The sequence below is a fragment of the Hibiscus syriacus genome, unplaced genomic scaffold, assembly GCF_006381635.1.
Source record: "Hibiscus syriacus cultivar Baekdansim isolate YM2019G1 unplaced genomic scaffold, ASM638163v2 tig00112517_pilon, whole genome shotgun sequence".
Taxonomy (NCBI): Eukaryota; Viridiplantae; Streptophyta; class Magnoliopsida; order Malvales; family Malvaceae; genus Hibiscus; species Hibiscus syriacus.
Genome location: NW_024063353.1, coordinates 3,674 through 135,519, shown reverse-complemented (window position 1 = coordinate 135,519; position 131,846 = coordinate 3,674). Strand labels below are relative to the sequence as shown.

General features: G+C 34.5%; 10 protein-coding genes and 3 pseudogenes across 14 annotated transcripts; 6 read left to right on the top strand and 7 right to left on the bottom strand.

Moving 5' to 3' along the window:
• Positions 1-8,289: 8,289 nt before the first annotated feature.
• On the top strand, positions 8,290-9,369 carry LOC120181194 (cyclic dof factor 1-like). The gene is made up of 2 exons (XM_039186375.1): positions 8,290-8,446; positions 8,604-9,369. The coding sequence occupies exons 1-2, from the start codon at positions 8,429-8,431 to the stop codon at positions 9,336-9,338; spliced, it is 753 nt and encodes a 250-aa protein (XP_039042306.1). The 5' UTR covers positions 8,290-8,428; the 3' UTR covers positions 9,339-9,369.
• A 2,320-nt stretch (positions 9,370-11,689) lies between these two features.
• On the top strand, positions 11,690-12,463 carry LOC120181149 (annotated as a pseudogene).
• A 3,735-nt stretch (positions 12,464-16,198) lies between these two features.
• On the bottom strand, positions 16,199-17,356 carry LOC120181166 (NAC domain-containing protein 2-like). Its single transcript, XM_039186355.1, has 3 exons — positions 17,119-17,356; positions 16,755-17,035; positions 16,199-16,664 (listed from the first exon to the last, which is right to left on the bottom strand). The coding sequence occupies exons 1-3, from the start codon at positions 17,300-17,302 to the stop codon at positions 16,290-16,292; spliced, it is 840 nt and encodes a 279-aa protein (XP_039042286.1). The 5' UTR covers positions 17,303-17,356; the 3' UTR covers positions 16,199-16,289.
• Positions 17,357-25,914: 8,558 nt separating this feature from the next.
• Positions 25,915-27,168, top strand: LOC120181138. The gene is made up of 3 exons (XM_039186336.1): positions 25,915-26,212; positions 26,326-26,399; positions 26,910-27,168. Exons 1-3 carry the CDS (start codon positions 25,949-25,951, stop codon positions 26,995-26,997), a joined length of 426 nt encoding a protein of 141 aa, XP_039042267.1. The 5' UTR covers positions 25,915-25,948; the 3' UTR covers positions 26,998-27,168.
• Positions 27,169-28,536: 1,368 nt separating this feature from the next.
• On the bottom strand, positions 28,537-31,636 carry LOC120181148 (phosphate transporter PHO1 homolog 3-like). The gene is made up of 9 exons (XM_039186346.1): positions 31,020-31,636; positions 30,550-30,947; positions 30,253-30,454; positions 30,036-30,156; positions 29,691-29,949; positions 29,505-29,609; positions 28,945-29,421; positions 28,719-28,855; positions 28,537-28,648 (listed from the first exon to the last, which is right to left on the bottom strand). The coding sequence occupies exons 1-9, from the start codon at positions 31,621-31,623 to the stop codon at positions 28,537-28,539; spliced, it is 2,415 nt and encodes an 804-aa protein (XP_039042277.1). The 5' UTR covers positions 31,624-31,636.
• Positions 31,637-35,878: 4,242 nt separating this feature from the next.
• Positions 35,879-38,881, bottom strand: LOC120181142 (phosphate transporter PHO1 homolog 3-like). 4 transcript variants are annotated; one of them, XM_039186340.1, is made up of 8 exons: positions 38,292-38,881; positions 37,798-38,191; positions 37,525-37,726; positions 37,310-37,430; positions 36,963-37,221; positions 36,769-36,873; positions 36,191-36,664; positions 35,879-36,115 (listed from the first exon to the last, which is right to left on the bottom strand). In XM_039186340.1, exons 1-8 carry the CDS (start codon positions 38,879-38,881, stop codon positions 35,879-35,881), a joined length of 2,382 nt encoding a protein of 793 aa, XP_039042271.1. The 4 variants fall into 4 exon arrangements, with proteins under 4 accessions (XP_039042271.1, XP_039042270.1, XP_039042272.1 ...); XM_039186339.1 differs by having other exon boundaries at positions 37,798-38,195; positions 38,296-38,881; XM_039186341.1 differs by having other exon boundaries at positions 37,798-38,195; positions 38,302-38,881.
• Positions 38,882-62,435: 23,554 nt separating this feature from the next.
• Positions 62,436-73,957, bottom strand: LOC120181211 (integrin-linked protein kinase 1-like). The gene is made up of 11 exons (XM_039186385.1): positions 73,542-73,957; positions 73,342-73,416; positions 65,776-65,892; positions 64,786-64,880; positions 64,236-64,356; positions 64,046-64,125; positions 63,704-63,763; positions 63,307-63,428; positions 63,144-63,229; positions 62,944-63,059; positions 62,436-62,673 (listed from the first exon to the last, which is right to left on the bottom strand). Exons 1-11 carry the CDS (start codon positions 73,854-73,856, stop codon positions 62,589-62,591), a joined length of 1,272 nt encoding a protein of 423 aa, XP_039042316.1. The 5' UTR covers positions 73,857-73,957; the 3' UTR covers positions 62,436-62,588.
• A 799-nt stretch (positions 73,958-74,756) lies between these two features.
• LOC120181169 (vesicle transport v-SNARE 12-like) lies at positions 74,757-85,812 on the bottom strand. Its single transcript, XM_039186356.1, has 5 exons — positions 85,670-85,812; positions 85,518-85,576; positions 85,260-85,436; positions 75,428-75,598; positions 74,757-75,044 (listed from the first exon to the last, which is right to left on the bottom strand). Exons 3-5 carry the CDS (start codon positions 85,425-85,427, stop codon positions 74,889-74,891), a joined length of 495 nt encoding a protein of 164 aa, XP_039042287.1. The 5' UTR covers positions 85,428-85,436; positions 85,518-85,576; positions 85,670-85,812; the 3' UTR covers positions 74,757-74,888.
• Positions 85,813-94,244: 8,432 nt separating this feature from the next.
• Positions 94,245-99,092, top strand: LOC120181208. The gene is made up of 5 exons (XM_039186384.1): positions 94,245-94,790; positions 95,710-95,945; positions 96,095-96,875; positions 96,994-97,067; positions 97,113-99,092. The coding sequence occupies exons 2-5, from the start codon at positions 95,712-95,714 to the stop codon at positions 99,081-99,083; spliced, it is 3,060 nt and encodes a 1,019-aa protein (XP_039042315.1). The 5' UTR covers positions 94,245-94,790; positions 95,710-95,711; the 3' UTR covers positions 99,084-99,092.
• A 3,542-nt stretch (positions 99,093-102,634) lies between these two features.
• On the top strand, positions 102,635-104,782 carry LOC120181146 (annotated as a pseudogene).
• A 2,865-nt stretch (positions 104,783-107,647) lies between these two features.
• LOC120181190 (probable WRKY transcription factor 57) lies at positions 107,648-111,099 on the top strand. 2 transcript variants are annotated; one of them, XM_039186372.1, is made up of 4 exons: positions 107,648-108,233; positions 109,090-109,233; positions 110,116-110,510; positions 110,620-111,099. In XM_039186372.1, exons 1-3 carry the CDS (start codon positions 107,833-107,835, stop codon positions 110,492-110,494), a joined length of 924 nt encoding a protein of 307 aa, XP_039042303.1. In that variant the 5' UTR covers positions 107,648-107,832; the 3' UTR covers positions 110,495-110,510; positions 110,620-111,099. The 2 variants fall into 2 exon arrangements, with proteins under 2 accessions (XP_039042303.1, XP_039042302.1); XM_039186371.1 differs by having other exon boundaries at positions 110,116-111,099.
• Positions 111,100-114,483: 3,384 nt separating this feature from the next.
• On the bottom strand, positions 114,484-115,578 carry LOC120181145 (zinc finger protein ZAT9-like). The gene has a single exon (XM_039186345.1). It carries the CDS (start codon positions 115,576-115,578, stop codon positions 114,484-114,486), a length of 1,095 nt encoding a protein of 364 aa, XP_039042276.1.
• A 3,170-nt stretch (positions 115,579-118,748) lies between these two features.
• LOC120181209 lies at positions 118,749-120,963 on the bottom strand (annotated as a pseudogene).
• Between the last annotated feature and the right edge of the window lie 10,883 nt (positions 120,964-131,846).

Here is a 131,846-nt window from a genome sequence, read left to right as displayed (position 1 = left end):
AGCTGCGTAGTCGTCGATGGTAAAATGTTGCTTCCGACAGCTGTAGTGGGATGGGCTCATTTTTTCATCATCTAGATTTTGACAGAATCACAGCCGATAATTTTAAAGGGAATAATGAATCGAAACCGATGAATGATATGCGATTTAGTACTTAGTCGTTAAAATTTTAACTGTTTATTATTTAAATTATCAGTTTTTATTCATTTAATACTTAAAATTTTAAAATTTAACGTTAAATTTTAAAAATATGTATTAAAATGAGATAAAAATTAAATTTTAAATATGATTTTGAAAAAAAAATAAAAGTTTAAATATTAAAATAAATTAAAATTGATAGTTTAAGTATTAAATTTGTAATTTACCCTAAATATTATGAATCTTTGGAGGTTTCAATTAGGGGATGAGTTTCTTTAGACATCAATAGGCGAACGAGGTGAGATTATTATTTACGAAGAAATTTATTTGGAGATATAACAATATTCATATACTCCCCATAAAATTGATGAATAATTTTATTTTAAAATTGATAATGATCCAACATGTTTTATAATTATATAATATATCATATAAAATTATCTAATTTTTACCCTTTTTTCACATGTAAGAATACAATATTATCGTGAAAGCTATCTCCCAATAAATGGAATGAGCATACAAATATACCAACATTTCATTCTTAGTTTGACACCAAATTGATGTACAATCTAGCTATGGATTCATTAAGACAAGATGTGCTTTTTTTAAAGTGCACCTTTCACTTCTAATTTAAGTTAGGGAGATAAGTATGGCAGTGGGGCATATAGCCTATGAGATACCCTAAAAGAAAAGGTTGATGGAATGGGATATTATGATAAATGGGAGGCAAAAAGTTATTGCAAGGTGACCAACACCTCATCCTCTTCCACTAACAATGTGTTTTCCCCTGTGAGTTTGATTTCTGATTCCTAAGTTTTAACCTAACATTCCTATCTTAAGCTTTCATTTGCTTTTAGTAACCATCAAATTCTCTTTTAAAAAACTCAACTTTATACTATTGACAAAAGAGAGTAAAATAATGTTGAGATCAAACTAATTTAGGTATGCACACACCACTATTATTATAATGGACAAATTAAGGGTATGTATGTTTGGTTGTAATTGGTTTTCCGGAAAATGAATTACTGGAATTTGAATTATTGGAACTGAAAAATGAATTCTGAAATTTGAATTTTGGAAAATGAATTACATTTCTAGAAAACGTTTTTCGGAAAATATTTTCCGTAAAATGAATTACAGTTTTCTGAAAAACGTTTTATGATGTTTGGAAGATGTTATTTAAACATTTTTTCCACTAGTTGAAGAGTTTTTTAAAAATTATTTATTACAAATATTAAAAATAATAAATAATATTATTTATCATAAAACTTAATATTATTATTTTAAAATATTAAAATAATTTATTTATTATTAAATATTATTTTTATAATTTTATTAATAAAAATATTAATTTTTGTATATTTTAGTGAAATAAAATATTATAAATTATATTATTTATTTATTAAAGTAATAGTGTTATATTATATTTTAAAAATATTAATTAGTATATTTTAAATATATTTATTAAAATATTATTTAAATATATAAATAATATTATTCATTATTAAATATATAAAAAAATTATTATATATTATTAAAATAAAATTATAATATCTTATATTATTATAAAATAATTGATTATTTTATATAATATTAAAAATATAATATTATATTATAAATATTAATAAATAAATAAATAATATTTTGATGAAAATGATATTAAAATATTTTATTAATATTAAATTCATAAAATAAAATTATTTTGAGTATTTATTCTTTGAAGTGAAAAGTTCAGAAAATGACTTACGGAAAATGAATCCGTAAGTCATTTTACAAAAAACACAAAGGAAATTCTGTTACTAGGAAAATGAATTACATTTCGAAAAATTAATTATGTGAAACAAACACGGGAAAATATTTTTCGAAAAACGAATTAAGTGAAACAAATACGAAAAAATATTTTCTGAAAAACGAATTACGTGAAACAAACACGTAAATTCGAGAAAAACCAATTCCGTAATTCCAATTACGGCAAACAAAGACACCCAAATATTAAGTATTGAAGTTTGAGTCTTAGTTGTTTGAGTTGTGTGGCTCGACTTCTTTTTTATTATGTACGAGATAATTAAGAAGAAATTCACTTAAATTAAATATTAAATTAGAGATTTGATGTGACGGGCAGAAAATACAATTAGCGTAAAGTTTTACTTTTCCCTACACATATTGACAAGTAAAAATTCTCTTACCCAATGACAAAACTGTTAAGAGCATTAAGAGGTTGCAACGTCTATAAAAAAACGTTTATATCTTCTTCTTCTTTTTCTTTTTTTTCTTCCGATTTCTAAGGTTATGTCCTAATTAATTCGTACTTAATTTTAGTAGGTGAGTTTTTCGGTGAAAATTTTATGCATACATTAAATTTCGAACTTGAGACTTACTTAAATGATATCAAGCTACTTACCACTTTAACCAACCCTGTTAGTTGTCTTCCAAATTTTTTTAGATAATACTATTTTACCTAGGTTTTTTAATTCACTTACATTATGTAAAATTAATAAGTTTTACACTAATTTATAGTCATTTGATTTAAATAAATAAATGACTTCGATTTAATTAAAGTTTATAACTCATAAATAAATATTTCTTTAAGTCACGGTAAAATAATAGTTTTTAGAGTTTAAGATTTATAGTATTAGATTTAGGGTTTAGAGGTTATGGTATATGATTTGGAGTTTTAAGTTTGAGGTTTGTGATTTTAGGATTTTGAGATTTAAAGTTTAGGATTTGAGATGTGGGATGAAAAGTATTTTACCATGAGCTAAAGATATATTTACTCATAGATTAAAAATTTTAATCAAATCTAAACCTTTTATTGATTTAAATCTAATGAAGGTAAAACTTATTAATTTTACATTAGAACATATCCCTTTTACGTATTATTAATTTAATTTTACTTTAATTGTCCATATATGACATATTTTAAACTGGCTTTATTTGTCCCCCATGAATTCAGTGTCCATTTTAGACACGTGGCAGTCACCAAGTATTTCGTATCAAGTATGAGTATCATTCCCGATTTCTAACAAAGCGTAGCGACTAAGGTAGCGTTTGGTTCGTTGGAATATCTTGAAATTAGAAGAAATTAGGAGAAATTAGAATCCAATTCCACCACTTTCTCATGTTTGATTCAAGTTTTCAAAGGGAGAATTGGAATCCAATTATATCAAAGGAGGGAAAATAAATTCTATCTATAACGTGATCGAATTGAAATCTTTGGAGGAGAGAATCTGAAATTTGACCATACTACCCTCATCAATCTTTTAGTATTCGGATCAGATTTTTTTAAAAAATTTTGGGATCAGTTGGATTTTTTTTTAATTTGGGTTTGGGTCGGGTTTTTTAAAGTTTGATATTCGGGTCGGGTCGAGTTTTTGCAAGTGTGATATTCGGGTTGGGTTTTTTTCAAAAAATGTTGGGATGGGTCGGGTTTTTTTATAAAAAAATTGGGTTCGGGTCGGGGTCGGGTTTAGGGTGAAAAATGTCCGACCCGACCCAAAAAAAATATATAATTTTACCTTATATATTTAAGAATGATTACAATAATACCCATCTATATATAATTTTTTTCAATTAAGTCACTGTTTGTATTGAATAATTTTTTTTATTATTTCGGGCCGGGTTTCTAATTCATATATTCGGGTCGGGTCAGGTGAAACTTTATTTTGGTCGGGTCAGGACGTGTCTCGGGTGGAGGTTCCCTTGTTCTCGAGTCGGGTCTGTTGGACCAAAAACCCGACCCATGGCCATCCCTAATTGGGATGATTTTAACTTATGATGTTTATTAATATGATTTTTATAATTTATTAAAATGAATAATCAATCAATAAAATAAAAATTTAATATTTTTTAAAAATTTTATAATATATTGTTTTGTAAGTTATAAAATAAACTAAAATTAAGAAAAAAACAAGAAGGGCAATTCAGTCATTTTATATTATTGAAATCAAATTCATCTACATGTTTACGAACAAAACAGAATATAAAATTAGATTTCAATTTAATTTCCTGCTAACCAAACAGGTTTAATATTCATATTCCAATTCTTCATAAAATCCAATTCCATAAGAAACATTACAGCGGACCAACGGCTAGTTGAAACAATAATCATTTTACAATCGCACCCATTACCGGAGCCGTGGAAATACCGGTGCTTTATGTGGCCGGTCACAGCAGAAGACCCACGTGTCAAAAATTCAGTCATGAATAAAGATGAAAGGCGAGGATGAGACGTTGTTTAAAATGAATAGTTTGCAGATTAGATTTAGACGGTGGGACCGACGCAAGAATATGTCTGGAGCTGTGCTCGGCAAGGCAGGTGGGTCCCTTATTCCATGTCAAATTTTTGGCATTGACAGGTCATACTAGTTAAGTATTTCAGTGTTGAGTAAACTACACTTTTAGTCACCCAAATTTTAATATATATATATTCAGTCACAAAATTATATATATTTTTTAAAAAAACATTATCATAAAAGTAAAATGACTTTCGAAACTTTGTTATCAAACTCAGATTTTCAAATTCCTTTCGATTTACGAATTTAGAATATTTTCTTTTAAATTAAAAAGATAAAAAGATCAAAGAATATGAGAAGAATAGTATATCAATTGAAAGGTGAGTTTTTAAGATAATATTAAGTTTAATTTCAACTCTTATTAAAGCACTAAAAGGGAAAAATATTTTAGTCACAATAGGATGGTGAAGACTTTGAATTATTCTTAAAATAATGTGAAACGTTTTAGGTTTCTTTGGTTAGTGAAGGCTATCATTTGATCAAGGAAAGCAACAACAAAGAAGGCAAGTATTTGAGAAAAATAAGAACCAAGTATTCAGGATAAAAAAGGCTTAATCCTCATTTTAGCCCTTGAATTATAACTGCTTTTTATTTTGGTATATATGTAATTAAATGAGGGGTACATATATAATTTTGAATTATTTGAATTGTTTGATTCGAGTCAACTGAAATTAGTAGTTCGGATTTTGAGTCTAAATCAAGTTAAAATTACGTCATATTTGTCTTTAGTTTTAACTAAACAATTTAATTATTTTATGATTTGATAACTAAAGTTTTTTTTTTCAATCACTCGTTTGTTTTAAGTTTATTTTTATCGAATTTAAATCTTACGATCTTTAACCATTATAGAATACATGTGCAATATCATTACCTCTTTTTGACATTTTTTTTTCTCTTTTTAATCTTTTAACTTTGTATTTTATTTAAGGGTAATCTATGTCAAATACCACTCACCTTTAGGCTCGGGCTCGTTTATGCCAGCAACGTTTTAATTTTGTCAATTTTAACACTAACGTTTAAGTTTAACTGCAATTATGTCACTCCGCCATTAATGGCATAACGACACGATGACATAACACCTCCGCGCCGTGACGTTGCTCCCTCACCAAAACGAAAAACGACGTCGTTTTGGCATGACTGTGTTGGTGCTAATAAAGCCTCAAAACGACGTAGTTTTGTTTGAGAAAAATTAGTAAATAATCCTTTTGGTGGGATTTGAACTCATAACCTTTTGAAATAAAGGTTAATACTTAACCACTATGCCAATTTAGATTTTTTGCCATAATTCTATAAACATAATATACATAAGTCAGCATTCGAAAAGTTATTTTCATAAAATAACCTATGAAATTATTAAAATTCCAAAAAAACCCTTAAATTCCATAAAATTTCAAAAAACTCCTAAATTCCTAAAAATTCCAAAAAAAATTAGGGATCAAAGTTGATTTCAGTATTCTCTTACTCACTAAACGCCTGCTCTGTATCATCATCATTTCCAAACGGATTAACTTCCCTATCTCTCCCACGACCCTAACCACCACTTCTGCCACCCCATCCACCAGGTCGAACACCACCACCACCATACCCAGATCGATTGTTATAATCATTCCTAGGAGCAGTCCAATGTGATCCCCCTTGTCCAGGTCGATCATTACTTAAAGCAGGGCCACTGGAAGTAGGAGCAGGTGGGTCTGCTGACGGCGGGCGATTACGGAGATATGGAGGAACATAAGCAGGTCGCCCACCACCCGAAGTGGAACTAGGAACTTTGATGCTATCAGAGGAAGAACCAACACCTACATTCTCAGCCGCAGAATTTGCAGCCAAATCTGCCCATGATGTTCATGTAGTCATTACAATTCACAAGCACCCAAGATCCCAATTTTTCAACAAAACCCTTTTTAGTCAAAATCCACCAAGCTAACTTTCCCAATATGAAATTTAATTGAACCTGGACAAATCATTAAAAAAACCATAAACCCTTCAAAACAAACGATGCAATCATCTCTTACTTCATTAATCACCCAAATGCAGCATGTTAATGTAATCCATCAGCTCGAAGAAACATCGAAGAGACCCTGAAACTTAATATCTAAAACAGAAACAACGATTCATTCGATCAATTGGGAGGAAAAAGCTACCAGTGCCACATAATCAACAAACAAAAACCCCAAGTGCATTATAGAATTATGTTTATAGAATTATATCAAAAAAATTAAATTGGCATAGTGGTTAAGTATTAACCTTTATTTCAGAAGGTTATGGGTTCAAATCCCTTCAAATGCATTATTTACTAATTTTTCTCAAATAAAACTACGTCGTTTTGAGGCTTTTTTAGTACAACCACAGTCATGCCAAAACGACGTCATTTTGGTGAGGGAGCCACGTCAGTAACGTCACGGTGCGGAGATGCCATGTCATCGTGGCGTTACACCATTAACGGCGGAGTGGCATAATTGTTGTTAAACTTAAACGTTAATGTTAAAATTGGTAAAATTGAAACGTTGCTGGCATAAACGAGCCCGAGCCTAAAGGTGAGTGGTATTTGACATAGATTACCCTTTATTTAATTTAATTCTCCGACCTCAACTCTTTATAAATTATTTATTCACATCAGTTTCTTAACTCTTTTATATGTCTATCAGTATTTTATGGTCAAACTAATTCTTCTAAAAAATAACGTTATAAATATATTATATAAATTTAGATAAAATTTGATTTATTGAATAGCATTACAAATTTTACTTATATATAGATTAGAAATAATATATAGGATCCGATTAATATGTGTGAAAATCTTTTAGATTTATATATTTTCAGGACTATTGGATCAGAGAAATTAAAGAATGAGATTAACAGTAGAAAATTAGAAGATATTCACCCAAAAAAACAATGAGTTAATCTCAGCCTTTGATTTTACTCAATCCAATGATCTTAAAAAAAGTGTAAAACTAAAAATATTTTACACATTGTATGTATTTTAACTATATATATATCATTTAAATTGGAATCAATGAGTATCATAACATTATAAATTATTATAATTAAATTTAAATATAAACTCAACTAAATATACTCTATTTGACTAGACTCAAATTTTATACTCGACTAAATTTTTTAATAAAATAATACTAAACAACTCAAAATTTTTATAACTGGATTAGATACAATCAAATACTACTTAGCGTGCGTGTAATGAGAGACAGAAAGGAGGCAAAGAAAGGCACCATCTTTTTAAGCAATGTGGAGGAATATAAGAGCATGAAAAAGATCTTAAAAGTCCACAAAACGTGTGGTTCTCAATCGTCTTTGCCTCTTTCTCTCTTGCTTACTTGGCATTCCCCACCCTTGTTTTCTTAAGCCGAACGCCCTTGGGCCTCTTTAGCCTTCTTCCCAGTCTCCCTCCATTTCTATTCACCAACAGAACTGGTATCAATATTTTCTGACAAAACAAACAGAAAAAAGGGTTTGGTTCAGTTAGAAATATCACTGCAACAAGATATTAGTCAGTCATGTCTGAACTTAAGCTGTTCGGCAAGTTGATTCCATTGCTGACATTGAACCAGGATGAAGCTTTGGTCGATCATTGTTGTGACAGAGATCTTCTTTCTTCTTCTAATTCTTCAGGTGCTGTGAATTCTGATCATGGGATTCAAGCTCCGTCTCCCATGGAAGAAGACAAGGTAATTTGTCCAAATTTTCCTAGGTTGATTTCGAGGTTCTTAATGAAACCCTGTAGTTGACCCGGTTCTGTAATTTGTTCTTCTTCATGCAAATCTTGATGGCTTAAGGGCGATCTGTTTTGGGTTTGATTTCTTCAAATTAAGTTCTGAATTTTGTAAAGTTTTACCCAGAAAAAAGAAAGAATATTTTTTCCCTACTTGCTTGGGTTGATTGCTTTGAGTTTTCTGTGAGAAATATTATTTTCTTGCAGTTTCAAACAATCATTTCAGGTTGGCGTCGATTGCTTCCACGCAATTGAGCAAAAAAAACATTAGTTTATGTTTCTTGATCTTCAAGTAAGTTGTCCTTGCTTTGTTTTGATCTAATTTCACAAGGGTTAAGTTTCAATGAATCCACCATTGATGACGTTTGAAATAGTTTAAGCATGAGAGCCCAGTGAATATAACCGAGAATTATGCTTGAAATTCAAGTGTTTGAAGTTCTGGTTTTTAGGAGAAGCCTGAAGAAGGCGACAATGGCGGGATCCCTTTGTCCGAAAGGAAACATTCGTCGCCAGAAAGCTCGAAGAACGAAGAGAAGACGTTAAAGAAGCCCGACAAGATACTTCCTTGCCCACGATGTAATAGTAAGGAAACCAAGTTTTGTTACTACAACAATTACAACGTGAACCAGCCCCGTCATTTCTGCAAAAACTGTCAGAGATACTGGACCGCCGGCGGAGCCATGCGGAACGTTCCGGTCGGCGCCGGCCGTCGTAAAACTAAAAGCTCGTCTTCCTCCGCCGCCGCCGCCGCTTTGCATTACCATCATCATGTTACGATATCTGAAGCTATCCTTGGAGCTCAAGCCAGTGCTGTTCTCACGTTTGGTAATTCTTCTCATTTGCCTCCGCCAGCGGCTCTTTACCGTCCCGGCTTTCCGGCAACCTTCTACTCGCCTGCCCTGGGGAAACATTCCAGGGACGAAGAAGACAGCATTGAACCGGAGAACGGAGCTTCGAATCCGAAAGCTTTGAGGATCGACGACACCAACGTGACCGCGAAAAGCTCGATGGTGGCGGCCCTCATGATCAAAACCAAGAACACCATGAATTCAGGAGGTATCATCGACGGCTTCCGATCGAAAACCGGCGACGACGACAGAAATTATCGACTGAGAACATTCTCGGTGCTGCAAGCGAACCCCGCAGCCTTGTTTCGATCACTCGACTTCCATGAAAACACATGAAAGGAGGAGATGGACAATATAGCTAATAGCAAGAGTGGCACAACTTGTAAATTAAATCAGATTCTGATTTCAATTACCGTACTTGCCATATAAGTATTCTAAGCACATCAGGAAATGGGTTACCATACCTACATTAGTATTAATAGTATATATTATAAATGTTAAGATTTAAATCCTAGATCGAATAAAAATTCAGATTTTTATCGAAACATATCCACGTGATAGGGAAAAAGAGGGGTTTGAAGGGCCTGGATTGAGTAGATAAACATGAAATTTGATGTTATGGAAAGGGCAAGCAGCTTTGTCTTTCAAATAACAAAGTACTATATTTTGTGGTAAGATGTATATATAACAACTCCACTAGTAAATTATTTATTACGAAAGGTTTATGCTTATATTTAAATATGAATGGAATACAGATGTTATAATATTTTTCAATGAAATTTATCTCTTGTTTTTTATTTTTTAATTGAGATAGTATCACGGGTTGATAGAATATCAATTCAATTTAAAAATGAAAATATATTTTTAAGATTAAAGAAATAACATAGAATTTAATGATCACAATTTAGTATACGTTCATGTCCGTCACTTAAACATTTTTTTAAGTGTAATGTATAAAGCAGAAACGATCAAAATTATATATATATACCATTAGATGAGGATAAATCAAAAACTAAAATTAACTCATTATTTTTTCCCCCAGTTAATATCTTCTCATTTACTATTGTTAATCTTAGCCTTTGATTTATCTTATCAAACAATCCTAAAAATATGTCACATAAAGTTTAGGTCAGGGGTGACTCCCCCAGTCCAAGGCTAAGGCATATCTAAGACTCAATTGGGATTTACATAAGAATTTTACAGATTGGACACCAAGAGTGAAGATGATAGGATTCGAACTTTGGCCTTACAAAATCAAATTCCTGAATTCTAACCACTTGTTCCAACGTGTTGGAAGAATCAAATATAATTGTTATGAAGTACAATTGAATTAGTAATCAAAATATATCACTCTTATTGTAAAGCAGAAACGATCTAAATTATATATATATATATCTATTTACATCGTAAAACTCTTTTGTATGATCATTAGATGAGGGGAAATCAAATATTAAAATTAACTCATTGTTTTTTTCCAGTGAATATATTATCATTTCCTATTGTTAATCTTAACTTTTGATTTCTCTCATCTAAAAATCCTATATATATATATATATATATATGAGTTATGATCTATTTACATCATGTGTAAAACTTTTTTATGACCATTAGATGAGGAGAAATCAAAGACTAAAATTAACTCATTGTTTTTTTCTCTCCAGTGAATATATTCTCATTTTCTATTGTTAATCTTAACCTTTGATTTCTCTCATCTAACAATCCTAAAAATATGTCACGTAAAATTTAGGTCAGGGATGACTCCCCAGTCCAGGGCTAGGGCATATCTAAGACCCAATTAGGATTTATATAAAAATTTTACAGATTGCGCACTAAGGGTGACGATGGTAGGATTCAAACTTTGGCCTTACAAACTCAAATTCCTAAATCCTAACCACTTGTTACAACATGTTGGAAGAATCAAATATAATTGTTATGAAGTACAATTGAATTAGTAATCAGAATATATCACTCTTATTGTTTTATTCTATTTTATTAGATTAATTTTTATGATAGAAACAAGTTGACACCAAAAATAAAAGCAAACAGCCTTCAATCTCCTGCATAGATGGCTAATAAAGACTGTTGGGCACTTGGGCTTCCACTTCTGACCCATGGGTTTAAAGGGTGCAATTATAGTCTTAGCCCACCTTAAAAATGAAAAATCCAATTTAGTCCTTTTAACTTCTAAATAAATGAAAATTTTCTCAATTTCGACCCAATCCGAAAATAATTCATTAAAATATTTTAGTTTTATCATGACCCCGATTATTGGCTTCAATTCTATATGGATAGATTTTTGCCAGTCATATCTAGGATTACATGTAAACATTTGTCTCTAATTTTCTTAAAGAAGTCAAAATTAAATTATATTGTTTTTTAAAAATGATGATTTTATTAACTTTTGTATGTCGTTTTCATGTTATGTTTATAATATATTAATATCTAAGATTGAGACAAGGAGGATCAGGTAGGGTTAGGATTTAAGAAAATGACATGATATGCTACGGAAGCAAATTAACCTAATTCCCCACTTTGTTATTGTTTTTTTTTATTACTGACACAGTCTTAATAGAAAAAGAAAACCCATATTTGCTTAGTCAACAATAGTATAAATGTTGACGTCTTTCACCCATTAATTAATCTATATTTTTACCTAGGAGGTCCAAAGAAGGAAAAACAAGAGCTTAATGAAGACATTATCGGTTGAATCTGGCGAAACATCTCACGAGACGAACCAGGAAAACTCGATGATCGATGTGGTTTCCATGCTAGAATTCGTACTGAGATTCCTTGCCACCGGCGGAACACTGGCGAGTGCTATGGTGATGGGTACCGCTGAAGAAACTGTTCCATTGGTGTCTCAGTCCATCCTATTGAATCCCAAATTTAGTGATCTTCCCATGTTCACGTGAGTTACCTACAGATAATGTTACGTTGCGACTCTTATTTAACATGTTCTTAACGTGTCACATAATCTTTACAGGTTCTTTGTGATTGTCAATTCGGTTGCTTGTGCCTATCTTGTGCTTTCTCTTCCCCTATCTTTCTTCCATATCATCAGGAGAGTGACGAAAAACAGTCGACTCGTCTTGGTCACGTTCGACACGGTGAAAATGATGATGAACTTTAGTTTCGGGGCATCTTAGACTTATTTTTACGATAGTTTCCGATATTGCGTATTTTATTTTTTTTGTTTGTTCCCGGCAATAATGGCCTTGGTCACTGCCTGAGCTTCGGCTGCCGCCTCCATCGTTTATTTAGCACACGAAGGGAATACTAATGCAAATTGGTCCGCAGTTTGCCAACAATTGGATTCCTTCTGCGAGCACACGTCGGGATCGTTGATCGCCTCTTTTGTTTCGGCATTCGTACTCATGCTTGTTATTGTTTCGTCAGCCATTGCCATCTCTCACCGCCGATTCAACGCAACGATGAAACAATGCATCTCCCTATGTATCTGATACATTACGGTTCATTTATGTGTAGGTTTGGCGTTTGGATTCTGTTTTTTGTACTATCGTATACAGGTCTGGAACCACTTTATACCCAAAAATTAGTATATTTTCCAGCAAGTAACCCTACTTACTGCTTTTACTTTGATTCCATCAAGCAATATATCATTCTCTAGGATGCCCTTTGATTCCATCCAGTGAGTATAAGTCGTAAACAAAGATGAGCAGTTTGACCCAAGAATGGACTGAAGGGTGGGTGGAGGCAGTCTCCGTAAATTTTAAAATTACTATTTATTTTATATTGTTTCTCTGTATTTTTTATTGAAAATCTATTTTATCCCATAGGATTTTATAAGTAAAAGCTCACCCCATGTACTTTTAAAAGTTCAAATTCATCACCTTAACATAAAATTATGCGACGGTCCCTAGTTTGATTAACCGGTCAAATGTACTTACTCTAATCATATCAGAAGTTGAATACAACAATTGAGTTTCTCTGTATTACCTTAAGCTTGTTTAGTTTTTGTTTCATTTTATTATCACGTCGTTAAAAACTTAAAGCGTTTAGTACCTAAACTATCAATTTTAGTCCGTTTTAGTACATAATCTTTCATTTTTTTTAAAAAAAAATTAACTTTGAAATTTGAATGGATACTAAAATGAAACAAAATACTAAATTTTAAGAATAATTTTAAAAAATTAAAACTTTTGATACTAAAACAGATTAAAACTGATAATTTTATTAAAATCGTATTTTACCCTGAAAACAATACATATCATCTCATTTCTACATATCATTTTTTTTACCATAAACATTAAGAGTTGTCTATAATTCAACTTCTATATGTAAGAAAGATTGGAGCCAAACTTATTATAAAATGGGACAAAGAATAAAGGGGACAGCGAGGCGAAAAGAATAAATGCGAGTCCTGGTAAGTTTGACTCATTCAAAAGAAAGGAGCATCAGACAAGAAGCTTGTTCAAACACGATCACTTGGGTTTTTGCCCGATGCTAATGTGTTTTGGGGACGGCACATCACTCGTTCAAACATGAGCACCTAAATGCTAAAACCATTAATTATAGTAAATAGGGATGGACGTAAAAATTTATATTAGGTGATAAAAATATAAAAAATTATATTAAAACCTTAGGAGATATTAGATTATAAAATCTCAATAAATACGAAATTAAATAATTCATATAAAATACAAAAAATATTTAAAATACAAATAAATTTTAAATTTCTAGAAAGCACAACCATACTCCCTGCACCCATCCATCCCTGATGAAATGTGCAAACGACAAAAGAACAAAGCATTGTGGCAATCCTAGACGCAACATTACTGCAGTCCCCACAAGGTGTTTTTGACCATCTTGATTACCAGTTTTCTCATTTGGATAAGTGACGGCGTAGTTATCCACATTCCACTACGGTTGGTGCCAATCTCCCTTTCTTCTTTTTTATATTTCTGGTGCTTACGGTTGCAGCCTAACATCGAAGTTTATATGTTATTTCTTTTGGGGTAAATTACGTTTCTAGTATCTAAACTATCAGTTATGATCCGTTTTAATACCTAAACTTTTAATTTTTTCAAAATCATACCTAAAGTTTAATTTTTGTTTTGTTTTATTATACAAGTGTTACAAACTTTAGTTTTTGTTTCATTTTAGTGCCCTGTTCAAAATTTAACATTAAGTTTTTAAAAAATTGAAATTTTAGGTACTAAATGTGTTAAGTTTTTAACGACGGGCACTAAAATGAAATGAAAACTAGACGCTGAGTATGATTTTTAAAAAAATTGAAAATTTATGTACTAAAAAGAGATCAAAACTGATAGTTTATGTACTAAATGTATATAGTTTACCCTTTTTTGTCTTATCGAGTAGTTCAAAAAATATGGATAAAATAGGCTAAATTATAATTTTTTTTGGGTAAGTAAGTTTCAATCCAAATCCAAAGATAAAAAAATTGTTGCAACAAGCAATAAATCAAAGAATACAATCCCCAACTATACATCAATAACCAATAAACAAATGCAAAACCAACAAAAAAAATAACAAGCAAAACAAACATACAACAATCAATTAAACAACAATCCCCCAAACACTGCAAAGATGTACATTCACCCTTTCTTGTAAATCAATATTGCGCCCTTGCAATCTAGTGCAAACAATCATTTTAACATTCTCACAAATAACATCAGGCCTACGAGCACTTCCCCTGAAATGCCTACAATTTTGCTCCTCCCAAATACAATACAAATACCTTGTCTAAACTATTTTCAAGATGCATACAACCAAGGATCTACCTTTTAAATAACCAATCACCCAATCCATGAGACTCTACCAGCCCTGCAATATACAAGGCAAATCACAGAGCCTCATAATCTCATTCCACACTCTGCAAGCATATAAACATTCTCCAAAAATATGATCCCTAGACTCAATTTTATCTCCACACAACCCACAAAGACCATCTGAAGGAATACCCATTTGAACAAGCCTATCTTAGTAGGAAGTCTATCCAAAATAACCATCCAAGACACAATTGACAGTTTAGGTACATGCATTGGAAACCAAATGGCCTTATGCCATCGAATCTTTTCCTTTTTATCCCTAATCTCCTCTCATATCCACCTACTACTCACCTTCCTCAAATCAACAACCCCAACAAAAAGAGCATCAGCTTCCTCTCGTAAGTTCAAAACCTTCTTCAAGATCTAACTATGGTGAGCCTTATCCTCAACAACCCATAAATTCACACCCTTCAAGCTATACTCCCTAATCTTGGCTACCCATAACGAGACTTCTCCAACAAGGACATTTTTAATAAGCATCAAACAACAAGACCTGCTCCACCCAGAAAGATTTGTAACCCCTAAACTACCTGCAGATTTCATACAACAAATTTGATTCTAATTAACTCGTTGAACTTTCAATTAACTATCTTATTTGAATCACTCGAGCATTAAATAAGAAATGAAATAATGACATGACAATCATGTGTGCTTTATGTGGACTTTTTTTATTCCATTTTCACATTTCTTTTTTACTTTTATTTTTTTATTCAAAGATGAAGATTTTACAATTTTATCTATATCTCATGTCGGTGATGCAATTATCCTTCTTTGATGTCTTCTTATACCACTCAAGATAGCAACAAACTCGCATCATCTCTTAGTCTCTTACCACTCTATTAGTTTATATTTTATGTAAATTACTTTAAAACTCACAAAATTCAACCCCAAATCCAGAAGTCCTAAAAAACCTAAATTACTAAGATCTATAATATCTTCACCATACGATCAACATGAAATCAAGATGGAAAACTTGCTCCCTCCTCCTCCACCTCTCCATCGTTGGGATTTAAAAAAATATATGTTTCATCATCGAGAAATCAAAGAGAATTTGAAATCGAGGTTTTCAACAAAAAATGAAAAAAAAAGTTTTGGGGCCATTTCATAACTTTTAAAAGAAAAATATTCAGTCATAACATCGTTAAGTACTTCACGACATAGTGACCAAAATATGAGTAAATCAAAATTTCAGTGGGTAAATTAAACAAAAATAACTTTAGTGACTAAAATAAGAGTGAAAAGAAAGTTGAGGGATGGAATTTATAATATATCCAAATTAAATTTATCTAATGGTAATAATTAAAATGATGGACCCTCCAAATTAAATTTGGGTTTCACAAATCTTGTTTAATCATAATTTCATATATACTTGGATCCAGTATCATCTGAAATTAATTGTACGGAATCTAAAATATATTATCAGCGAGCAAATAGTTTTTTACAATTTTTTTCAGAATGGACTAAGGTGACCCATTTTCTACTGAAATTGAAACATGGTGGGATAATTCGTTAAGCTCCCATTCCGGTTCACTTGAAATTTCCCAGAATCAGCAGTGTAATAATTGTACGGTATTTCTCCAATCTGAAGCTTATCATCTTCTTCAATCCCGGTGTTAGCGATAGGGTTAGTGAAATCAAAGATTGAACCGTAAGTATTTTCGGTCAGAAGGTGCGAAATCGGACCCATGTAATCCATTTCCGGTAACTGAGAAAGCGAGCATGTTCTTGGGAATTTCAACAATTGCTGGCTTCCACCGTCGATCTGTGCGTTCGATTCTTCAATTTTTTGATCCAAAGCTTTCCCGGCCGGACTCTTCTTCTTATAGATTCTACAAAGCACCCAATCATCCAGCTGCAAAAAAACAAAAAAGCAAAACGGTTCACACAGCAATTTCATCGAACAGTTAACGAGCATGACCGAACAGGGACAAGCGAATCTTACTCTCATGGATCCATTTTGCCCCCTGATTTGTTTTCGCGAATCGTTTAATCTGTATTCGTGCATGATCCAATTTGTTTTGACACCCTTTGGTGGTCTGCCATTGTAGAAGACAAGAGCTTTCTTCACCCCGACGTATTTATGATCGCTGTATATAGCTTTATCAGTTCCGGTTGCCTTCCAATAGCCGGAAACAGTCGCTCTGTTCGGACGAACTCCATTGGGATACTTTCGATCTCGTGGGGTGAAGAAATACCATTCATTTTCGCCGAACTCTGTTTTGTCTATCGAAAATAAGAAAAATCCGATTTAGTTTAAGCATAAGAGATGAACAAAAAAATGATAATTTGGATGAAATTAAACTAACCAGGCAATTGCCATGGATCAAATTTGTAAATATCAACTTCTGGGATTATTGAAGCGGGGCATGGCTTTGATTTGGCCTGGTTTTTGAGGTAAAATATGATTAACTCTTCATCTGTGGGGTGGAATCTGAAACCGGGCGGTAGGCCGGAGCTTGAACTGGTGTTTGATTTTCTTTCCATTTCCATTCGATTTTCCTCTTATCCAAACAGGAAATTCAAATTGAGGGGTAGGTGATTTTAGAGGAAGAGGGAAAAGGAGGGTTTTTGAAATGTTTGCAAAGAGTGGGCTGGGGATTTTATCGTTGAAGGATTTTTGTCTTTATTGTCGGAATGAAAGCTGATTGGCTGATGCTTTGACTTTTTCGTCTCTCTAAAACATTAGCCTCGTATCATTATCGTATGACGAATACACGCGCCCGCATATCTTTCTGTTTTGACTTTTGACCGTTGTTAGGAAATTAACGAGACTTTTACTGCTTTGGGATGCCCAATGAGATAATTATGTTTAATTAATTATCAAATAAAATTGTATGAATTAAGATATCTTAGCGGTTAAAATTATTCTTCTTAAAAATTATGAGTTCAAACATATCTTATACGAGGGATATTTAAACGTTTATTATTAAATTCATACTTTTAGATTTAATAAAAAAATTATCAAATAAAACTTTTTATATTATATGGAGTATGAAACAATGACTAATGATTTTTATATTATTATTATATTAATTTTATCTAAAAAGTGAAAAGTCTTCGACCAAAATAATCAAATACATGAGCATACCATGTGCTAAACAAGTTGACAATATATATATATATATATATATATATATATATATATATATATATATATATATATATATATATGTATGTATGGCAAATTAAACAAATTTGTTTTTATCACATGTTGCTTTTAAGTTTTGTAGTGAATTGGTCTTCCTAAGTAAGTTTGAAATGTGTCAGATATTTATATGAAAATAAAAAAATTTATTGGTATTATAAAAACATATTATAGTCAAATTTAAATTGATAATAATAAAATATATTTTATGAAGGATTTTTTTTGTAGAACCGTCGGTATCTAATTTATTTATTGACTAATTCGGATTATGTACTGCAGAGGTAAAAATAACTCTCCCAACAGGGGCGGACCCAGGGGGTTGCTAGGGGTAGCCCGGGCAACCCCTCAAATTGTGAGGAACATTGATCAAATGATATTATTTTAATATTTATATATATATATTTTGTGATTTTTGTGTAGAATCCCTATATTTCAGATAAATTCTTATAGAAAAGAAATTTATACAACAAAATTGTCTACTTAGTGTTAATTTTTCTAATTTTTTTTAATTAATACAAGTGTCACCTTTAATATTGTGCAACCCCTAAAAAAATTTATAAGAATTTTTTTGTGCAACCCTTGAATTTTTGTCCTGGGTCCGCCCCTGTCTCCCAACCCAATTTACTTTATTCGCAATGGTCATGATTCAAACCCCTGACATTACTTAAAAAATATAGTGTCTCGTCCTATTAGACCAGCTAGTTGTTAGTATATTTATTTTATTTATGAATGATTTATTTATTTATTTTACTATATTTTGTATCATTTTATTTACAGCGTTAAAATTTCATTTTTTATTATAGTGAAATCTAATTTGAGATTACTTCTTTAAAATAAAAGCTCAAATTTGAAAGCGATGATTCCTTTAAAGAAAAAGTAAAAGAAAAATGAAGTAAAATGACGTGTTCTTTTTCATCCACTCGAGCGAATGGAGTTATTGTCTAGGAACAAGAAAACATTCGGCGCATGACAACTTATCATCACCCTTTAGCAAAGTGACGCGTGTCCACTCTAAAAAGTAATGGATTAGGATGAGTTATTTGGATTTTTCTTCCCTTGTCTGTCTCTTATTTTTTTTTCAAACGTTGACATTTTCTAATAAAAATATATTAATTTCTTCAAAAATATATATATAAATATATTAATGATGCATAGAAGTATTTATTTATGAGTTTGATTCTAATATTATCAAACTAAATCTCATAATTCTGAATCGAAACTGATTAATCTAAGAGTACAAATATTTTATTTTCATATTTATTATGGTATAAGCATCGTTAAATTCTTTTAGATCGAACGTATCTTAAAAATAAAAGAATGAAAAAAAAATAAACATGTGGTTATTACTTAGCCACGTCATCGGTGGGACTAATTTAATTTTTCTAATGATAATTTTGTAATGTTACGTGGTGAAATCTGATCCTTACTCATCCTATGTGAATGATGAGATCACCACGTGGCAAGTTGACCGTGTTTGGGAGGTATATTCTATGAATCTCCGCCGTTAACAGGTTAAGTTGCCCTTCTTTTTTTGGCATTACTGGACATGCGTAGTAGTTGGCTTTTTTTTTTTGAAAAAATAACTTCAGTGATCAAAAATCTCATATAATATACGATTTTAATTAATTTTTTTCGGATTTATTAAAATGACCAACAAAATTGCAATTCAATCGCTAATTCGTAACGCGATCTCCATTTTTCCGGATTTGCCAAAATGACCAACAAAATCGCAATGCGATCGCTAATTCGCAACGCGATCTCCATTATCGCAAATCAGTTTCCAGATTCGCAACGCGATTATGACTATCGCAATGCGATTTTCCAATTTTGCGTTGCGATTTTCCCAATTCGCAATGCGAATAAGTAAATCGCAATGCGAATTTGGAAAATCGCAATGCGAATTTGGAAAATCGCAACGCGATACTAACTATCGCAACGCGATAATACAAAAGCGATACTGACTTTCGCAACGAGATACTGACTTTCGCAACGAGATAATACATAATCGCAATGCGATTTTCAAAGCGCCATTAGTATCGCAAAGAGTATTTTATTTTCAAATTCCAAACACGAATATTAATATATTGGAACACTGAACCGTCCACAGTATATCCCGTAATCGCAACTCATAACCTAAAACCTAAAATCACAACTCAGTCTCATCTTCATCTCTCACTCTCTCACCCATCTCCGACGAAATCCGTCCCCATCTCCGGCGAAATCCGTCCCCATCTCCGGCGAAATCCGTCTATCTCCATCTCTCAGAGCCACCCTCACAATCAGAAATGGAAAATCAACCAAATCAACCACCGAGGGTCAGTTTTTTTAATTATTTTCTTTTTGAAATTTTTGCATTATTATTAGGTTTTTCATATTGAAATTGATGATAAGTTTACTGGTAATTTCAATAATAGATTAACCATTTCACTTAGATTGCTTATTAAATCAACCGAGAATCGCAACGCGAAATGAAAATCGCAACGACAAAATTGTAACACGATTTTATTCTCTCGTTGCGATAGTCAAATTCGCGTTGCGATTGTCATTTTCGTGTTGCGATTTTCATTTTCAGAAACTATTCTTCTTCTGCAAATTGAAACTTGAATGAATTGCATTACTTCAACCAAAAAACAAAGACAAATAAGAAATTCACAGTGTTGCAAATTTAAGTTTGAAGAATAAACTACTACTCTTTATGTTTATTATTGTTTTTGGTATATCTTCACAGTGTAGTTTTTGGTATATCTAACTTAGTATGTTTATTGTTTTTGTAGAACTTTTATTCGGCTCAATTGACCTTAAGAAATAAAGTCAGCCAGGCCAAAACAATTGCGTCGAAGCTTTCACCTGCACAAAGAAAAATGTTTAAGGATACTTGCTTTGGGCCATGGCTGAAAGTACAACATCCCGGTGGAGATGCGATGTTGACACACCTGTTTCTTCAAACCATGAATAGCGATCTACCAAATACTATACAACGTCGTGATGAAGAGATATGGTTTGATTTTCCACCGGCGTATACGTGTTTTGGGCGGGAGGAGTTTTGCTTAATCACCGGCCTACGCTTCGGACACGATGATGTAGGTCGGTACACTAGACACATTACCCGCCCATCATGGTTATCCCGGGTTTTTCCTGAGCTGGAGAGGCCGAATCTACACGTGGAAGACCTGACGAGATTATTGAATAAGAAAGATGGTTTTACTCGGATGGATGACGTCGATGTTGTCCGAGTATGCCTTCTAATACTTTTGCATGTCGGCTTTTTAGGGAGAGAGGCCAGACAACCTATTCCGAATGATCTAATCAAAATGGTAGAAGACCTAAATGCGTGGAACCTGTTTCCGTGGGGCTCGTATTTATGGAAAGCTACATGGAATAAGTTATCGTCTGCCTTGGATGATCGAAAAAGTTTGCATGGCGATGGTTCCAAATACACTTTGACAGGCTTTATTTGGGCCTTTAAGGTAAGAATTTTTATATAATGTTTCCAAAATTATAATTAATTATTTAACAATTACTAATGTTTGTTATTATATTGTTTGTAGATTTGGATATTTGAGGCCTTTCCCGCCATTAAGACATATGCAATAAAAACTTCAAATGATATTCCTAGTGCTATTTCCTGGAAGAGGAAATAGACCTTGCATTGGGAAGATTTACTACGGTATACGACAATAAATAATGTAAGTTAACATAAATACTACCATATGTTTATAAACAAGTTATTACTAGTACACGTTTAACTTTGTTTGAGCTTTTATATTGTTAGGAGGCCAACACTCCATTACAGAGGCTGACACCCACGGAAGCTGAGCTTGCCACTGATTGGTGGCAAGCTAGTAAGCGTTTTTTTGATGGCATGGATGATGAGCAGCCTCCACTTCGGGAGCCATCACCTCACCCAGAGCTATCACCTCACCCAGAGCCATCACCTGATCGACCCGACTATACACCTCCACAACGACAGCCATCACCTATTCTGTCACATCATCGAGCCTCTTCTCCACCATCACCGCAAGATAGGCTACCAACAAAGTTGCCACGACGTTTATCTCCCTGTTCTCCACCTCCACCTCCACGGGATGAGTTAGGGGAGTTACGTGTTGAGGCCAATGCCTTGCGTGAGGAGGTCGATACTTTACGAAAAGACGATGGTGCGTGGCGTGTTGAGGTGTCTACTTTACGCGGTGAGGTAGCCGCTCTACGTGAGATGGTAGCATTGTTGCAGAATGAGGTTCATACTCTACGCAACGAGGTAAGTTTAAGATTTTTCATATTTAACTTGATGATAAATTTACTCGTAATTTCACTTAGATTAACCATTTCACTTAGATTGCTTAATAAATTCATTCGGCTGCTGCCAATACTGCTAAACTGTTTTTGTTAGTATTTGTTTTTGGTTTTGTTTTTGTCTTTTGGTTGAAGTAATGCAATCCATTCAAGTTTCAATTTACAGAAGAAGAATAGTTTACTTTCGCAACACGAAAATGACTATCGCAATGCGGAAATGGCTATCGCAATGCGAAATGAAAATCGCAACGACAAAATCGTAATGCGAAATGAAAATCGCAACGACAAAATCGTAATGCGAAATGAAAATCGCAACGACAAAATCGCAACGCGAAATGAAAATCGCAATGCGATTTGTATTTCGCTTTGCTATTTTGTCGTTGCGATTTTCATTTCGCATTGCGATTTTGTCGTTGCGATTTTCATTTCGCATTGCGATAGCCATTTTTCGCGTTGCGAAAGTAAGTTTCGTGTTGCGAAAGTAAACTATTATTCTTCTGGAATGTTTATATATGTTGTCCTTTTAAATGTTTATATAAGTACTTACTTCTGGAATGTTATCTAATGCATTTTGTGAACTATGATAGAATAATGACTTGGGTGAATACAATGCAAGTTTGAAACATATTTGTCTTTATTTAATATCATGTCTGTTTATTTACTGATTTATATATTAATTTTTTTTAGCGGCCCGATAAGGTGGATGCTTTACGTCAGGTTTTCCTTGCACGACGGAGTTCATGCATCAGACGGCGTGCACGTGCTATTACGTCTTCGTTCACCCCAATAGTGCGAAGACTCCGCAAGAAGAAGCCCGACTCACCTGTCATCCCTCAAGAGTCCCCTCCAATCGTTCAAGAGGCCCCTATCATTCCTCAAGAGTCCCCTCCACCGTTCAAGAGGCCACTGTCATCGTTGAAGAGGTCCCTCCCACCATTCCAGAGCCCGATTCACATGGGGTAATATATCGAATTATTGAGAAACCCCTACCGTTGCCGGACATGATGGATGAGAGTTGGCTCGTATGAGTTACCGGCTAGTATCCTTTCGGTATCTGAAGTGGAGAGGAGACAACTACCGGAAACAATTTGGGATAATACCCTTTAGGCTAAGACCGCAGTTGATTTTTATCTACATGAGCGGAGCCAAGGGTGTTACACTGACATAAGCAAACTCAACGATGAGATGTATTTGTTGCTTAATCGGTCTTGGTGGGGTGTGTTATTAGGGGTTGAAGACAGTGGCTATTTCGATGGGGAGGTAAGTCTTATATTTGTCTTATATATGATTTTGATTAATTTTTTTAAAAATTAATGTAATTCACTAATATATGCCTTTTTTTGTAAAACAGCATATCAATGCGTGGGTGTCACGTCTTCTAATAATAAGGAAGCTTAGGAAAAATAAAAAAAAATTCGCGATATACAATAATGCCGGCGGCTTTTCATGCAGTTCACTTGAAGAATCAACGAGATGAATCATTTTCGTTGGGCAATGGACAAGCTAAACTTTATCCTGCATGGTGGGAGGTCGATAAGGTTAGTGTTTATTTTTAAAATTTTTTAAAGGTGTTCATAAATAAGTGCGCAAATAAATGAATTATTACTTATGATTGCAGGTGTTTATCCCTGTTTTGGAACGTCGTTATTGGCTTCTCCTCCAACTTCAACTCCCATCCCTGAAGATAATAGTATATGACAGTATGATAAATTACATATCACTGTCTGATTTGAGAGATATTATCAAGGGATGGAGCTCTCATTTGGCTAAATTCTTGGATGGGATTAATTATTGGACTCATTCTGGACACAAGAAGCCAAAGAAGTTCAATGCCACAGTTGTCAGAGACGAGACCGCGCCACAACAATCACCGGGAGCCAGAGGGGATTGTGGTCCTCTCGTATGCATGTGCTTGGCGCGTTTGACGACGGGAAGCACATAATTTCTACCTCACACCGATAGAGATAGAGCTGCAGTAGGCTTGTGGTTTCGGCATTATATGGCTAGAGTGATATATTCGAGACGCTGCTTACCTGCATCCGCGTTATGAAAGTATTCATTGTTAATTGGTAAGTCAAATGCAAGTTTTGTTAATATATATACTCCTTTTGGTTTGAAAATGTTTGGTTAAGTACCTAGAATTCAATAATTTGCTGTTTGTAGGTTTTAGATGTGTAGGAAGTCTTGTTTGAGCAAATGTTTGGTTTCTGCAGGTTAATCCTTAAGTGAGCTGCGTGAAATGGATGTACGGGTGCAAAAGTTGATTAATTGATTCAATAATTGATGAGGAAATAAGAATTATTATTATTTTTTGATTGTTTAATTGATTTGTAAAAAATGATTTGTAAATGTTGATTTGCTTAATTGTTGTGTACATAATTCTTATTTGTGCATGTTTAATTGATTGAAATGTAATAGTTGATTTGTTGATTTTCAATCTGCATTATGTTGAAGGCAAAACAGACTATCGCAACACGAAACTAACTATCGCAACGAGAGAATCGCAATGCGAAATAAAAATCGTAACGAGCGCGTTGCGATTTCCCCGTTGCGATAGTCAAATGAATGTCTAATAAGTGATAACAACTGAACAGATCATAGCAATGTTCAAACTCAAGTTACTAATACATGCCTAACTGAAAATGTTAAAAGTGCACACATAAAATACACATAATACAACGTTTGCATTTAAAAATCACCTAAGTTAACAGTCCCAAAAGGTGAAGCCGGTTGTGATTGGGATTTTGAAGATGATTGCGATTTTCAGAATTTCGTTGCGAAAGTCAGAATCGCGTTGCGAAAGTCAGTATCGCGTTGCGATTTTGTATTATCGCGTTGCGATAGTCAGTATCGCATTGCGATTTTCCAAATTCGCATTGCGATTTACTTATTCGCATTGCGAATTGGGAAAATCGCAACGCGAAATTGTAAAATCGCATTGCGATAGTCATAATCACGTTGCGAATCTGGAAACTGATTTGCGATAATGGAGATCGCGTTGCGAATTAGCGATCGCATTGCGATTTTGTTGGTCATTTTGGCAAATCCGGAAAAAGTTGGTTAAAATCGTATATTATATGAGATTTTTGGTCACTGAGGTTATTTTCTCTTTTTTTTTTTGGCATTACGAACCTCTGGCATTACTGGACATGCGTTGATATTCTTTATTATAATTTTCTTTTCTATATATATTTATTTTCTTTTTTTATTTTAATAAATGCATGTGTTACACGTTTGCATCTGTTTTATGACACGTTTTCTTATTTTTTTTTTAGTTATTTGATCTTTTTTAATTTATATTTTTTTAAGGATTGATTTGACATCACAACGACTGATCAAGATAACGCTTATATAATATCTTATTGATCTTCACTACGTTGAACTAGAGGTGAGCAAAACTTGACTTTGACTCATTTTAATTGAATACTTGAAATAGAAAAGTGTATTAATAAATTAATATTTGCTTCAAAAATAATATCCTTATTTCATGTATTTCTTTTAAGAAAAACGAAAAAATTATATAAAAAAACCCCTCAAATGAAGCCCAAACGCAAGACATTCTTCGGCTCAACCCAAAAACTGATTGCCTAACCCAGAAACGGCGCCGTTTAGATGAAAAAAATCCCTTGCGGTCTCTTTTAAAAACTATATACCTAGACGGAGCTGGCGCACCAGTCACCGCCGCCGTCCTTCCAAAAATGGCGTCGATACTAGCGATGCTAAAGCGCTCCGCAGCCGCTGAATGCGATTCAGTTTTGGTATTGAGGAGATGGGTTCATGCTTCAGCACTCGCTCCATCTCTGGATGATTCCTTCACTCATCCCGCACCATCACAGCAGTTGGTTTTACCCGAGTCCGATCGATTATCTGACAGAAATAGTAACACCTTCGGGTTCGGGTTCGGGTTCTCAAGTTTCCCCTTCGGAGGATCCATGGAGCTCATGGCTGTCCCAAAGAGAAAAGTAAAGATTGCTTTTCAATACTAGTTTTATTTATTAATTCTGCTAGATATGTTCTTAGAATACAAAGATGTTCAAATAGAAAAAAGTTTTATTTTTTTTCTATATTTTTGCAGGTGAGTCGCCATAAGAGAGGCATAAGAAATGGACCCAAGGCTTTGAAACCCGTTCCGGTTATTGTTAGATGCAAGTAAGTATGTTTAATTTGTCGATTATTTTTTATGTTTGTTATTGGAAATTTCTTGATAGTTCATATGGTTGAATAGCAATGAATGTTCATCATATTTTAAAAGTGTCAAGTCTTAGCTTGAATTTGCTGTCCCTAGTAAGAATAGCACAGCACTGATTAGAGCCTTGAATCCGGTTTACGGTATATACACATATCAACATTCGAACCGGAATATTCATCATATTTATAAAAATGTTACAGGCGTAGCTTGAATTTGCTGTCCTTAGTAAGAATTGCAAAGCATTGATTAGAGCCTTGGATCACGTTTACAGTATATATGCATATCAAGGTTCGATACTGTACGATAAGTAAATGATAATGTAAGGTTTAGCCCTGTAAATCTTTTGAAGGGCTGAACAAAGAGATGGAATATAATATTCATGTGCCTTTGATGACCTTCCTTCAAAACAAATAAATTGTCAATAGGTAAAATCAGCATACATGTAATTACCATCCGTTGCTTTATTGCAGGAGCTGCGGTCGTGTTAAGTTGCCGCACTTCTTTTGTTGCAGTGGAGATCGGGGACAGAACAGCGAACAAGGTCATTCATCTGGTTAAGTATGTCGTGACTTCTGTTGGTGAACTACAGAGATAAAATAAGATGCTTTTTGTGTTTTATGAGTAGAACTTTGTATGGATGTCTCTTGTCCATTTTTTTTTCTTGTAGAAATCTTTTGTCCTAAGCTTTATGATCATCTATCAATATATTTTGCTTGATGACTTTGTTAATGGGTGCATTTGATGCTGTCGGCTGATTCGATCATGAAATCGGTTAGAAAGTTTCATTTGGTTGGATTATAACAAGATTGTGTTGCACTCTATTTCTCTTAACCTTACAAGTTCGTGTACTTGAATTGCAAATTTCTTGTTTATCGTTTGAAGTTACCGGATATTTCTTTCAAGGAAGAGATGATCGAGTTTCATGTATTTATTCGCTGCAACTGAGTTAAAGTTTCATGATCATAGGATTGACCATTGCATTTGCACTTACACGAAAAACAGTAGTTATATATGAATATCAGTTCAATATGTTGATTTCTGGCATGTTTGCTGCTCCATGGCTAAAATTTACTTAATTGAGCTCCAAGGTCTCTTTTTCCGAGTATTTCTTCTGGATTCTCATAATAATTCGTTTAGGGTTAGGATTCAAGTATGGAGAAGGCCACCGGGTAGTCGCCGCCTCATACGTTACTCTTTGTAAATGACCAGTCTTGCTTTAGGAGCTCTAGTTTTTGCTATTCCGGCGGCACGAAATGCATGTCTCCCGACGATCGTAGAGGTTGTATGGGTTCTGTGATCGACAGCATCTCTCCGACAACATAAATTCAATTGTTTGATTGATTCCGGCAACAGCGCCACTCCGTCGTCTTCATCTCCATCTCCACTGCTCCTTGTTTACCCAATAAGAATATAGAGTAGTTTGCCCGTTAGAAATTCAAAATATAAATCAAACACTATAACTTTATGTTTTTATTAAATAAATCAAATAAGATATATAACATTTGCACTATTAAAATATAAATAAAACACTATAATTTTATTTTTTTATTAAACAAATCAAATAAGGTATATAACATTTGCACTATTGTATCTCGTAATGCTATATTTTTAAAATTTTATTTTTTTTCTAAGGATAATTTTACGTTTCGCGAATCAAACGTTATAAAGGAAGTAATGCGATAAAATTATAATATAAATTATTTTAGATTATAATAAAATTATAAAAGTATAGCAACTCAATAGTAATATTTTAAAATATAAAATACACTAACATGATCATAATAAATTTATAAAAAAATTGAAATAAATTATAAATAAAATAATTGTATATTCAATAACTAAATAATGGAAAGTAAAAATATAATTTCAATCAAAAATTGATTTTTTTACCATACAAATTATAAAAGATTGACTTTTTAGATTAGGTTGATAAACAAATTTTCACCCTAATTTTAAAGTCATAAGTAATGTGTTTGACATTGCTTTTTCCGGCGATAAAAATATTTTTAACAGGCAAAAGCATCGGCAAACGCACTCTTAATCAAAGATCTAGGACTAGTTTTTCTTGTATATGTATCTTATTGAATTCTAAACTACCTATTCATCTTTATCTTCATCTTCTTCTTCATCTTCATCGTAGTTGAAAGGCAACGGAACCGATTTGAATGCCCGATAATTGCCCACGTTATTCAAATGCTCGTTCTCCAACCTGGAGACATTGATTCGATCATAAAGATTCGAGTTTCTCAGTTAACAGGGAAAGAACACACTCAGTTTACCTGAAGAAATTCCACACCCCTCGCCGGATAATCTCGAGGCTTGCGACAATGGTGATCATATTTTGCGTATGTAAACCATGTAGCTTGAAATTGAACACTGTTTGCAGCCATGCAAATCTCAGCACGACATTCAGGACCTGCGTTCCGATGGATGAACCTTGTTAAAACAGATGAACGAAGGTGATGAACGAGTTTCGGAGTTCGAAACCTTGATTTTTTGACTTACCATGGCACAAAAGTAGACACTTTTTCGTGGTATAAGGAGTTTATCTCTCAACCATCGGTTCTTTGAATGGCGTTGGAGGAGTCCCCAGTCGTAGATAAGGTCCCAATAAGTACCGACAATGGCGGCCGTCACCGAGAAAACGAGGGCCAAAATTTTCCAATTTAACTCGTCGTTGTTAAGACTGTAAGCAGTTCTCATGCAAAGGGCTACAATGGTGAGGAAATATTTCACGGCGTTGTAAACCTGAGGAGTTTCTTTCTCTTCGAAAAAACGACGCAAGCACTGAAGAAGACGAGACCAGAAAGGAATGACGGAGACGATGAAGCTGAAAGTGGTGAACACATCGTTGCTTTTGCAACTGCTTTCTCTGTGCCTGAAATCTCCCCAACCATAGTAGCAAATGTAGAACTCAAGGCTTCTAAATGCTTGAACCTGGCTGGTTAACTGGTCTGCCAGGAAGAAATCTGGAAGCCTGACCTGCAATTTCAAGGTAATTTAAAGATCAAAATTATCTGACATGAATGTCTGACGCCAGTTCTTCAAGAAAAATGATACCTTACCTTGTAGAGAGGGGCTAAGATACAGTGAAACAAACAAGTGAGGAAGAAGAATCGACTCGATCGATACAGTATGTTAAATGGGAGGAACAATATGACAAATATCACCTGCAGATCGAAGAAGAAACCAAGAATTCAGATATATATATATATATAGTTATCATTTATGAATGAATTCAATGATCTTACCAGCACTACGATCAAAGGGACGATTTCGGTGAAGGCTTTATAATCGTTAGTTTCGGGATCCATCTCCAAATGAAGATTAGAGAGCACACTAGCAAGTGCCATTGCTGCAAGACCAAAGCTTACAAGCAACACTTCCCTGTACCGAAGCTCTGTTCCTTGCTTGAAACCAAATATGAAGGCATAATTTACTCGATACCGTCTCCAAAAGTACACATTCCCAGCGTACATAACCGTATGTAGAACAATGAATCCAAATAAACTGCAAAATTGTTTGCCAAAAACATGTCAAAACAAATGGTTCATACAGACCGAATCAACTCGAACTGCAGGGACAGGATTCGGTACCTGTAAAGAGGAAACATGGTTTCCATGTACTTGTTCGTTCCGTACTGGTCATTGAAATGCCGAGCACGAATGATCAAAATAAGTGCTAATATCAGAGCAAATGCGCATCCAGCGAAGAAACCTGAGAAATATTCAAGAATTGCAGAGAGTTACATCTATTGACACGAAATTTCTTTGGTAATTTTTCTATCTATATGTATGGATTTCAAAGTTGTACCTGTATAAAATGTTGTTGTATGTCTTTGTTTCCTAGCTTTGGGCCTTAAAATATTCATTCCTTTTCTGCGGTTCGAGTTTGCAAAGTGTTTTATGACCGTAGCCTCGACTCTTTCCATAAGTTTTGTGACCTCTTCGGAGCTACCTAGATAAGAACTATCCACCATGTTCATGTATGATTTTGAAGCATTCCTTGAACTAATCTGCAATCATCAAACAACAAAACACTGTCAAAAACCAGAAATCTAAACAATTTGCAACATAAATGATGCATATATACATGCATATGTATGTATACCTTGTCATATTTTTTCATGATTTTTGAGAAAGCCAATGTATTTAAGAAGCTGTAACTTTTGAGGAGGAGAAGCTTCCGGTAGAATTCAACAAAAGCTCGCTTGAGTTTGTTCTCAATACTCTTGAGATTCTCCCTGTTAAACTTCAAATCGGACGATTGAGGGGCGTTTAGAAACACTTTAATGGTTGATCGAGGCGTCTCCAGTGTGTTATTCATTTTAACACGGTCCAGTATCTGTAATGGAGCCGGTTTATGTTGCTTGAACCTTTTAAGAATCACTGGCTTTTCAATGGCTTGCGCTTCAATATCCGGCTTTACACTATCTTTCTTATCTTCATCCGAATCGTCGTTCACGATCGGACCTTCTTCGATGATCTCCATATGCTCAACCGATCTTCCTGCAAATCAACAATCAAAGTGTATTCATGAAAAATTTAAAGCATAAAATTCAATGCTTGTCATGTACTTACTGCCACTCGCTCTAGAACCAGCGGGAGTCGAAGCGGCCAGCGCGGTGGCCGACGCGGTGATAGCTGAGGCGAGACGAGACATGTCGTCGGACCGGTCTTGCCACGACCACCCGAGAGGATTCTCCACTTTGATTCTAAAGGCAATAAAAGCATCCATTTGCTTGTTTAAGGTCTCAGCCTCCTGCTTCACCTCAGCCACCTTGGACTTGTAAAACTTGATCACCTTATTGAACTCATCGTCCAGCCTTCTGAAGTACACCAGTTCGTACTCTCCGCCTTTCTCTCCTTGCATATGGAACGTCGTTTCGTACTTCTCGGAGCCGTTCCGGTTAACGAAATTCACCAAAATCGGATGATCCTCAACGTCCGACGACGAGGACGACGAACCGTCGGATTGCTGCCTGTGTAACAGCCCACTGAAAGCTCTGTACATCGACATGCTTCGGATCATTCCATGTGGGACTTGTTGTTGTTGCTGCTGCTGTTTGATTCTCTGTTTGAAAGCTTGAATTTCTTTTAAAAGGGACTTAAGATAATCGTAATCCATGTATGCCGCTTGCCATTCCGGCACCATTTGAGCTGCAAATTCCTTCCCGAACTTCATTTTTTCCTGGGAATTTTCAGTGCTCAACAGTGTCATTCAAAAGCCAAAACGAAGGTCCAAGAAATGTATGAGAATGGGGTTATCTGGTGGAAGAAATGTGTATCTATAGGCGTAAAAAAAATTGACCTTTTCTCTCCGTTTCCCCTTTCACTGTTCACGTAAAGAACTTTCCAGTCCGAGTGGAAAATATGGTTCACTGTTCACGTAAAAATTTTCAAGAGCGGGTGGACGTTGTTTAAGGACTATTGTTACCAAAACATGCACGTGCAAAAATAATTGAAAAAAATATATATAATAGTATGTTTTGGTTATTCGTCGTAAAAAAATTAATAGTAATATCATTGTGTTAATATAAGATAACCTCACATCAGTATTAAAAAAATATTAATTTGAGATTTTTTTTAACAACGGATAATTAAAATGGAATCAAAATATAACATTAACCTACATCTTTACAAAAATAATAATTAAATGACTAAAATGGAATCACAAAAATGGTTGCATGACTAAGTATGTAGTTTACCCAAAATAATATATGCTATTAGGTTAAGTGATACGTAGATTTGTATGGATCACACATTTAGTATCACATTCAAATAAATTAATTTAATTAATGAAAAACTAGACCTCATGAGATATTAAATATGTTAAAAATGCATAATACATTAACATTATGCAAAATTCGACCAAACGGAGGAAAAAAGGTTATGAACATGAGAATTTGAATTTTAACATATTGAATATCGGTTTGAAAAATAACTACATAAATTCATTCAATTAGGTTTTGATTTCTATGTCATTATTTCTTAGTTTGTTATTACACTTTGAAAAATATAGGTTTAAACACTTTTAAAATTAATCTCAAAAATAGTTTTCTTTTTGTTTCGAGTTAACTGCATCGTGTATCCCCAAACTGTGATCCTCGTTTTAAATCGATACCTAAACTTTTGAATTTTCTAATTTCATGCTCAAACTATGATACTCATTCTGAATTAGTCCTCAAACTATTGAACATTCCAGTTCCATCCTCAAACCATGACCCTTAGTCTAAATCGGACCCTAACCTTTTAAATCTTCCAATTCCATCCCTAAATTCGTCCAAACATGTAATTAATTTTAACATTAAACTTTATTTTTTTTTCAAACATATAATAATATGACTTGACATAACTATATTATTAACATGGAATGTGATTAGTATATACATATAATTTGGGAAGAAATTGAGAATGTTTGGGGACCAATTTAGAATGAAGGATATAGTTTGGGGATGAAACTAAAATGTTCAAAAGTCTGAGGACTAATATAGAATGATAGTCGTGGTTTAAGGATGAAATTATGATATTTAATAGTTTAAGGATCAATTTAAAATGAGAAGCATAGTTTGAGGACGTACGATGCAGTTAACTCTTTTACTTCTTTTTCAGGTTACCTTCGGTAAGCATGGTTATTCCTTTTGCCAAGTTAGGAGAGATCCCATTAATAATGAGTTATTTTATAATTGAAGAGGTCAAAATTGTCAAAATAATAATAATAATAACACCAACAATCGGTTAGTCTAGTGGGATGAGGCACTAGGTCTCTTAAATAAGGTCAGGAGTTCGAATCCTGACGTTTGTGAATGGAGCAAACTGAGTTAGGAGGGTTACCCTCGCCTCTACAGTAGCCGATCTGGATTAGTCGGTCAATAGATCAGATACCAGTGATTAAATCAAAATAATAATAATAATAATAATAATAATAATAATAATAATAATGAATTTAGCAACAAGCAATGGAAGATGAAGATTGCTGAATTTCATCTCATATTAATTAGGTTCTTAAAGTTTTGGTGTTGAATTATTAGGTGATCTGACGTTATCAAAGTTTCTTTTATTAGCCCGTTAGGTGGCACGAATACATACCTTTGGTCAAAATCAATGCATTTATTAAACAAATTTATGAAATCTTAATTTACAAGTAATTATTATTATTATAAGAGAGCTGCCAATTCAAATTCATATAAACCCTAGACAATCATACATTATATATGTACAAGAATACAATAAAAAAATTAATTATTAATATTTAATTTTGTTAATATGATAACACGTATTACTTCTCTTGATTAGTTAAAATAACATGTTTTTAAATTATTATTTTTTATCTTTGAATGAGTTTTACTTATTAGTTTTTATATGTATATATGGACATGATCCAATTACTCTGTATAAAAATAAGAGATTTATACATTCTCAAAACCATCGGATGATCGAAAATAAAAGTTGAGATTAACAGTAGAAAATGACAAGATATTTACTGGAAAAAGAAACAATGAGTTAATCTCAACCTTTGATTTCCTTCAATCTAACAATCCTGAAAAGGTATGAAACAAAAAGAGTTTTACACAATATAAGTAGATCCAAACTATATATATATATATATATATAAATTAAAAAAATGAATTCTTTTTCCAAATAAAATAAATAAAACGAAGATTTTTTTTGGAAATTGTATAAACATTCAAATCATTTTTGAATTTGATTTAATTTTAAAATTACTATTTTTTAGATTTTTTTAAACATTAATTATAATCATTATTTAAAATTAGTATTTAAGTAATTTAATTTTTTAATTTAAAAAAACCATTTTATTATTTTTTTATTCATATTTTACCTATTATTTTCGTGTATCATGATTTAGTAATAATGTAATTAATTTGTATAAGCTTTTGCTGATAATTGTTGAATATTATAATATGGCTCCATTGGAAATTAGGGAAGCTAATAAGCAGCCCATTGCTTGGTTATAGGTATTTGAGGTGGGCTTTTGCAACAGTAAACACCCATTTAATTTTATGAGTTCATTGCAATTTTAAATATTTCAATTTTACCCTTAAACTATGACTATCATTCTAAATTAGTCATCAAACTTTTGAACATTTTATTTTCATCCCCAAACTATGATCTTCATTCTAAATTAATCCCCAAACTTTTTGAATATTTTAATTTTATCCAAATTTATGCGTATATACTAATCACATCTCTTGTTAATAAAATCATTAGACCAACTTATATTTATTATATGTTTGAAAAAAAATTCAAGTTAAACTATTGTTGAAATGGATTATATATTTGGATGAATTTGTGGATGAAATTGGAAGATCTAAAAGTTTAAGGACTAATTTAAAATGAGACTCATAGTTTGGGGATGAAATTAGAATGTTCAAAAGTTTAAGGACTAATTATAATGAAAATCACAATTTGAGGATGAAATTGTAATTTTTAAAAATTTAAGGAGTAATTTAAAATGAGGGTCATAGTTTGGGGACACAATGCAATTAACTCTGATTTAATGTTTTTCTTCGATAAAATTAATCTTTGACTTTTTTTCTTTTAATTTTAGTTCTAACATAAGTCAAATATTTGTAGAAATTTCGTCATCGGATATTTAATAATTTCATTCTTGGGTAAACTACAGAGTTTGTAACTTTTATTTCAGTTTTATAAACGTATGGTCACTCGATTTAAAAAATATTATTTATAGCCACTTTCGTTTTATTTTAATTAAGGTATGGTCACAGAAACGTTAACTTCCGTTAGTTTGATGGCGTGACATATTAGTAAAAGGGTTTAATTTTGACTTTAACCTTTGAACTTTAGATAAAATACTAATTAGGGATCATTTTATAAATTCAAAGTAATTTAGAGACAAAGTTATAATTTACCCTTTTTTATATGTTTTCTTCCTCAACCTCATCTTCTCGCGTGGCACACCTCCCTCTTCTCTACCGCTGTGACCCTTGTAGAACTAAACCCACATCGCCGCCCACCGTTTATCAGTGGTTAATACTCCGAACGCCACTGTCAACGAACGAAGAAGTTTAAATCACTGTCAATCAGAGACGAAGAAGTTTGAACCCTTCTTCATTTTTTTCTCCAATGGATGATCAAACTAACGGAAGTCAACGTTTCAATGATCACATCTTAATCTTAATTAAAATAAAACGAAAATGACTAAGAATTATATTTTTTAAATTGAATGATCATTCGTTTATAAAACTGAAACGGAAGTGAGAAACCCTTCATTCTTTTACTTGATATTTGTTGAAATTACGATAAAACAAAACTTCTCTTATATATCTGTTATGTCATTAACAAAACTCACAACAATACATTTTTTTTTTGTAGAATTCCACCATAATTCTTATACTACTTATCAACATATTTCCTGAATTATCATTTTTGTATACATCCTTTATTGAATTATAAATTATCTACTCATCTTTAACTTCATCTTCATCATAGTTGAAAGGCAATGGCACCGACTTGAATGCCCTATACTTGCCGACGTTATTTAAATGCTCGTTCTCTAACCTGAAGAAATTCCACACCCCTCGCCGGATTATCTCGAGGCTGGCCACGATGGTGATCATGGTTTGCTTATGTAAATCGAATAACTTGAAATTGAACACCGTTTGCAGCCATGCAAATCTCAGCACAACATTCAGCACCTGCGATTGGAATCGATGAACCCCGTTAACGATAAATCAAGTTCCGGAGTTCAAATCCTTGGTTTTTAGACTTACCATGGAGCCGAAATAGACACTTTTTCGCGGTACGAGGAGTTTGTCTCTCAACCATCGGTTCCTAGAACGGCGTTGAAGAAGCCCCCAATCGTGGACAAGGTCCCAATACGTACCGACGGCGGCGGCCGTCACGGAGAAAACTAGAGCCGAAATTTCCCAACTTAATCCTTTGTTAAGACTGTAGGCAGTTCTTAAACAGAGGGCCACGGTGGTGATGAAATATTTGCCTGCATTGTAGCCTTGCATGGTATCTTTCTCCTCGTAAAATCGACGCAAGCACTGAAGAAGACGAGACCAGAAAGGAATCACGGCGACGATGAAACTGAAAGCGTTGAAAACGTCGTTGCTTTTGCAACTGTTTACTCTGTGCCTGAAATCTCCCCAGCCATAGTAGCAAATGTAGAACTCAAGGCTCCTAAATGCTTGAACCTGGCTAGTTAACTGGTCTGCCAGGAAGAAATCCGGAAGGCTGACCTGCAATTTCAAGGTAATTTACAGATTAAATTACTCGAACCGATCCGTATATGCATCGAATACGTACATCCAACATGAATTCTTCAAGAAAAATGAACGCTTACCTTGTACAGAGGGGCTAAGATAATGTGAAACAAACATGTGAGGAAGAAGAAACGACTCGATCGATACAGAATGTTGAATGGCAAGAACAGTATGACTAATACTACCTGCAGATCAAAGAAAACACCAAGAAATCAGTTGTATGATACATACACACACACACACACATATATGGTTATGAATGAATAGGATTTACCAGCACCAAGATCAAAGGGACGATTTCGGTGAAAGCTTTATAATCGTTAGTTTTGGGATCCATCTCCATATCAAGATTAGAGAGCACACCAGCAAGTGCCATAACTGCAAGACCAAAGCTTGCTAGGAGTACTTCCCTGTACCCAAGTTCTTTTCCTTGCTTGAAACCAAATATGAAGGCATAATTCACTCGATACCGTCTCCAAAAGTACACATTCCCAGCATACATAACCGTATGCAGAACAATTAATCCAAATGAACTGCAAAATCATTTGCCAAAAACGTCTCAAGAACCAACTGGTTTATATATAAAGACTGGAATTTAAGCCGCAACGATTAATTTGTTACCTGTAAAGAGGAAACATGGTTTCCATATACTGGTCGGTCCCGTCGTGATTCAAGATATTCCGAGCTCTAATGATCAAAATAAGTGCTAATACCAGAGCAAATGCGCATCCAGCGAAGAAACCTGACAAAAATCCAAGAATTGCAGAGTTATATCTATTGAAACGACATTGCTTTGGTAATTTTCCTATATACAAGCAAGAATTTCAAAGCTGTACCTGTATAAAAAGTTGTTGTATGTCTCTGTTTCCTAGTTTTGGGTCTTAAAATATTCATTCCTTTGCTGCGGTTTGAATTTGCAAAATGTTTGATGAATGTGGCCTCAACTCTTTCCATAAGTTTTGTAACCTCATCGGATGTACCTAGATAAGAACTATCCACCATGTTCATGTATGACTTTGAAGCGTTCCTTGAACTGATCTGTAATCATAAAGAACTGAAATGTAAATGATTATGCATATGTATGCGTGTATGTATGTATGTATGTATACCTTGTCATATTTCTTCATGATTTTTGAGAAAGCCAATGTATTTAAGAAGCTGTAGCTTTTGAGGAGGAGAAGTTTCTGGTAGAATTCAACAAAAGCTCGCTTAAGTTTATTCTCAACTATCTTGAAATTTTCTTCATTAAACTTCAAACCAGACTGTTTAGGGGCGTTTAGGAACACTTTAATGGTTGATCGAGGCGTCTCGAGTGTGTTATTCATTTTAACACGGTCCAATATCTGTAACGGAGCCGGTTTATGTTGCTTGAACTTGTTAACGATCACTGGCTTTTCGATGGGTTGCGCTTCGATATCCGGCTTTACACTACCTTTCTTATCATCATCCGAATCATCGTGCTCGCTCGGCCCTTTTTCGATGATTGCCATGTGCTCAGCTGATCTTCCTGCAAATCAACAATCGAAGGGTATTCATAAAAACTCTGCCTTCCCTGTTTCCCAGCTATAATTTTTAGTATAAATATTCAATGCTACACTTGTACTTACTGCCGCTTGCTCTAGCACCGGCCGGTGTCGAAGCCGCAAGAGCAGCGGTCGACGGGGTGACGTCGGACCGGTCTTGCCACGACCATCCTTGAGGATTCTCCACTTTGATTCTAAAGGCAATAAAAGCATCCATTTGCTTGTTTAAGGCCTCAGCCTCCTGCTTCACCTCTGCCACTTTGGACTTGTAAAACTTAACCACCTTATTGAACTCATCGTCCAGCCTTCTGAAGTACACGAGCTCGTACTCTCCACCTTTGTCCCCTTGCATATGGAATGTCGTCTCGTACTTGTATGAGCCGTCCCGGTTGACGGAACTAACCAAAATGGGATGATCTTCGACGACGTTCGACAACGACGAAGACGACGGTGAATCAATGGATTGTTGAGCATGTCTATGAACCAACAGGCCACTGAAAGCTTGGTACATCGAAAGGCTTCGTTTCAATCCATGTGGGATGGATTGTTGTTCGGTTCTTTGGTTGAAAGTTTGAATATCTTTTAAAAGGGTTTTAAGGTACTCATAACCCATGTATGCTCCTTGCCATTCGGGCACCATTTGAGCTGCAAATTCCTTCCCAAACTTCATCTTTTCTTCTCCTTTTCACTGCTCAGCAGAGTGTTGTTCTACAAACGAGGGACGAAGAAATGCCCGAAAATGGGTTTAGAACAGATTGAAAAAGGAACTTAGTTTAATGGAGTGGAAAGCTTGGTCTCGACCAGACATTGATGCATGTCTATTTATATGCATAAAACATTGACTTTCTCTCTGTGTTTCCATGCTCAGTACTTCTGGTTTCACTGTTCACGTGAAGAACTTTGAAAATAGAGCGAAAAATATTAAAATCAAACTACTCCCTCGGTTTCGTTTGTTCACTCGTTGTTAAAAATCATTCTAACGTTATATTTTAATTCTATTTTAATCGTTCGTTGTTAGAAAAATAAATAAAATTAATGATTTGACAAATATTTTATTTTTTCAATGATAATGTGACATTATCTTAAGGCGACATACCATCATCACTGTTATTTTTTAAAATGGTAAGTTATTAAATCATAATATTAAGTATAATTTAAAAAGAATTGGATGAACAAAATATGTGAATCACTGAATACATATTTTACTCTTATTTTTATTTAGATTTTCAAGTCAAAAAGTTCCAAGTTTTTTCCTTTTTCTCTATGCTTGTTCATTTTTCTTATTTATTCGGTATATGAATATGCTTTTTTGACCAAATAAATATAAACAACTATTCTACATTGAATTTATTTTCTTACCAATTAATAATATATTATAATTTTATATATTTTACGAAAAAGGAAGATTCTTAAAAATGAATACATTGAATTTAATGTAAAATACTTTTCTTTAAAGATTTAATTAACGGAGGTATTGATTACGGATGGGCATAGGTCGGGTTTTTGGTCCACCCGACCCGACCCGAAAATAAGAGAACCTCCACTCGAGATTCGACCCGACCAAAACAAGGTTTCACCCGACTCGACCCGAATATATGATATAGAAACTCGACCCAACCCTAAATAATAAAAAAATATTTTTATTCAATAAAAACAGTGACTTAATTGAAAAAAAATTATATATAGAGGAGTATTATTGTAATTATCTCTAAAAATATAGGGTAAAATTATATATATTTTTCGGGTCGGGTCGAGTCGAAATTTTTTCACCCTAAACCCGACCCGACCCTGAATTTTTTTTAAAAAATCCGACCCGATCGGGTCGGGTTTAAATGCCCATCCCTAGTATTGATTCAAAGATTATTCTATATTATATAGATTATATTAAAAAACATGTAAGTTACATTTTTAAGGGTAAACTACACAATTGGTCACTAATGTTTGGGTCATTTTTTGTTTTCTCCAGTGAAATTTCAAAAGTTACAAATTGGTCACTGACGCTGTCGATTGGTTACAAACCGATCACTCGACGTTAACAGCCGTTAACACGTGTGACGGAAAACACAGCTGGCGTGTTAACTGCTTACATGGATTGAGTTGACTGGGTTGACTGCCACGTTGGAGACCCAAAAGCCTAACAAATGGTCACTAATGTTATCGATTTGTAACAAAATAGTCGATAATGGTATCGATTTGTAACAAATTAGTTGCTCGCCGTTAATAGCTTTTAGTTAACTCACGATAATCTAACATGACTGTTAGAAAAAGCTAATTTGGTGCTTTTCTATAGTATTGGCTATATTTTGACTGGATTTTTAACTCACTTTTAACAACAAAAAAAATTCTAAAATAACCGTTTAATCACAGTTTCGTTATTACCGTTGATATGATCTTTCTCATGCTCCCTTCAAGCCTTTCCATTTTTTTCTTGAGGGTCAGAATCACTTTGTGTGGTTTAACACATTGATGATCTGCTTTCATGTGTTTCCTAAGTTCCTTAAAAGCCCTATCAAAAGGCGACTCCCGCTTCCTTATCCTCGTCGCTTGTTGCCGGTGTAGCCACCTATCCCTGCTTGGATAATAAAGATCAGGATAGCGCTACATGTTTTGTTTGCATGGAGTGCCCTCACAATGTTGTTTTTTTTCTTTGTTCATCCCATTATAGGGTTGTCATCCTTAAATGTGTGGAACTAGCTCTCGAGGGTCATCCCCACATGTTTTGTTTGCATGGAGTGCGAAACGTTATAGTGAACTTCGAATGATGGGTGTCGCCTTTTGTTAGGTCTTTTAAGGAACTTAGGAAACAAATGAAAGCAGATCATCCATGTGCTCAACCACACAAAGTGGATCTGACCCTCGAGAAAAAATGGAAAGACTTGAACGGGAGCAGGAGAAAGAGATGATCAACGGTAATAGTGAAACTGTGATTAAACGGTTATTTTAAAAATAATTATTAAAAGTGACTCAAAGATCCGGTCAAAATATGGCCAATACTACTAGAAAAGCACCAAATTAGCTTTTCTAACCGCCATGTCAGAAGATTATCGTGAGTTAACTAACGGCTATGAACGACGAGTGACTAATTTGTTATAAATCGATAACATTAATGACTAATTTGTTACAAATCGATAATATTAGTGACCATTTGTTAGGCTTTTGAGTCTCTAACGTGGCATTCAACTCAATCCATGTAAGCAGTTAACATGCCAGTTGTGTTTTTCGTCACGCGTTTTAACGGCTGTTAACGTCTAGTGACCGTTTTGTAACCAATCGATAACATTAGAGACCTATTTGTAACTTTTGAAACTCTAGTGGGGAAATGAAAATTTACCCAAGCATTAGTGACTAACTGTGTAGTGTACCCTTTTTTTTAAAGTATAATATTAACCAATATCTATCGAAAGTTGGACCATACGATTTTTCATTTTTTTCTTCTAAATCACGAATTGTTTTTATTATTTTATTTTAAATGAAATTAAACTTAAATAATCGGTTCTAAATTTTTAAAATTAAGTATATTTTATGAGTATTTATATGTTTAATAATTATCTAAATTAAAAGCAAATATATTTTGACAAAATCTGAGAAAGATTTTTACTGTTGAATTTTATTTTCCATCACCTTTAACTAATCCAGTTTACCATTGTGGACCGCTGACATTTCATCCTTTCTTTCAGTCAATTGATTCTGATACTTTTGCCAACTGATTTTGAAATTGAATTTGGCAGAAATTGAAGAATATCATTCTATCTGTATATGAATAATTATTATTATAAATATATTTTTAAATAAAATAACAAAAAGATCAATGTTTAAGAAATTATAAGAGTCTAATGATCTATCAGCGTTGCATAAATTGTTATAATTATGTATTTTAATATAAAATATTTTATAATTTCCGAGAATTTAGATAGAATAACTCACAATTTTTAATAATTAATTATATATGTATTGCATATGAAAACTATAACATATATTATAGACACTAATTTTCGTCCACATTTTTTATATATACATATATATATATATATATATATATATATTATATAGTTTGCAAATTATTTTTGAAACTACGTATATAATTTATAGTTTTAAAACATTTTAAATATATATAATATATAATTTTTTTAAAAAAGAACTTTTTGAAAACTATATAGTATATAATTTTTAAAACGTTTGAAAAATATATGTTGAAAACATTTTGATATTTCGATATAACAAATTAAGTTAAATGAATTTTAAGATTTTCCAAAAAAAAATTCTAAGTATATTCGATATAATTATTCGAATATCAAAATATTACTCCAAATCTTTCAAATGCTATTTTTAATCATTACTCAAGTGTAAAATTAAGTTTTAATCTTAAAATAATTTCAAAACGATTTTACAAAATATTTCGAACCATCTCAAAGCCAAAAATTCCAGATTGCTCAGAGGGAACCGATTCCCCCCCAAGGGGTACCGATTCCCCCCTAAATGGTTTGGCTCCGAGAATTCCAGTATGCTCGGAGGGAACCGATTCCCCCCCTAGGGGGTACCGATTCCCCCTGTGTAACGGTCGAAATATTTGAATTTTACACTTAGGGAACCGATTCCCCCTAAGGGGTACCGATTCCCCCCACGCTCCAAACTATTTTATTAATTGATTTCACACTAAAACGGCTATATTATCTTCATTAATGATCCCCAACGTTCAGAAGTGATTCAAGGTGTATTTAAGCAAGCTTAGAAGCCATTGATCAATAACAAGAAACATCAAGCAATTAGAATCAAGAGAGAATCAAAGAGAAAGCATCAAACCTCAAGTTTGAGCATTTCAAGCTTATTTTTCATTCAATATTCATTTTGCTTTCAAGAACACTTATTGTGCTCAATTGTATTCATTCTTGAGTGTTCTTTTCTTTGTTCTATAATTGTGCAAACAATCTACCTTGTGAGGATTTCCTTGTAAGTTTGCAAATTTGTATTGTTCTCTTTGGGATAGAGCGTTCTCAAGAATTTGGGGTATAATTCTTGAGGGTTTGTAAGGTTACTCTTTGTCCTCAAAAGAAAGACAAATTAGTGAATTTGTGGAAAATCCTTAGTGTGGATAGCTAAGGTAGTGGACGTAGACTTTGGTTGAGAAAGTCGAACCACTCTAAATCGTTGTGCAATTTCTTTCAATTTTCTGCAAAAGCTTCCACCAAAATTTTTACTGCCAATTCACCCCCCCTCTTGGCCAATTCCGTCAATCGATTAACTCAACAATTGGCATCAAAGCCTAACTCATTTGAAGGTTTAATCACCTCTTGAGTCGATTCGGGAAGAGTTACATCGATAATCAAAGTCATCAATGGCCTCTACTTCAAACTTCGACTCCGGTCTTGATTCAATGCCCGTCAACAAGCCTCCTTTCTTCAATGGGGCTAATTATGCCTATTGGAAAAATAGGATGAGGTACTTCATTCAAGCAAGTGACATGGGAGCATGGAATGTAGTAGAAGAATGATACTTTAAGCCTCTCACTCATCCAAGATTATGGAGTGAAAGAGAGACAAAAATGTTCCAGCTCAACTCCAAAGCCATTCATATCATATTTTGTGCTCTTGAACCAGATGAATACGGAAGAGTTTCATCTTGTACAACCGCCAAAGAAATATGGGACAAACTTCAAGTCACTCATGAAGGTACCGATGAGGTAAAGAAATCTAAAATTAGTATTCTAACGCATAGCTATGAAAAATTTCAGGATGAAACCAAATGAAGATATCAAAGCTATGACGGATAGATTCTCAACAATTGTCAATGGTCTCAAATCATATGGAGAGATCATTTCAAATGAAAAGCTTGTGAGGAAGTTAGTCTACTCGCTCCCAAATTCGTGGCAATCAAAGAAGACGGTAATCATCGAGTCTAAGGATCTAACATCCTTAACTCTTGAAAAGCTAATCGGTTCACTCCTCACTCATGAAATGATGCTTGAAGATGAGGTGGACCTTGATAAGATTGAAGAGACACCAAAGGAGAAGGAGAAGAAGAAAAACATTGGAGTTGCTCTCAAATCCACAAAAAATGAGAGTGACTCGGATGAAGATGACGATGACGAGGAAATGGTATTGTTTGCCAAACGGTTCAGAAAAATGATGAGACCTTACCGAGGAAGAAAATTCAAACGAAATGAAGGCCTCAAAAATGAACCAAAAGAGAAGGACCCGATCATTTGCTATGAATGCAAAAAGCCGGGGCATGTCAAAATATGATTGCCCACAATTGAAGAGAAAGGATCAATCAAAGAATAAACACAAGGCTCATGTGGCTACATGGAGCGATGAAGAAGGTTCTGATGAAGAGGAACAAGAAGTAGCAAACTTGTGCTTAATGGCATTCGAGGAAGATTCTAAGGTAACCTCTAACTCATCTGATTTTGATGATTTATCCTATGATGAGTTATTAGAGGAATATAATGGGTTGGCTATGGATTATGAGAAATTGTTTTTAAAATATAAAAATGATGTTTCAAAATTGAAAAATGAAATAAACTCATATCCAAAACCAACAACGATCTTGAAAGTAAAATCAAAGATTTGCAAATCAAACTAGAAGAGTTTGAAAAAAAAAAATTTGGATTTGAAAAATTTACTTTCAAAGGTCAATAATGATTATCAAAAGAAAATTGATGATCTTAAAACTTCTTTTGATAAAGTTGGAACAAAACGTTTTGAAAATGGAGAAAATTCAAAATCCAACTTTGTTAGAAAAGGTTTTAAAAACTACAATCATAGAAGTCCCCAAAGAACCTCTAATGGAAAAATCGTTAGAAGTATATGGGTTCCTAAAGAGCTCATTACCACTAAAGATAAGGATATCCTACACAAATGGATACCTAAGGGGACTAGGATTTTGGAAACTAATGAATATGGACCTAAAAGAATTTGGGTACCAAAAATTAGAAATTAATCTATGTTTGTAGGAAAAGGAGCATTGCTACAAGGCACGGGAAAAAAAATCCAAATTCATGGTACCTTGATAGTGGATGCTCAAGACACATGACCGGAGATAAAAACCGGTTCATTGAACTTAACGCCAAAAATGGAGGAGAAGTGACTTTTGGTGATGATTCAAAAGGTCACATTGAAGGTATTGGAACTATTAGTAATATCTCTTCCATACAAATTAAGAATGTTTTATACGTGAATGGATTAAAGCATAATCTATTGAGTATTAGTCAATTTTGTGATAAGGGATTCAATGTCATGTTTGATATTAATGGTTGTAAAGTCATTGACATTGCATCTAATCGGATTATGCTTGTTGGTCATAGAATAGGAAACATATACATGGTGCATTTAGATTCTATTGATATGACTAATTTGTTCCTAGTTGCTAAGGATGAACATGATAGTTGGTTATGGCATAGGAGACTAGGACATGCTAGTATGAGTGTTTTGCAACGGCTAACTCAACGTGATTTAGTTCGAGGGTTGCCTAAGCTTAAATTTGATAATGATAAAATCTGTGATGCTTGTACTAAAGGAAAACAAAAGCGAGTTTCTTTTAAATCCATTAATGACGTATCAAATAGTAGAGTATTACAATTGATCCATATAAATCTTTTTGGGCCAACTAGGACTACTACCTTGGGTGGAAAACAATATGCATTTGTCTTGGTAGATGACTACTCTAGATATACTTGGGTTCTATTCTTAAGTACTAAAGATGAAGCATTATAAAAATTCATCACATTTTCAAAAGTAATCCAAAACGATAAAGGTTACTCTATAACTAGTGTTAGGAGTGATCATGGCACTGAATTTGAAAATCTTGGATTTACTGAGTTTTGTAATTCTAATGGTATTAGTCACAATTTTTCAGCACCTAGAACCCCTCAACAAAATGGAGTTGTTGAGAGAAAAAATCGAACTTTAGAAGAAATGGCTAGAACCATGCTTTGTGAAAATAATTTGCCAAAATGTTTTTGGACGGAAGCCACAAATACCGCTTGTTATGTTGTAAATCGAGTAATGATTAGGCTAATTTTAAAGAAAACTCCATATGAAATTTTCAAAAATAAAAAGCCTAACATTAGCTATTTCATCCTTTTGGATGTAAATGTTTTGTTTTGAATAACGGTAAAGAAAACCTTGGCAAATTTGATGCTAAAGTGATGAAGGAATTTTTCTGGGTTATTCTTAAATTCTAAAGCTTATCGAGTATTTAATAAAAGAACTTTAGTTGTAGAAGAGTATACATGTGTTTTTGATGATAATCCCCTTCCGAGGAAGGATTCTTGTGTTAATGATGATGTAGGTATATAAATACAAATGACGTTAGACATGACGTTGGAGAATCATCATTAAAAGAAGAAACGAAAGATGAGGAAACTCATGATCCCCTCGAGAATCCAACCATTGAAGAAAGGGAAGTATCTTATCCAAGAGAGTACAACTATGTCAAGGATGGTGAGATTATAGGTGATCCATCCAAAGGGGTAACAACTCGATCTTCTCTTAGAAATATTTGTAATTATGTTGCATTTATTTCATGCATAGAGCCTAAAAATATTAAAGAATCATTAAATAATGAACATTGGATTATGGCTATGCAAGAAGAATTAAATCAATTTGAGAGAAGTAAAGTATGGACATTAGTTGAAAGGCCTAGTAATAAATCTACTGTAGGTACTAGATGGGTATTTAGGAATAAGCTTGATGAGAGTGGTAATATAGTGAGAAACAAGGCTAGACTTGTTGCTCAAGGGTATACTCAAGAAGAAGGCATAGACTATGATGAAACATACGCTCCCGTAGCTAGGATGGAAGCAATTAGAATGTTATTAGCATTTCATGTTTTCATGAATTTAAATTATATCAAATGGATGTTAAAAGTGCATTTTTAAATGGTTTTATAAAGGAAGAAGTGTATGTGGAACAACCTCCAGGTTTTGAAGATTCAAAATTTCCAGATCATGTTCTTAAATTGACAAAAGCGCTTTATGGTTTAAAAGAAGCTCCTAGAGCTTGGTATGAAAGATTGTCAAATTTTTTAATTGAAAAAGGTTTTTCAAAAGGGAAGGTTGACACTACATTGTTTTTAAAGCACAAAGGTAAAGATTTATTAGTAGTTCAAATTTATGTTGATGATATAATATTTGGTTCTACTAATGATGTTCTTTGCCAAGAATTTTCTAAGCTAATGCAAAGTGAATTCGAAATGAGCATGATGGGGGAACTCTCATTTTTCTTGGGACTCCAAATCAAGCAAAGAAAAGATGGCATCTTCATCAATCAAGCTAAATACGTCAAAGATATACTTAAGAAGTTTGGACTGAAAAATGGCAAACCTCATGACACTCCAATGAGCTCTTCAACAAAGCTTGACTTAGATGAAGGAGGTAAATGTGTAGATGTTAAATTATATAGGTCAATGATTGGATCACTACTTTATCTAACTGCAAGTAGACCGGACATTATGTTTAGTGTTTGCTTATGTGCTAGATTTCAATCATGCCCTAAGGAATCACATTTACTAGTTGTTAAGAGAATCTTTAGATACCTTAAGGACACTTCTAGTTTAGGACTTTGGTATCCTAGAGACTCTGGATTTAGCTTGCATGCTTTTTCTGATGCGGATTATGGAGGATGCAAATTACATAGGAAAATCACTCTGGTACTTGATAATTCATTGGAAATATGATGATTTCTTGGTTTTCAAAGAAACAAAATTGTGTTGCATTATCTACCACTGAAGCCGAATACATTTCAGCTGGTAGTTGTTGTGCACAAGTTTTATGGATGAAACAACAACTTTTTGATTATGGAATTGAAGTTGGTACCATTCCTATCAAGTGCGACAATACTAGTGCTATTTGTCTCACTAAAAATTCCATCCAACACTCTAGAACTAAGCACATTGAAATAAGACATCACTTCATTAGAGACCATGTCACTAAGGAAGATGTAGTTCTAGAATTTGTTTATACTTTGCACCAATTAGCGGATATCTTTACAAAACCTTTAGACAATGAAAGATTTTGGACACTTAGGAGAGAATTAGGTTTGACCAACCTATCTTCACTTAGTGTTTAAAATAATTTTAGCACTTTTAAGACTAAATGAAAAATGCTAATTTTTGATTGCATTCATTGCTATTAGTTAGGGGGAGTTTATGATTCTTGATGAAAAATTAATTTTATGTTTAAATATCGTTTAAAGAATAATTTGATTGTTTGAACATGATTAATTTTCAATATATGAGTTGCTAATACCACTAGAGAAAATTAATTTAGCATTTTGTGTGTTTAAAATCGGATTTTAGCATTTTGGTACAGAGGGAATCGATACCTCCATGAGGGAACCGATTCCCCCTTTGAAGGGGAACCGATTCCCCCCACAGGGGAATCGATACCCCCCTGGGGTTCTGGATTTTAACACGGGTAGAACCCTTAAAACCTAAAACCCTCTTCTTCTCTCATTCACGCCGTTTCTCCCTCTCTACTCTCTCAAATTTCTATTTTACCTCAAATCAACGATTTTAATCGGAATTCACTTCAAACATCATCTTCTAAACCTGCTAGCATCATTAAAATCGTGCAAACAACATCAAAATCCACTCAATCTCATCTTTCAAGGTAAATTTTTCTAAACTCTCTATTTCATTGATTTTGAACATAGGACTAGTTTTAATTAGTTCTAGGTAGAAATAGTGATCGGGCATTGATTGTTTAGTGATTAGAAACTAGATATTACAACTAATTTCATCAAAAACACAAGAATTTTCCAAAATATTTGAAATTTTCGAAATAATAAAAAAATTTTGTTTTTCAAATTATTGTGTTTTGATTGAATTATGTTGTTGTTATGAAAACTATACATATATTATTTTTCAAAATCTTATTTTTCAATAGTTTTCAAAAACTTTTCCCATTAGAATTGAATTAGAGAACCTTGAAATATTGAGGACTCAATTGAGTTTTGGGATTGATTGAATTGCATACATGTGTTTTCTAAATTGCAGGTTATCTATCCTATTTCGATTTCCTAAACCATGTCCAATCCTAAACGAGCTAGGTCATCATCTAGTCGCTCACACCGTCAACCAAATCCACCTCCAAATCCTCCTCTTATTCCTGAAATTCCTAATCCTAATCCCATTGATCCTAATTTGACTATCCAAAACTCATGCTTCAATCATCCTAGTCCTAGAAATCATCATTTTTGGTATTATCAATATTTCGATTCTTACAAAATTAGAGAAGAACGTATCCCTTCTCGTCAAGCTATGTTAGATATTAATTTTAAATATCTTCCTCTTTTACAAGAGTGGAAATTTGATAAACTTTTTGATCTTGAACCTGTTGTCTACCATCAACTTGTTCGTATCTTCTATTCTAATGTTGTTTGTGTTAAAAACTGAGCTGAAACCGAAACCATAGGAGTTCGTTCCTACCTCCTAGGACAATTCTTATATAATGACTTCGCTTACATAACCAATGCATTCGGATTAGATAATGATGGTATTTCAAATGAAAAACAAATCTTAGGATCTCGATATAAAAGAAGGGATAGTGCAAGTGTCTTAGACCTTCATAAACGTTTTCTTCATCTAATGATTTCTTGGTGGTTTCGACCATCCGGATGTCGTTATTCTACTCTTAGAGCCTTGGATCTTTGGTGGTTACATTGTTTCGAAAACAATATTAAAATAAACCTACCTCAGATCATCTTTGTTGAAATTGTTGAAACTGTAAATCTTGTTCCTAACAAGAAACTCTGTTCATCTCTAGTTTACGGTTGCATTTTGAGTAATATTTTTTCGAAAGTCGGGCTTAGAGTAGGTCTAGATGCCTCCTTTCCTCTAAAGAAACAAATTAATCTTCTTTCTTTAACGAGAGCGGGATGGATAAAGGATAAGGAAACCAGTGAATGGGTTCGATCGTCTGAACATACTCCGGGAGCTAGTTCTTCACGAGCTCAACCAGAAGCTGACGACGATCTCGAGCTTCAACAATTAATGCGAGACAACGATGAAGCCGAAGATGAGCCTAAACAGCCCGAGGAGCAAGCACAACAAATGCATCAAATGCCTTCATATTTTCAATCTTTTATGGAGACATTCGATTTTCGATATGCTACCATGGATTCACGCTTTACTTCTATAGAGTCCCATTTATCCACAATGGGAGCTCAACAATTAGAAATCCTCCGAGAGATACGCACAAATAATGCTTTGATGAATGAACGTATTGATGCACTCTCACACGAGATGGCCGCTATGCGAGCTTGTTTTCCTCCTCCCGATCCGGATGTTTAATTCTGTGTTTAACTTTAAAACTTTGAACTAAAAGATTATTGTTTCAACATTTTGAATATTTTGGATTGTTTGATTTTGTGGATTGTTAGACTTTGGATTTGTTTGGATGTTTGAATTTATATATTTGGTTTAATTAAATTTATTGCATCATTTACAACATGTTAGATATATGACCAATTTTGACATATCACATTGTTTATGAATATTGATTATGAAACTAATGGCTAATGTTTCTCTTGATTGTGATCTTAGCAGCTTAAACTATAATCAAATTGGCTAAATGATTTCAAAAACCTTGTTTAAAATCTTTTACGAATCTTTTTGATTTAACAAAAAGGGAGAGAAGTGTTAAATATTTTAAATGGGAGAAGTGTTAAAGTAAGGGGAAGTAATTTTTCAAAAATGTCATTTATTTGATTTCAAAATCTTAAAATTACTAAAATGTTTTGTTATATCAAAAAGGGGGAGATTGTTGAAAACATCTTGATATTTCGATATAACAAATTAAGTTAAATGAATTTTAAGATTTTCCAAAAAAAAATTCTAAGTATATTCGATATAATTATTCGAATATCAAAATATTACTCCAAATCTTTCAAATGTTATTTTTAATCCTTACTCAAGTGTAAAATTAAGTTTTAATCTTAAAATAATTTCAAAACGATTTTACAAAATATTTCGAACCATCTCAAAGCCAAAAATTCCATATTGCTCAGAGGGAACCGATTCCCCCCCAAGGGGTACCGATTCCCCCTGAATGGTTTGGCTCCGAGAATTCCAGTATGCTCGGAGGGAACCGATTCCCCCCTAGGGGGTACCGATTCCCCCCTGTGTAACGGTTGAAATATTTGAATTTTACACTTAGGGAACCGATTCCCCCTAAGGGGTACCGATTCCTCCCACGCTCCAAATTGTTTTATTAATTGATTTCACACTAAAACGGCTATATTATCTTCATTAATGATCCCCAATGTTTAAAAGTGATTCAAGGTCTATTTAAGCAAGCTTAGAAGCCATTTATCAATAACAAGAAACATCAAGCAATTAGAATCAAGAGAGAATCAAAGAGAAAGCATCAAACCTCAAGTTTGAGCATTTCAAGCCTATATTTCATTCAATATTCATTTTGCTTTCAAGAACACGTATTGTGCTCAATTGTATTCATTCTTGAGTGTTCTTTTCTTTGTTCTAGAATTGTGCAAATAATCTACCTTGTGAGGATTTCCTTATAAGTTTGCAAATTTGTATTGTTCTCTTTGGGAGAGAGTGTTCTCAAGAATTTGGGGTATAATTCTTGAGGGTTTGTAAGGTTACTCTTTGTCCTCAAAAGAAAGACAACTTAGTGAATTTGTGGAAAATCCTTAGTGTGGATAGCTAAGGTAGTAGACGTAGACTTTGGTTGAGAAAGTCGAACCACTCTAAATCACTGTGCAATTTCTTTCAATTTTCTGCAAAAGCTTCCACCAAAATTTTTATTGTCATTTCACCCCCCCTCTTGGCCAATTCCATCAATCGATTAACTCAACAATATATATAATATATAGTTTTTAAAAACATTTTTGAAAACTATATAATATATAGTTTTTAAAACATTTAAAAAACATATATATAATATATAGTTTTTAAAATCATTTTCAAAACTTATATAGTTTTTTAAAATATTTTTAGAAAACATTTTTGAAAACATTTTTTAATATGTATAATATATAGTCTGAAAATGTTTTTGAAACTTTTGAAATTTTTTTAGAATATATATTATATATATTTGTTTTTGTTTTTGTTTTTATTTTTATTTTTATTATTCATTTTTTATTTTTATTTTATTTATTTATTTATTTTTTCTCTCTCCAGGTCCAAAGTGCGTTCGGGTCTAGCATAGGCTAATAGACCTGAACCAACCTAAGTGCCTTAGGGTTTCACACACATTTCAATCAAACATCAACGCCGCACAAGTCAAGGAAACAGGCAGTCAAAGGGCAAGTTGGCCGGTCGGGAAACTCGGGACTGCACCATCCCGAGAATCCCGACCACGTGAACGTTGAGGGGAACGACCCCATTATCATCAGAAACAGCCTTCACCGAGGGGTTATAAATACCCCGGTGAGGCCATGCAAGGAGGACACGGGTGCACAAAACAGTAAACCCACATAGGACCAACGAGCATCAACAGTATCATCGGAACAGAACCACACAGAAACGATGACCACCATCGAGCCAAAATAGACCAAAAAAATCCATCACAAATAGAGAAAGAAACCGTAGAACCATCACAAAACAACACCACAAACAAGAAAGCCAAAAAACATCAACAACCGAAACCAAGAACAACCACATCAAAGACATATAAAAACGGTGAAAGGTAAGGCTTTTTTCCTCATTAAGGTTCGACGAGAACACTGGTAGTGTGGAGAAACCCCGGCGAAGAAAGAAGGCAACGAGAAGCTGAAGAGACCGCCGACGAAGGTAAAAAACCGAAAGCTACTTTTTAGATCTACGCCGATTCAGCGCTTTGCAGGGGGAATCGGGCTTCGGGTTAGTGCTGAGGGGGTTGAGGAGGTCGTTTTGGTAGGCTTGGGTACTTTTTCGGCGACCGGAGCGAGGGTGTTACGGCAGAGGAGCCATCGGAGGGAGGTCGGATCTTGGCTGGTCTAGAGAGAAGCGAGAGAACTCTGATCTCTCTTATTTTTAGAGAGAGAATGAGAAAGAAAAATGAGGAAGAATGAGAGGACTTGGGCCTAATGGGGGTATTTATACCCTCCCCAAAACGACGTAGTTTTGGGGAGGGATCTGGCTGTAATTTCGCGCACGGATGAACTCCGTATATGGTCCCTATAACTTTTGTTCTTTACATTTTGGTCACTAAATTCAATTTTCGGTATTTCAATTTGGACTTTGAATTTATTATTATTTTCATTATAGTCCATAATTCATGTTTTATCCGAATTGGCCCAGGTATTTTTGTAGGTTTCAATTTAGCCACTAATCTTTTTTCCTGTTTTCTGATTCGACCACTATTTGTTAAAATTTTGTATTTGATTCTTTTTGCTTATTTTTTTGATTCTTTTGTTAATATTTATTTACGCTTTTTTTATTTTCATTTTTCCAATATTTAACTTATTTCTATTTTTTATCATTATTTTTTTATTAAATTGTATTTCTGTTTCTGTTTCTTTTTATTTTTTTTCTTTCTTTATTATTATTTTTTTAACTTTTTATTTATTTAATTTTCCCCTTTTTGATTTATTATTATTTTTCTTTGATTTATTTGATATTTATTATTATTTTTTTTATCTAATATTTTTTTATATTTTTAGAAGAATTTCAACCACAAAAAGGTAAGTAATTAGAATCTGGTTTTTAAATTTAAATTTAAATTTAAATTTTTAATTTTCGCAATTAAGACAACCGGCAAATTAATTGGTATCGAAAGGGCGGTTCAAGGGTGCTAATCCTTCCTTGACCGTAACCGACTCCCGAGCCCGAGACGTTTCTGGTACAACGTAGATCATGTAAGACGGTGTCTGACCCACCTAAATTCGTTTTAAACTGGTCGGTGGCGACTCTAACCCAAATTATTCAAGTCGAAGCCCAATTCCGGGCCCAACCAAAAGACAGTCGCAACAGCTTGGCGACTCTGCTGGGGACAGGTAAGTGAGTCAGGCCGAAATTAATTTTCGGTTGTCTTTTTTTAGCGAAAATTAAATTTAAATTTATTTATTCGATTCCAATTATTTATCTTTGATTATTTTTTTCAAATAAATAGTTGTACTAATGTTTTTTCAATGATTTCAGATTTTTGGAAAAAAAATCATCTCAAGCTCTATACCTGAGCTCTGAACCCTATTTAAGTGGGGGTAAAAACAACACATTCGTGTATAATTTATTCACCGTGCGGGCCTAGCAAGTAGCCTTCGGGATTCATATACCTTATGTCTTCCTGTGAATTTATTCACCGCATAGGCATAAGAGAATGTTTCCTCTTAAGTTTAACTTAGTCCACATAAGCTTGTAATGGGCTTAGGACTAAGGGTCTGGCAAGCCCAAGGGGACACCGGCAAGGAGAACTCGAGTACCTTTTTAGAACCTAAATCGGGAAAGTACAGGGAATTAGAACCTACCCCAAAACCTCATTCTAAACCCTAGGTTGCTTTGATTTTATTTCATGCTTTACTTTCTGTTCAAAGCATGTGAACTAGACAAATATAAGGTTTAGGATTTGTTTGAAATTAGCATGCGAGATAGAGATCATGTCCGGGTAGGAACAATAAGTATGTGGGGTATAAATCATGTGGGGTAGAATTTTTCATTTTTATTATTGTTTTGATTTACCTCACTAACTTTTTTTGTTCTCTTTTATTTTGTTTTCATCGTTTGCATCATTTAAAACGAGGTGTTGATCCACCAAAACGTGTTTGTTAAACATGAATAGTATGTATTAATGGACAAAGGGGTTATAATAAAAAGAGATAAAAAGCTCAGAAGCCCAGTCGTGGTCAAAAAATACTCAGAGGCAAAGGTTGCAGGGGCAAGACGAGGAAAAAGTTACTAACCCGGATAGTCCTTTCGAAAACTACGAGAACAATATGGCGAAACCGTAGCTAAGATGGAGACCATTATTGACGAATTTCAGAAACATGTCGATAAACTTTAGATGGAGGGTTCCGATGGCACTTTCGTTTGGAACAAGCTCGACATAGAGTGAAAGCCGGAGATGCAGTCTTTCGAGACCTTTTTTGGGGCAAGCAGCTCGTCACCCGCACAAGTTTAGCTAAATGAACCAGAATGGTTCGATAGGATATTCAACCGGTGAAAAATGCAGAAGACGAATCAACTTGTCAGAAGCTGTGCGGGATCTATACCATCAAAAAGTTTTTTGTCTCTTTAGACGTAACACTTTTGTCCCCAATAAGGATTATTCAGAATAACAGGCACATTTTTGGATCAATGCCTCAGACATTTCATGCATCGTGCATTCTTGCATATTTCGCATAATTTTTTCATTACATTCACACGAACTAACAAGAGATTTTCATAACGGAATGGTACAAACACTGGACATACCTCCACAAGCTTCGGACATGTGTCATCTTCATTCAAACCGAAAGGAAGATGGAAGCCAGAATTACTCAGATCGAAGAGAACATATTGAAGCTCCAGAGAGAATTAGAAGAAAAGATAAATCAGAATAGCCAGAGTACCCTAGATGCAATCACGAAAGGCCAAGAGTCATTGGTTGATAAGATTGTTGCCAAGTTAGTTGGCCTACGTCAGACAAGTGCTCCTGGGGCAGGCTCATCGGAAGGGGTAACTATACTACCTACCCCGCAAGTGGTTGTCACTCAGAATCTTACCAAGACTTCAAGATAATTCGGATATTTACCGTATTCTGAAATTTGATGAAGAGGTTAAAATAATGAGGGTAGAAATTACCATTAAACCAGGAGGTAGGACGAGTGCAAAGCCTCCTCTGAAGAAAAAATAAAGAGAGATCATCAACATTTCAAAATCGTTTGCAGTTGTACCCTCTTCTAGGAAAGAACCAATGAGAGAAAATGAGCATTTCGATCTCATTCCCATGACATACAAGGAGCTCTACCAACAACTGTTTGACACACATGTGGTGTCACCCTATCCCGAGATACCTCTAAAGCCCTCATACCCCAGGTGGTATGACAAAAATATGCACTGTGAATATCATGGTGGTGTTCCAGGGCATGCTATTGAAAATTGCCTCCCCTTTAAGAGGGTTATCCAAAGGATGTGTAACAGGGGTTGGATTCATTTTAACAATTCAGAATCACCCCACGTTGTACAGAACCCTCTACCTAATCATCAAGAGAATAAGGAAAGTGCAATCACCAAGAAAAAGGGTAAAAAGGCCAAAACCAGAGTTTTCGAAGTGAATACACCTCTTGCTTGGGTATGGAGGCAAATGATAAATGTGGGGTTTCTTGCACCACATCCTAGCACATCAGATTCCAAAGGTGGCAGTCATTGTTGTTATCACAATGAAGATGGACATGATGTACAAGAATGTGTCGAATTTAGAGCCTTGATCCAGCTAATGATGGACAGAAAATAGCTGGAATTTTATAATGAAAGCAATGAGACTCCCAAAGCAGAAAAAGTCATGGAAAATGGGGCATCCTGATAAGGCCTTATTCAATTTTGTGGCATTCTATTTGAGTTTGTTTTTTTCCATATTTTCTCAAGTTTTTTGTAAGAACATTTGAATAAATTTATGTTACTTTAATGATGACGAGCAATGAATCACATTTGCAAACTTGCAATTCTTTGAATATCAACTGAATTAAGAAACTCTGTAAATGGTTCAAAGTTACAAATCTTTGACAAAGTAACATGATTTAAAATAAGGACTTTGGCCTTACCCAGAATATACACTCAAACACCGTACTCTGCTCTTGAAATTTAACCTTTTTCCTTTCATAAAGTGCGGACAACATAGGGCATCATTTGCATATGACAATTGTTATACTTTTTGTTTAAGACGTTCAATGATGATCATTATCTTTACAGATGGAATAGTCGAGTAAGTGAATATAGTTTAGGTCAGTTGCTTAAAAATTGAACTCTAAAGATGAAATTTTTAGTTTCAATAACACCTAGACTATAACAGGTTCTTCTTGAAAATCTTAAGAAATTAAATCCGTAAAGCTGAGCTATTCCACTAAGGCAATTGGTTATAGAGGAAACTTGAAAGCCCTGGCCTTATAAGTAGATTACGTTCAAACCATGACATTGCTCGAACACTTGGGAATTTGGTGTTTGCTCCACTGCTATTGTCCGGTCGAAGAATTTGTGATAAGATGAACCCTTCAGTGAACTTGATAAAATTGATTATAATGTTAAGTTGTCCCTCTGAAGCAATTAGTTAAACTCCTCGGCTTTATGGATTCAGCTAGCCATATAACGACAAATTAAATCAAATTTTTCTAAGCAAGAAAGTTTCGGTAAAATGGACTAATGGAGTTAAGGAACACCTGTTATAGTCAAATACATACGAGCACTCAAGAATTTCATTTTTAGACCGATATTTCTGCACTACCTTTGTTAGAAGAGCTTACAAAACTTGAACAAATGGAAGATTTCAGATGACCAAAATAGAAGGTCTTGTAATTGATCAGGCTAGTTGCGTCATTTTGTCCGCATCCAATTAAAATACCAAGCCAAAGAAAAGCCTGTTGCAATAACCGAAAAAATGACCTTTTTGTGGCTGAAACCTTAGGTTAACCTAAAGATAACTCATCCATTCGAACATTTGTCAAAGAGTTATAACTCTGAAAGCATTAAAAGAGCTATTGATTCCTTTGATATACTTTGAACTCATGTTTTGATTCAATTGCGAGTCTGAATTAAGGAGCAATATTTTACAACATTTTTATCCTTTTCCCTCATATAAAACAAGAAAAATGAGAAAAACATTTTCAAACAGAACAGTCTCAGATTTGAAAGGTTTGTAAAGCCAAAGCTCGAAAAGAGAATGGGGCACGATCGATTCTGAGGACTAGATTGGAAGACAAAGCACGAGACTTCATCCAAGAAATAACACATAATTCATTCATGTTGCATGCATCTTAGACATACTTATGTGCATCACATTCATCATTTTAGCATACATGATTTTTACAGCTTTTAGAGTCAAGTTTCGACTTCAAGACGAATGATACTCGATTCAAAAGCACCTTTAAAGATTGATGGTGGTTGCTTAACTCAACAGTGATAATCTACACCTCAACCAACTCGACATATTACAAGATTGACAATCAGCTTCAGATGAGTTCGAGAACTTATTTAGAACGAATTCATTTCGACTAAACTCAACAACGAGTAGTAGGTTTCCAGTTAACACTTTCAAGCCAGATTTCAATTCCACGACGAAATATATACGGCTAACAGAATTTATTAGTGGACTTTCCCGTGAAGAGGAGTCATCCAAAAAAATCATATTACTTGGTTCAGACCCGCTCAGAGGAACCACCTGAAGAACTATGACCGGCTTAGACCTGTGAAGGGAAGCCATTTTTTTAAAGACAACATTTACAGCATAACTCAAGGCTGGAAGGGTTATCTGTGACCAAAAGACCTTCGAGTTCGACTACGCTCAGCTCCAAGGCACATCATTTGCAGCATAACTTAAGTCGAGAAAGGCTATCTGCCAAAGACCCTCGAGTTCGATTACACTCAGCTTTGAGGGCACATCATTTGTAGCATAACTTAAGTCGATAAGGGTTATCTGCCAACAAAAGACCTTCAAGTTCGACTATGCTCAGCTCAAGGGCACATCATTTTGTAGCATAGCTTAAATCGAGAAGGGTTATCTGCCATCCAAAGACTTTCGAGTTCGACTACGCTCAGCTCCAATGCACATCATTTGCAGCATAAACTCAAGTCGAAAAGGGCAATCTACCAAAGACCCTCGAGTTCGATTACACTCAGCTTTGAGAATACATCATTTACAGCATAACTCAAGGCTAGAAGGGTTATCTGTCACCAAATACCTTCGAGTTCGACTGCGCTCAGCTCCAAGGCACATCATTTGCAGCATAGCTTAAGTCGAGAAGGGTTATCTGCCAACCGAAGACCTTCGAGTTAGATTACACTCATCTCAGAGGCAAACCAAATCTACAGCATAACTTGAAGCAAGAAGGGCTATTTGTCAATAAAATTGTCGAGTTCAATTCCATTCAGCTCGATGACACCTCAATCACACTACTGCCCGACTACAATCGAGGTTTTCAAGTCGAGAAGAAGACATGGGTTAACCGTGCCTTAATGACAAAAAACCGCCTTCCGACAGTATAATTTAAGTCGAGAAAAGCCATATGTCGACGAGGACATTTCTAGTTCGATTTCATTCAGCTCGAAGGCCTATCAACCAAACGGTGGAGTCAATGAACTACTTTACAGTCAATTTTTTAACTAAGGTCTTTAAACCGAGAAGAAGACCGAGGTTGACTATAATTGGGCAACGAGAAGCCGCATTCTGATTCAAATCTCGAAGTACAGTTTCAATTTTATATCATTTCAAGATGGACTCGACTTCGCGACGGAGGAGCCATCCGCAACCCAATTCGACATGGAGTTATTCTTCAACTCCATCGAACGAAAATTTGTGACTTCTTATTTTTGTCCTATTTTTCGTTCCATTAAAAAGGACAAAGAGGGGCAGCTGTAGACACTAATTTCCATCCATATCATTTTATATATATATTATATAGTTTGCAAATGATTTTTGAAACTACGTATATAATATATAATTTTAAAACATTTAGAAAATATATATAATATATAGTTTTTTAAAAAAAAATTGAAAACTATATAATATATAGTTTTTAAAACATTTGGAAAATATATATAATATATAGTTTTTAAAAACATTTTTGAAAACTATATAATATATAGTTTTAAACATTTTAGAAAATATATAATATATAGTTTTTAAAATTATTTTTGAAAACTTATATAATATATAATTTTAAAAACATTTTAAAAACATATATATAATATATAGTTTTTAAAATCATTTTGAAAATTTATATAATTTTTTTAAAATATTTTTAGAAAACATTTTTTAATAGGTATAATATATAGTTTGAAAATGTTTTTGAAATTTTGGAAACATTTTTAGAATATATATAATATATATTTGTTTTTATTATTTGTTTTTATTTTCATTTTTATTATTCGTTTTTTATTTTATTTATTTATTTTCTTTCTCTCCAGGTCCAAAGTGCGTTCGGGTCCAGCATAGGCTAATAGGCCTGAACCAGCCCAAGTGCCTTAGGGTTTTACACACATTTCAGTTAAACATCAACGCCGCGCAAGTCAAGGAAACAGGCAGTCAAAGGGCAAGTCGATCGGTCGGGAAAATTGGGATTGTATCATCCCGAGAATCCCGGCCACGTGAATGTTGAGATGAACGACCCCATTATCATCGGAAATGGCCTTCACCGAGGGGTTATAAATTCCCCGGTGAGGCCGTGCAAGGAGGACACGGCTGCACCAAACAGTAAACCCACATAGGACCAACAGACATCAACAATATCATCGGAACAGAACCACACAAAAACGATGACCACCATCGAGCCATAACAGACCCAAAAAAATCCATCACAAAGAAAGAAAGAAACCGCAGAACTATCACAAAACAACACTACAAACAAGACAACCAAAATACATCAACAACCGAAACCAAGAACAACCACATCAAAGACATATAAAAACGGTGAAAGGCAACGCTTTTTGCCTCGTTAAGGGTCGACGGAGAAACCTCGGCGAAGGAAGAAGGCAACGAGAAGCTGAAGGGACCGCCGGCGAAGGTAAAAAGCCGAACGCGACTTTTTAGATCTACGTCGATTCGACGCTTTGCAGGGGAATCGGGCTTCGGGCTAGTGTTGAGGGGGTTGAGGAGGTCGTTTTGGTAGGCTTGGGTACTTTTTCGACCGCCGGAGCGGCGGCGTTACGGCGAAGGAGCCACCGGAGGGAGGCCAGATCTTGGTCGGGCTAGAGAGAAGCGAGAGAACTCTGATCTCTCTTATTTTTAGAGAGAGAACGAGAATAGAAAATTGAGGAAGTATGAGAGAACTTGGGCCTAATGGGGGGTATTTATACCCTCCCCAAAACGACGTAGTTTTGGGGAGGGATCTGGCTATAATTTCGTGCACGGGTGAACTCCGTATATGGTCTCTGTAACTTTTGTTCTTTGCATTTTGGTCACTAAATTCAATTTTCAGTATTTCAATTTAGACTTTAAATTTATTATTTTTGCATTATAGTCCCTAATTCATGTTTTATCTGAATTAGCCCAGGTATTGTTTGCATGTTTCAATTTAGCCACTAATCTTTTTTCATGTTTTCTGATTCGGCCACTGTTTGTTAAAATTTTGCATTTTGATCCTTTTTGCTTATTTTTCGATTCTTTTGTTAATATTTATTTACGTTTTTTTTTATTTTCATTTTTCCAATATTTAACTTATTTCTATTTTTTTATCATTATTCTTTTTATTAAATTGTATTTTCTGTTTCTTTATTTTTTTTTCTTTCTTTAATTTTATTCAATTTTATTATTATTTTTTTAACTTTTTCTTTATTTACTTTTTGCCCTTTTTGATTTATTATTATTTTCTTTGATTTATTTGATATTTATTATTATTACTATTATTATTTTTTTATCTAACATTTTTTTTATTTTTATAGAAGAATTCCAACCACTCAAAGGTAAGTAATTAGAATCTGATTTTTAAATTTTAATTTTAATTTTTTGCAATTAAGACAACCGATAAATTAATTAGTACCGAAAGGGCGGTTCAAGGGTGCTAATTCTTCTTTGACCGTAACCGACTCCCGAGCCCGACACGTTTCTGGTACAACGCAGTTCAGGTAAGACGGTGTCCGACCTACCTAAATTCGTTTTAAACTGATCGGTGACGACTCTAACCCAAATTATTCAAGTCGAAACCCAATTCCGGACCCAACCGAAAGACGATTCCGGAATATATGATTATAAAAATCCATTTAAAATGAAATATAATAATATTATAAATATTTATAATTAAATTTAAACAAAAATTCAAAATAAAGATTGAATCATAAAATGTGATTCGTCAATTCGAATGACAAACTTTAACTCTAGTTACATTTATAACAAACTTCATGCAATCAGAATTTGCCTTCGTCCAGCAGTTCCCCAAACAGAAAAGACACCATAGGATTTGTCTACTTCATTATTACATCTCATAACCAATCGTGTGTAATCAAAAGGAATTACATTGAAGGATTTTACATAAATCTCTGTAAGATGAGACAACATTTTTTTTTATAATGTTACCTTGAGTGAGAAACTGAAAATTTAAGAATCTCAATTTGCACACCTGGTTCACCATTTAATTCGGACCAAATACACGAAACCCGGTCATAGAAAAAAGAAATTTATTATCGGTATTCACAATATCGTCCGGTAGAGCCGGAGGTGACCGGAAGGAATGGGGTGGGCATCGTCGGTTTCATCGAAGTGCTTTTGAATGTCGTGTGTTGAATATATTCCGATAATGATCTGTTCAAGGTGCAGTTTACTTGATCTTTTCCAGGGTTTTGAGTATATCCAAGAAGGAAGGCCTTTGGTTCATGTCAGCAGCCCAACACTTCTCCGTTAATCTAAGAAAGATTCAACAAAGGAAACAACCAGAAAAGAGATTACTAAACATCTTTGAAATCAAAGGCAAAAGGCCAAGGTATACGTCCGACATGTATATGATCATTTTCGTACGTATTTCAAGGGTTTTATTCCGGTATCTACGTCCAGAAAAATGCATAGTTGGAGTAACATGGGGCAGTATTAACACGACTCTGATGCTAATTACTAATAAATAAATAGCAACCATATGGAAATCTTCATGCAGACATAGAATTGTGTGGACGGCTTACTCTCTCAGTTCAGGAAGGTATGATTTTGATCGAAAAATAGGTCGGTGTCCATCAGCGACGTACTTAGCTGCTTCATAAGGTTCATAATTTGACAATGGTGGTTCTCCTTCAAGCATCTGCTCCAAGTAAGAATAACGTGCATTAGAATTAGTCTAAAAAATGCTGCATGATCAACTTCATTTCGAGAGGGGGAAGATTACCTGATAAAGTATCATTGCGAAAGAGAAAACATCAACCTTTTTATCATATTTCCGGTGCTTGAAAACTTCAGGAGCCATATAACGATCTATTCCGAATCAAAGTGAATAAAGTAAGTATCCAAGGATCATATTTTATCCCAAAGGAAATATATAAGATACTCACAACTCCCGGTCTCGCCAGTCATTTTGTACACATCATGAGAATTTTGTACTTTGATGAGCTTGCTCAGTCCGAAGTCTCCAACTTTCAAATGGTCTGCACTTGAGTTGACCAAAAGCACATTCCTGATAAAAAGAAATAAAGTTTCCGTGAAAAAGTCAATGCAATTCAAAGTTTTCGATCATGGAAGCAAAAAAGAAAATAAATCAACTAGAGAAATGGAGAAATTATTTTGTATTTTCAGAGAAAAGCAAACGTGCATTAAACATTCTAAATTCAAGAGGTAATTTTTACACCATAGGCGCGCAGTCACTGTAAATGCATAGAGCCTCGAACCAATAGCTAGTAGAACAAGAACAGGATTGTTTGCACAAGAAAACTGAAATAGAAACCGACTCACCTGGGTTTTAGATCTCGATGAACAATGACATTTGGCTCAGTGTGAAGATAAGCCATACCCCTGGCAACAAAATTTATAAAATCCCGATTAGGGAAATGGCATACATATGAGAGAGAATTCAATTTAGTCAGGTAGCTAATACATATTCTGTAGAGTAGCTCGGAGGAGTTGTTCAAAACCAAAGAAAACTATAGATTTTATCGTAATTAAGAAAAAAATGTGATTTATGGTATCCTCCTACATTTTTCAATCTCTTTCTCCAGGTTTTATAATAGATATCAAGATCATGACACAAAGAGCTGCACAGACAATACAACTTAAAATAGAAGCTTTATCATATACCTAGCAATATCCATTGCAAAGTTGATGGCTGTTGCTGGATGAAGTGCACCCTTTTCCCTGAGATGCTGATGAAGATCACCCTGTGATAGCACAGAATATAATTAAAGTTAAGATTTCTAATAGAATATTCTACAGATAGAACTGAATTATTGGGAAAAGAAAGGGAAAAAAAAGACGTGCATTCACATACCCCTCTTAAGTACTCAGTAATTAGCATAAGAGGCTTCTTGTCAGTGACAGCTCCGAGAAATTGAACTATATTAGGATGGCGGAGCTTTACAAGCAAATTCACTTCATGTCGGAAATCATGACTGAATCAGAACAGAATGCACACAAATAAATGCATTCTTAATACAATTAAAAAAACAGAGAGGATAGGGAGGAAATTAAGCATAGCTATGACAAGAATCAAAACCCTGTAAAATGTGGAAGTGAATTTCAAAGTTGAATCTAATTACACCAAGTAGAGGTATGATTCATCAAAGTAAATGCTACATAATAAACTCAAGTGAAATATTGATATTTCTTCGTGTCACTATTCATCGTCAACAAGAACATAGTTTTGAGCACACGATATTTTTTTTGATAAGAATTTCAGGCCTCGTTAAAAACCCCCTTCTTGATTGTTGGAGCTAGTAGTGTAGCTCCTTAATCAACGGAAGGAGGAAAAGGTAACCACTCATCATAAAGGGTCTCGATGCAAACTATATAGATTATATAGCTGAAACATAGACTCTTACATCACCAATCTGTCATCTGAAAGTGATGGAAGAATGCGTTTGACAGCTACAGGAGTTCCTCGCCAACTGGCTTTCAAAATCTCACCAAATGATCCCTGGCAATATGAAATATAATCAGTAAAAGCACATATACCAGATAATACAAGGAAAATGAACGAATTCTACTAGAATGATGAATTGCTGACAACCGGAGTATAAGCAGCTCGTATATAAATTCATGTTCCAAGCTGAAAGATGGAAGTTACATGTCAACGAATCACATTGACTACTAAAACCCTTACAGACATATAACAGCTAATTTAAACTTAGATTAGCCCAAAGAAACATATTCTGAAGTATCAATTTAATAATAATCAACCTTTCTAAGAAGTAGAAAAAGGGTGTACCCATTCGGCTATCTCCAAGTACCCATTTGGCTATCTCCAAGTACCGAGAGATAGTATCATACTTCTATGGAGCATGTCCTAATTAGGGACAGTTCTGATGTAATTGCCCATGATGATTGGCAAATTCACACAGATTAAATTTCCATTTCATCAAATGATCACGAGAGATGCTTCTCAATATGCTAGTCATAAGAGAATATTAATTATATTCTTTAGGAAAACACCACACATCTACACCCGTAACAAGCACTCTCTGGTTTGACTAGCAATCACGTGCACTCTTGACAAAATGATAGAAGACAACAGATCCTGACAAGTGATTAAGGCTCTGCTAAGCTGGGAGGACGACTGAATGGTGGAAGAAAAAAGTTTAAATCAATGGTTAAGCACATTGGAAGGTGGTTATGAAATCTAAAAATTGGATTAAAAAAAAATACTTTAGGCCTCTCCTTTTCCATCCTCCGTACCAGGCAAACCTAAAACCAAGATACATCATATGCTAAATTTGAAGCAAGAAATTTTCTCAATAGGGTTTTGCACTTAAAACAGTCTGTAAGTAAGCTCTGTTCTGCATGATAGTAACATTAAGAAATTGAAAGCATACCTTCCCTATGATATTTGAATTTGAAAAGTCCAGTTCAGAAGGGTCAATTTCCCAGTCACACTTGTTTGGTAGAGGGGGTGGAACCGGCTTTGGTTCAAAATGGCTTCCACTTTGGCCCTGAAACAATGAAAACTTTAACTTTCAGCCCATAAATGCAGTTAAAATGAAAACTAACAAGGAAGTGTTTCCATCAATTAAACCTATTTAACTAGCTCCAGTAAAACCAGATCAAAAAGAGTAATGAAGAAGAACTGAGAGCCAAACTCAATGTGCATTTACATTTTAAGCAAATTGTTCATGAATTACCGTAAAGCGTAAACATCATCAAGTATGGATGTGGAAACACATATACAAGCATATATGATAGACAACTTCAGCAAACTTAAAGTGACTGACACTAAGGATGTAATTTTAGGCATTCAAACAAATAATGCTTAAAGATGGATTGGACACGAAGTAGGAGTTTTTAAAAATGAGTGAGAAAGGTAGAGAGAGAAAGATAGCGAGTGCTTTCGGTCGTTCATCCACCGGTGAGGAATGGACTGTTTTTGTTGATAATCTTAGTAAGAGAGTTAATAGAAGTGAGCTAAGAGAGATTTTCAACCATTATGGAAGAATATTGAGGGTCTTTATTCCAAATTTTATGGTTAAACCAAATTATAAGTCATCCACGTTTGCTTTTGTGCAATTTGCGAAGGAGGAAGGTTGCAGAAGAGCAGTTCAGAATGTCAACGGAACGCTCATTGACGGGATGAGAGTCTCAGTGGGGGTTGCAAAGTACATGAGGGGCAGGAGAAGAGAAGCAGAGGTTCAAAGAAATCAGTTGGAAGGAATTAAGCTAGATAGAGAGGCTTTCGGTAGACAGCAGGCTGAGCTGGAGAAGCCGAGAAGCTTGAGAGATGACAGATCGTATAAGGAGGTCGTGAATGTGGCTAACAGTAGGAGTTTGAATCCAGAACGATTGGTGATTAGGGGAGGTCAGAAGAATGCAAATGGAATAAGAAATGTATGGGATATGCACATCCCATCAGATGATTTTTGCTGGGTGAAAAACTCCTTAACAGGGGTTATCAAAGATCCATTTCAGCCTGATATGGTGAAGAGAGCTTTGGCAAAGGAGGGTTTCCAGGTTAAGATAGTAAGGTGGGGTTATGTCATAAACGCCAGTATTATTACGTTCAATACAAATGAAGAGTTTTTAAAGGCATGGTTGAGTCTTCGTGAGAAACTCTATTGCTGGTTTGATTGGGTAGATCCATTGTTGTGTGAAGATGGAGTTCCTTTAGCTTATTGCTTGGTCGAACTGGTTGGTTTACCGCTTCTTAGTTGGAGTGTACCTTTTCTGGAAAAGCTTGGCAGTAAGTGGGGAAAGGTTGTTAGCATCCTGGAGGAAACTAGAAATAGAGATGACTTCTCTTCGGCCAAAATGCTGTTGAGGGTTGCAAGCCCTTTTGATGTACAAGAATCTGTTATTGTAGGATCTTATGGCAGATCCTTTAAAGTTAAAATTAATGTGGATTCCAGCTCTAAACCTATCTCTGAAGCTTATGGAGACGTAAGGCAGAATTTTTCATATGGCAGTTGCAATGGTGATGTTTCAAAGGGGGATGATCGTAGAAACACAGAGAAGGAAGAAGACAATAGAGAGAACTCAGCAGAAGGTTTTCGGTCAAAGGTTGATACGTGGCTTCAGAATAGTCAAGAAATGAGGATGTCAAAAGAAGGTGGGGAACTTTATCTGAAAAAGTAGTCTGACACTCTGCCCAATAATAATGGGGTGTCAGACAAATTTGAATTTGAATTAAATCCTTGTGGGGATTATGCGGGCCTTGGGCTGCGAGAGGTTGTGGATCAGAGTCTTCCAACCCATTCGGATTCTAATTGGGAGTCTTATGCTCCTGTTACTAAAATTATCCCAGCAGGCCCTGCTGTAAAGTTGAAATGGAACAGGCCAGGAAATCAAAAAAAGGTTCAGACTCAGTCCGAATTACAAGGGCAACATACAGTTTCAGTAAGGGATGAAGTTCCAGTTAAAAATAGAGCTGTTCTAAAGAAGGTGAAAATGGCTAAGGATGCTAATCAAGTGGGCCTTAATGCGTGTAGCACTTCATTTTCTTGTGAGAGGGGAAGAAATTCATTAATTCACAATGGGTGTGCAGAAATTAAGAAGAGTCAGAATCGTTGGAAACTGGGTTTTCCAGTTTCAGCTGGTTTATCAATTAAAAATATTGGTGGGAAGAGGAGCAGGGTCTCTTTTCAAGAGTCTACAGAAGATCAAGAGGTAGAAGAATTTGGCTAAGCTCGAGGAAAGAGGATTCTAAAAATGGATGTCAGGTTTTTATGAATAAAGATCAAAATGCTCCTGAAGGTTTTATTCAACCGGTTTCTTCCGAAAACAGGGGATCTGAACAGGATGTTGATATCTCTTGTTCTGTTGTTAAGCAGAATACAACGTTGGTTCCATTATTTTCTAATAATCATTTTGAGGATCGGTCATCAACCCAACTTTCTGCTTCACAGATTTGCAGGAATTTCAGGAGGGAAAAAAGAATTTTAACAAGGGAAGCTGTGGACCTGGTTAATATGTTAACTGTCTTTTCCCCCCCAGTTTTCGAAATTGGTGGAGGAAGCCATGGCAACTTGGGAAGTCTGTCAGTTGCTAGGTATTTCCTTCAAGGAAGGGAAGAAGACGTTCATTGAAAAAATTATTAGTATTGATAATGGCTCGGAGACTGTTAGGAATGATTGACTTCTCAGGGCTGGTTGATTTCTCGGGGAAGATCAAGGGAGGTTTTTTCTTTTTATATGATGATGTTAAAGTTATCTATTGTGACTTGGAATGTTAGAGGGTTGGGTAGAAAAGAGAAGCAAAGGGCTGTGCAGAGATTACTGTATCATCACTGCCCTCATTTTTTGTGGTTACAGGAAACTAAATTGGAGAAAATTCAAAAATCTATTTCTAGAAGGTGTGGTTTAAACAACTTGCAAGGGTGTATTGAGTCTCCTTCGGTTGGTGCTTCAGGGGGTTTACTAAGTTGCTGGAATGACAATATTTTTGAGTTGGATAATCAATTTGTTTCCAGTAGATTTATAGCTATTTCTGGGAGGTTTCGTGCAAATAATTTCAGATGTAGGTTCATCAATGTATATGGTCCGTCTGTTGAGGAGGAGAAAGGAGGCTTCTTTGAAGAATTAGGCATATTCATTAGAGGTTACAGTGATCCTATTTGTGTTGGAGGGGACCTAAATGTTTATCTTCATGAGGACGAGAAGATGGGTAGGGCCCAAAATAGGAATTCAGTAGAGATTTTCAGTCATTTTCTGCTGAACACAGGTTTAATTGATTTGCCATTGAGTGGGGGTCGATATACTTGGTGTAATAACCAAGATTCACCAACCTATGTTAGACTGGACAGATTTTTGGTTGATAGCCAGTTCTTAGCCGAATTTCCAGATTTAACTCAATCTCTTTTGCCCAGGTCTGTGTCTGACCATAATGCAGTAATTATTGAAAATGGTGGGGATAATTGGGGAAAGAAACCTTTTAAACTTTTTAATTATCTGATGGATGAAGTCGGATTCGAGGATGTGGTCAGCTTATCAATTCGAGATTGTAAGAAAAACCAGAGGAATGCTGGAATTTTCAGCATACTGAAGAATACCAAAATGGCAATAAAAAATTGGGCAGGGAGGAGAGACAAGTTTCCAGGGGATTTGATTTCTGATCTTGAATCGAAAATTCAAAAGCTAGAGGTGGATATTCATCAGGGTCTAATTGATTACAGTTCTGAGATAGCACTTGAGTTGAAGAAATCAAGAGCAGAACTGTGGAGACTGTATAAGATAGAGGAGCAGATTTGGTTCCAGAACTCAAGATCGAAGTGGGTAGAAGATGGCGACAGAAACACAAGATATTTTCATACATGTGCTTCAGTTAGGAGGAAAAGAAATGCATTGAATGCTATTCTTGTCAATGGCAATTTTGTTCATGACCCGAATGTTATTAAAGCAACAGTTAGAGATCATTTTTTCAAGGCTTTCAATGATCAGTTTACTCTTCAAGTGGAAGACATTGGGCTGGATTTTTCTAGTATTACACTCGAACAGAGTTTGAGAATAGAGAAAGAATTTACCGAGGAGGAAATTTGGGAGTCTATTGAGTCTTGTAATGGGAATAAAGCTCCTAGGCCAGACGGTCTAAATATGGGATTTTTTAAAAGATTCTGGAATATGCTTAAGGGAGATGTTATGAAATTTTTCAATAATTTCTATTTGGGAAAAGAGTGGGAACACGGTATTAATCATACATTTATTACTCTTATCCCTAAGGTTTCTAATAGTGGCGATCTTGATGACTTTAGACCTATTAGCTTAGTTGGTGGATTATATAAGATCCTCTCCAAGTGTCTTTCGAGGAGGTTGAGGAGTTGTATTTCAGATTTAATCAGTCCCACACAATTCGCTTTTATTCCAGGCCGTCAAATATTAGATTGCTCGTTAATTGCTAATGAAGGAATTGATTTTTTGAGGAAAAGTGGACTCAAAGGCTGTGTTTTCAAAGCTGATTTCAAAAAAGCTTATGATTCAGTGGATTGGAGTATTCTGTTTTTAGTTATGGAGAAAATGGGTTTTGGTTCAAGGTAGAGAGGCTGGATCAAAAAATGTGTTTCAACAGCTTTAGTATATGTTCTGGTTAATGGAGTCCCTACTGAGGAAATTCCTATGGCAAAGGGTCTTAGGCAGGGATGTTCTTTATCCCCTCTGCTATTTAATTTGATTGGTGAACTCCTTAATTTACTGATTTTAAAGGCTGTTTCACAGGGGCTGTTTTCTGGATTGGTTATTGGGAGGGGAGAGGGGTCTTTTAATCTTTCTCACTTACAGTTTGCGGATGATCTCATTATCTTTAGTGGTGCTTCGAAAATGCAAATTCTAAATGTAAAAAGGGTGCTTCGTGTATTCCAAGTTATTTCGGGTTTACAGCTCAATTTGAGGAAATGCAAGCTTTTTGGTGTGAATTTGAATGATGAGGAGGTGAATGAGTGGGCTAATACTATTGGTTGTTCTGTTGCAAGCTTTCCTTCTAAATATCTAGGGCTTCCTTTGGGGGCTTCTAGGAATTCTGCTGCTATCTGGAATCCTGTAATCAGTAATTTTTTCAAAAAATTAACAGGATGGAAGGCTGCCTCTCTTTAATTAGCAGGGAGACTGGTCTTGCTTAAGTCGGTACTATGTTCGCTTCCTATTTATTATTTATCTCTTTTTAAGATACCAGCTTCGGTTCTTAAAACCCTGAATTCACTGATGTCAAATTTCCTATGGGGAGGGAGTGTTGAAAAAAGTAAGATCCATTGGGTTAGCTGGCCGAATGTATGCAGACCAAGGATTGAGGGGGGTTTGGGTGTGCTGAATCTAAATTTGATGAATAGAGCACTTCTAGAAAAATGGACTTGGAGGTTTGCAAATGAAAGGGGGTCTGTCTGGAGGGATCTTATTTGTTCTAAATATAATTTGGACCCGTCTTTGTTATTGTTTGATAGTAAGACTCCAAACAGAGTATCTTGGATTTGGAGATCAGTGGTTAATACCCTATCGGCTCAAGTTAAAGATGACCCTATCGGCTCAAAGTTAAGAAGTTTGTATTTTTTTAGTTGGAGATGGTAAATTTATTCGATTCTGGCAGGACATTCGGGCTTTGGATTATCCACTTCTATTAATTTTCCCTAGATTGTTTTCCATTTCGATTAACAAAACAGACAAATTATTTGAGTTTGGGGAGTATAGCTCTTTCGGCTGGATTTGGGATGTGCAGTTTCGCAGGAATTTAAATGACTGGGAGATAGAGCAGTGGGCTAATTTGATGACTATCATCTCGGCTTTTGCTCTAAATTTGGATAATTCGGATGGGATGATTTGGAAAGGGTCTGGGGATGGGGTGTTCACTGTGAAATCTGCTGTCAATCTATGCTCATCAGGTTCTTTATTTTCGGATGAGGCCTACTTCTGGAGTAAGATTGTTTGGAGGCTACCACCAAAAGTGGAGTCCTTTTTGTGGCAGGTTGTTCTAGGGAGGTTGGCTGTTAAAACAGAACTGGTGAAAAGAGGAATATAAGGAATTCAGAATCTGTTATGCCCTCTTTGCATGATGCATGGAGAGTCTCCTTCACATTTGTTTTTCTCGTGTTCGGTGGTGTGGGCTGTTTGGAATAAATTTCTCAACTTCTGGAAGATTCAAATTGTTTTTCATTATAATGCTAAAAGTTTTCTCTTGAATTGGGATGCGTTGAAGACTAATTCTCCGATTTGGTCTCTCATTCCAGGGGTAGTTATTTGGACTACTTGGAAATTGAGGAACTCAATTGTTTTTGAAGGAGGGAAGTTGGATGAGGTTGAATTCTTCTTCTTAGCAAGGTTTAGGCTTGCTTCATGGTTCCTAGCGAAGAATAAAGGGGTACATATTCTTAAAGACTCTCTCATTTCAGACCCCTCCTTAGGGGACGTTTGTTCCACCCATTCTAATATGATTGTGTCTACTATTCCGTGGCATCCTCCTCCTATGGGTTTTGTGAAAATTAATGTTGATGCAGCTACGACTAAGGATTGGAAGAAGAGTGGTTTAGGAGGAGTTTTAAAAGATTCCTCTGGAACTACATTAGGGTCTTTCAAGGAGCCTGCAGGTCTGGGGCCTCCAACATTTATGGAGTTAAAAGCTATTCAAAAGGGGCTAATGTTCTATGCTGATTTTCGAGCGAGGATCAAAGACAGGTTGATAATTGAAAGTGACAGCAAGATGGCAGTGGACTGGGTTAAGGGGGCTGAATTATGTCCTCATGTTTATGCTTATTTGGTTACAGACATTGTTTACTGGCTTAATATGTTCGATGGTGTGGTTAGATGGGTAAGCAGGACAACTAACTTAGAGGCTGATGCCTTAGCTAAAGAAGGAATTGGTTGATTAAATGTTGATGTTTATGGGTCACAAGGTTGCCTTGTGTTGACCTGTCTGTTTACTTTACTTTTAGGGTTGTATCTTGTATATTATTGTTTTGTTCAATAATATCCTAAGGCACTCTTTTCCTCCTTCGCTGATTAAGGAGCTTATCAACAAGCACCTTCAATCAAGAAGGAGGTTTTTAATGAGGCCTGAAATTCTTATAAAAAAATGCTTAAAGATGGATTACTATGAAAATAGGGATTAGGGAACGCTATTGGAAAGTTAAAAGGTCATCCACAATTTCAAGTAAGCCCCCTATATCTAAATCTATGATTCCTTCCTTAGGCAAACAACCAAGTTTGAAAGGTATAAAATGTACTAAATAAGTAAATAATACAGATATACTTTAACAGTAATCCATAATTATTATGATCAAATATGATTCAAAGCGCGAAGTGATCTTCCTGGAACTAATCATTGATCATGCTGTTAAAGCCCATTACAATGAAGGAATGCAAATTAGAAAACATGCATTTTAAGAACTCTAAAATTAGAACAAGTGTTGAAAGAAAATAGCTAAAAAAAATCTAAAAAAATGAAAAATTGCAAAGTAAAAAAAATGCTGAACTTACGTAAGATAATCCACCATTCGATTTCAATATCTGGACCATGTCACGTTTCTTAGCTCCTTCAGCATCAGCTAAAGGCTGCAATTAACGGAAAGGGGTAAAAAAGAAACAAAGCTTCAAGTTGAAGAGAAAAAAGCTGCGGAAACAGTAAAAGCCTAAGAATGAGAGAAAAATGAAACAAAAATGAAAAGTCGAATTGACACCGTATTCTTCCATCGATCTTGGGCGTTGACATCGGCTCCATAATGGATAAGGCACTTGGCGACTTCGACCCAACCGTGGAGTGAAGCGACGTGGAGAGGCGTACGGTTATCATAGTCCCTAGCGTGAACCAAAGATTGATCTTCCTCGAGAAGCTTAAGGACGGCGCCTGCATCGTTCTGATGAGCGTGCCATAGGATCTGCGAAGTTCTACTCACTCTCGCCTTCTCCTTTTGCTTGTCCGCCGACGATGCCGAGCTAGCTTTCCCACTCGATCCCTGCGCCGGCGACTCCCCGCCGTTTGCTTCTGAGTTCATAGTCAAAGATCTGTTCTCTTGCTGATGAACTGCGAAGTATATTTACTTTGTTATTGTTATTATTTTTTATATTTATCGAAATTTCGGAGATATCACAAATGAAATGAAATGCAGCTGGGATATAAATTGTAGGAGAAGACTTACTAGTCCACTACTCCGAAGGAGAGGCTATGGGTGAGTGAGCGCGTGAGCCGCGTCGGCGTCGGCTTATATACGGTCTATTTTGTTTTCAATAAGTTTTATGGATTCAATCCCTATAGTATACTGAAATTTAAAATTCGATCATCTATTTTAATTTTAGTACTATAATTTAATTCTTTTACTTTTACGATATTATATATATATAGGATAATGATATGATTGTCTTTTGTACTTTAACGAAATCCATAGTATAGTTTATGAACTATCAAAATATTTAATATGTTTCTATACTTTATTTTAATATATTCATAATTTGATAACATAGTGATCATGTAAATATTTAATCAAAGATATTGGTATAATAATAAAGTTGCATATAAGCTAAATGGTTAAGATTGTACTAAAAGAATAGGTTATTCATTCTCACAGTAACAACTAATGATGTTATCACTTGGGATCAAATAAAAAAATTACAAAAAATAGAGGGACCAAATTATGTCAAACTAGAATAAAAGATTACATTTCACAAGAGCACAATGGATAGAGGGTCAAAACAGAATTGGACCTTTTTAACTTGAGGATTTTCTTCCTGAAGCCCCACATGTTCCGACTTTTGACTTTTGAGACATTTTATTTATAAAATTCTAAAAAATCATAAAACATTTAACCATCTTGATAACTGATTAAACCATTAAAACTAACTTAATCAACACCGACTTAACCGAATCGATAAATCCGGTAAAATCGTACCCGAGTCGATGAATAACACTCGTACTCGAATTCGAAGTGACCAAGACTTGAACAAAGTGTCGAGACATTACATGATGACAGAAGTCTGGAATGCTTGGATGAACATATACAAATTGCAGAACAATGGTCCGAAAGATTTCATCAGCGATGTGAAATCTTGTAACAAAGGATTAAGATGATTGCAAGGACGAGAGCTACGATTACCGAGCCAGCGATCCATTTGTTCTTGGTAATCCTTCGCGACATGGTTGTTAAGACTTTCTTGCTCTTGTCAATGGCGCTATCCACATCATAAAGCTGCAAAAACGACAACAAATAAATAAAACCAGTAAGCTGATATGCATCGACATGACATATATATATCTTTATATGGTTGATAAAATAATCCGAATTCGTAGTCAATTCTTTTTTAAAATGGAGCTTAAGTTTTGAAGCAAGATGGTTCAGGGTATTGACGATTTCTTCATTCCAGGGGCGGGTTTGGATGTTAGAGCTCAAAGTTCAAAATGGTATCGAATGAAATATTTGAATGTTCAGTCGGGAATGGGACAAGCAAAAAGACCCCCCACCCCAACTGGCCAAACATGTCCCGAACTGACAGAAAAAGAGACGAGAAAGAAATCAAGAGCTCAGTGATAATTGATAAAGAACAATATGTCATCGAAGTTATGTTGGAGGACCTTGTTATGGGCGTGCAGGAGAGTCTGTCGCTGTTGATGTAAATCTTCAAGGATAGAGATACCAAGCTCTTCTGTTTCCAGAACAGTTCTTCTACTCTCCTTAAGTCTGTCACTTGACTGATTTAGTCTCTCCACCGACATCGACAATCGATCCCTTTGCTCAGCAGAAACCTGTACCATTGATCACAATTCAATACAAAAATCTTCACCAAGTCGCTTAATGGTTAATAACAAACCTGCATGCCATTAAGACCTCGGCTTAATCGTAAAGAGGTTCCAGGACTTTCAGTTACCAAGTTAAGACATCAGCTAAAAGTAAGAACAGACAACGTTGCTCTAATTCTTTCTTCTTCCTAACGCACCGTGTTTGACATTCGTGTCCAATATATGATCCTCCAAATACAAGGAATAACTTAAGATGGAAAATTTGAACATATTCATGCTGAAACACACCCATTTTGGATACTCAACATCGAAGCCGAGTAACAAATACAACAGGCACGGATAAGGTGAAAACATTTGACATGAGAAGGCATGAACTGTAATATCCCAAATAACGGGTTAGTGACTAAATTGTAAAAATTCAGAATTTTGGTGATTAAAGTAGAATAATTAAATAGTTTAAAAATAATTGTTAGTAAATATGAAATGAATTAAAGGACAAACTGGTCATTTGCAAGGAAAATTTATAATTAAGAATTTTGATGGGGTTATATTATAACCCACGTGGGGCTTGAGTAGGAAACAAATGTTTCCAGATTTCTCTCATCTCTTCTTCATTCTTTCTTATCTTCTTCACTCTTCTCTTCTTCCAAACGTGAAGACCCAAGCTTAAGGTAAGAATCAGAACCTTGGTCGTTTCTTTGATTTTTAGCTTGGAAATTGAAGTTTGGATGTTATATAAGCTAAAGGAAAGCTTATATGACATTAAGACAACAAGATAAGTGTTTTAGAGATAGATTTGGAAAATGGGTTTTTAGATGAAATTTTGATATGGATGAGTTTTTTGAAGTTAGAATAAGATTTTTGACTTGTCAAGAAGTTAATTAAGGAATATGGAGTGTTAGAATTGGATTTAAAACATGTTGAAAATTGGGTATGATTTTTAGCTTTGAGAATTTGAATGAAGCATGGGAGATTTTAAAGTATTGGAATTGATAGAAGTTAATTAAAATGGTTGTAGTTAAGTTTGGTGGTATGAAAGGAACCTTGTCTGAGAAATTTAGTGAAGAGTTGATGATCTTCGGGTTTGAACAGTAAAATTTCAGATTATGCAGAGGGAACCGATACCCCCTGGGGGGAATCGATTCCCCCTAAAAGAAAATGTTGAAGTTTGGTTTATTAAATTAGTTTAAGTTGTTAGTATCAAATTACAAGGGTTAGGCTTCTGATAAATATCTTGAAAATTATGTTTATGTAGATATAAAACGTAATTCTATTCCGGAACAATCGAAGAGTTAGGATTGAAACAACGAAAGCGAGGCCAAGGTGAGTGCCTATTTTAAGGGTAGTATAATGGAATAAGACTTGTGATAAGTCTAATCCTATGTTGATTTTTATAGAACAATAGTTATGAACATGCATACATGATAATTATTATGATACATGCATAAGGTATATATGCTCATATGATTTGATAAATGATATATGTGAATAAATTCAAATGTATATGTGATATGATAAGTGACATGAGCACATGAACATATGAAATATAAGAATGATGCCCATAGTATACGATATGAGAGCTATAGGTATAGTTGGCATGCCAAGAGTCGAGGGTTTCATAGGTCCTTCGGGACAACTCATAGGTCCTTCAGGACATATTCACAGGTCCTTCGGGACAAATTTTTATATGCCACTCAGTGGGACTTATACGAGCTGTAGTGACAGCAATAGTGCACAACCTCAATGTACTCGAATACCTTGAGTTCTTAGTAATGTACATGGGCTTATAGAATGTTATCAAAGGTAATTGCATTATTATTGTTATATGTTAAATCATTGAATGGATAGATCACATGTTCATATTTATAAGGAATACATCATCATTATATATTTATATGCCTCACTAAGTCTATGACTTAGCGTGTAAGTGATTTACATGTAGGTACAGAAAAGTAAGAAGATCGATCTTAAGAGCAGCAACGCAACATACCATCATTAGGGGATCAAATCAGAAGTAAACAACAAAGTATGTATTTTAGTTGTATAAAGTATGTTGGCATGTAATAAGTTGTTAGTTACGAACACTCTGATCGACTTTTCTAATGTTTTGAATATAATTATGTAAGTGTATAGTAATGAACGGTTGAATTTTTACAAATTTTATATATATTTTTACGGAAGTACTGTAGCAGTACTGTAGCAGGGGAATCGATTCCCCTGCTACGGGGAATCGATTCCCTATTTGTAAACTGGAAAATTTAACATTTCGGGTACTGTAGTAGATTACTGTTCACGGTACTGTAGCAGATTATTGTTTATATGTATTTTATTGTTCGCAAATACATTTTTTTTTACCTCAAAATTTTATACTGAATATAATTTAAAAATATATTATCTTATTTTCCTACTCCTAAAATAAGTTCAAATATTTTGTTATTTTATAAGGAAAATTATTTTACAAAGATAATGTCACATCTCGGACTCGTACTCGGGTCGGATACGGGTTAGGGGTGTTACATTTAATGGCATCAGAGCAAGGTTTAGTCGATTCTCGGCATAAACCGGAGTCTATAGTGTTTTATAATGTATACATGCCAACAAACTAGTTAAAACTTCTGATCTGGTATGGTAATGAGTATGTTGTTTTGCTAATAGAATGATATGTTTATTTTTAATAGATGTCCGGACATGATAGTTCTCGAAGTCAAGCGGGAGATGATCAACCCGCTGAAAGTAGTAATTCACCTGCCCTGGCCAGGCAAGGTGAAGAACAGACTCCTTCTAGAGTGCCTGTAGCTGATCAAGATATGTTCTTTAGAACGTTAGATGCAGTATTGATGCGTTTTCAACCTCCTGTTACTTCAACTCTAAAAATGAATGTTGCAAAGGAGTTGAAGGGTTTAGGAGCTCCAGAGTTTAAAGGTGAAGCCGAGGAAGGTCCTGTTGCTGCGGACCTTTGGCTTAATGATGTGAAAATTATGTTAGAAGGACTCCACTGTTCTGATGTGGAGAAGTTGGACGGGGTGGTCTCTTTGCTTCGTGGGCAAGCGAGAATTTGGTGGACAAATGTCACTTTGAGGATGACCAGTGATCAAGTGACATGGTCTCTATTCCTGGAAGAGCTTCGGCATAAGTATATAGGAGACCAATTCATCAAGCAAATGAAGCAAGAATTTTTAAATTTGAAACAAATGAGTCGCACTGTATATGAGTATGAGTGCGAATTTAATAAGTTAAGTCGCTTTGTAGCAGAGTTGGTGCCTACAGAGAAAGATTCATGTGAGTGGTTTGTTGAGGGCTTGCGTCCAAGGCTAAAAGAAATGTTGATTGTATTGAATCTGTCCTCATTCCAAGAAGTAGTAAATCGTGCTAAAGCTCTAGAGAGAGCGCAGAATGAACGGTTTGGGGAGCAGAGAGCTCTACCATCCAAAAGAACTGGAGCTTCATCAAGCTCTACACTACCAAAGAGAGGTAGAGATTTTGGTTTTCGATATCAAACAAGATATGAATCAGTGGCATCCTCTGCTAGAGGATCGAATCAGGAAAAAGCTAGACGAACTCAATCTGTGGGGACTGGTGATGGGCGAGCACAACAGAGTCAAGTTGGGCAGTGTCAGATCTGTGGAAGAAACCATAGTGGAATATGCAGAGTTAAAACATGAGCTTGTTTTCGATGTGGGGAAATAGGACATTTTATGAGAGACTGTCATTTGAGGGTAGAAGAGTTTGTTCCACAGGAGAGGTCTGCTTCAATGTCCCAGAGGGGACGGGGTAGAGGAAGAGGTAGAACTCAACATGAATCCTCTACTCAGCAGGAAGTTCGCTCTACTGCTCGGGTGTATAATCTCAAAACCAATGAAGACCGGGATGATCCAGAGTAATAACAGGTACCTTTTTACTGTTTGATAAACATGTTATGGTATTGATTGATCCGGGGTCTATATACTCATACATTAGTAGCAAGTTAGTTAGAGAACTGAACATTCCGCTAGAAGCCACTAATAATGAAGTAATAGTGACAAATCCATTAGGGCATAGTGCTAGTGTGAATTTGGTATGTCGAGGATGTCCCATACGGATTCAAGAAATTGAATTCCCTGCTAATTTGATGGAATTACCATTCGATGAATTTGAAGTGATACTGGAATGGATTGGTTGTTTCGTTATTATGGGAATGTGGATTGTAGATTGAAAAGAGTAACGTTGAAAAGTCCGGAAGGGGTAGAAGTCATGGTGCTTAGTGAAGGGTGGAATCCATTGGCAAATGTAATCTCCGCGATAACGACCAAGAAGTTACTGCTACAGGTTTGTCAAGGGTTCATTGCTAATGTGTTGGATATTATAACCAATGAGAAAAGAATTGAAGAAATTCCTATAGTCACAGAGTTTCCCGATATATTTCCTGCAGAATTACCAGGTTTGCCTCCAAACAGAGAGGTATAATTCCAGATTGAAATAATGCCTGGAACTGCGCCTATTACTATGGCTCCATAAAAAATGGCTCCAAAAGAATTGCAAGAATTAAAGATACAGTTAAAGGAGTTGTTAGATAAAGGATTTATAAGACCAAGTGTCTCACCGTGGGGAGCTCCGGTGTTATTCGTCAAAAAGAATGATGGATCAATGCGTCTTTGCATTGATTATAGACAGCTTAATAAGGTGACCATCAAGAACAAATATCCACTTCCCCGAATTGACGATCTGTTTGATCAATTAAAAGGAGCTTCAGTGTTCTCGAAAATTGATTTACGTTCTGGTTATCATCAATTAAAGATTCAAGACAAATATATCCCAAAGACGGCATTTAGAACGAGATATGGTCACTATGAGTTTATTGTGATGCCGTTTGGAGTTACTAATGCACCAGCTGCTTTCATGGATCTCATGAATAGAATATTCCAACCCTATTTGGATCAATTTGTGGTGGTATTTATTGACAATATTCTCGTGTATTCAAAGTCCAAAGAAGAACATAGTTCACACTTGAAGAAGGTGTTACAGATTTTGAGAGAAAAGAAGCTTTATGCCAAACTCTTCAAATGTGAATTCTGGTTGAAGGAAGTGACTTTCCTTGGACATGTGATTTCTGCATAAGGAATTCGAGTGGATCCCCAAAAGATTAAAGCTATTTTAGAATGGGAAGTTCCGAAGAATGTGTCAGAAGTCCGGAGTTTTCTGGGGTTAGCTGGTTATTATCGAAGATTCGTTAAAAAATTTTCGATAATAGCATTACCCCTAACCAAGTTATTGAGGAAAGAGGTAAAATTTGCTTGGACTCCAGAATGTCAGGAAAGTTTTGAAAAGTTAAAGAAGATTTTGACAGAAGCTCCTGTGTTGGTTCAACCTGAGTCTGACAAGAATTTTGTGGTTTATAGTGATGCGTCTCATAATGGCTTGGGATGTGTTGATGCAAGAAGGCAAAGTGGTGGCATATACGTCAAGACAATTGAAGTCACATGAGAAAAATTATCCAACGCACGATTTGGAGATGACTGCAGTAGTATTTGCTCTTAAGATTTGGCGTCACTACTTGTATGGTGAAAGATGTTATTTATATACAGATCACAAGAGTTTAAAGTACTTGATGACTCAGAAAGAGTTGAATTTAAGACAGAGAAGATGGGTGGAATTTCTCAAGGATTATGATGTTGTGATCGATTTCCATCCGGGAAAAGCAAATGTGGTAGCGGATGCTTTAAATCGAAAGACATTTGCAGTTCTACGAGCTATGGATGCTAGATTATCATTAAGTGAAGATAGTGTTATTTGTGCTGAATTGACTCTCAAGCCATCATGGCTAGATAGAATTAAAGAATTGCAAGCTAGGGATGAAAAGTGTTCAAAGAAGCTACAACAAATAAGGAATGGAGAGTGTACAGATTATGAGATGAAAGCTGATGGGAACCTATATTATCAAGGGAGGATAGTAATTCCAAATGATGATGAGTTAAAGAATGATGTATTAATGGAAGCTCACTGTAGTCCATTAACGATGCACCCAAGAGGAAACAAAATGTATATGGACCTCAAGAGTCGATATTGGTGGCCAGGAATGAAGAAAGACATTACAGAATTTGTGTCCAAATGTTTGACTTGTCAACAAGTCAAAGCTGAGCATCAGGTTCCGTCAGGATTATTGCAACCAATGACGATTCCTCAGTGGAAATGGGATAACATAACGATGGATTTTGTAACGGGATTACCTGTAACTCCAAACAAAAGAGATTCAATTTGGGTGATTATAGATATGTTGACTAAGTCAGCCCATTTTATTCCGGTATGAACTAATTTCTCCATAGATAAGTATGCTGAGTTGTACATCCAAGAGATTATACGATTGCATGGTGTACCTGTTTCTATAATTTCTGATCGAGATCCTCGATTTACATCAAGATTTTGGAAGTCATTGCATGGAGCATTGAGAACTCGATTAAATTTCAGCACATCGTTTCATCCTCAGACCGATGGATAATCCGAACGGACTATTCAAATTTTAGAGGACATGTTAAGAGCTTGTGTAATTGAATTCAAAGGATCATGGGAAAAATATTTGCCACTTGCTGAATTCGCTTACAACAACAGTTATCAGTCGAGTATTAAAATGGTTCCCTATGAAGCTCTTTACGGAAGAAAGTGTCGTACGCCTTTGAACTGGTACGAGCTCAAAGATAAAGAAGTGCTTGGTCCTGAGTTGATTCAGGAAGTAGAAGAAAAGGTCCAAATAATTCAGAGTAATCTAAAAACTGCAGCAGACAGACAAAAATCATATGCAGATCTAAAAAGGAAAGAAATTGAGTTTCAAGTCGGAGATAAAGTGTTTTTAAAAGTGTCTCCATAGAAGAAGGTGTTGGGGTTTGGTCAAAAAGGAAAATTGAGTTGGACCATACGAGATTGTAAAGAGAGTAGGACCTGTAGCATATCAGCTAGCTTTACCACCTGAGATGGAAAAGATACATGATGTCTTTCACGTTTCAATGCTTCGAAGATATAGATCTGATCCTTCTCATATCGTGACACCAGAAGAGATTGAGGTTCGACCTGACTTGACTTATGAGGAAGAACTGTTCAAATATTAGCTCACGAAGTGAAACAACTAAGGAATAAGACTATTCCTTTGGTCAAAGTGCTATGGAGAAATCATAAAGTAAAAGAAGCAACGTGGGAACGTGAAGAAGATATGCGACATCAATACCCCTATTTGTTCGTGCAATAATAATTCAATGCCGAATTTTCTTAAGGGGGAGAGATTTGTAATATCCCAAATAACGGGTTAGTGACTAAATTGTAAAAATTCAGAATTTGGTGATTAAAGTAGAATAATTAAATAGTTTAAAAATAATTGTTAGTAAATATGAAATGAATTAAAGGACAAACTGGTCATTTGCAAGGAAAATTTATAATTAAGAATTTTGATGGGGTTATATTATAACCCACGTGGGGCTTGAGTAGGAAACAAATGTTTCCAGATTTCTCTCATCTCTTCTTCATTCTTTCTTATCTTCTTCACTCTTCTCTTCTTCCAAACGTGAAGACCCAAGCTTAAGGTAAGAATCAGAACCTTGGTCGTTTCTTTGATTTTTAGCTTGGAAATTGAAGTTTGGATGTTATATAAGCTAAAGGAAAGCTTATATGACATTAAGACAACAAGATAAGTGTTTTAGAGATAGATTTGGAAAATGGGTTTTTAGATGAAATTTTGATATGGATGAGTTTTTGAAGTTAGAATAAGATTTTTGACTTGTCAAGAAGTTAATTAAGGAATATGGAGTGTTAGAATTGGATTTAAAACATGTTGAAAATTGGGTATGATTTTTAGCTTTGAGAATTTGAATGAAGCATGGGAGATTTTAAAGTATTGGAATTGATAGAAGTTAATTAAAATGGTTGTAGTTAAGTTTGGTGGTATGAAAGGAACCTTGTCTGAGAAATTTAGTGAAGAGTTGATGATCTTCGGGTTTGAACAGTAAAATTTTAGATTATAAAAGAAAATGTTGAAGTTTGGTTTATTAAATTAGTTTAAGTTGTTAGTATCAAATTACAAGGGTTAGGCTTCTGATAAATATCTTGAAAATTATGTTTATGTAGATATAAAACGTAATCTATTCCGGAACAATCGAAGAGTTAGGATTGAAACAACGAAAGCGAGGCCAAGGTGAGTGCCTATTTTAAGGGTAGTACAATGGAATAAGACTTGTGATAAGTCTAATCCTGTGTTGATTTTTATAGAACAATAATTATGAACATGCATACATGATAATTATTATGATACATGCATAAGGTATATATGCTCATATGATTTGATATATATGTGAATAAATTCAAATGTATATGTGATATGATAAGTGACATGAGCACATGAACATATGAAATATAAGAATGATGCACATAGTATACGATATGAGAGCTATAGGTATAGTTGGCATGCCAAGAGTCGAGGGTTTCATAGGTCCTTCGGGACAACTCATAGGTCCTTCGGGACAAATTTCATATGCCACTCAGTGGGACTTATACGAGCTGTAGTGACAGAAATAGTGCACAACCTCATTGTACTCGAATACCTTGAGTTCTCAGTAATGTACATGGGCTTATAGAATGTTATCAAAGGTAATTGCATTATTATTGTTATATGTTAGATCATTGAATGGATAGATCACATGTTCATATTTATAAGGAATACATCATCATTATATTTATATGCCTCACTAAGTCTATGACTTAGTGTGTAAGTGATTTACACGTAGGTACAGAAAAGTAAGAAGATCGATCTTAAGAGCAGCAACGCAGCATACCATCATTAGGGGATCAAATCAGAAGTAAACAACAAAGTATGTATTTTAGTTGTATAAAGTATGTTGGCATGTAATAAGTTGTTAGTTACGAACACTCTGATCGACTTTTCTAATGTTTTGAATGTAATTATGTAAGTGTATAGTAATGAACGGTTGATTTTTTACGAATTTTATGTACATTTTTACGGAAGTACTGTAGCAGTACTGTAGCAGGGGAATCGGTTCCCCGCTACAGGGAACCGATTCCCTGTTTGTAAACTGGAAAATTTAACATTTCGGGTACTGTAGCAGGTTACTGTTCACGGTAGCAGATTATTGTTTATACGTATTTTATTGTTCGTAAATACATTTTTTTTACCTCAAAATTTTATACTGAATATAATTTAATAATATATTATCTTATTTTCCTAAAATAAGTTCAAATATTTTGTTATTTTATAAGGAAAATTATTTTAAAAAGGTAATGTCACATCTCGGACTCGGGTCGGGTACGAGTTAAGGGTGTTACATGAACAATGCACATAATTCCGAATTATAAACAAATCCATCCATCAAATTCTACCTTCCCCCAACTTACAAAAACAACAACCCTACAAAATCATAATGAAATATGAAACGACCTTATATAATTACACCAAGGCTCACCATTTCCCCTCAAGATCAATTCATCGGAGAATCGTTAAGCTACGTTACCTCGACTCTTTGTTTTCGGATATGATATGGGAATGGGAAAATAACCCTTCAAACACGTACTCATATCACACCCTCACCCGAATCCGATTGCAGAAGACATGGTGCAACAAGAATAGTCAGCAGATAGCATAGAGTTAAAAGCAAATAATCATTCCTCAAACATCCTTAAAAGATCCAAAAATTACCGAGTGGACATCAGCCATTCCTGATTCCAACAACTCATCATGAGCATCGGGTGAAGCAATTCTCTTGAATTCCTTCTTCAATTTATTCAAATCAGCTTTATATTCCCTTAATTTTGCAAGTAAGGTTGCCTTAACCCCTGGTTGCAAACTCCTTGCTTCCAGGTCCATTTTCCGAATCTACCAATCAAAAACAAAACCCAAATCAACATCAGAAAACTAACAACCCAGAAAAAATTAAATAATTAAACAACACGGTACCAGGACATCAGCCTCATCAATCCCAGAACTTATCTCGGAAAACTTTTGTTTCTTCTGTTCTGCAAAAGGTTATCGAACCATAAAGAAAACGTATTAAAAAATTACCCTTTTTGGGGAGAATCGAAATGGACCGATTCATAGAAGGAAAACACCTGAATGTTGAATAACAGAAGCAGAGTCACATTTCCGGGAAAGATGCGGAGAGTTCGCATACTGTCGTTCATAACCTTCGAAAACCTCACTCGTCTTCGACAAAATCTTCAAGAGGAGTTTAGACCAGGGAACAGGAGAGAAAATCGAAAGATTTAGATCTGATTGAAGAAGATTGTTGTTGGAAGTTGGGGATTTTTCAGGCAAAATAATCTAATTTTGTACTCTTCAACTGGTCACAGAAGGAGAAGAGTAAAGGAAGTGAATTTAACTGACCTCTTTTTCGGGTGAGGAACGTAAAACTGGACAAATACATAGCAAAGCTTCCTTCAGGCAGCTAGATTCTGGCTCCTGCTTTGTTGGTTAACTTGTTATCATTGGCATGGTAGGTAACTTTTGCATTGATGTGCAATTGGGTACCGCAACTATTTTGGTGCAATTAGGTATCTAAATTTTGAAATAAACAATAAACTTTGAAAACCTTCATTCCAACCCCTAAAATCACGCCAGTCATCACCTTTTGTCATCGAAGAAGCTCCACACGACCTCCCCTCGGTAACCAAAACCTCCCATGAAATTGTGCCCGATCGACGGTCGATCGAATTCGGAATCGCGTGGGATCGTGATTTTCATCTTAGGATTCGCGGGGTATAAAACGTTGATTCGTCATCGATAGGTCGTCGATCAATCATGATTTTATGGGGGGTTTGGTCATCGAGGGGAGGGGAGGGGAGGTCGTGTTGAGCTTCATCGATGACAAAAGGCGACGGTTGGCGTGGTTTTAGGGGTTGAAATGAATGTTTTCAAAGTTTTAGGTTTTTCAAAAATAATTTTTTTTTTTTTGTTTTAAATAATTTTTTTAAAATTTTGAGATTGTGACACATTTCACTTAACGATGAAATTAACGTCGTTGATGGCTCATACACCTAAATGAGTAACGAAATGAAACGTTAGACACCAAATTAAAACAAAATAAACTACAAAAATAAACATAAGTTGAACATATTTCGTATATTTAAGTCATCCAATTAAGTGGTTGTGTTGGACCGGATTATAACCAAAGGCTTAAACTCGTTGCATGAGGAGATCTAAGGCTCCAAAACCTTGGAGCAAGAACATGTGGCAGCACTATATTGAGCCAGCCACTCCGAGATGGATCGAAGGAGTGGCGGGTAGAAATAGTCACCCCTAAAGATTTAAAATTATTACGTATTTCAGATGTGTTCTAATATTTTTTACTAAAAATTTATTTTCGTCAGTTGAACTTTTATAAATTCAGATTTATTTTTTAAAAACTCAAATTCACCCTAACATAAAATTTATGTTCGTCCCGTAACCACCGCTCTAAATACTAGTATGATTAGAAAAATTAGAGACGGTTGCTCCCACCTATCTCCTCGATCAATCTGTGATTGGAGATGAACGTATCTCATAAAATTTATAAATTTTATATAATTTAAATATTTATTTATACTTTTTATTATCGATGATATAATTTTATATTTCTAAATTTACAATATAATTTTCTAAAAACACCGCATTTAACGTCAAATCTTAATTTGGTCCAACCCAACTAAACCCAAATAGGTGAAACTTTCAAGTAACACTAGATAGGGTTAAAAATATGATTAATATCTCCATCTGTTAAAACTTGTGGTGGTTCCGGTCATAATGGTAATTTTATTGGGGTTGTATTTTTTTATTAAGTTAAGTAGATTATAAAATAGTATTTATTTTAAATATTATCAATTATTTCGACAATAAACGTGCAATTATCATGCTGTAATTGTTAATACTCGAATTTGTAATTTTTAAGAATAACAATGATTCCTCTAACTACTAATATAAATCTGTTCGTGCCATTAGGTTGTATTCGAGTTGAAACCATTTAGTAATATCGGCTCAAATAGTCAATGGTACCATAATTGGCCTTGAATTTCAGGGTCTCGAAGAGCTCCCACTCAACAAAACTAATAAGGTATAACAGAGAAGCCCAACACCTTTGAGGTTCACATAGGTATAAAATTTATCAAATCATTATAAAATAATTTTAAATTATAAATGCATTTTAAAATATAAATAAATTATAAAATCATTTTATGATTATTTTGTAGTAATAATTACGTAAATTAAGGAGGGTGGAAGATGACATAAATCATTTTTTCCGACTCACTTTATCGGAAAAGCCGGGGAAAAGTGAACGCGATGGCCTCTAAATTATGAAGCTCGTCTCCTTGGAATTCGTGGAAATCAAAATCATTCATTTACTTTGCTACCTCTTGCGTAGGGTTGGAAAAAGTGTAAATCGGTCGGCTTTGAGTTGACTCGCTTGTACGGAAGCAATATTTTACAAAAGCATCTCTAGGGGGAATAGATCCAGCCTTTAATTCGTTACTATTTTATAATTTCTAACTATATTTTTAAATAATTTGAAAATGTATGTTCAAACAATTGTAGTGTCTTTTGTCCGTCATAAAAATTTAATTATTCAACAAGTCATTCCCGTGGCGGCTGCACTTATGGTTGGGTTATGGTTGAGGATGGTCATATGTTCGTCTTAAAATTAAGATATTTTTTAATTAATTATTTATTTTATTGATGATATTTATTTTAAAATTTTATTGTATCAATCTTAAAATCTGATTTTTTTTTCGATCAGTGACTCATTTTAATGATAGTTTCCATCATAAAACTTTATTTATGCTCACTCATTAAAAAAATATTGTTAATAGATATTTGTGCTCCCTAAAAAATATTTATATATCTATCAGTGAGCCATTTCAGATTTCTGATTAAATAAAGACTTTTTGTTTTTATCATCTCTTAAGAATTAATAATTCGATTTAACTCTTTTAACACAGCTTCTTTTTAGATTTGGCCACACAAATTTATAATTTTATCTAAACTTCTTTACAAACTTCTTGATTTCGTCCCTATTCGTCACGATTTATTAAAAATAGCTATTAATAAAAATATGACATGTGATCCCTTTTTTTTTACAATTTTAAAATTTAATCTTAACCTTGGAATGGAATGCTCGTAGTGAAAAGAAAGGAATGCTCGTAGTGAGTCTAGAACACATAACATAAGAGAATATGAGAGAAAGAAGATGAACAACTTGAACAATCAGCCAAATATATTTGCTCGTGATCCGTTCTTATTAAATGTCCGAAAACAAAATGAAAATTACGAATTAACATAATAAAAACAAGAAGAAAAGTTCGAGGGACTAGATCATGAATAAAACCTTTCATATGACCTGTTGAAAAGCTGATAAGGAGATGGGCCACATTTATCACGTCCGATCTTCTTGATTTGTCATGGCAACTACACCTAGAACCCACCAAGTAATAATTGATTGGGAGAAAGAGATCATAAAAATGCAACTTTTAATTACTTCTTGCCTAATTGATACCTCAGGTTAATAAAATCACGATTTAACTGTAATTAATGCCTATGTGACCAAGTATTTAATAATATATTTAAGGATAAAGTACACAGACGGTCCTCCGACTATAAGGTATTACTTTATTAAGTATCTTAACTATTAAAAGTTACAAAATAGTCCTCTGACTATAGACCATTGTTTTATTAGGTCCCTCGACTATTGAAATTACAAAATAGTCATTAAACTATTTATTATGTTCCAAACTCTTCATTTTTCATTAAAAATTGACAATTGTCTAAGCTAAACGTTAACATGATGAGTGTGATATGATAGTTGTTTGAGATTATAAAATCATATTTTATCATATCATAATCTGCATGTTAACGTTCAGCTCAGAATACCATCAATTTTTTAACATAAAAGGACGATTTTGAACATAATGAATAGTCGGGTGATCATTTTGTATCTTTTAATAATAGATGGACTGAATAAAGTAACATTCTATAGTTGGATGATCATTTTGTAACTTTTAATAGTCGACGGACTTAATAAAGCAATACCATATAGTTGGGGGACCATTTGTGTACTTTACCCTATAATTAACGTCCTCGTTTACATGAAAATTAATTTTTGGATAAAGTACACAGATTGTCCGTCGACTATAATGTGTTGATTTATTGAGTCCCATGACTATCATAAGTTACAAAATAGTCCCCTAAATATATGATGTTGCTATGTCGACTCTCTCGAATATTAAAAGTTACAAAATGGTCATTGTACTATTCCTTATATTCCAAATTCGTCTTTTTTCTGTTATAAAAATCGACGACAACTTGAGATAAATGTTAACATACTATCTGAAATATGATAAAATCTGATATCAGAATCTCAACTACAGGGTAAAGTACACAAATGGTCCCCCGACTATACATATATTACTTTATTAAGTCCATCGATTATTAAAAGTTACAAAATAGTCCCCTAACTATATGATGTTACTTTGTTGAGTCTCTCGACTATTAAAAGTTACAAAATGGTCATTGTACTATTCCTTATATTCCAAATTCATCTTTTTCTGTTAAAAAAACCGACAACAGCCTGAGATGAATGTTAACCTACTGTCTGAGATATGGTAAATCTGATATCAGAATCTAAAACGACTATCATATCTCATACAACAAATTAAAATCCAACTCAAATCGCCGTCAATCTTTTATTGGAAAATGACGAGTTTGGAACATAATGAATAGTCATGCGACCATTTCGTAACTTTTAATAGTCGACGGACTCAACAAAGCAACATCGTATAATCAGGGGACCATTTTGTAACTTCTGACAGTCGAGTGTCTCAATAAAATAATATCCTATAGTCGGGGAACCATTTGTGTACTTTACCCTTAATTTTTATACTCTTAATTTCATCCAAAATAAATCAAGAAATCATTTTAAATATTCTTCAAGCTAAACCCTTAATAAAATAAATTTTATATCGAGTACTTAAACACGAGCCAAAATTTTAGGGGTTATTGATATGATGGCTAGTCTTTTAAAGCGTTCAAACAATTTCAAAAGTATTGAATACTTGAAGAGAATTTATTCGAGGACACATTCAAAAAGATTTAATCATTATTAGACTATTTTGAAATGTTTGACCTTTTTATGAGAAAGAGTTGGTCCCAATTTGAACATTAGCCAAAGTATTTACTTGAATAATGATTTGTTTGAATGCAAATGGAAAATAAATAAAGTTCATCAACCTTCATTAAGTGATAATGATTTCGAAATCAATGAATAAAATATAATATCAAAAAATACAAAGGTTTTCTATTAATTAAGCAATAAGGATTTACTTTGAAAAGTAGAATAATTTAAAATATTTATTTTGGTATAATTTCTGATTGGTCCATACATAATCTGCATAATTTTGATAAGTCCCATTTTCTTTTTCATATATCGTATTCATAATGTACGTTCCAAGTAAATTTACCTTCATAAATTATGCATAATCCAGCTCTTCGATGCAAACGAAGTCGGTTTAGAGTAACAAAGTCAAAAGGAAAAGAAATAAAGCAGGTTGAAACATTTGACAGTTTTTGAGGGTAAAGTACACAAATGGTCCCTGACAAAAGAATAATACTTTTATTGAGTCCATTGACCATTAAATCTTACAAAATGGTCTTGCGACTGTAGAGAGCTGCTTTGTTGAGTCTTTCAACTATTGAAAGTTACAAAATTGTCACCCCGACTATTCATTATGTTCTAAACTTATCATTTTTCGTTAAAATTTTGATGACAACCTAAGTTGTACGTTAACATATTGATTGAAATATGATAAAATATGACCACATAATCTCAAATGACCATCATATCTCACTCACCATGTTAATGTCAAACTCATACGACCATTAATTTTTAATGAAAAATTATGAGTTTGGAACATAATGAATAGTCGAGCGATCATTTTGTAACTTTTAATAGTCAATAGACTCAATAAAGTAACTCCCTATAGCCAAGGGACCATTTTGTAACATTTAATAGTGAAGGGACTCAATAAAATATTATCCTATAGTCGGTGACCATTTACGTACTTTACCTTTTTTAATATTTATATTATATTATTAATTAATTAATTTATACTAAATATTATATATATTTGTTATAAAAGCGATCATTTTAACTTTATTTATTTTTATCAAATATTAACAACGATAAATATTCATTATTACTTTTATGATGCTCATTTTAGTATCGTTTTAAATTAGGGATAGGAATGAGACCCATATCTGATTGTTCCGACCCGACTTGAACCGGTCAGGTCCGGGTTTTTTTAAAAAAAAAATTGGGTTTGGTTCGGATTCTGGTTTAGGGTGAAAAATATCCGATCCGACTCGAGAAAAAAATATAATTTTACTTTATATATTTAGGAATAAATACAATAATACCCCTATATATTATTTTTTTCAATTAAATCACTATTTTTATTATTTTGGGTCAATCGGATCGGGTTCAGATTTTATCTCAGTAAGTCGGATCGAATTCGGATTAGGTGGAAGGTGTATATTTTTCGGGCCGATCGGGTTGGGTGAAGGATGTAAAATTTTCGAGTATGTTCGGGTTGGCTGAAACCCGACCCATGCCCATCCCTAGTTAAAATAACATAAAAGTTATTGATTTTTGTTTTTGTTATATATAAATAAATATTTAATTTATAATATTTTACTTAAAATTTATTATTTCCTAACATTATAAAATCATATACGATATTTTTAATATTATTGACAACGTAGTAATATTTAGAACCACTTACAAAAGGGGGAAAAGGCCCACGAAATAATCAAACTTTATTTAATCATTATTTTTTTACGATTTTTTAATCATTATTTTTAAAAAATTTGTTTGTTTATAAAAATTCTAAGAATTGACCGACTTCTCTCTCTCTCTCTCTCTCTCTCTCTCTCTTATTCTTGGCCACCTGATCCCATGATGATCTCAAACAGAAGCCACGTCTTAGGTTTTAAGATTTTACAGCCCTTCACTCTTGTTTTTGGACAAATTTGTCATTAGTCCTTATATTATGTAGAAGATAATGATTTTATCTCTATACTATAGTTTAATAACTTTTAATCTTTATACTTTTTAAATTCTAATATTTTAGTCGTGATTCGAATAATACAGGGATAATGTAGCTAAAAATGATCCAATTAAATTGCAAATTATGCATATAATATAAAGAATAATAGTAGAACGAGACGACATATTTAATGGTCACCGTTAGGGTTGTGATCGAATTGAGCGGAGGCCAAATAATGGATAGCTCAAGCTTGACTCAATAATCGAAGCTCAATACTCGACTCGAATTCAAGTTCAATTACTGAAATTTTTGCTTAAAATCAATTAATCGAGCTTAATTAATCTCATTTGTATTTAAGATTGAGCTCAAATTAAGTGTATTTTACACGTAAAATATAAGATATTTGTGTAATTCAATAGTATAAAAATATTTTAAATATATATTGATTAAAATTTTGATTAGGCTTACGAGTTGTTCGGATCGAATATTTTGATGTTTGAATTTGATTCAAACTATGCTTAATTGAATTCGTTTTTTTCAAGTAAAACTCGAATATCTTGTGAATACACTCTCATTTACACCCCTAAATTCCCCGTTCGGGATAGACAAAATTTTCAAACTTCACAAAGTATTAAGATTAAAAAAATTTATTATCAAATTAGATAATCGAGGGCTAAACCTATAACTTAGCACATAGTCCAAGGACTAGAAGCAAAATATGGCCTTATAAAAATTATTTTATTAAAAGATAAAATAAATTTTAGTCCTTCAACTTGTAAAAGATTCTCAACTTAGCCTTTGAACTTTTTTAGCCCATATTAATCCTTTTTTTAATTAATCTAGGATAAGTAAAATGTAGTATCTGATCAAAGATAACTCTGAACCATTTGACATTGAATGCTCACACCCCTGACATTCATGATGTTCGAACCCAATACCTCAAGGAATGACAACAATTCTTTTACCACTGAGGTCGCTCGGTACGTGCAGCTCATATTAATCTTGAACTTATAATTTTTTTTTATCATTTTGATAATGTGTAGAGAGTGTTGCATCATCAAAAAGAACTAAAAATAAGAAAATTTTCCAAGCCAAAGGACTAATGTGTACCGGAAAAAGCTGAGAGGGAAAAAATCCCAAATTCAGGGACTAAAAGTTGCTTTATCCCTTTTAATAATAAACAACCTTTGTTTGATGGTAAAGGGGAACAGATGATCGACCAATCAAAATCAACAAAGACTATGTCAGTAATCGAAAATAAAATTATAAAAAGAGCTAATTTTGTAGTTATGTCTGGTTCTGAATAATCAAACTGTCTTCTCTCTCTTAAACCTTAAGAAAACTCATCCTTCATAGTACCAGGGGGACCCACTTATTGATGTTGTAGACTTGTAGTATTAACTATCACCCAATTAACACTGACTAAAAATGAAAATTATCTCAAAAAAGTTACCCATTTGAAATTTACCTGATTTATTCTTTTTTTTAGTATTTTAGACTTTAATGAATCATGGGGTTTATATTATAATGGGGGGTTAAATATCTTGTACCAAAAAGCAAGGAAGGTGGAGAGAATCTAGAAATGCTCATTTCTTTTGTAGTTCCTCAAAAAACCCAAAGAGGAGAGAAAATTATATAAAAAAAATGTATTTTTAGAAATGAAAGAAATGTGGGAGAAAGATGTGAAGAAGAGCAAACAGAGAATTAAAAAAAAGAGAGAAAGACCAGATGTTGACAAATTTCATGTCACTGTTCTTAGAAGATCGTTTGTTTCCTGAGAATATTTCTTCACCTGGGATCTCCCTCTTTCTTTCTCCCTAGACTCCATCCCAAAGCAATAAACTCCTCTCTCTCTATATATATTTCCCCTTTATCTCTCTAGAAACAAAAATAAATATTAGAACTTTAACAAGATTCTTTCTTTCTTTCTATCTTTGTCTTTTGTCCTGATGACGATCTATGGTGTTAACAGAACACCCACTTTGTTGTTTTAGCTGTATTGTCTTTTTTATTACTGTATTTTTGTTGTTTTAAAGCTTTAATCTTTTGTTGACATCCTGGCAAGCTTTTGGGAGCTTTTGAATTTATCTATGATGGGGAAGTGTTGAAGCTAAATCCATGGGAGAATCTCGAATGAGTCTTGATTAAAGGATGTGGGTCTGAGGTAAAATTTTGTTCCTTTTTCACTTCCTGGTAATTTGACTTATATATATTTAATTTATTATCTTATGATTTTGTTAATTGGATTTTCTTTATTTTTCTTTAATTATTCATTATTTCCCCCCCTTTTCTTGGCTAGTCTGATAAATTGTGGGGGTTATAATGGCTTTGCAATTGAGTTAATTCAGCCTAAACTCTCCACTTATTGTTATTATTTTTTTATTTTTGGATTTTGATTAATGAAATTATGATTTGATGGCTGATAACAGCTTTTGTGATGGTTTGTTCATCTGTTAATATTGACTTAATTTTGGTATTAGTTATGTTGGATCTTTTGCCTTATAGATGATAGGATCCCTAACTTTCCTGCTTTATCAATATCCCTTTCTACAAAATTTTGCCCTTATAGGGGAAGTTTCAACATAGATGAAGTGATGTGGTGCTTAATTTATACTGTTGTTGCTTTCCTTATACTTATCTTAGTGTATGTGTATGCTTTTGGCTCATTGCTTATCGACTTACACGATCACGACTTATTTCGTCGAGCTTCGATTGCTGTAGTTGTATGCATCAATATGAAATTGCAGATATCTTCAATGAGGGTGTTTTCTTCAATACTCTGGTTCTTGGTATGAAGGTGAAACTCTGCAATTTTAGGTGGATTGTGCACTTTATTCTTGTGATGGTTTACGAGAATCCTGAGTGGCTGTTGAATTCACTCATCTATAGGGAACCTAGGCCTTCAATGATACCAGATATTAGGCTTGGTTTAATGTCGATAGTCATATTTATGTAAAACGAAAATGACGCCGTAACTGATATCTCCATTCTAATGGTTATTGCTTTTAATGTTCATGGAGTCTGGAAACAATAGGGTTCCATTCTCCTTGTTATGTCATTCTAGACTTGTTTATTGATTTCAGGAATGGGAACAAAAGTTCAGTCGAAAACCTGTTTGCCCGGATATTATTCAATGAGGGATCTCAATGAGGATTCGAACAGTTGTAGCTGGCCACATTATTATGAGGATAAAACCTTGACAAACAGTCAGCATTACAATGGCTTTTTCTCGAGGGCCAATGTCAATGCGTATCTCGGGTATGATAAGGACACATTGAAGAGAATAATGCTCAAGCACGAGGCTATTTTTAAGAATCAGGTAAATAAGATCTCTGCTGTTTTTGTGCCTTTATACATGGTCTTTACCTGCATGTTTCAATGGAGTTGAGTCACTGAGTGTTGCTTGTTTATATAATCGACTTTGTTTCGAAGATATTTAAGTATTTAAGTTCTTTGTATTCTATGTAGGTGTCTGAGCTTCACCGCTTGTACAGAATACAAAGGGAGTTGATGGATGAATTTAAAAAGAAAGATTTACAGAACAATCAGATTCCTATTGAGCCATCGTTATCATCAAGCCTGTTAGCGTCTCAAATTACAACCGAAGAGGCTAACAAATGGCATATCCCTAGCTTTCCGGTGGCAAACTCTCTTTATGGTCTACCGTCAGTTTCTGGTGTTGAAGATACTTATTCTCCCCTTAGTTCAGTGAAGGGAAGTAGCACCCGGGCCGATCCCTTATCCGGGAATGGAGGTAACATAAAGGATGCTGAGGTGTTAGAGTGCAGGCCCACAAAAGTAAGAAGGAAAATGTTTGATCTTGAACTTCCAGCAGACGAGTACATCGATACTGAAGAAGCAGAGCAATTCAGAGATGACACAGCATCTGGCATGTCAAGTTATCATCTGAACGGAAATGGGAAAATCGGGCCTGCGAGTGGTGGGAAGCTATTTCGTGTAGGGAAGACTGATTGTCTCGAAGATGCTTCAAGATCCAATTCATGCTCGAGGGGCAAAAATAGTTTGGCTGACTTGAATGAGCCTGCTCAGATCGAAGAAACTGATGGTTCTGCATTTTCACACTTTCTAGGCCATGAACAGTCTGCTAACCCGAAGCAAGAGCTTCCTTGTTTGCCAAAAGACGTTTCTGTGAATTCTCTTCGCGAAAGTGAGAAGAAGTCTGTAAGTAATGCGCATGTTGAGAAAAACGGAACCGTGAGACGATTCTTCTGTTACCTGCTTGAAGCAGGTAATACTCACTTGTGAACTACTGAACCTAAAAAAATCATTGAATACTTGACTTCCCTTCCTATCATAATGTTACACGTATTTACGATTGTTCGTGTGGTTGTTATCTCCGTTTGCAGGGCATAGTGAAAGCAACTCAAAGTCGATTTCTAGAGGTTTTCATCAGCAGAAGTTGCCTGTATCTACTCAGCAGGTACAGGTTCCTTATGAAAAAACTCCTGATCCTCGAACATTTTTGGTAACCGATCAAAGCAAGGCTGATCTCTCGAAAGAAAGAATGCTTCGAGGTTCAGAAGTTCCCAAAAGAAATGGTGAAATCTCGAATAACAGTCATCCAGAGTCGATAGTCATGTCTAATGTACCTAGTTTGAATCCATATGATTCTTCTGATGTCATAAAGCAGTGGTCTCATTCGGTTACTTCTTGGGACAAGCCTTCCAGTAGCTTAAGCGAGAAGTCAATGACAGTTCCAACTCACCCATTTTTGAATTCACCCGGTCCTTTGAGTAAGAGTTCTGTGATGACATCCCCGAGCATTGGGATTTTCGGAGGGAAGTGGCAGGTGAGTAGCAATTCTAGACTTAATCCAAGTTTTGTAAGCGAATTTCCCAATCGAAATGGTTTTTATTACGATTCCTCATCGGGGTCCAGGGAATCTGCAATTCGCTTCCCGTCAGTGAGTTATGATAGTAAGGTGGTCTCTGAGCACTTCCCTTCTCATAGTTCAACTAAGCCTTACGGCTGTTCAACTAGCGTTGATATGAAGTCAACGAGTGGTGTAAATTTGAATGCGGTGCTTTCAAACAGTGCATCTAATGAGCCGGTTTTGCAATGCGGTACTCGGGTAGATGGAGGAAGAAACTGTGAAGATCATCTCCGAAGGCTACCGTGGCTACAAGCCATGCCTTCTTGTAAGAATGAGGCCACAAGTGCTGGCAATGATTTCAGTCAAAATGTTACACGGGATGTGAAGTCGCTTTCATTCGCCAATAACTTTGATACCAGCAGTAGTGAAGTTAGTGAATATCCGCACAACAAAGAGATACCCGGGATCCCCATTTTCGAAAAGCCTTTTGTATCTAAGAACGAATCTTCTTTGATCGCATCGCATGCGTCCGTTCCTCAACGTTCAGAAGTTGAAGCAGAAAATAAAGGAAGGAATACGTTACTTGATATTAACTTACCTTGTGATGCAACTCTTCTGGACATGAACCACGACATCGTTGCAGAGAATTCAGCGATAGAGAAGGAAACAAATACAAAGGTCTCAAGTTTCCGACTTCAATTGGACTTGAACTCCTGTGTTGACGAGGATGAAGCTTCTTTTATACCCTCCGTTGCGAGCACCGGTACGAAGACAACTCGAGGGATAGATTTGGAAGCCCCACTAATTCCTGAGCCTGAAGATGTCATTCGTGGAGAAGAATTACTGGAAAAGGCATCTGAACCATCTTTGCAGTCAACACAAAGTAAAGATCACTATGTGCAGGATGAACTTGCAAAGATTGCAGCTGAGGCAATAGTTGCCATCTCATCATCTTTTCAGGACAGTAATTCGGATGATGTTGATTGCAATTCATCTGAAAACACTATTACAGACCCCCTAAATTGGTTTGTTGAGACAATTTCCTCTTTTGGGGAAGATCTCGAGAGGAAGTTCGAGTCTATTACTGGCGGTAATGATAGAGATCGAGATGAACCTTCCTTGGAAGAGTTTGATTACTTCGAATCAATGGTTTTGAACTTAAAAGAAACCCGGGAAGAGGATTATATGCCTGAGCCTCTGGTACCTGAAAACTTAAAAGTAGAAGAAACAGGAAGTACATCTTTGTTAACGACTCGAGCACGAAGGGGACAGAGAAGGCGAGGAAGGCAGCGGAGGGACTTTCAAAGGGACATCCTTCCAGGCCTTGTTTCCCTATCAAGGTATGAGGTAACGGAAGATCTTCAGACATTCGGAGGACTTATGAGAGCGACCGGTCATTCATGGAACTCTACCAGAGCTGGGTGTGGCCGAGGGAGGCGACGGTCGGTAACTAGTTCCTCTCCTCCAGTAGCTGCCACAACTTGCATGCAATTGACACAGGAGCTTAATAACATTGAAGTGGGGCTGGAGGATCGAAGCCTTACTGGATGGGGGAAGACAACTAGACGGCCTCGCAGGCAACGATGTCCGTCGGGTAATCCTCCATCTATTGGATTAACCTAAGAAAAAAGAATTCGAGGCCTTATTCATCAAGATTGCTATAGAGAAAACTAGATCATTATTGTTCATCTGCTTTGAGATTTCCTCTCAGCCTGAAATTAGGCAATACTTGATTTTATGTCTTGGGGTGATTAAGAACAACTTGCATTATCCATAAATAATGTTGCATTATTTCTTCCAAGACATATAGGACAGACATTCCTTCAGTTTGTCAATATAGTGAAACCATAAGAGCTTTTCTTGTGGGTGATTCGAACGGCGCCGAGTGTTTGTGGTTTGTTTGGTCTGGTTAATCACTGATCTTTGTTTCTCGGATTCGGTTGTAAGCATCGGATATGGATGAGTGTCCAACTCGTGTTCGGATATGCATTCATCGAATACAAGCATCGGTTCCTCCGACTGATATATAATGTTAAAGATTTCCGAAACGTTTTCCCGACAAAGGGTGAATATCCCGGAAAGAATTTCGAACAACAGCTGAGAAAAATATGGGGAAAATTTTGTTTGTTTCATGAGAAAAGTTGCAAAAGAACAATGAAAATTTTGTTTTAAACTTCATTGCCTGTTTGTCTGTCCTGTTGCAGAAACATGGGCATACTCGTCCAGCTGAAACTTGTCCCAATTGTTCCCGGTTTAACTTGGATTTATACTTTTAGTGCCAATAAATAATTACTCCTTGGAACTAGGGATGGGCATGGGTCGGGTCTTTGGTCCACCCGACCTGACCCGAGAACAAGGGAGCCTCCACCCGAGACCCAACATGACCCGACCAAAACAAGGTTTCACCCGACCCGACCCGAATATATGACATAGAAACCAACCTGACCCGACCCGAAACAATAAAAAAAATATTTTTATTCAATAAAAACAGTGATTTAATTGAAAAAAATTATATAGAGAGGGGTATTATTGTAATTATTCATAAATATATAAAGTAAAATTATATATTTTTTCGGAGTGAGTATTTTTTACCCTAAACCCAAACTCGACCCGACCCGAACTCGATTTTTTAAAAAAAAAATCTGACTCGATCGGATCGGGTCGGAACCGTCGAGTTCGGGTTGAGTGTCCATCCCTACTTAGAACATAAAAAGTGAAAGTTTAAACATGAATATTAATTCGGCTGATATAATTACGACCGTAATCAGCTTATTATAAAATTGAGATCATTCGGTTAACTAATAAATAATGTTTTAAATTAAATATTTAGATCTAACGATTCACAATTTTATATATATCAATAAATCAGATTAATATATGATTTTATTTAACCAAATCTTCATTATATTTTTTTTTTCAATTATTACAAAAGATAATTATATTTTTATTGATAATCTCTAAAATAAATGGTTAAAAGTTCTTAGTTAGTATATCCTTTTACTCCCCTAAGTTACGAGTCCAGTACCCCTTGTAAATAAAATTCCCCTTTCTTCTTTCTTAGAAAATAATTGTTAAAAAAAGTAAATTTGTTAATATACTTTTCAAAATCAAGTGATTGCATTAGTGCTACTAGTTATTTTTATTTTATTTTTGGGTAAAGTATACAAATGGCCCATCGACTATATAATATTGTTTTGTCGAGTCACTCGACTATTAAAAGTTACAAAATAATCCTCTAATTATATGGTGTTGCTTTGTTGAGTTCCGGAGTTCCTCAACTATTAAGAGTTACAAAATAGTTACTCGAATATTCAAATGTTACATATTCATCATTTTCTGTTAAAAATTTAACAATCGTTTAAGCTAGAAGTTAACCTGCTGACTGATATATGATAAAAGTTGATCTCAAATCCGTTTCAATTGTATATTTTATCCTATAATCGAGAGACCATTTGTGTATTTTACCCTTTACTTTTTATGTAAATTAAAAAAAGGCTTAATATAAAAATAAGTGTCAGAACTATGCATCGAAAAATATTTTAGTGCCTAAATAATTTTTCGCTAAAAATAGGTATCTAACATTTTTTCGGTTATACTTTTAGGTGTCTATCGTTTATTTTTTTTAAAAAAAATTTTAACAATAAAAATATTATTTTTAATCGGAAAAAAGGAAAAAAGTTTATTTTATTTATAAAAACCCAACTTTTTACTGAAATTATAAAAAAATCCTAAAAAAATTAAAATCTCTCATTTCAAACTTTATTACAAACCATTGTCGGCTATCTTCGACCACCATCGTCATTACCGAACGGCCACCCACCTATTGATCAATCGTCTTCCTTACTGTCACCCAAAATCACTAAATCTAAAATCCACAATATCTAAATCCCTAATTTCCAATTTCAATTTCTTAACCCAAATGATTGCTGGCCATCGTCGTCGTAGCTAAATGGTTGGGTTTTGATCGAAATAGCATGGTGGTTCGAATAGTGGCGGTGGTGTGACTTATGGACGTCGTAATCGACAAATAACGACGACGGTTACTTAAAATCCGACGAATCTTTGAATACTTCTCCACGACAAACGGTAGCATATTACGACGAAAGGCTATCGAGGATTGACATCGATGACGATGACGATCATCATTGGCCGGCCGACGACTTTTGAAAGGAGACAAGGGGAAGGGGAAAGGGGGAGAGCAAGCTGGGACTGTTTGTTTATTTGTTTTTTACAAAAAAAAATATTTTTTAGAATAAATTATCAAAACGTGAAATGTGTCACTTAACAAATATATTTAACGATAATTAATGTTTGGGACTTAAAATATACCGTTTAAAACATTAGACATCTAATTTTAGTGGAAAAAATTATTTGAGCATTAAAATATTTTTCAAAGAATAGTTTGGACATTTAATTTTGTATTAAACCTTAAAAAATGAGAACAAGAAACTGGGATACACGAAGAGGAAGAGCGCGTGGAGAAAGAATGAGAAGATTAAGGATTTGTATGCAACATAATAGGAGGTGTCAGAGTCCGAGATGATTCGTAGTACAAATGTACAAGATATCTCATGGTCATCATCAAATGCCTCGTCACTTTCAGATACTCTCTTGCCCAATCACCCTTCACTTTCCACTTTTCAATGTCAAGTCCCCCATTTTATTTTATTTCTCCTTTTTGGGCTTACTTAATTTTTTTATTTTCAGATTGATCCTCCGTTCAATTTACTATAATAAAAAGTGTAGTTTAAGTCCCTTTAAAATTGTGAAGTTTTAAATTAACACACTTCTAAAATAGATTTTGACCCTTCTAAAATGGTAAAACTCCCTTAAAAAATTATAAAAGTATAAACTAATGCAACGGTAAAATTACACTTTTGACTAATCCTCCAATAAGTTTTATGATTTTACCCTAATTATGAATTGAAAAAGATTTAGATAATTTAGACATCGTATAGAAAAATTAGTATAATAAAATAATATTAAAAATAAAGTATACAAACAATCCCTTAACTATAAAATAATATTTTACTAAATTACTCGACTATTAAAAATTACAAAATAATTCTCCCATATTATTATTCTTAGAAAAATCAGCTCACGAATCATACCCAGGAAACCAAACTGCACGACAAAAAATGGGGGTGCGTTTAACTACAAAGCCTAAGCTTTAAATAACAATGGTGACGAAGCTTCTCGCTTTCTTTCACAGGCAAGTTTCTCGTCCTCTTACCAGGAGGGAGCCTTACTTTCAATGGAGATCTTTTTCTTACACTATTGATCTCCCTTCTGAATGCCCTTCTTCTTCGGACCATTCTTTTATTCCAGTGCATTCGATTTCTTCGAACCCGTCTTTTTCTCTTCTGGGTTTTTGCAAGAACATCGATTATCTGAAGAAAGTCCACGCCTTGTTCTTTGTAAGTGGGATCAAAGGTGATCTTTTGTGCGATACCAAATTGGTTAGCCTTTATGGGACATTTGGGCATGTGGGGGTTGCCCGGTTGGTGTTCGATCGAATTCCTGAACCAGATTTTTATTCCTGGAAAGTGATGATCAGGTGGTATTTTTTTGAACGATTTGTATACGGAGATTATTAGGTTTTATGCTTGTATGAGAATGGGTGTTGGATCGTGTGATAATGTCGTCTTTTCGATCGTGTTAAGGGCTTGTTACGAATTGCAGGATATCGATGAAGGGAGGAAAGTACATTGCGAAATCATCAAGGTAGGGAATCCTGATAGTTTTGTTCAAACTGGTCTTGTTGATATGTAAGCTAAATGTAGACGAATCGAATGTTCGCGGAAGGTTTTCGGTGAAATTCTTTATAGAGATGTGGTTTCTTGGACTAGGATGCTTGCAGCGTTTGTACAGAATGATTGCTCTAAAGAAGCATTGGTTTTGTTAAATAGGATGAGAGAAACAATGGTTGAGAGCAATCATTTCACGTTAGTGAGCTTAGTTACTGCTTGTGGAAAGTTGGGGGCTTTGCATCAGAGGAAATGGGTGCATGGATATGCTATTAAGACTGGTATCAAACTTAATTCCTACTTGGTGACTGCTGTTATAGACATGTATGCTAAGTGCGGTAGTCTACGCGATGCTCGTTCTGTATTCGACAAACTTTCTTCTGTTGATCTTGTATCGTGGACTGCAATGATTGCTGGATATTCTTAGAGCGGATTTCCTGAAGAGGCTTTGAAGTTGTTTGTCGATAAGAAAAGATTTGGGATATTCCCCAATGCTGTTACCATTTCAAGTTTGCTTTCAGCATGTGCGCAGTTGAGCAATTTGAGCATCGGAAGGTTAGTTCATTCTTTGGGGATTCAGCTTGGAGTTATCGAGTCAACTGTGTGGTAAACGCTCTAGTGGACATGTATGCGAAGTGTGGAGCGATTAGAGAAGCTAGGTACATATTTGAGACTGTCTCGGATAAAAATTTAATTGCCTGGAACACGATCATCTCTGGTTACTCACAAAATGGGTTTGCATATGATGCACTCGAAGTGTTTCATCAAATGAGGTCGAAATCGGTGTCACCTGATTCTGTTACACTGGTTAGCATCTTGTCAGCCTGTGCTTCACTTGGTGCTCTCCAAGTCGGTTCTTCACTTCATGCTTACTCTATAAAAGCCGGCCTCCTATCGTCTAGCGTTCATGTTGGCACCACGCTTTTGAACTTCTACGCCAAATGTGGGGATTCTAAATCCGCTCGTGTTGTGTTCGACAGTATGGGAGAGAAAAACACTGTCACGTGGAGTGCAATGATCGGTGGTTATGGAATTCAAGGGGACAGCAGTGGTTCTCTTGCACTTTTCAGTGATATGATTAAGGAAAACCTGGAGCCAAATGAAGTAATCTTCACAACGATTTTATCTGCATGTAGCCATACGGGGCGGCTCGGGGAAGGATGGAAATGTTTTAATTCAATGTGCAATGACTACAACTTTGTTCCTTCTGTGAAGCACTATGCATGCATGGTTGATATGCTGGCCCGTGCCGGACGGCTTGAAGAAGCCTTTGATTTTATCGAAAAATTGCCTTTTAAACCAGATGTTCGTTTGTTTGGAGCTTTTCTTCACGGATGTGGACTCCATTCGAGATTCGATCTCGGAGAAGCGGCTATCAAGAAAATGCTCAATCTGCATCCGGATAAGGCTTGTTACTACGTGCTTATTTCTAACTTGTATGCCTCGGACGGGAGATGGGCTCAGGTTAATCAGGTAAGAGAATTGATGAAGCAGAGAGGATTGAGCAAAGATCCTGGTTGTAGCATAACGGAGACGGAAACTAATAAACACCTTGGTCGGGTCTTCTCTCAATGAACTCTTATTCAAGTTAACACCTCCACATAATTCAAAGTTAGATTATAATTTCCCATGCATCCCCGACTGAAAAATTACACTGAAAATGAAAAGTGAGAAGCGAAAAAGGAAATTCGAGATCGAAAAATAATTTAGGATTTAGAATGAAATTAAGGATTGTGTTGCAATTTTTAAAAGTTAGGAGACCTAAATGCAAGTGTCTGAAATGTTCAGTGACCCTATTACAAACGTACTAACCACAATGTAACGGCGGGGATCATATTACAAATAGACTAAATGTTAGAGGATTGTATTGTAAGTTTTAAAAGTTGAGGAACCTAAAGGAAAGTTTTAAAAAAGTTCAGTGACCATTATTATGCTTTACCCTTAAACAAAATACACGTAAAATTGAAATCTTGTCCCCCAAACTTTGTGCAGAATTGAGTCATAAAAGGTGGAATACATGTAAATAACAATAAGACAGAACCTAAATCTGAGGTTGAATGCTTTAAATCAAATCCCACATCGGGATTGTTAATGAGAAAGGCTGTCGGCACATAAATTGCTGCTTTATTGAGTAGGCAGGAATATATATATATAAAGGCTAATCAAAAGCATCTACACTTAAACAACTAATTAAGGGTAGGTGGGTAACCATCTCGTATTTTATTTTAGGGTAAATTTCATCATATACCACCGAAACTTTAGACGTTGTATTGTTTATATCACTGAACTTTTAATTTTATCAACGATAGCACTTAACTTTGATTTTCGTTTCAAATATATCACTGAACCGTTAAATCATTAACGAAACAATGACATAGCCGGCGTAGACACCTCACTAAAATGACATCATTTTGATATGGTTGTTATCGATTGAACGGTCTAGTAGTATAATTAAAACGAAAATCAAAATTCAGTGCTATAATTAACAAAATTAAAAGGTTAATAATATAAACGATACAACGATTAAAGTTCAGTAGTATATGGTGTAGTTTGTCCTTTATTTTAATAATAAAAAATAGATGATATTCTACCTAAATTACTTAAAATTAAACAATTTAATTTTAAAATTTAAATTTATGATTAAACTTCTCACGAACAACAACGCGTTTTAACACTGAATTATTATGACAAACACATAAGTAAATGCTATGCTTGTCGGTGTTGATTAATTAATCATATATGTTAAACCTAATTAATTAATTAATTAACAGTAATTGGACATCGATCTTGACAGCAAACGCTGTGTTTGATCCTCATAAGGTAGCTGTTTCCCATGATGGGTTCATGTTTTAAGGTGCGGTCTCCTACACTGACTATTTTCCAAAACAATGATGAATTATATATATATATATATATATAATTATTAAATTACGTTATTAATCATTAAAAATTTAAAACGATTATTAAATTATTGATTTGTTATAAATAATTATTATATATTATAAAATAAAAATAATAGATTTTAATCGAATAAAATTTTGAAGAAATAAAATAATAATTTGGACGTGTTCGTGATGTTATTTTTCTAATGAAATAATATTAAAGATGATTATGACAAGGGTGGTGGGGTTTTTAATATTGATTTCTCAATATAAAATTTAGGAGTAAAAATCTGATTGAAATAATGAAGTGGGACCCAAACTTAGATGTTGAGGGACCAGCTTTGTATACTGAAGACGAGACTGCAGCCGAATCAAATTGGCTCATCAAATGAACATCATGTATGTGGGAGTCTATCCAAATTGGTTACTTTAAGTGTAAGCAATATTTTGGGTAAAGTACTACACACATCTCTCGATTATAGGATATTGATTTATTATGTCAATTGATTATTAAAAGTTATAAAACAGTTCTTCAATTATGTAATGTTGCTTTGTGAAATTTCCGGACTATTAAAAGTTATAAAATAGTCACCTGACTATTCATTATGTTCTAAATTCGTCACTTTTTATTAAAAACTTGGCGGTTGTCTAAGTTGAACATTAGTGGTGACTGAGATATGATAGTCGTTAGAGATTCTATAATTATATTTTATCATATCATAATCAGCAGGTTAACGTTCAGATCATAATATCGTCAATTTTTTAACGGGAAATGATGAGTTTGTAACATAATGAATAGTCGAGTGACCATTTTGTAACTTTTAATAGTGGAAGGACTCAACAATGTAATACTCTATAATTTGAGGACTATTTTATAACTTTTAATAGTTGGGGGACTTAATAAAGCAATACCATATAGTCAAGAGAACATTTGTGTACTTTACCTAATATCTTTTTGGGTAAACTATCTATTTAGTCACCCACTTGTTACTGAATTTTTGTTTTAATCATTAATTAACCCTAATATCATTTTTGTTTTAAACTACCTATATATTCATGACATTGTATTTTTTTAAATTATTATTTAAAGTTGGCATGACATTGTTTTATGGTGACACGTTAACATCACACTTAGTAATATGTCTTAAACCAAAATAAAATATGAACTAAGAACTCATGCAATTAGGTTTAAATTAAAATAAAATTGAATCTAAAACTTCAACGATAAATTTCAACCATGGTTAATTATGCTAAAGTTTTATTGGATATTTAAAATAATTTTTATTTTTATGCAATAATTAAAATTATAATAATAAAATTATTAAATTCCAATTATCAATTGATCTAGAACATTAGATATCTCAAATTATGTATTAAATTTAAATTAGATTGATCGAACAATTTGGTGTCATTTATCAAACCAAAAGAGCAAGAGATATTAATAATCATAAAATTAAAGATAGGTAAACTCAATTTCAAATATGCAAAGAGTATATGTACCGAAAGAAAATTAGTCCTTTTTGTGTAACTTTTAATACTTTCATATTCGTTACCTTCTCTCTCTCGATTGATGGGACAAAAAGAAAGCTTTTCAAAAACTATGAGTGCCTTCCCCAACACTAAAACTAACACATACGCAGAACTCCAAAACCCTAGCTCTTCTTATTTCTCTCTCCGCGTTTCTTTTAGATTCTGTTTGGATGCTTTGAATCCTTTGATATATTCACCCTTTTGTTTGCTGATATGGAAGATAAAGAGGGGGGCAATCCGGGAGCTGAGTTTACATCGGAGTCGAGTTGGACACTTTCCGAGGGAGGACCTGACTCGGTGTCCAACGGCGTTTATTACTTCTTCGACAGGGAGAGTAGTATACTCAGTGAATTCGGCTGGGATCTAACGCCGGACCATGCCGATGAGTTTGGGCGGTTCACTGAACTAGATCGGCCTGACTTGGCGGGAAACTTTAGCGGCTCACAAAACTGCGCTGCAGCTGATGATGTTGCTCGTTGTTCAGTTTCGGGTACGGCTTCGAATCCGGGTGGGTCAGCTGATGTGTCGACGTCGAATCCGTCGGGGTATTCGAGCTCCAGCGAGGATCTGCCGGAGAAATCTTCTGGATCCGGCGGAAAACCGCCCGATATACCGTGAGTAGTACTAGTATGGTGATTAAACATCCTTCGCCAACGATGAAAATGAAGATAAAAGATCACCAAAAAAATTTGTCTGTTTATTTATTTATTTATTTTTATTATTTCGAGGTCTGAGTCGAAATTACGTACAGATCCTGGTGGTTAAAATAACAGATTGTAGTACAAAGGGTACCATTTTCAGAGTCCGTACGTTATGAAACTGTAAAATTAAACAAATTGTTTCGTGCAAGTTGGGGAATAGGATAAGGTAGTCTCGTAATTTTTGTGAAACAATAGGTGCGATCAAGGGAATATAGGGGTGAAACCAAAAGGAACTTTTCGGCTATTAACGAAGTGGCCTTGAACGCCGTTACACCGCCGCTATTGCGGCGGGAATATGCCGTTCTTAGTTTTGTTTTACTTATTCTTCCTTGCTGGTTCTGTTTCAAGTTTTAGTCGGGTTAATATTAAGGCAAATAGCGGGAATATAGCTGGTAAAATCCCCCTTTCGGTAACGTTAATCATAGAGTTCAGATCATACTTCCTTCCATAGTTTTTTTTATGAAGTCTCTCTTTTGCTCTAAATTCATCCCGTCATGTAAAAGTGAAATGGGTATTGCAAATCATTCATTATATGCTATTTGAGTGCTACTTTTTTGGTGGGTTTCTCCATTGCTTTAGGAATATGTGAATGCAGTTAATATGTTATTGCATTTCATGTTATAAGAAAGTTGCTTGTTATTTACATGGCACGAAGTACCAGTATCTTTAATTCTTCACATTTAATTCTTTTTTCAAACGAAAGCTTTTAATGTTTAGGGATTCTCCTCTTCTTTTCGTTTTGATAATTGTAGGTGGGATATTTTTGTAGGAGTAAGGTGAGGAAGAAGGGGCTAAAACGAATACGGCAGCCACGTTTTGCATTTATGACCAAGAGTGAGGTTGATCATCTTGAAGACGGCTATCGATGGCGGAAATATGGACAAAAAGCTGTTAAAAGCAGTCCATTTCCTCGGTCTGTTGCTATTTCTCTATTATTGATGGTGATTTACCGAAAACTGACATTTTACCCACTTTTAGAACTGATTCAGTGCCATATTTCTGTTAAAAAATTAACAATATGCTGAAACATATGGTAAATTTTCCAATATAATAATTTTGTGTATTAATCAGTTCTCTTCTCTTTGTCATAGGGGTAGTTTCTATCAGTATATTGACAAAAAAGGGTGGAAAAATGAAATCAAAGGGTTATTATAAAGTAGAGTATATTCAACAACGTTAAATTTTGGTTTTTAATTAGTTCATAAGTATGCCATTTTTAGCACCTAGGACGAAGCCATCAAGGATTTGGGACTGTGACCCTAAATTTTTTATATAATGGTACTTTAGATCTTTTTATTTTAAATATTAATTAAATAAAAAATCTTTTTTAATTTTTAGATCTTTATTCTTTTTATATAAAATAATCTAATTGATCCCAATGTTTAATTCCAGCCCCATCCTCGTTTAACATCTTAAAAATTGATTCTCTATTTTCTTAAAAGCACTAGTATGAATTTTTTACTGCATAAATATTTTTGTTCAGCCATATTTATGTGAGAAAAAGCTTTACTTTGCATTATCTAAAGTGATCAAATTTATAAAGCAAAGTCCTTAATAAGGGAAGGGGTAGGGTTGTTTGGAACCGAATCTGAAATTTGTATTAGTTTAATTGACATAAATCTTTCAACACTCCCCTTATGGTTCAGTTGAGATTTCTTTTATCATGTAGCAAAAACCCTCAATAGAATCATTATGTTAGAGCGTAGTCAAATGATGAATTCATGCTTAAAATCATTAATGGAAGTAAAACTTCCAGATTGTATTGCAAATTTAAGCCATATATTGGCTCTCGCAGGAGCTATTATCGCTGTACAAACAACAAATGCACAGTGAAGAAGAGGGTGGAACGCTCTTCCGAAGATCCTACCATTGTCATTACTACATATGAAGGTCAACACTGTCATCACACTGTAGCATTCCCCAGAGGGGGACTCATCAGCCATGAAGCTGCCTTTGGTGGTCAATTGACACCGGCAGTCTCACAATTTTATAATCCAGGGCTACAGTTACATAGGGAAATTCCTCCGAGCATAACACGATCACAGTCAAAGGCACACGAAGCACCCACTGACGTAGGAGAATCTCGACCAGTGCCCAAACCCACCGCCTCAAAGTCCCCGACAGATGAAGGGTTACTCAGTGATATCGTCCCTCCCGGAATGCGTAACAGATGATCAGAAAGAAAATATGGTATGCACATCTTCCTTGGATTAAATCAAGTTAATTAATGTGGTTGTCCATTTGAATATGTGTGCTTTAAATGGAGGATTGCGGTATCATTTTTTTTAACTCAAATTAGGAGGAACAATCAGTACCAAAGTAGATCGATGCCAAAGGGAAAATATTGAAGTTATAAGGAAGATGCAAAGCTTAGTTATTGATGTGTAGTTCAACCTACCATAGCCATGATGGATGAGGCTTTCACATGTGTAGACCTTCTTAGCTATACTAGCTAGTGGACCACTGTGATTAATGTTTTGATATTCAACCCCACAAGCATGAGATATAGAAAGCTCTTTGATTGGTCAGTCTTAATCTATTGGAACAGAACTGTATCGGAGTACTAATAAATAGGATAGAATTGATCCTAAATGTTTATCGATATACTGGTATCTACAGTGATGTGGTAGGCCAGTCATCCTAGTGATTTCTTCGCTTGTTTCCACATCAAGAATAACGTCTGGACTCTGGTGCATAATTTTATCGGCTATTGTTCTTAGGGCGTTTGATGTTGCCGGCTTTCTTATGTTTATCAGGAATTTGGAAAGGCCTTTCTAGACATGGGTTTTGATTGATTAAATCAACTTTAGTGCTTGTGAAAGATTGATTGATTATTGCAACTTTAGTGCCTGTGAAAATATTCTTAAGTACCTGTAGAATCATTTAGATTACGTTTTAGATGTTCCTTTGCCATTGGTAAAGTTGTATTCCAGTTGTTTTCATCGATCAATCACTTTAGACCTCGACTTATTCGTTTCATATTTTTTTAACACTCTAGTATGTATTTTTTATTATCTAACTAACATGGAATCAAGATATATTACCGTTCTCTTCTCTTTTTTTACTGTTGAGATTAGGAAGAAAATACTCTAACATAAAAGAAAAAAACTAAAGGGAATCTAAAAAACTGGGCTAAAAAATTAGGGGAAGATTTTAGGAGAATTTTCACAAATTTAAAATAAAGTTTAAAGATCTTACCCTGTTATAATATCATAAATTGATAATTAATAGTTAAGTGGTTAAAATGTTAATAATTTAAAAATTAAATAATTAAATTAAAAAATTGAAGTTAAAATATGGAAATAAGAGCAACATTAAATATCGTTGAGTGATGGAAAGTATAGTTTACCATTATGTGTCGTACTAACACATATTATATTGAATCTATTTGGTTTAAATTGCTGGCAGTATTGTAGTTACTATGCTTGACCTGGAAAGAGTCCACTTTTAGGGTTTCTCTGCATTCATTGTATACCTAGGGCCGTGGCTAGGGTGACGCGAACGCGCAGGGCCTTAAAAAAATGAGGCCTCAAAAAAAAATATATATAGTGGCGCTTATTTAATAAACGCCACTATAGATGGATCTATTACGACGTTTTTTTAAAAATGTCACTATTATTGCGGCTTTATTGATAACCGCCATTATAGATAGATCTATCGCGGCGTTTATCAAAAAACGCCACTATTGTTTCCCCGAAATCAAATATATCTAAAAAAAATAGGAGCCCTTTTATAAGAATTTGTACATGACCCTCGAAAACCCTATCACGGCCCTGTGTATACCGACCCTATAATTTTTTTAATATATATATATATATATAACTGGATTAGAGCTGTAATATAAGATTTTTTAAATTACTGAGGCCCAAGAATATTTACCAAATGTTTTTACTTTTCTTACATCTTTATTAAAATATCTTAATCATGTAAGAGTTCACAACATGTAATCATCTAGTCTCTGTGAAAAATTAATATAATATAAAATATTATCTAAAACTTTTAAGACTAATCAAATCGGATTAGAGCAGACAAGAGCATCCAATTTAATCTATGATGAATATGATAATCACTGAATTACTCTTCTCTAGTCACTTCAAAATACAGTATATTAACATCTTTTAACATTCAATCTTAGTATTACTTTCAGAACTAAATGCTCAACTGAATAAAATGTTCACGGTGGAGGATTAAATTGCGTTTAATCATATGTAGAGATGATAATTTAACCCGAAATCAAAGGGTTTAGACTCAATTTGATTCGATAAGATCGATTTTTTTATAAAAAAAAATTGGATTTGGTTTAGAATTTTTAAGGGGAGAGGTCAGATCGGGTCGAGTTCAAGTGGAGGATGGAAAAACGACCCGACCAAGAGATAATAATGTAATTTTTTTTAAAATATATTATTTTTAATTAAGTCTTTATTTTATATCTAGTCGGGTCAGATTTATACTCTAAAAATTTGAATCGAGTCAAAATCGATTAGAAAATATATATCTTTTAGGTCAAATAGAATCGAAACAGATAGAAAATATATAATTTTCGGATATAATCAAATTCTAATGAAAGATTCATATTTTCAAGTGAAACTGATAAAAATCCAACCTTAATCCGATCATGCTAAGATGAACTATAGAACTTTCGGTTTTATATCATGTGGTGAAAAAACAAAAAGCACGTGACAATTTGCCGACAAAAGCCAAAAAAAAAGAAAAAGGAAATAAGGTCTTTGTTGAGGCGACTAAAAGAGTAAAAGTGAGAAATAACTCTTAATATACTATTAAAAAATATATTATTTAGTTTTATTATTATTTAAATAATAAAATTGGTAAAAATTATAGAAATTATTATTATTTTTATCGATTTTATTATTATTATACGTTTTATCGATTTTGTTATTTTTTCTATCGGTTTGATATTGTTAGATACTTTACTGTAAATATTAAAAAATATTGATGTTTTAAGTATAAATAATAATATTTTAAATAAATATTTTATCGATTTTATTATTTAAATAACAACAAAACCTATAATAACTTTTTAATTATATATTAAGAGTGCCGTACTGTAGAAGTTGCAGTAAAAATAGAAGGAAAACTAAAATAGAAAAGTATTCAATAGTCATGACAAAATGATAATTATCTTGCTTGCGCTCTACCAGTTGAACTGGACGAACAATTCATATATATATATGATGCGGTTAAAAAGATAATATTTATTTAGAAATTTTTTTAATTTGTTGACAATGTGTTCTTAATAAGTTTAATTGTTCAAATTCGATTTTTTAAAAAAATATTTTTTTATCAAAAAAATCATTTATTTAGTTAATAATATATAAATACACCGGTGTGTACATGCCTAGGAATTTAGATTATATATGGGGTTTGCTGTTACCTTTTATGTTTTTCTCACTAAGAGTACAAAAAATAATAATGGTAATATCTACAGGCCTGTTATTGATTAATACAGACTGAAGAGCAAGCACGCAAGGCGTTTCTTTTAATGCAGATGGAAGTGGGTAATTTTCCAGTTTAACACAATTTCGTATAATAACACAAACTCAGCTTATAATGGCTATTGCTTCTGATCAGTTCACAATACTATGCCCACATTTATCTAATCTCAACCCATGACTTCTAATCTATGCATCTGAATATTTTTTTAATTAATTATTGGTATCAAATCTATTGGCCGATTAATCTAGATCAGATACTGCAAGATAGCACGACTCTCCCAAGCCAGTATATTCACAAACACCAGGATTCAAATCTTTGATATTGCTTAAAATCATTATCAACATAATATCTACGTATATATATATATATATATATATATATATATATATATATATATATATATATATATATATATATATATATTATTTACTGAGATTTTATGTTTAAACTTGCATATGATGGAATTTACCTTGTAGTAAAATGAAAACAAGTTTGAAGCAAGAGAATATGTTGGGGGGGGGGGGTAAATTCACTCGGCTATGCTCTCTGAAACCTCTTGCATCATGAGGAACCTATGCCCAAAAGTTTGTTCCCTTAGAAAAAATCAAACCCAGATTGCAAGTGTCACGTGCCGAGACTTAATCCGGGTGCAGAACCATCGGTCGGACACCGATACAGGCGGCCGGTGACCCCAAGTCGTGTTTCGAGTCTACCAAGCCATGAATCCAGCAGCATTCCCTGCTGCATCTTCCTCGACCGGAGCAGGAAGGTTTAGGTCAATTAGAGCCGGAATCTCGGTTGAGTCTTGTTTGATCACCAATGTTCTGTCATCCGAGCCTCCTCCGACGAAATGCGACCTTTTATGACCTCCCAAGGCTTGGCCAGACTTGAAAACCCTGAAGCAAAATGGACACTCGTGGCCCTTGTTCTTCTTTGAACCCGATATTTTCTCGGCATTGCTGGATGAACCTTTAGCAACACCAAGGCTCTTAGACTTGGTAACTTTGTTATGACTAATCGGAGCCGTAAACGAATCGCTGGCTAAGCTATTTTCACGACTCTCGTGTATCGACTCTGTGCAGTCTTTCGCCTTCTTATGGCTAGCTCGGTGTCCTCCTAGGGCCCTATGTGAATCAAAGGTCTTGTTACAGGTTAAGCACTCGTATTTGCCTCCCTTTTGAGGACTGTAATAAACATTATTTCCATTTCTTCTTAAATCATACTTGAATTTGCTTTTAAACCCTGTTCCAGACGCCATTTTAGGTTTCTTGGACTCGAAGTTATCGCGAAACTCATCTACGGAATCGTCCGATTCCACCTTCTTCGGTCCATTTCTGAAATACCCTGAATCAGAATTCTCTGAAGAATAACAAGTTTCAGCAGATTGCTTCAACTTGTTCTTGCTGGAAACACATTTCATGGCATTCTTAACGGTGATCCTCACATCGATCGACGATGATTTATCTTCCAACGAGAGCAAGTTGTTGTCCGAAGAATCGGCAACCGAATTTGGACCTTTCTTACAACAGGAATCCCTCGACAACATCATCAAACACATCGCCACCTCCTCCTGCTCTTGCACTATCTCCGAAACAGATGAAGAACCATTCCCCAAATTGTCCGAATTATTCGACTGAACACCTATCGTCTTATACTTAACCCTCTTCGATCGCCTCCGACTCGGAGTCGACGTCTCGGTGTCGGATTGACTATCTATAATCAGCTTATGTTTGTCGCCGTTGCCGAAATGATAAGCTCTCTCCTTGTCGGAATGGCAGGACATGTGACCGCAAAGAGCTTTCATGGATCTAAAACCCTTACCACATTCTTTACAAATCATCCCTTTAAACGAAGAGCCATTGCTCGAATCCGAGAACCTCTTGGTTTTCCTGGGATTTTCCCTCAAACCAGCAAATCTCTTGAGCTTGTTCAAGGGAACTCAGCCGATTCTTCCTCAGTTTCTGCAGAATTCTCGTTGTTCATATGAGTTCTTATGTGACCACCTAATGATTTCCCACAAGGGAACCTTTTGTTGCAAAATTTGCAAACGAACCTCTTTTCTTGGCTTTGTTCCATCAATGAATCAACGAAGCAGACGGAACAGAAAAGAAAGAAAAACAAAAACCCAGTAAAGAAGACAAGATCAGTAGCTCATTCCTTACCTCGAATCTTCAAAAGAATACTCCATTTTTCCTTGCTGTAAACAAGAAGCAGAGAAGATAAACAATTACAGATCGAGAAAATAAAAACAGATCATAACAATGGAGATGATAAGACAATACCCAAGAGCTGTGATGTGACAGTTCGTCGTTTTAAGTACAACGAAGAGATCCAAATTCAATTCTTTTTATCACTCTTGATTGTCGAAACGGATTAAAAGTAAAATTAAAAAAATAGGGTTTTTCATTTTTGGAACTGAAGAATATCAAAAGGAAAGAGATGATGGGTCGCTAATGCTAATGATGGCGATGAACAGGTCTAGGAGAAGAACAATCAAAGCAAAAAACCATGACTATTTCTCATTGAGAAGTACATGCATGGAAGGCTAAAGATTAAAAAAAGGCAAGTAAACGAGATGCGCCACGTGTACTCTATCGAGAACAATTCGCTGCTGGATTCAACGATCATGATTTCTCCGGTTTGCTTCAACTTATTATAAATAGATAATGTATTTAAAACTATATATTTTTCATTTAATAATATAAATAAATAGATAAATTATCGATTTTGCCTCGTATATCTCGGTGATTAGATAATATCAGCAACCTTAAACTCCACTCCTCTCTGTCTATACATACATACATATATATATACATACATACATACTGTTTGATAATGAGTTAGGTTAGATCGGATTTTAAGTTAAGATGAATATGATTTGAGAATTATATTATTCATTTGATACTTAATCTAATATAGATTTAAAGAAGTTTTAACCGAATTAGGATATGATCCGAAATTTAAGATAAAAATTGAATCTAATTCGAATATAATTTTTACTTTTAATTGACAAAATAATATTTAATTAAAAAAATTAAAAAGAATGATATTATAACAATTAAGATTTGATTATACTATTAAAATAGCAACCTTATACATACTCCCACTTAGGGCTGACCAACGAAACCGATAAAATCGAAAAACCGACACGAACCGAGTAAAACGGTTTGGTTCGGTTTGGCATTATACGGTTTGGTTTAAAGTCTTCATTCTTTTGATTCGGTTCGATTCGGGTTTTTCATATGAAACCTATTTGTTCTATATTGAACCGAATAGGCAATTTTTTAAAAAAAATTTATAGTTTCAAATGATTTTTTCATTGAAAAACCGATAAACTGAACCGAAAAACTCGAACCGTTAAAAAAATCGAACCGAACCGAAAAAAAACGGTTTCGATTTTTTCAGTTTTTTAACCAATCGGTTTCAATTTAAATATTGAAAAAACGTTTATTTCGATTCGATTCAATTTTTGGTAAAAAACCGAACCGAACCAAACCGAATACACCCCTACTCCCACTAAAAGGGATGGATGATCATATGCATAAGTCAAGATGTTACATTTTGCCATTTTGGTTGCTCACCATGTGTGCGTTTGTTTGTTTTATCCTCTCATTTTTATCTTTAAATAAAAAATATTTAATATTTAAATTTAATATTTTTATTTCGACTTAGTCCATAATCAATTCTTGAATTATTGTTTATTTATAATCTTTATAATAGTATAAAATAGTAAAATTATATCCACTAATACGATCTTAAAATGTCATACCAATATTAACATGATCTAAAAAATATTTAGGACTGATATTATAAAAGATCTAAGAATCAAATGGTGAAAAGTTACCAAATTCAAATACTAAATGTTTAATTTAACCATGAAAAAGAAACCTGAAATAAAGAAAATACTTAATACAAAAATTAGTGTCCAAATTTTACCGTATTTCTCATTTGGGTACCTAAACTTTTTTCGGTCAATCTAGGTGTCTAACGTTTCTAATGTTACACTTTCAGGTGTCTCGATCGTAATGGACGTTAAATTCCGCCGTTAAATGACACGTGTCATCTATGTTGCACGTATACAGATACGGGACAGGGACGGAAAATGGTAATTTCAAAAAATTACAGGGTACGGGATAACAAGAGTACGATATATATATATATTTTAAAATTATAAATAGATATAAAAATCATAAACAAATTCAATACTTCATAGAAAAATTGGTGTAACACCCTAATTTAACTCTAATTAAAATCCTAACATTTGAGAAATTTTCCAAACCCCTAAATTAATTTTAGTGCCCAATTTGAAAAATACTAAAAAATGTTTCCAAATTCGAAATGCTTAGAAAGATCATGGATCAACTAGAAATTATACCAAAAATTATAAATCATACTTTCTCCACCCGCGACTTCTTCATTTTGTTTCTTTTCTTCCTTTTCAGAGAAACAGGGAGCTGAATCATCGGCTTAGGCTCATCATCTGCCCATCAGGACTTCCTCTTCTTGTTCCCACTGCCCGTCTCACCATTCCCGTTCTGTTTTTCGTTCGAATCCGAAGGAGGGTCCCAACGGCTCCTCCTCTGCCTTCGTCTAGTGGTTTCCTCTTCTCCACCCGAGCAAATCTTGTAGGTGGTAATTACTCTGAAAAAGTTCACGAAACGTCCCCATATAAGCTCTAACTGTCCCAGAATTTGATCAGTCGTACCCTACCACCGTGACACGTTCCCGATACATACTCCGACCGTCCTCATGCCCAAAACGTATCGGTACTTGAAACGATACTCTTTTGTCATCTCCGTTCTTCATAATTTGTCATGCTCATATATAATTTTAAAAATAATTGTCATGCTTAGGTAATTTTAAAAAAATTATATTTTTAAGCACTTAGTTTTCAAATAAGCATGCATCACCATGAACATGATTATTTTTTTGATGAAACCATGAACATGATTCATGCATAAGATAAGCGGCATATAGTTGACTAGTACAGGTTTTATTTTAATAAAACAACAATAAAATCGGACATATTCTAAGGACTAAAGACACATGTCATGTAATAACTCAATAGAACTCCAAACAGAATCTTAGAACTATAACAAATAAAAATGTGGTGCAAATGAAATTTGTATAATCGGTTTTATGCGCCTCTTTTGAGAATGGTCTATGCCACGGCCGGCATGTCCTTAAGCCATTGATCCAATGGCTTGCCGATGGAGTAGACGATGAACCCGATTTCCCTCAGCTTAGCTTCATCCACGACGTTCCGACCATCGAAGATGAATGCAGGCTTCCTCATGTTGTCGTAAATCCTTTGGTAATCGAGGGTTTTAAACTCGTCCCATTCCGTCAGAACGCAAACCCCGTGAGCGTCCTTTGTCGCTGCATAGGCATCCCAAACGACGTTGACTTGCTTGATGGAAGTAGGGCTCACCGGCTGGAGGTGAACCGGATGGTCCCAATCGAACTTCTTCATTGCAAGATCCCTCTGAATCTGCTCCTCGTTGACTTGAGGGTCGTAGATGCTCAGTAGAGCCTTGTCACCCAACAGCCCTTTGCACACGTCGATTGCTGGGGTCTCACGAGTGTCACCGGTATCCTTCTTGAAAGCGAACCCGAGAATGGCAATCTTCTTCCCTGAAACGGTGTTAAACATTGAAGAAACAATCCGGTTTACAAACCGAGTTTTCTGGTAGTCGTTGATCTTAATGACTTGTTTCCAGTAATTGGCAACCTCGGGAAGGCCATTGCATTCACAGATATAGACCAAATTCAGAATATCCTTTTGGAAACACGATCCACCGAAACCAACACTCGCATTCAAGAACTTGGGTCCGATCCTCGTGTCTTTCCCAACAGCATGCGACACTTGACTCACATCAGCACCAGTTGCCTCACACAACGCGGACATAGCATTAACCGAAGAGATTCTTTGTGCCAAGAAAGCATTGGCAGCAAGCTTTGATAACTCGGCAGACCAGAGGTTGGTGCATATGATCCGCTCCACAGGGACCCAATGCGCATACACATCCCTCAATGCTTCAATTGCCTTTTGACCTTCAGATGTCTCCCTGCCTCCTATAAGAACCCGATCAGGATTGAAAAGGTCCTGAATCGCAGTTCCCTCGGCAAGGAATTCCGGGTTCGAGAGAATCTGAAAATCAATGCCTTTGCTATTGTGGTTCAAAATTTTCTCAATCGCCTCTGCTGTTTTAACAGGAACAGTCGATTTCTCGACCACGATCTTGTTAGATTTCGATACATCGGCAATCATACGAGCAGCACTCTCCCAGTAAGTCAGATCAGCAGCTTTCCCAGCTCCGAGACCTTGCGTTTTCGTCGGGGTGTTAACCGAAACAAACACGATATCAGCCTCCGAAACATGCTTCTCGACATCGGTGCTAAAGAACAGATTCTTCCCCCGCACTTCTTAACCACCTCGTCGAGTCCGGGCTCGTATATCGGAAGAACATCACTGTTCCAGGCAGCAATTCTCGAGACAGATATATCGACAACGGCCACTTCAATTTCAGGGCATTTCAATGCAATAACGGCCATCGTCGGCCCACCAACATAACCAGCACCAATACAACAAATCTTCACCATTTTCGATTATCCTACAAACATTAAAAAAAACACACACCCAATTTCTTCTCAAATCATGGAGTGTTTAAAGAACAGCTCCCTAAGATACTACTAATTAAACATCGGAATTAGCAAATAATGATGTCGGCAGCAATAAAATAATTGTATCCATTTCTAAGTAAAACAAAACAAGACAAACATCGATGAAACTACTGATAGAAATCAGATCTATGGTTTCCAAAATGAAAAACAGGGAATTAAAACATCAGAGATCCGACATGTAAACCGACCAAAAACAATCAGTCAAATTTACTATTCATCTTTTAAAAAATTAAACTAAAACTTCAAGTAAAGTCATTTATCTTAGAGATCTGATAAAAAAAAAACAGATCCACCAACTAACAAATCCAAAAAGGAACACAATGGGGTCAAAACTATAGACCCGAAAGGAAGAAAGTTGTCAAGTGCAAAATCGAAGCCGAAAAGGGAAGAAAAGACGAAATTACCGTAGTGGGTCTTGAGTTGTTAGATCAAAGGGGAAAGAAAGAAACAAGATTTGGGTGAAGAAGGAGAACAGGGAAACGATTTTGAGGTGAAGGATGAGAATGACTGACGAGCCTTTATTTATAGTCACCTAAATTGCCTTGAAAACCCAGCATTGTTCTTTTTTAAAATATACTATAATTTTATATTATAATTCAATTTAGTCGTTCTATTATATATATATAGGATAAATTACATCGAAGAGTCACTGAATTACGTTTATATATATATTTTGGTCATTAATTTTTTTTGAAATTATAAAATAATCATTAAATTTGATTAAATTAAGATTTTTAATCAATGCATCACTTTTTAAAATTTAATTAAGATTAATACCAATAACATCTTATATTACTATTACATCATAATTTGTGATAGTTAGTTCAACTTTAGAAGTGAACAAATTCATTAAGCACAGTGGGGGTGGGGGGTTTGAATTCCGTGTTTGTGAACGGAACAAATTGAGTTGGAGGATCACTCTCTCCTATGTAGAATGCATTATCCGATCTAAATTAATTGATTAATAAATCAGATACCAATGATTATACAAAAAAATTAAAAATATCAATCGAATTTAACTCATTTATATAATATGGAAATTTATGGTCAACTTTGTTGGAATTTAGAAGCAGTCGTAAATAGGGATGGAAAACGGGCGGGGATACCCCCTCCCCATTATCACTTAATATTTTTAAATCCACCACCCGTCCACCACCCATAATGGGTAAATTTTTTCAAATCTACACCCGTCCACGCGAGTACATTCTCAAATTCATCTTCACACCTACTACCCAACTGGAGACATACCCGGCTAGACTCGTCTAACATCATATATCTTATACAATATTAAGATTTATAAATTAGTCTCTAAAATTATACCTAAATTCATATTGGACCAAAATTTAATGGGTATTTAGTAGGCGGGCAGATGCGGGACGGGTAAAGTCTCAAACCCATCACCCGTCCACTACCCGCGATGGGTACCACTTTCTAAATCCACTTCTGTCTACTACCCACTAAAGTTATACTCATCCCCGCTCCAATTGAAACGGATACGGTGCGAAATCCATAAAATTGTACCCGTTTACTATCCCTAGTCGTATAAGGCCAGACATTTAAAAAGCTTATATTTTGTTAATATTATTAAGCATGAGAGTGTGACGGATGGTTTGTCTCCTTAATATTTGATTTCTTAAGGACCACTTTTACTACCATGATTGCGATTCCATTCCATTCTGGTTTTAAAACGTGAATGTATTTTTGTATTTTAATTGATTTTAGATGTCATATACATATATTGTTTTTTATTATTATACTACCGATGAGAATGATTGAATTAATGATGGAAATTTACATGATAATATGGTTAATAAAAAATATAAATAATGTTTATATGATATTAAATATCTATTTTTTTTTAGATTTTATAATACACATAAAAATACATTTAATATTTGAATACATGTTGCCTTTTGCACGAATCAAGTGATCTCTGTGGTAAATGAATTTTTGTTATTTCTTGAGAACCCGGGTTCGAGCACCATAGATGACAAGTGTGAGCGTTCAATGTCAAAAGGTTTAGAGTTATCCTTGAACATATACTGCTTTGTACTTACCCAGATTAATTTAAAAAAAAACTGAATACACTTGTAAAATTATTTTTCACTGATAATCTATAAATAATATTTTTATTAAAATAATGGGTAAATTATGATTAATAATACCTAAACTATCAAATTTGATCTATTTTAGTACTTTAATTTTTATTTTTTTAAAATCATTTTGAAAGTTTAGTTTTTGTTTCATTTTAGTAATTCCGTTCAAAATCTAACGTTAAATTTTGGGGGGGAAACAAAAATTTAGGTAAGTTGGTTCGTGCAAAAAATGTTCTTCTTTAACGAAAAGACCCAACAATCTTGTAAAAATAAATATGTAAAATTAGATATAACATAATTAACGTGTGATGCAATAATTAATTTTGTCCAAACCAATAGTTCCTCTCATCATTTCATTCCCATTAAACTTGTGAGCTGTATTTGTTGATATTATGTGACAACAATTAATAAAGAAATTAGTGTAATTTAAACATTATGATGTAAAAAAATGATGTAATCAAGATTCAACAACTTGATAATTTGATGGGTGGGGGATGGAATTCTTTGAACAAAACTGGCGATTGAAATCGATTTAAAACCTACCACCTAATGGTTTACAAGTTAGGCCATCGTTTCAAAGCTGCAAGCAACTAACTACAAAATTAAGCCTAAGGGTTGTTTGTTTGGCTCTAAATGAAATCATTCAGCGCATTTGTTTCTTACTTCTGAATGATTCGATGCTGACTGATTCAGCAAAATAACGCTGAATGATTCAGCACATAAGTACATTTTGAATGATTCAGAACCATTATCAAACAACATGTCACATTCAGAGTTTATTCATACAGAGCATCTGAACCATTCAGCATTTGAATCATTCAGCGCTTAATCATTCTAAAGTAAATAAATAACCCTAAGTCTCGAAGTTTTAAACCCAAATTGGAAGATGGCCAAACTGCAAGTATTTGGCACAGCTTCTTGAAAACACTACATTGATGTTTGAGTATACAAATTTTTACGGACGTGGTTGTTTAAATCTGAATTTTTTTATTACTGAACATCTCAATAATTATTGTATTAGAGTTTTGATAAACTAGCGAGGACTATTAAACTATGGTCAAAAATTATTTTAACTACTAATGTTTCAGTTTGATTAAACATATCACTCTACTATTTAAATGATTCATTCAAGCCACTCTCTGTTAATTTTTAACAAAGATGGTGGCATATCCGTTAATAAAAATAACATAATTATACGTTTATTCCTCAATACTTACACATTCTATAAATTTAATCCTAATTTTATAATTAACCCTTCAATCCATAGGGACCACATGTCAACATATTATTATGACACATTTTCAAGTGGCACGTGTCACATGATTAGAGAATTATTTTAATTAATTTTAATATTTTAATTTGATAATAAAAATAATATAATTATACATTTAAGTGGCATGTGTCATATTATTAGAGAATTATATCCACCAACCAGGTGGACACCTGGTGTAAAGGAAAACAATTGCACCATTAAGATGCTGTCTGAAGGCATCGAACCATAACCCTTAGCAAGCCTTAACCAATGGGCTAACTATTGTACATGAATTCATATTGTAAACACCTTTATATATTTTGTTTTATATTACTTCACACATACACATATATTAAATTATTGAAACAAATCTAATAAATAAATTATATTTTTCACACACATATATTAACACCACATGCAACAAGTAAGAAGAAGAAGCATGTTAACACCACTGGCAGAATTCACTGAAAAAATTTGTTGTCGTCTTATGCTCAACAAGATGAGACATTCATCTGGCAGAAAACTGCTGATGTTCACTGCTATTCTTCTCGGTGAGCATACACTGATAATTTTCACTCTTTTCAAATTGATTCTTCGATTTCATTATAAACAATTCATTAAAACTATATTTTGGTTGTTCATGATTTTACTTTGATTTCATTGTATTTGTTCCCATGAACTTAACATTCAGACTTGTGCTGATGTTTTGCTAACTTCAATTTTCTTGAATATAGCAAGAAGAATGATGTGCCCCTATGTAAAGAAGGACATGACGACGCTCACTATTATCAAACCTTGATGCCATGTATTATTGGAGCTTCCGGCAAACGCTGGATTCCTATTCAGAACAAGTCTTCTAGCTCATATTTGAGCTCTGCAGAGCTTGAAGTTCATGGAAAGTATTTTTCCAACCCAAATAATCTCTCTCCCTAACTTGTAACTTTTCTATATATAGTGAATCTTCAGTTGTTTGCAGTTTGAACTATTTGACTACTTAATATTTACATTTTCAATCTGCATATGCATCTCTCTCTCTCTCTAGAGGCCCAGTTGAACAGTCAAAAGTTCCTTTTTCTCCTTTGACATGATAGCATGCAGCGCCAATCATTCAAATGATCATATTATCATTATTTAATGTATCTGGTATGTTAAGGTGTGATCCCTTCCCTACATATCCTCGAACATATGACCTGCTTCATTCGGATGGGCTCCTCTCATAACTTACTTCAGAGAGGCGCACTTTGATGGAGTTATTTGTAGAGATGGATCGAATTCTGCGTCCTGAGGTATTTGGTGTTTCTATATCATCATATTCTATAGTCCCTTTTTAATCATGTTCTGTGTCGGAGGTATTTGGTGTTAAGACTGTTTGAAGGAAAAGCCACCGATGTATATTCAACCTATCCTCCTCAACATGCTCATCTACTGAAAATGAAAATTGATAATTTTAATCAATGCCGTATAATGTCATTCCTTTCGATGTGCCCTAAAATACGTATATTAACGAATACTTTCCCAAATTGTTACTTCTTGACCAACCGTATATTAGAAGTTTATGAATTTAAATGGTTATGAGCATGTGTCTTTTGCAGGGTTGGGTTGCGATCTCTGATAAACTAGGAGTTATAGAATTGGCACGTGAACATGCTATACATGTACGATGGGATGCAAGGATGATTGGTGTCGTAACGGTTTTCGCCGGGCACGAAATTTTTATACTTGACGGGAAAAATAATGTGAATAATAAATAATTTGGGAGTCGCCATCGGCCTTTTGGGTCAGGTAGGTCGAATACCTAAAAATTATCTTTTAAAAGAGTTTTAAGAAAACATCAGTTAAAAGATGAACTGATCTGCGTTTATAACCAAAATTTGTTCTTTTTAATAAAAAATAGATTCGTGGTCGGTTACGTTTAGGGAAGGATTAGCACCCCTACAACGCCCAAAATTGGTACTTATTAATTAAAAAATTATCTATATTATTAGAAATTTAAAAATCCAAAATATATTAATTTATAATCCTATTTAATTCAAATATTTTTTTAGAAAATATTAAACATAAATAAGATATTTACTTATTTAGAAATATCAGAAAAGGACTTCTAGGTGCCTTAAGACAGCTCTTTTCTTCGATATTAATAAAATTAAAATATAAATTTTTTATCATAATATTTAATTTTAAAATACCAGAATAGGACATCCAGTTGTATTAAGATTGCCCTTTTCTTTGGTATTGAAAAATAAATATATATTAAAATATGATAAAACATAATTTATGTAAAATCAAATTAAGATTTAATTATTATTTATTATATATATTTATGTGACTATATAATAATAAAATAATATTTAAATATAAACAAGTACAATTAAAACATAAATAATCAATAATAAAAATAAATTAGAACTATATTTAAAAGCAGTAAAACTTTATGAAAATATTTAAATTTAGTGACTAAATTATAATCTAATAAAATTAAATACTAATTTGTAATTATTTAAAATTACAGGGATTAAACATGCTATTTTCCTTATTTATTAATTTGGTGACTAAAATAAAATTATATAAAATTCGAATATCATATTAAAATAAATTAAAATATATACTCGGGTTTAAAATATTAATTATTAAAATTAAAGGACTAAATATGATATTTCCTAAATATATTATTTTAATATAAAGGACTAAAATAATAAAACTAAAATTAAAGAACCGAATTAAAAGGATTATAAATGATTTAGTGACTAAAATGTAAAGATTACAAATTAGGATGGCTGCGGAAAGGGTTTAATTTTTAGTTAATTACAAACAGACCCTCCCCAAAACGGCGTCGTTTGGGGAGGGCTATTTAAGCCCATAACCGGCTGGCCCGAAGGGCCAGCTCTCATTTCTCCTCTGCCTCTCTCTTTCTTTGAGAGAGTTAAAAATTCTCGCTTCTCTCTAAAACAGAGAGAAGCACACCGGCCGACAGCCGTTCGCCGGCGTTAACATCGTCGCCGGCCACCGCATCCGGTGGTCGAAAAAGTTTTTTTTACCTAAATATAGATCGGACCATCCTATTGATGGTTCCGATGGCCGTTTCCCTTAAAGACTCCCGATCGGAGCAAATCTACAAAAATACCTTCAGTTTTCGAAGGTTTCCGATGACGTGTGAAGGCTCCGGTGATGTTGCAGCTTCCTCCGTAAGTATCTCTTCGTTTTCTCCTTGTTTTTTGTTTGTGGTTGCTGGTTTGCTTGCTTTTTTTCTTATTTCTTTTTTTTCTGTTGGTTGCCTCTGTCTTTTTTCTTCGCAGGCTCGGTGGTGGCTTTATAGCCATCACCGCGCTTGTCTCGGACTGGGTAAAAGAGTGCAGTCTGGTGAGTCACCGGACTTCCAGTGGTGACTCACCGTTGGGACGACATATGTGCGGCTGGAGTGGTGCTTCTGGAAGCTTCCGACGAGACGTGGCAGCGGTGGAGATGGTGGGAGTAGCTGCGGCGGCCGCGTGGCCCTAGGGTATCATCACCCTAGGGTTTTGCTGGATGAGTGTAGGCCGTTGGATCTCTCAGATCCAACGGCTGAGATTGAGGCGGCGGAGCACGGGTCTAGGGTTAGAAAACCCTAACTGAAACCCTAATATTTTAGGGTTTCCATCTGGTTTGGGCCAACTGGTTGTTTGTAACTGGGCCGGTCCAGTTCCATTGGGCCTGTAATTTATTTTATAATAATAATATATATATATATATATATATAATAATAATAATAATAATTATAATAATAAATAAATAAGTAAAATGGGTAAAAAATTAGTATCTTCAGTTCCCTCTTTGCTCTTTCTTGTGTTAACAAGAATATGGCAAAGATGAAAAAAGATAATAATTTTTTTATCCATTTGACTTCACTTGATAATGATAATGTTGAATAATTTCTCTTTCTTCAGATGAGTTATTCTCATTATGAACTTTCCGCTGGGGATGATGTTGTCCTATTTCCTGTGATAGAGTCATTCAAAAGGTTGAATAAGCTCTTCTCATTATGAACTTTTTTTTCTTCTTCAGATGAGTTCTTCTCATTATGAACTTTCTCTGGAAAGGTTGATACTAATCTATCTCTTTCTGTGATAGAATTATGCAAAATGTTGAACAAGCTCTTCTCATTGTGAACTTCTTCTTCTTCAGATGAGTTCTTCTCATTATGAACTTTCTCTGGAAAAGCTGATCCATCAAATGATGGATTTAGCAAAAGGTTGAACAAATTCTTCTCATTATGAATTTCTTCTTTCTTCTTCAGATGACGAGTTCTTCTCATTATGAACTCTACCTGGCAATGTCGATCCATCAAATGATGAATTCAAACAAAAGGTTGAACAAATTCTTCTCATTATGAACTTCTTCCTTCTTTCAGATGAGTTCTTCTCATTATGAACTCGAACTGGAAATGTTAATGCTAATCTATCTTCTTCTGTGATAGAATTAAGCAAAAAAAGATTGAACAAGCTCTTCTCATTATGAACTTCTTCTTTCTCTTCAGATAAGTTCTTCTCATTATGAACCTTCTGGCAACGCTGATCCATTGAATGATGAATTTGAGCAAAAGGTTGAACAAATTCTTCTTTCTTCAGATGAGTTCTTCTCATTATGAACTCGAACTGGAAATGTTGATGATCCATTGAATGATGGATTTAAATCTTTGCTAAAATCTTTGAAATTCCTGTCAAAATTCAACATGGATAAAATGAATGAAAATGCACTATTTTTGAAAATGCCTAAATATGATGCATGAATGTTAAGTTTATTTTTATTTGATTTCAAATTGGTAAACTTAGTATTTCTTCAGTTGTGTAGAAATCCAATAAATCTTTCTTCTTCAAATGAAGAAATCTATCATCCTTGAAGAGTGTAGATGTAGATATGCCTGAATTTTTGCATAATGTCAAAAAACCACTTGAAATAAAACTCAATAGTATAGGCTCTTGAAAAGCTCGCACTCATGCAACATGTTGATTCTGATAACAACTCATCTGATTATGAAGTGATCTTTCAAGATGATTTCACAGATATTGATAGTTCTTTTGATACCGAGGAAATCTTGAATTCTGATTCTATGAGGAGAGTAAACTTTATACTTGACGAAAATGGGATACTCAAATGCTATGTCTTCAATAGCCATGGATATATAATCTGATTCATCAATTGCAGAGTTGACAGATTTTATATGTGCTGCTCAAATTGCTAAGGCTGCTGATACACTTCTTCCGGTAAAAGATAGGATGTCATTATACAATGACCAATTACAAGAAAAGGCGAAACTTGGGCTATGATTTTCTTAAAAAAAAAGAAGCAGAGGAAGCTTTAAAAGAAGCTTCTTAATGAAGACGATCATGCAGTTCATCTTTCAATTCTAATGATTGGTTCTGTGGTTCCTACCGAACCAGATCAGATAACTCAAAGAACACTTCCAGAGATGCTATTGGGTCTCCTTATTTCTACTATGAGCAAATTCATCTTTAAATCTAATGATTGGTTTTTGGGGTTCATACCAAACCAGATCAGATAACTCAAAGAACACTTCCAGAAGATGCTATTGAGTCTTCTTATTTCTACTATGAGCAAATTCATATTTCAAATCCAATGATTGGTTTTTGGGGTTCATACCAAACCAGATCAGATAACTCAAAGAACACTTCCAGAAGCTGCTATTGAGTCTTCTTATTTCTACTATGAGCAAATTCATCTTTCAAATCCAATGATTGGTTTTTGGGGTTCATACCAAACCAGATCAGATAACTCAAAGAACACTTCCAGAAGATGCTATTGAGTCTTATTTCTACTATGATAACGTGGTACTTGCTCCAGTTAATGTTTGGACTGGAATATCACAATACTTATTCGATGTAGAGCCAGAATTTGTAGATTCGAAGCATTTTCATGCTACACTGAAAAGGGGCTATATTAATAATCTGCCAATTGAGAACAGATTTCTTCTTGTTCCGCTTCCAAATAACTCTATGATGGTGATAATTTGCTTACTTTGTATTCCATGTCTTTAAAAGTATTAACATAAAGTGATATTCAGAAATCTTTAACTTATTCCAAAATTATGTTAATCCATTTACAAATAAAAGAATAAGTTGAATTTTCGAAAATAAATGAATCAAATAAATTGAATTTAGAGAAAATAAACTTAGAATTTATTAATAAATAGATAGAATTGTATTCAAAGTTATGGTAAGCATAGGAATGATAAAAATTCAAATGACTCAACAAATTATTAGCATAAGTATTTCTAAATTAATCAAATTGATATAAGAGAGTACTGATGTAAGCTTTTTTCTGAAAGATCTCAAACGTTGTCAGAATGCTTGTAGATGTGAAGTTCCTCCCAAACTATCAAAATCTTAAGAAGGTTCAATTGCCAGATGCCTAATATCAACATGCATTTGAGCCGCCCTTTCAGGTTTTCAACTCAAATCCTTCCTTTGGTTACAAGATGCCTTTGCGGGTTTTCATCTTGACCCCTCTTTTTCTTTTTTTTTTTTCCTCATTTTTTTCTTTTTTGTTCTTTTTTGTTCTTTTTTTTTCTTCAAGCATAATATTCTTGACAGAATCCGAGTTTATTGGATTTCTCAGAATTTTTCCATCAATTTCTGCCAAGATCAACGCTCCTCCGGAAAAGGCCTTTTTACAACGTATGGCCCTTCCCAATTAGGCATCCATTTCCACGGAAATCTTTATGTATAGGCAAGATTTTTAGTACTAGATCACCCTCTTGGAATTCTCTTGGATGTACTTTCTTGTCATGAGACTTCATCATCCGTTTCTGATACATCTGTCAATGGCAAATAGCTCAATCTTTTCTCCTCAATAAGGTTCAATTGATCAAATCTAGCTTGGATCCATTCAGATTCATCCAATTTTATTTCTCTCAAAATTTGAAGCGATGGAATTTCAACTTCAATTGGTAAGACTGCTTCCATCCCGTAGACTAAAGAAAAAGGCGTTGCCCAGTAGATGTTCGAACAGTAGTTCGGTATGCATATAAAGCAAAAGGTAACTTCTCGTGCCAATCTTTGTAAGTTTCAGTGGTCTTTGTAATGATTTCTTGATGTTCTTATTTACCGCTTCAACTGCCCATTCATCTTTGGACGATATGCAACTGAGTTTGCATGTTTGATCTTAAATTGTGCACAAAGTTCGGTCATCATTTGTGTTCAAGTTCAGAGCATTATCTGTAATGATTCTTTCTGGTAGGCCATACCGACAAATTATCTCTTTCTTTATGAATTTACAGACTGTGGACTCTTAATATTGGCATACGAAGCAGCTTCAACCCACTTGGTAAAATAATCAATTGCCACAAGGATAAAACAATGTCCATTCGATGCTTTTGGTGTGATTGCCCAATGACGTCTATTCCCCACATAGAAAATGGACAGGGTGCTGTCATTACATGTAAAGGAGATGGGGGTACATGAATCTTATCCGCATATATCTGGCATTTATGACATTTCCTTGCATAATCAATGCAATCTGGTGCATGGTAGCCCAATAATATCCATATCTCATTATTTTTCTAGCCATGGAAAGACCATTTGCATGTGTTCCACATATTCCACTATGTACTTCCTCAATGATGCTTCTGGCTTCGCTGGTATTTAAACATCTCAATAGCATTTGATCATTGCTTCTTCTATACATAATCTCGCCATCAAGAAAATATCCAGCAGCCATTCTTCTCAAGGTTCTTTTATCAATTTCAGATGCATTTGTGGATAACTTGATTTTTGATATATTGCAGGATATCATAATACCATGGTTTACCATCTAACTCTTCTTCCACATTATAACAATGTGCAAGAATTTCATATACTTGCATTTTGATTGGCATCATATCAACTTTCTTAGTTGCCTGAAACATAGCAGCTAATGTAGCCAAAGCATCTGCCATTGATTCTCTCGAGGGAGATAATTGAAGGTGACTCTCTCAAATTTTTTCACTAATTCGAGAGTAAAATTTCGATATTCCAACAATTTGGGATCTTTTGTTTCCCATTCACCTCG

Bases quoted from the DNA above. Each gene is read 5' to 3' on its own strand.
- LOC120181166 (XM_039186355.1), bottom strand. From the start codon at position 17,302: ATGGAAATGGAAAGAAAATCAAACACCAGTTCAAGCTCCGGCCTACCG. The intron at 17,036-17,118 runs GTTAGTTTAATT...TATTTTCGATAG, and splicing joins TGATCCATGGCAATTGCCTG to ACAAAACAGAGTTCGGCGAA. The intron at 16,665-16,754 runs GTAAGATTCGCT...GTTTTTTTGCAG, and splicing joins GGCAAAATGGATCCATGAGA to CTGGATGATTGGGTGCTTTG.
- LOC120181138 (XM_039186336.1), top strand. From the start codon at position 25,949: ATGGCGTCGATACTAGCGATGCTAAAGCGCTCCGCAGCCGCTGAATGC. The intron at 26,213-26,325 runs GTAAAGATTGCT...ATATTTTTGCAG, and splicing joins TGGCTGTCCCAAAGAGAAAA to GTGAGTCGCCATAAGAGAGG. The intron at 26,400-26,909 runs GTAAGTATGTTT...GCTTTATTGCAG, and splicing joins CCGGTTATTGTTAGATGCAA to GAGCTGCGGTCGTGTTAAGT.
- LOC120181148 (XM_039186346.1), bottom strand. From the start codon at position 31,623: ATGAAGTTCGGGAAGGAATTTGCAGCTCAAATGGTGCCGGAATGGCAA. The intron at 29,422-29,504 runs GTAAGGTATCAT...TTGAAATTGCAG, and splicing joins TCTTAGCCCCTCTCTACAAG to GTCAGGCTTCCAGATTTCTT. The intron at 28,856-28,944 runs GTAAGTCAAAAA...ATCGGAACGCAG, and splicing joins GTGTCTACTTTTGTGCCATG to GTCCTGAATGTCGTGCTGAG.
- LOC120181142 (XM_039186340.1), bottom strand. From the start codon at position 38,881: ATGAAGTTTGGGAAGGAATTTGCAGCTCAAATGGTGCCCGAATGGCAA. The intron at 37,222-37,309 runs GTAACAAATTAA...ATGATTTTGCAG, and splicing joins ACCATGTTTCCTCTTTACAG to TTCATTTGGATTAATTGTTC. The intron at 36,874-36,962 runs GTAAATCCTATT...TTTGATCTGCAG, and splicing joins TCCCTTTGATCTTGGTGCTG to GTAGTATTAGTCATACTGTT.
- LOC120181211 (XM_039186385.1), bottom strand. From the start codon at position 73,856: ATGAACTCAGAAGCAAACGGCGGGGAGTCGCCGGCGCAGGGATCGAGT. The intron at 64,357-64,785 runs GTAAGAGTCTAT...GTTCTGATTCAG, and splicing joins TCAGATGACAGATTGGTGAT to TCATGATTTCCGACATGAAG. The intron at 63,060-63,143 runs GTAATCTTCCCC...TACTTGGAGCAG, and splicing joins TCGCAATGATACTTTATCAG to ATGCTTGAAGGAGAACCACC.
- LOC120181169 (XM_039186356.1), bottom strand. From the start codon at position 85,427: ATGGACCTGGAAGCAAGGAGTTTGCAACCAGGGGTTAAGGCAACCTTA. The intron at 75,599-85,259 runs GTAATTTTTGGA...TCAATGGTACAG, and splicing joins GAATGGCTGATGTCCACTCG to GTTTCTGCTGAGCAAAGGGA. The intron at 75,045-75,427 runs GTCCTCCAACAT...TCGTTTTTGCAG, and splicing joins TCCTGCACGCCCATAACAAG to CTTTATGATGTGGATAGCGC.
- LOC120181208 (XM_039186384.1), top strand. From the start codon at position 95,712: ATGGGAACAAAAGTTCAGTCGAAAACCTGTTTGCCCGGATATTATTCA. The intron at 96,876-96,993 runs GTAATACTCACT...CTCCGTTTGCAG, and splicing joins CTGTTACCTGCTTGAAGCAG to GGCATAGTGAAAGCAACTCA. The intron at 97,068-97,112 runs GTACAGGTTCCT...CGAACATTTTTG, and splicing joins TGCCTGTATCTACTCAGCAG to GTAACCGATCAAAGCAAGGC.
- LOC120181190 (XM_039186372.1), top strand. From the start codon at position 107,833: ATGGAAGATAAAGAGGGGGGCAATCCGGGAGCTGAGTTTACATCGGAG. The intron at 108,234-109,089 runs GTGAGTAGTACT...ATATTTTTGTAG, and splicing joins GGAAAACCGCCCGATATACC to GAGTAAGGTGAGGAAGAAGG. The intron at 109,234-110,115 runs GTCTGTTGCTAT...TGGCTCTCGCAG, and splicing joins AAAAGCAGTCCATTTCCTCG to GAGCTATTATCGCTGTACAA.
- LOC120181145 (XM_039186345.1), bottom strand. From the start codon at position 115,578: ATGAAAGCTCTTTGCGGTCACATGTCCTGCCATTCCGACAAGGAGAGA.